The sequence below is a fragment of the Hyperoodon ampullatus genome, assembly GCF_949752795.1.
Source record: "Hyperoodon ampullatus genome assembly, chromosome: 19".
Classification (NCBI taxonomy): domain Eukaryota; kingdom Metazoa; phylum Chordata; class Mammalia; order Artiodactyla; family Ziphiidae; genus Hyperoodon; species Hyperoodon ampullatus.
In genome coordinates this window covers 13,955,458-14,069,800 of record NC_136932.1, presented here as the reverse complement: position 1 = coordinate 14,069,800, position 114,343 = coordinate 13,955,458, and the positions used below count along the sequence as shown (strand labels likewise).

General features: G+C 58.7%; 10 protein-coding genes and 1 pseudogene across 27 annotated transcripts in view; 5 read left to right on the top strand and 6 right to left on the bottom strand.

Annotated features, from left to right (window-relative positions):
• Positions 1-12,682: 12,682 nt before the first annotated feature.
• On the top strand, positions 12,683-43,219 carry ASPSCR1 (ASPSCR1 tether for SLC2A4, UBX domain containing; the record flags this gene model as incomplete). 3 transcript variants are annotated; one of them, XM_079724809.1, is made up of 16 exons in its annotated part: positions 12,683-12,784; positions 13,695-13,750; positions 16,691-16,805; positions 18,087-18,187; positions 26,112-26,169; positions 27,120-27,193; positions 27,546-27,978; positions 37,054-37,193; positions 37,431-37,512; positions 37,878-37,944; positions 38,389-38,451; positions 39,010-39,062; positions 42,432-42,483; positions 42,719-42,788; positions 42,864-43,039; positions 43,124-43,219. In XM_079724809.1, 16 exons carry the CDS (start codon positions 12,683-12,685, stop codon positions 43,135-43,137), a joined length of 1,656 nt encoding a protein of 551 aa, XP_079580935.1. In that variant the 3' UTR covers positions 43,138-43,219. The 3 variants fall into 3 exon arrangements, with proteins under 3 accessions (XP_079580935.1, XP_079580937.1, XP_079580936.1); XM_079724810.1 differs by lacking the exon at positions 12,683-12,784 and adding an exon at positions 13,186-13,272; XM_079724811.1 differs by lacking the exon at positions 43,124-43,219 and having other exon boundaries at positions 42,703-42,788; positions 42,864-43,000.
• A 1,522-nt stretch (positions 43,220-44,741) lies between these two features.
• CENPX (centromere protein X) lies at positions 44,742-48,371 on the bottom strand. Of its 2 annotated transcripts, none has more exons than XM_079724853.1 (5): positions 48,297-48,371; positions 45,647-45,698; positions 45,377-45,430; positions 44,988-45,076; positions 44,742-44,889 (listed from the first exon to the last, which is right to left on the bottom strand). In XM_079724853.1, the coding sequence occupies exons 1-5, from the start codon at positions 48,324-48,326 to the stop codon at positions 44,875-44,877; spliced, it is 240 nt and encodes a 79-aa protein (XP_079580979.1). In that variant the 5' UTR covers positions 48,327-48,371; the 3' UTR covers positions 44,742-44,874. The 2 variants fall into 2 exon arrangements, with proteins under 2 accessions (XP_079580979.1, XP_079580980.1); XM_079724854.1 differs by having other exon boundaries at positions 44,988-45,073.
• A 623-nt stretch (positions 48,372-48,994) lies between these two features.
• On the top strand, positions 48,995-56,605 carry LRRC45 (leucine rich repeat containing 45). Its single transcript, XM_079724820.1, has 17 exons — positions 48,995-49,233; positions 49,714-49,775; positions 50,151-50,221; positions 50,497-50,675; positions 50,955-51,083; positions 52,148-52,260; positions 52,637-52,695; positions 52,987-53,064; positions 53,338-53,473; positions 53,576-53,653; positions 53,751-53,862; positions 53,949-54,019; positions 54,444-54,536; positions 54,646-54,738; positions 55,290-55,463; positions 55,546-55,693; positions 55,947-56,605. The coding sequence occupies exons 1-17, from the start codon at positions 49,014-49,016 to the stop codon at positions 56,141-56,143; spliced, it is 2,013 nt and encodes a 670-aa protein (XP_079580946.1). The 5' UTR covers positions 48,995-49,013; the 3' UTR covers positions 56,144-56,605.
• Positions 56,606-57,141: 536 nt separating this feature from the next.
• Positions 57,142-59,763, top strand: RAC3 (Rac family small GTPase 3). 2 transcript variants are annotated; one of them, XM_079724845.1, is made up of 6 exons: positions 57,142-57,303; positions 57,866-57,937; positions 58,141-58,258; positions 58,460-58,522; positions 58,959-59,122; positions 59,247-59,763. In XM_079724845.1, the coding sequence occupies exons 1-6, from the start codon at positions 57,269-57,271 to the stop codon at positions 59,305-59,307; spliced, it is 513 nt and encodes a 170-aa protein (XP_079580971.1). In that variant the 5' UTR covers positions 57,142-57,268; the 3' UTR covers positions 59,308-59,763. The 2 variants fall into 2 exon arrangements, with proteins under 2 accessions (XP_079580971.1, XP_079580970.1); XM_079724844.1 differs by having other exon boundaries at positions 57,159-57,303; positions 58,959-59,118.
• A 1,396-nt stretch (positions 59,764-61,159) lies between these two features.
• On the bottom strand, positions 61,160-63,102 carry LOC307067357 (L-xylulose reductase). The gene is made up of 8 exons (XM_079724841.1): positions 63,007-63,102; positions 62,827-62,924; positions 62,153-62,307; positions 62,013-62,055; positions 61,837-61,936; positions 61,681-61,745; positions 61,471-61,588; positions 61,160-61,351 (listed from the first exon to the last, which is right to left on the bottom strand). Exons 1-8 carry the CDS (start codon positions 63,056-63,058, stop codon positions 61,248-61,250), a joined length of 735 nt encoding a protein of 244 aa, XP_079580967.1. The 5' UTR covers positions 63,059-63,102; the 3' UTR covers positions 61,160-61,247.
• Positions 63,103-65,549: 2,447 nt separating this feature from the next.
• On the bottom strand, positions 65,550-67,478 carry LOC307067359 (carbonyl reductase [NADPH] 2-like; the record flags this gene model as incomplete). Its single annotated transcript, XM_079724843.1, is given in 9 exon segments — positions 65,550-65,653; positions 65,750-65,867; positions 66,093-66,157; positions 66,280-66,379; positions 66,468-66,486; positions 66,488-66,508; positions 66,605-66,759; positions 66,864-66,961; positions 67,424-67,478. Coding segments are annotated over 9 exon segments (735 nt in total).
• An 8,499-nt stretch (positions 67,479-75,977) lies between these two features.
• RFNG (RFNG O-fucosylpeptide 3-beta-N-acetylglucosaminyltransferase) lies at positions 75,978-80,402 on the bottom strand. The gene is made up of 8 exons (XM_079724828.1): positions 79,994-80,402; positions 79,275-79,327; positions 78,613-78,711; positions 78,327-78,480; positions 77,937-78,025; positions 77,681-77,846; positions 77,024-77,109; positions 75,978-76,950 (listed from the first exon to the last, which is right to left on the bottom strand). The coding sequence occupies exons 1-8, from the start codon at positions 80,273-80,275 to the stop codon at positions 76,869-76,871; spliced, it is 1,011 nt and encodes a 336-aa protein (XP_079580954.1). The 5' UTR covers positions 80,276-80,402; the 3' UTR covers positions 75,978-76,868.
• Positions 80,098-85,320, top strand: GPS1 (G protein pathway suppressor 1; the record flags this gene model as incomplete). Of its 12 annotated transcripts, none has more annotated exons than XM_079724804.1 (15): positions 80,415-80,447; positions 80,624-80,827; positions 81,325-81,417; positions 81,922-82,103; positions 82,544-82,708; positions 82,877-83,012; positions 83,115-83,192; positions 83,375-83,432; positions 83,862-83,947; positions 84,142-84,236; positions 84,345-84,450; positions 84,531-84,611; positions 84,695-84,832; positions 84,903-85,037; positions 85,120-85,320. In XM_079724804.1, 15 exons carry the CDS (start codon positions 80,415-80,417, stop codon positions 85,192-85,194), a joined length of 1,665 nt encoding a protein of 554 aa, XP_079580930.1. In that variant the 3' UTR covers positions 85,195-85,320. The 12 variants fall into 12 exon arrangements, with proteins under 12 accessions (XP_079580923.1, XP_079580930.1, XP_079580928.1 ...); XM_079724802.1 differs by having other exon boundaries at positions 83,372-83,432; XM_079724803.1 differs by having other exon boundaries at positions 82,532-82,708.
• Positions 85,321-85,839: 519 nt separating this feature from the next.
• Positions 85,840-91,867, bottom strand: DUS1L (dihydrouridine synthase 1 like; the record flags this gene model as incomplete). 2 transcript variants are annotated; one of them, XM_079724816.1, is made up of 13 exons in its annotated part: positions 85,840-86,217; positions 86,319-86,394; positions 86,648-86,685; positions 87,164-87,309; positions 87,753-87,841; positions 87,928-88,024; positions 88,640-88,784; positions 89,012-89,115; positions 89,321-89,403; positions 89,957-90,069; positions 90,489-90,539; positions 91,055-91,163; positions 91,631-91,867. In XM_079724816.1, 13 exons carry the CDS (start codon positions 91,865-91,867, stop codon positions 86,078-86,080), a joined length of 1,428 nt encoding a protein of 475 aa, XP_079580942.1. In that variant the 3' UTR covers positions 85,840-86,077. The 2 variants fall into 2 exon arrangements, with proteins under 2 accessions (XP_079580942.1, XP_079580943.1); XM_079724817.1 differs by lacking the exon at positions 90,489-90,539.
• A 5,546-nt stretch (positions 91,868-97,413) lies between these two features.
• On the top strand, positions 97,414-97,911 carry LOC307067868 (large ribosomal subunit protein uL11-like; annotated as a pseudogene). Its single transcript has one exon. The product of its transcript is annotated as a large ribosomal subunit protein uL11-like (transcript).
• A 5,614-nt stretch (positions 97,912-103,525) lies between these two features.
• The window catches only part of FASN (fatty acid synthase), a gene marked incomplete at its 5' end in the record, with an annotated part of 16,706 nt that continues 5,888 nt past the window's right edge, over positions 103,526-114,343 (bottom strand). Inside the window, 31 exons of the mRNA XM_079724792.1 lie at positions 103,526-104,474; positions 104,566-104,664; positions 104,752-104,972; positions 105,085-105,315; positions 105,595-105,783; positions 106,026-106,271; positions 106,365-106,516; positions 106,725-106,816; positions 106,929-107,080; positions 107,216-107,417; positions 107,496-107,719; positions 107,829-107,951; positions 108,148-108,267; positions 108,353-108,531; positions 108,618-108,768; positions 108,941-109,144; positions 109,299-109,453; positions 109,542-109,660; positions 109,757-109,921; positions 110,004-110,396; positions 110,708-111,012; positions 111,630-111,833; positions 111,910-112,089; positions 112,275-112,460; positions 112,577-112,657; positions 112,739-112,930; positions 113,004-113,176; positions 113,413-113,528; positions 113,649-113,852; positions 113,957-114,091; positions 114,224-114,318. Coding sequence (XP_079580918.1) covers positions 104,085-104,474; positions 104,566-104,664; positions 104,752-104,972; positions 105,085-105,315; positions 105,595-105,783; positions 106,026-106,271; positions 106,365-106,516; positions 106,725-106,816; positions 106,929-107,080; positions 107,216-107,417; positions 107,496-107,719; positions 107,829-107,951; positions 108,148-108,267; positions 108,353-108,531; positions 108,618-108,768; positions 108,941-109,144; positions 109,299-109,453; positions 109,542-109,660; positions 109,757-109,921; positions 110,004-110,396; positions 110,708-111,012; positions 111,630-111,833; positions 111,910-112,089; positions 112,275-112,460; positions 112,577-112,657; positions 112,739-112,930; positions 113,004-113,176; positions 113,413-113,528; positions 113,649-113,852; positions 113,957-114,091; positions 114,224-114,318 — 5,678 coding nt within the window. The 3' untranslated portion in view covers positions 103,526-104,084. The remainder of the gene's footprint in view (positions 104,475-104,565; positions 104,665-104,751; positions 104,973-105,084; positions 105,316-105,594; positions 105,784-106,025; positions 106,272-106,364; positions 106,517-106,724; positions 106,817-106,928; positions 107,081-107,215; positions 107,418-107,495; positions 107,720-107,828; positions 107,952-108,147; positions 108,268-108,352; positions 108,532-108,617; positions 108,769-108,940; positions 109,145-109,298; positions 109,454-109,541; positions 109,661-109,756; positions 109,922-110,003; positions 110,397-110,707; positions 111,013-111,629; positions 111,834-111,909; positions 112,090-112,274; positions 112,461-112,576; positions 112,658-112,738; positions 112,931-113,003; positions 113,177-113,412; positions 113,529-113,648; positions 113,853-113,956; positions 114,092-114,223; positions 114,319-114,343) is intronic.

Genomic DNA, 114,343 nt, shown 5'->3' with positions numbered 1-114,343 from the left:
CGCAACCCCCACCCCGAACCGGCCCGGAGCCCCGCGCTCACCGCGGCCGGCGAGGGCGGCCCCGCGGCCCCGGCTCCTCGGCGTCGCTCGCCCAGCGCCAGCCTGCTGGTACGCCCGGCTCGGCTGCCTCCCCTCTGGCGCTGGCGCGGAGCCTCCCGGGACTTTTATCCAGCGGGGCCCCCGGGATCAAAGCGACGGCGGACACAGGGCTCCGCGCCGAGGGGCCGGCACCAGAGGCGCCGGGGCCTCCCGGAGGAGCGGACAGGTGTGGTGCGAGGCCCCGGCGCCCTCGGCGACCTGCGGGAGGGACTGGGCGCCGCAGCACGGCGCCACGGGGGAGTTGCCCTGTCCCGCGCCTGGGTGGACAGATTCTGGGCGGCCCTCGGAGGGCAGAGGGGGTGCTGCCACTTATGCAGGTCGGTGGGCCTCAGGGCGGGGTCCTGGATCCTCCCCGCGTGCGCCCTCGCTTTGCGCCCCATGCCAAGGACCCCCAAGAACCTCTCCCGCAGTCCCAGCCGCCCCTGGGGTGGTCGAGGATGGAAGAACTGCCGGCTTGGTTTCTGTTCAGTGACCTCCAAGCAACGTAATGCATCTGCCCCATCACTTCACCTTCCCAGCGCACCTCACTGGGGACAGAAGGAGATTCCTCCTCAGAAATCAAAAGGGGGTGAGGGGGCAGCTGTTTACTTAGGAGGCTTCCTCCCGGCTAGGTGGGCAGACAAAAGAAAAAAAAGGGCATTTATTTGCCCTCCACACACACACACAAAGTGCCATAGACAGCTTTGGTAGACCTCTCATTCCCCTCGCAGCCACAGCTCCGTGGATGTCATTATGCTATTGTAAAGACAGGAAACAGACCTTGGCTTTTGGGTCTAGAGCTGGGGCAGAGCTTCCTGAGCTCCCTCCTAATTCGGGGCAGCGGGAAGGCCGTGTCCCCTGGCAGGCACCTGCAGCCCCTCTGGGGCAGGATAATAGAGGTTGCCAGAGCCTCTGGCAGCACCGGGGACCCTGCCCCTGCCTTTGCCTCCTGAGCTGTCCTCCTCACCGGTTCCTGGGCTGAGTAATGGGCTGAGGGTTAAAAAGTTACAACACCCACCCCGTGCACAGACACAGCAGGTTGCTCTGGCCAGGCTCTCAGAAGACAACGTGGGAGACCAGACAGGGTCCTTGAGAGCTGCTGTGTGAGGTTTAAGCGGTAACTTAAACCTCGAAGCCTAACATCAGGCTGAGGTGCCCCAGAGGTCGGCCTTGGCTGGGGTCACTCAGTGAAGGAGAGAACAGGCTGTGACAAAAAGAGGTCCTCCCCACAAGCTCCTGTGGTGCAGCTGGGCACCCATTTTCCTGATGAGGGGAACTGAGACTCAGACATGCCAGCAGAAGGGCTGAGAGAGAGCTCTGTTCATTTGGAAATCCACACTTGCCACCCTCCTGTCTTCAGGTCAGTATATAGGCCCTGCGTGGGACTGGCCAGAGGCAGGCATTTCAAACACAGGTCCCCCACGCGAAGGTGTTCCTAGGCATGGGGGAGAACACGCCCCAGGAACCCTCTACATCTAGGAGCCTGTTCCAAGTCCCAGGCAGGGAAATGCTGCTTCCAGCCGGATGGCAAGACTGCGTAGGGTTGTACTTCACATGGACCTGGCTCTGAGCCATTTCCTGGCAGGAGATCCTGGGCAAGGCCCGTGACCTCTCTGTGTGCCTCTGTTTCCTCTTCTTTAAAGCGGGGCAATGACCGTACCTCCATCAGAGGGCTGTTGTGGGATTACGGGAGCCCATGCATGAAAGTGCTCGGTGCTGTGGGATGGCAGTTACAGTTGCCAATGAAATTCCGGTGCGAGGCGGGAGCATGCATGTTGGACTCGCTAGTATTGCTGTAATGAGATTTAGCCTGCACTTTGACCGAAATGAATTCGTTTGATTTATTCAACACTACTAGCAGAAGTGAAGAGACTTCCCCAGAACTTCCCTGTCCTTCTGTGTCTCTGCCTTCCCCACACCCTCTCCTTTAAGTTTTAGACCCCCAACTCAGACTCTTGGTGGTGACAGCCCCTGAGAGAGCCTTCCTTGGCTGTTCGTACTGCATCCTTCTCTCGACTCAGACAGACTGGCTCTGTCCTTGGGCTCCCTCCCCTCAAGGGCCAGCTTTACCTTCTGCACCTCCGACTCCCCCAACTCAGAGTTTTCAGCTCCCAAAATCTAGGAGGGGGTTCCTAGGACAGCAGGTTCTGTCAGCTGTTCAGCTCTGGGCCTCTGCTTCCAGGCTGCCTGCACTCAGCCCAGAGGCCACTGTGGCCTTGACACATGGGAGGAAGGGGAACCTGGTTGAACAGCAGCAGTTCAGATAACACCGCACATCCACTAGGATGGCTGTGATCAAAAACATGGAAAACAGGGAATTCCCTGGTGGTCCAGTGGTTAGGACTCGGCGCTTTCACTGCCGAGGGCCCGGGTTCAGTCCCTGGTCAGGGAACTAAGATCCTGCAAGCCATGTGGTGTGGCCAGAAACAAAAACAGAAACAAATGGAAAACAGCAAGCATTGGTGAGGATGTGGAGAAACTGGAGCCCGTGCATTGCTGGCGGGAACATAAAATGGTACAGCCACTATGGAAACAGTTTGGTGGCTGTTCAATAAATTACATGTATAATTATCACATGACTCAGCAATTCCACTCCTAGGTATAATCCCAAAAGAGATGGAAGCAGGTGTTCAAACAAAAACTTGACCATCAATGTTCACAGCAGCAGTACTCACTATAGCCAAAAGGGGGAAACAACCCAAACGTCCATAATGGATAAAATGGATAAATAAGATGTGGTCCATTCATACAATGGACTATTATTCAGTCATAAAAAGGAACAAAGTACTGACACATGCTATGACACAGACGAACCTTAAAAACATTAAGGTAAGTGAAATAAGCCAGAAACAAAAGGCCACATATCTTATGATTCCATTTACATGAAATATGCAGAATAGGCAAATCTACAGAGATAGGAAAGCAGACTTTTGGTTGCCAGGGGACAGGGAGGAACAGGTAGTGACTGCTAATGGGTACAGGGTTTCTTTTTGGGGTGACGAAAATGTTCTAAAATTGACCATGTTGATGGTTGCATAACATTGTGAATGTACTAAATGCCATGGAATTGTACACCTTGAAGTGGTTTTATATTATGAATTTTACCTAAAAAAACCCAAACACCAATGGGTCTAACCAATGATGGTCAGCAGGCTGGGCCTGAGGCACCAGGTGGCTGGCAGGGATGCGGGGCAGGTGAATGAACATGGTGGGCTGGTCCCACCCTGGAGATCCTGCTGGGACATGGGATGTGCATGCCCCCATTCACTCATTAGACAGATGTCTGTGGGGCCCACACACTGAGGGATGTAGCTGCGGGGCTGAGAGCCTATCTCTGCATTCAGGGCCTGGCTCTGCTGCTGCTGGGCCTGCAGCTGGCTCTCTGAACCTCAGGCTTGTTGTGTGTAAGGTGGAGACGAGAATAGTACCTGCCTTCCAGGGTCATGAGAGCATGAAATGAGGCAGGACTCGTTTGATAGTTATTGCTCCCTGGTGGTTGCTGGCCATCCTTCAGGGACCAAGGTAGACTGTGGTCCTGGGTACAGGGGGCTCTTGGAATGTCTGGAGGGCCAACACTCAAGCTTGAGGAGGAGAAGCAGGAACAATGTCCCAAACTGCCTTGTTGCAGTGATCCCATGGGCCATGGACACCACACATGCTGGACACGGGACCCACCCTTCTGCTTACCAGCCCCCCCCCATTGTCATGTCCAGGGTGGGTTCTGTATCATTCCTGCCTCTTGGCTTCCTGGCTCCCATTCAGGTGGGCTGCAGGTGCTTCTGGTCAAGCTTAGATCTCATGCGTGACCAGGTGCAAGGAGGCCTGGGAAAATGAGAGCCCAGAGGGGGGCCTCTGCCTATTTTGGAGCGGCATCCCCAGGTATAGGATGGGGGTTCAGGGGCTGGTCCCTTGGGGAGGAAGATATAGGGGAGGGAGCACAGAGGGGGCCAATGAGACTTGTGGTCCATACATGGACATGTGCCCAATTCCTGGGAAGGCGGCGTCAGAGATGGCACATTTCAGGAAGCAAGAGTTAGGGCCTGAGTTGAGGCAGGCTTGGGACCCAGGCTGGCAGGCAGGCCCTGGGGAGGAAGGTATGGTGGGGACAGTCAGTGGTGCAGGGGATCCCACCTGGGACTGGGCCTTCAGGTCCTCAGGATGTCCAGGAGCTCCAGACCCAGTGCCCTTGCCTGGACTTGGGACGGCCCCATATCACACAGCCAGCTCCTTCCTGGGGATCCCCGAGGGCCCTGAGCCCAGGGCTCCAAGAGCACAAGGCTGTTCTGTGCTGCAGCTGCTGCCTGCCGTCTGGGGCCCAGCTGTTGCCTGCGGGCCTCAGCCGCCCCGCCTCACACAACCACCTGGGCGGCTCTGCATCCCAGCTGCTGGCCTCTGAGGCCCAAGAGGGCAGGGAAGTGGGGCAGACCACTGCACTCTCCCCAGTGGCTTGCCCTGAATGGAGACCCCACTCCATAGCCAGGCAAGAGCCCACCGCTGGCTCTGAGCTGGGGGAGGGGCCTCAAGCTCAGGCCATGCAATTACAGAGCTTGAACCCTTTTGGTTTCCCCGAGCCCCCCCCCATCCATCAGCAGGAACCCCCCTTGCCTCACATCCTGGGGCCTTGATGAGAAAAGTCCATTGGAGCCATCTGGTGCAGGGGCAGGGGAAGGTGGGGCTGGGACCACCTGGTCAGTTACAGGCTCTAATAGACAGCTCCTAGGCATGATGCCAGAAGAAGTCCTCTCCTGGGACTCGGTGGCCATTTGCAGGCCTGGCCTGAGCAGCCTTGGGGTCACCTGCAGAAGAGACCCACACACCTCACCCTAGGACTGTGGGAAGCAGAGCCCCCTTTACTTATGGGTGAGAGCGGGAGGAAGCTGAGTGTCAGATGCTCCTGCCACTCTGCTGCAAACCCCACCCTCCGGTGCCTGGTGAACAGAGGACAAGTAACGTTTTCTGGCCCCAGGCTCGACCCCTGGGAGCCAGCTTCTGAGAGCCCCTGCCCCAGCCCACCCCTCTCACACAGCCACACCTGGCTTGTGGACAGTCCTGGCTGAAGAACCCTCCTGGATGCCAACCCACAGCTGACCTCAGCTAACTGTGGAGTGTCAGGGTCCACCTGGGTCCACCTGGAACCAGCCATATTCCAAAGCTGGGGGGAGGAAGGTCATGGGGATGGGAGGGGCTTCCTACACATCTGTGTAGACGGGGCTTCTTGGGGTGTCACCAGAGTGTCTCCAAAGTGCCAGCGCATACTCCTCACTGTATAGGTGAGAGGGCGTTGGGGAAGTCAGGCTGCCCCAGGCCCGCGGGGAGGGCGGGAGACAGCTCCTCCTTAGCTCTCCCAGCTGCTGGCTCTGCTGAGCCCTAATGAGCTCCAGCCGCCTGGTCCCCATCCATGCAGCCTGCTGGTCCTCAGTGCCTGCTGCAATAGCGGCTGCAGGCCAGGGAGGCCTGGCCGGCCTTGTGACCTTCGGCCCTCCCTCCCTCCCACCCTGTGATCCGCACGTGGCCTCTGGGGAGGCAGAAACAAACCCTCAGATCTGCCACTGGGAACCTTTCAGCGCCAGGGACTTCAAAGGGGGCAGCAGGGCAGCGGGGGTGGCGGATGCTTCTCTTAAAGGGCCACACCACTTTTAAATTCAAAGCAGAGCCTGGGAACAGCTGTCAAGCCGCTGCCTGGGAGGGAGGAAGACAAGGTGAGGAGGAGCAGGAAGGTGGCCTTCCCTGTCCTCTCCAGACCCCAGTGTGTTTGCTTACAGAACTGGTTAGAGGGCTGTGGGGACTATGCTGAGCACTTTCCTTATACCATATGGCAGAAGCACCACCACCCTCCACCTAGGAGTCAGGATCCATTTCTCAGAGGAGAATGCTGAGGGCCCAGAAAGCTCCTGAGTCAAGGGCATTGATTATTCTGCCAGCGGGTAGGGTGGCAACGTAGAAATGCAGCTCATTTCGTGAAATCGATAGTGTGATCTCTCTTGCATGTGTGAGAACGAGCTCTTCTTACCTGTCCAGGTGTCTGCCCTGCCTGGAGGCCACCGACTGAGACCAGATGTAGGGCAGCTCCATGCACGGGGGAAGGGTCCCTGACGATCTCACACTCACCCACCGGAGCCCTGGCCCAGGCTTGTCTGCTGGGGGTGAGGGGGCAGATGATGGAAAACAGCTGCCCAAGGGGCTCCACCAAATGAGAAAACCAGGCAGAGGGTGGCAGGTGGGATGCGGTCAGGGAAGCCCCCCAGCAGGTGACATGTGGGCATAGCCCTCATGACGTGAGGGAGCTGAGGACAGGCTTGGGGAATGGGCTGAGAGAGGCTGTGCGGTGGAGAGCGGTGAGAGTGAGCAGCACGCAGCCACCGGGAAGTTACATTTTTTTCTTTGGCAGTGGAAAGCCACTGCCTTATTGATAATACAGATAAACTCCCAAAGGATCTGTGCTGGAAAGTAGATTTTTAAGGGACTTCCCTGCTGGCACAGTGGTTAAGAATCCTCCTGCCAATGCAGGGGACACAGGTTCGAGCCCTGGTCCGGGAAGATCCCACATGCTGCGGAGCAACTAAGCCCGTGCGCCACAACTACTGAGCCTGTGCTCTAGAGCCCGTGTGCCAGCCAGCGTGCCTAGAGCCTGTGCTCCACAGCAAGAGAAGCCACCGCAGTGAGAAGCCTGCGCACCACAACAAAGAGTAGCCCCCGCTCTCCGCAACTAGAGGAAGCCCGCACACAGCAACGAAGACCCAACACAGCCAAAAATAAATAAATAAAATAAATAAATTTATTTTAAAAATATATTTTAAGCTGATTAAATTTAAACTGCAATTTTACCACAATTATATATATCTTTACATACATATTTTTAAATGCATTAGGCTGGACTTAGTAAGCATAGCGTGGGGCAGGGCTGTGCCTCCGTGGGCCCAGCTCAGAAGAGCCTCAGAAGCCACTTGCTCTGAGAATGAGCCACAACTTTCCCAAAGAGACAGGTGCGAGGTGCTTCGGTTCCCAGGTCAGCCCAGCCATGGGCTTTTTAACTTTAACCTATGACCTGAAGTCCTAATAGAACCACAGTTTGGGACATTGTTTTTTTGGAAAATACAGCCTTGGTCCCACCAGGGGCACCCCACCCCAGCATTCAGGTGGGACCCAGGCCAATCTTGAAAGAATTCTGTGCAGCCTGGGGTGAGGACCCCAGCCTCATCTTCTGACTGGGCTCAGGGCTTCCCACAGCTACTGGGGGGAACTGCTGCCTGTGATGTTCTGTCTGGCTCACCTGCGTTGACCTCCACCTCCCTGAGTCGAGTTTTACAGATGAAGAATGGAGGCCCAGACAGCCAGGAGGTGTCAAAGCTCTGCCTGGTGCAGGTAGGGGAGCCTGGACCCCATGCCCTGACCACTCCCTAGGCTGCCTGGATGCTGTGACGGCCTATAGGACGTCCAGGACTTTGTACTCTGGATGTACTGCACTGTGGAGGGGAGCGGAGTTAGATGTGGTCCCAGAGTGGGTCATGCAGGCTGCAGAGAAAAGAACAAATGACGGTATGTTCTGTGTCGCCTGCTGTGTAAGAAGGAAGGAGAGGAAGAATCCGCATCTGTGTCCACGTAGCCTCTGATACATGCATGTGCTCATCTTTGTAAAAAGGCAGGAAAGCTACCCCAGAACCAGAAGATTAGTTCTTATGGGGGGTGAGTGGGAGTGGATGAAGAAGGAGGACCCTTTTCTGGCTTTGTGTCATTTTATACTTATAACTTTTGAATCAAATAATAAATAAATACTTTTCATAATCAAAATATAACATTGAATCTAAAAAGAGTGAAAAAGACCCTAAAATTCAGTAATAAATGAACATGTGTATCCAATTAACATAACCACACAGAAAAAAAGAATTAATTCAAGTAATTTTGAACCCAATACTCTGTATTTCTTTTGTGCGATATATTCTGAGGACAAAAATAACTACAAAGAAATCTTGAGATTTCCTTAGTAAGTCTGGTTACTAGCAGGATTGTTGTAGTAATTCCAAAGCTATTTGGAGGGTTGTTGTTTTTTTAATATTTATTTATTTATTTGGCTGCGCTGGGTCTTAGTTGCAGCATGCGGGAATCTTCGCTGTGGCATGTGGGACCTTTTAGTTGTGGCATGTGGGATCTTTTAGTTGCAGCATGCATGCGGGAGCTAGTTCCCTGACCAGGGATCAAACCCGGGCCCCCTCTATTGGGAGTGCGGAGTCTTAACCACTGGACCACCAGGGAAGTCCCTGAAGGGTATTTTGGAACAGAGCAAATTAATAAATGTATTGATGCTGCTGAAAACAAGGGTTCTTGCTGTGGATAAGAGGATATTTGGTTGTGCCTTTTTTTGTAGATTGAAAATGGTTGAATATTGGCAATTTCATACAATTCAACCAAATATAAATATGGAAGGCGGGAAGAAGACTGAGGGGTGGCGAATTCAGGATACTAGCTCTGTCCCCTGAGAGGGCCTACAAAGCAGAGGCACACCAGTAGCAATGAACATGCTCAGCTCCAGACTTCGGTTTCTAAATCTCATTCCCCTCAAAAAGGGACTAGGGCTTCCTTGAGAAATGGCATTCAGGGCTGGGGCAGGGACATCCTGGGTGAGCCTAAAATACTTCCTTGTGGCTGAAGTGATGAAGTGCTCAGAGAACATCACAAACATCGAAAAGACGCAGGAAAGATGTGAGTGCTACAGGTGACTGTAGAGTAGCTCGGAGTGTGGTATCAATGACAGATCTCCCAATGTTGTATCACAGTTCAGTGGTGAAGTAACAGAGTGGCCTTGCTCTTGAGAAATACACGCTGAAGTATTTAGTGGCAGAGGTGTACAAAGTCTCCACTTACTCTCAGGTGGTTCAGAACATATATACATATATATGGAGAGAGAGAGAGAGATAATGATGATGAAGCAAATGGGCGACATGTAAACAACTGGAGAGTCTGTCTAAGAGGTATGCAGGAGTTCCTTTTACTGTTCTTGCAACTCTTACGTTTGAAATTATATGAAAATAAAAAGTCACTGACCCCCACCCAAGGGAGCACAGGAGCCAGCTTAAAGGGGGTGTGTGTCTCACTGGCCAAATTTGGATCAAATTTGAGCATCAAAAAGAATAACTGAATGAAGAAAAAGAATCCATGAGTTCATATTAATATTTAGGAATTTAAAAAAATTCTTGACCAAAAAATGCCTATTAAATGTAGAGGAATGATAAAGTTGGAAGGTTGTGATTTTGCACCATAAATGTAATGATGGATTCGGGCAATGACCATCAACTGATGCTAAAACCACTGGGTAAATGGTTCTTGGAAAAACATCATATTTGTGCTCTCAAAGAATTACCCCACGCATAGCTTATTCAGTCTACACAGGACCTGGAACATGGAGGTTCAGCCTGCATGTCCCCACTAATGGGACAAACTGATATCCTGGACCTCCTGGGGGGCTGTCATCTATGCTGCCTCACTGCGCTGAGTGTTTAACTCCAGGAAAAGATCAGGCAGATCCAGCCTTGGGCTCTAAAAAATGCAAATGTCACGAAAAATTAAAACGAAACAAAAAATAGAGGGACTGTGGTAGGGTGTTGTTGTTGTTTTTTTTCTGGCCTCACCACACAGCTTGCAGGATCTTAGTTTCCCAGCCAGGAATCGAACCCATGCCCTCAGCAGCGGAAGTGCAGAGTCCTAACTACTGGACCGCCAGGGAATTCCCAGGACTGTGGTAGATTAAAGGAGTGTAAACAGACCCAACAACAAAATGCAATGCGACAACCAGCTATAAAGGACCATTTGGGGACAACAAGGGAAAGTCTAAAGTGGGCTGTGTATTAGATAATATCATTATATCCATGGTTGTTGGGTGTGGTGATGGGTTATGATTAAAAAGGAGAAGGTCCTTGTTCTTAGGAGGAGCTGCCGCATTATTTCGGGGGAAAGTGCCTGGATGTCATCAACTTACTTTCAAATATAAATACACATGCATATATTAATGCAGAGAGCAAAGGCAAATGCTGTCGTTTCCATAATGCTATATAAATGGAATGGTACAGTATGCAGTCTTTGGGGACCAGCTCTTTTCACTCAGCATGTTTCCCTGGAGACTCACCCAGGCTGCGGTGTCAGTAGTTCATTCTCTTGATTGCTGAGCAGTGTTCCATGTGTGGATGGGCCACATTGTTTAACTGCTCAACCTGCTGAAGACCATCCAGGTTCATTCCAGCTTTTGACTATTAGATAAAGCTGCTGTGAAAGTTAATGTACAGATCTGTCATTTTTTAAAACGGCAAATTTGGAAAGAAAAATATGAGCTGCAGAGAGAGGCTGAACTATGAGCACGAAGAAGAGGCTCCCCTTTGGGGTCTTGAATGCCTCTCAGAGATGATTTTTTTTTTCCTAAAGGTTTATTATTTATTTATTTATTTATTTATTTTTTGGCTGCGTCGGGTCTTAGTTGCAGCACGTGGGATCTTTCACTGCAGCACGCAAGCTTCTCTCTAGTTGTGGTGTCCGGGTTTTCTCTTCTCTAGTTGTGGTGTGAGGGCTCCAGGGTGCGTGGGCTCTAGTTGAGGCTCGTGAGCTCAGTCGTTGTGGCACGCAGACTTAGTTGCCCCGCAGCATGTGGGATCTTAGTTCCCTGACCAGGGATCGAACCTGCATCCCCTGCACTGTAAGGCGGATTCTTTACCACTGGGTCACCAGGGAAGTCCCCCAAAGATGATCTTTGGCCCTACAGTCATCTCTGTGACCTCTGCTGTGATCACCCCCTTAAGGCTGTGCCTGGACCACTCACAGGAGGTGATGGGGTCTTGAGGGAAGGTGCCAAGTTGCAGTGAGGAACTGAGGAAGGTGAGCACAAGGACTCAGCCTCCCCACAGAGCAAATGGAGCGCCAGGCGTGTGGGTCCTAACCTACGGCAAATTTGCCATGGGGCAGGTGAGCGCCCTTCCTGCTGTGGTGTGGAGCTGGTGTGTTCACCTGGAATTTTTGCCTCCAGCCTGAAATAATCCCCTGTACCAGGGGAGCCTCTGCTGGGCATTTCCAGCCTCTGGAGGCTTCTCAAGCTGAGGTCCAGCATCCAGGGGTCGGCTCTGGGGCTTGCTTCTTGGGAGCTTCATGGGGTCTGGTCTGTCCTGCTTGGTCTTCACCAGGTCTGGCCCAGCCAGGCCACTGCTCTGCCTCTCCCACCTCCTAGTGCCAGTGCCGGGACACAGACCCCACTGAGCCTGGGACACCCTGCCCCTGCCAGGTGAGTGGCAGCAGAAGGAGAAGGCACATGTGGGGGGACTCTGCATTCGTTTGTCCCCCCATCGATAGTCATTCCTCTCACAGATGTCTGCAGAGCACCCGCCCCGTGCCAGGCTCTGCTCTGCGTGCCTGCTGGCGGAGGGCCAGACAGACGGGGCTGCCCTGGGACAGCCAGTAAACAAGTGAGCAGGCACGAAAGGCCTGTCCCAGTGCAGATGAGGCTCTGAGGAAACCCCACAGTGCTGAAGAGGCCAGGTTGGGGGCAACTTGGGGCCTGGCTGCCGCAGAACTGCATGTGGGGCCCTGCTGGGCTCAAGGGTGGGTTTGAGAGCTTGCAGGCAGTGGTCACAAATGCCCCACAGGTGTCTGCTCCAAGGCCTCGTTTACTCGGCTACACATAGATGATGAGACCCATGTGAGCAGGTAGGAGGGGGTGGGGCAGGTCAGCAGAAGCTGTCTCTGAGCCAGAAAACTTCTCTGTCCTGTGTCCTGTGGTGTTCCCCGGCCTCAGGAGAGGGGACTGGCCGATGGTGACCAGGAAGTGTGTGTGGCTCGGTGAGGCACTGAGGTTGCATAGAGTGCTAGACAGGCCCTCTGGACTGTGACGCAAACTGTGAGGGGTGGCCGTGGAGCTGTGGCTACCCTGAGGCTTTCCCGTTTTCTCGCATAAGCATGCAGTCGTCTGTTTGTCAGTATGAAGCTGCTTGTGAGACAGATGTGTCAGCTACACCAAGGCGTGACAGCACCCACACCAGAGAGGTGGCAGGATCCCACATGCCCCTCCTCCCGGCCTTTCCACTGACTTGGGCGGGTGGAATTGGGGGACAAGTTCTGTCACAGAGTTTAGCTGCTGGCAGAGTGAGAGCACGGACAGGCAGAATGCTCGTCACAGACTTTCATTGAATCTGCTCTCTGGTTTGGAGTTTCTGGCGGGCCTTTCCTGGCAGCTGCTCCCTGACCTTGATACCACCCCACGGCCGGCAGGCATTCACGCCGCAGGGGTACCGGGCCTGACCCTACCCCTCGGGACCAGAGGGGGCAGGAAGGGGGTCAGTGGGACCCAGGACGGGCCGGCGGGGACAGGGAGCCGAGGCCTAGGCGCACTCGCTGCCCGCACTGCCGGCCCAGAACGGGTCCACGTGGCCGCGCTGGAGTGACCGCGCCTATCTAACGTTGGGCGCGCGCTCGCGGGCCCAGCTAAAGCACCGGGGGCGTGGCCAGGCAGGGGCGTGCCCGGAGGCGCGCTGGCCCCGCCCCGCCCCAGGGCCCGCCCCCGAGGCCGTAAGGCTGTGCGTCCGGCTGTTGAGCATAAAGTTTGACGCTGGGCGGGCGGTCACGTGAGCAGAAGATGGCGGCCCCGGCGGGCAGCGGGGGCTCCGCGGTGTCGGTGCTGGCCCCGAACGGGCGGCGCCACACGGTGAAGGTGACGCCGAGCACAGTGCTACTGCAGGTGCGGCCGCGGACGGGCGGCGGACCGCAAGCGGGGACGCGGCGGCGGCGACGGCGACTCGGCGCCGGCCGCTCCTGCGGTTGCTGCGAGGGCCACGGGGGCGGGGCCGGGCGGGACCCTCGGGGCGGGGTCTGCGACGGCCAATGAGCGGCTTCCTGGCGCGGCGGGCCCGCCCATTTCTGCGCCGGGCTCCGGGTCCATGGGGCGGGGGTGCTGCACTTAGGGGCTGGCGGGGGTCGCGGCCTCTGCCACCCCCCACCCGAGCTCGCGGTGCTCCGAGCCCGCCTCCGAGGGCCCCCGAACCTTGTCCCCACCCCGGGGTCGCCCTTCGTCTCGGTGTGCTGTGGCTGGGTGTGCTGAGTCATTCTCAGCACTTCACCGGGCAGCTGGCGGACGTCGATTGCATTACGTTGGAAATGCTTGTTGGGCCCTGATGTGTAGGGGACGGTGCACATACACGGTGGTGCAGGGGGCTGAGACGATGAATGGTAACTCAGTGTGTGTAGGGTAGGGACTGGGGCTCCCGCCCAGGGGGGCACCTAGGACCCACTCGAGCTGACTCTCTGTGGAGTTTAAACTTTATTCTCTGTGGGGGGGGGGGTTCCCGAGTGTAGGAAGATGTCTGTGGTGACAGGTTTGTTGGGGACCCGGTTTGTTGGGTCCCACAGAGCTGGGTTGACAAAGCAGGCCCAGTGAGGAGGAGGAGAGTGAGTAGGATTTGCAGGTGAGGCGTGTGGAGCTGTTGAGTGGACGGTCCATCACCTGGCTTGTATTAGGCTTAGTCCTACAGAGCCGACCGGCTCTCCAAGAGGTGGACTCTGTGCCCTTGGCTGTCTCAGTGGCACTTGCCTACCCCCGCCGGGGCCCACCAGGCCAGATACAGTGGCTTATGCCCTCATCTCACCCCTAGGTCCTGGAGGACACGTGCCATCGGCAGGACTTCAACCCCAACGAGTACGACCTGAAGTGAGTTTGCTTTGGCCGGGCCTCGGGCTCCAAATCCATCCACCCTTCCCGCAGGGCCCTGCTGAGGCTTAAACCCACAAGGTTTTTTATTCTCTCACGCTCTGGAGGCTAGAAGCCCCTAATGATGGTGTTGGTGGGGCCGCACTCCCTCCAGAGGTCTAGGGGAGGAACCTGTCTTGCCTCTTCCAGCTTTTGGGGGCTCCAGGCGTCCCTGGGCTTGTGGCCGCCTCCCTCCAGTCTCTGCCTCCCTGCTTCCTGTGTGTTTGTGTTTCTCCTCTTTTGTCTCTTATAAGGCTACTTGTCTTTGAATTTAGGGGCTACCATGTAATCCAGGATGACCTCATCTCAAGATCCTTAATTACATCTGCAAAGGCCTTGTTTCCAAATAAGGCACATTCATGAGTTCTGGGTGTTAGGATGTGGATATATCTCTTTAGGGGCCACCATTCTACCCACTGCAGAGGGCTTTTGTGCATTTGGTTGTGTAAGTTCCTGGTGGAGCTCTGAGGGCAAGAGGAGGTGGTCATGGAGAAATGGGAAGAAACCTACAAACTGTAGGTGGGTTCTGGTGGGCTCACAGCCCCTGGAGTTGTGTGCACGGGTCTTTGTGTGCAGGCATTTTTCCAAAGAGAGGGCTTTTACCAGATTCTTGTGGGGTCTAAGACAATGAAAGGGTCAAAACCCCGCACCGGTGGGTATGGATTTCTGTCCCATATGGGGAGCTTCCCATCTTAGCAGCAGCGTGTCCTTCACTGTTGGGCTGTCCTCACGTTCAGGGGTAGAGAGGAGCCCAAGGGGTGGGAGCTTGCTCTGCTAGACCTGGCCCGTGCTGCCTCTCATGTAGGGCTCTGCAGAGGAGGTGTGAGTGGAGATGCCCTCACGTCATCCCAGAGAATCCCAGGGCCAGTGCTGGGCTGTCCCCTGGCATCCTGTCACAGAGCTGTGTGCCCTTTCTTTGCTCTCCCTGAACCTGCCTGAGACCTCCACGTGGTGCCTGGTTGGACTGTTACAACATGTATTGATTTTTCTCGTCTCCTTTGTATCCACCGACTGTGTCATTTGTTTAAAAACTGCTGCCACTGCCACGGAAGGCAGCGTTTTGCACACGCATGTGTGTGCACGTGTGTGAGACCCCTTCCTCTCATCTCCAGGGCTCTGAGCCCCCCCTTCTCGGGTTTTCCTTAGGTCTTCTGTCCTGTCTTGCACTTGACGTTGAGGTTGTTATAAGGCAGTTTCCAGTCAGTGTTGAAGATGGGTATCAAAGTTGTTTCTTTCCCAAGTCTTCTAAACGCCCTATTCATGTTCAGAAAGCCATTGTTTCCAAAGGCATCTTGGCATTCATGCCATCGGGTGACCACTTTATGTGTATTCAAAGCTCACATTCTCTCACTAGTGCTGTAGTTTTCCCCCTAAACTTTCATTGAAAATAGAGCTCACAGTCTGATTTCTGAGAGGCATAAATAAGTTCTCTTTTTCACTCTCCTGCTGATTTATTCTGGCTGCTGTCTGTCTCTTGTAAAATCAAGGCTACGCGGCAGAACTATTTTCTGCTGTGGGCAGGAGCTTTTCTGAGACCCAAGTGATCTATAGGGTTAACAGTGGTGGTTCTCCTTCCTGTAGGGTTCCTGGGAGCTAAGGGGGTCAGGAGGAGAGGGCCCAGGGTCACTCAGGCTCCAGGGCCACCTGCCCGCCACCCTCCCTGCCCACGGGTGAGGCAGTGTCCAGGCCTCCAAGGCCCACGCCCCTTCCTCTCTCTCCTCTTCTCAGGAGTGGGTATCTGACTCCCTGTCAGTCCACCAAAGAGGTATGATCTGAGCTGGATATCAGGAGCTGCAGACTGTGGTCCCAGCACTGCCTTTGGGTGGCCTGGGTTACCTACTGGCAGTTCTCATCTGAGTTTCCTGTTTGTGAAGTAGGGTGACCACGACCCTGACTGTGCTTCTCGGGAGGGCAGGCTGTCAGTAGAGAGCATCAGGCGTCTCAGAGGTCCCTGGATTCTCCACCTGCCCTCCTCTCCTGGCTGTGGATATTTCCGCCCTGACTCACCAGTTCACTTTGCTCCCCTGAGTTCCTTCCAAGAACCATCCCTCCTTGGATCCAGGAGCTCTATGCATGAGGGTCAGAGGAGGCTGCAGGCCCATGTGGGCCTCTTCCTCATCTGTTGGAAGCTCTAAGCTGCCAGGTCCCTGTGCAGTGGCTAAAACATGCAAGACGCAGGCAGAGAGACTGAAGGGCTGCTCCAGGGTTGGAGGACCTGGCTTTGTGAGCTAGGAATGGCGGTCTCAGCCCTTCGTCTGTGAATCTCAGCCACCGTGAGGGCCTGGCTCTCCATGGAGACTTCAGGCCCGGTCATTCCATTTGTGGTTCTCTAGAACTTTTGCCTCTCTCACTGGTCTCTGGGGTTGTGGCCCTGCTTCCAAGGGTAGCAGGAAGCAGGGGTGACAGGAGCGGGTCATTTTGGCTGATAGCCAGCAGCACAGGGAGAGTGGCCGCAGTGGCCAGACTGCTGCAGCTCCGAGCAGTGGCGACAGGGCATCGTTCTGTTAGAACTTTTCTGCGCAGAGCATGGTGCACACCCCTTAGTCATGCCCACGTGCGCTTTTATCTTCTGAGTTTGTACTTGGGCTGGTTGCTGCTTCACAGTCTGAAAGAGCAGGCCCTCGGTTTGCCCCAGGGGTGACCTGTCTGTGTTCTGTCTGTTCTTGCCCGAACTGGATCAATGCTCGCTCTCTCTTTCCTTTGGAAGACCCACTGCTGGAGTCAGGGACCCACCCTGTCTCCGCAGGCTTGCCGGCCGTCACTCTGTTCTTGCAGCCTTGGCGCCATGGGCTGTGGAATTGCTAGCCAGACGTGGGCGTCACTCTGCTTGTACGGTGCTCCCGGCAGGGCTGGGCTGTGTTCGGGTCGGCGGGCAGCCTGTGGCTTTGGTCTGTTTTGCAGGTTTCAGAGGAATGTGCTTGACCTCTCTCTCCAGTGGAGATTCGCCAATCTGCCCAATAACGCCAAGCTGGAGATGGTGCCCATCTCCCGGAGCCGCGAGGGGCCCGAGAACATGGTAGGTGGCTCTCAAGGAGGCACTGGTGGCACTGTTCCTCCCGGCTCTTCCATTCAGACCATTTGGGCCACAGGATGTATCAGCAGGCCAAGCAGATGGGGTGGGGAGCGTGGGCTGTTTCAGAGGGCTGTGCAGGCGAGGCACTTGTCCTCGTCCTTGGGTGAGATTGCCTTCTCTAGGTTAGGCCAGAGCCACTTTTCTACTCCAAAAGCTGATGATTGGAAATGAGACTTCTCATTCTTTGTGCTGAATGTTTTTTGGGGGTGGTGGGTGGAGAAGCGGTTAACTGTGCTGTGTCCGTATCAGCGTGCTGGCAGCATCCGCCATACGACCTGATGTTTCTGGTCAGAAAATCACCAAGTGTCTTAGAGCCCACAGGACTCTGTGCGGTGTCCAGTGCAGCCTCACTTCTGGGACGAGGACACCCAGCTCAGGGGCGCAGGCTTCCTCTGACCAGTCTCGGCTAGACCACAGCCTGAGTCTTCTGACTGCAGCCCACTGCTTTCTACCAAATCAGTAACTTTTATGTCCTAGGGATTTAGCGAATGACACCAGGGTTACTGTGGATAGAGACAAGAATCATGGTGATAGCTGCTCTCTTGTGCACAGGCGGCTCCTTTCCATACGAAACTGCAAATTCTCGCAACACTGCAGGGAAGTGGTTTTCATCCACGTCGAGAGGCAAGGAGGCTCAGGCCCTGAGGTGTTAGTTCTCTGTCGAGAGCCCAGCAGGAGTCAGGCGCCTGGGACTGAGCTTATTAATACAGCTCTTTTTCCATTACAGTTGTGGTTCTCAGCCTTTCACATGGAAGCACCCTGACTTCCCTTGTGGGTTCCTTGGGTGTGCGGGAGACCCCCGCGCAGTTTCCTACAGAACAGTTCCTCCTTTGTTTGTTATTGGGATTTAATGTAAATAAACGTGCCCTTGAGGAGTCCCTTGGCCAGAAGGGCAGGAGTAGCAATGACCTAGAGAGTCACGCACTGGGCTGGGACAGGTGGGGCTGTGCAAGGTCCTTACCTAGGGTCTCTGCACTCGTGCTTTAGTGTGTCTGTTGTTCAACAGAGGGACCAGAGGAGAATTTCCCCCCTTGTGGGTTATAGATTTGTGTCACTATTTAGGGAGATAATTGTTAAAATTATCCTGTAAGGCAGTGTGCTCACTTACTAAAATTCAGCAAACACAATGCCCTCCGCCTGTGCCCTAAGGATCAGACCTGGTCTGGGGTCCAGCTGGGATAGCTGCTCCTCTTCCTGACTTGGTTCCTGTATCTCGCCCCTCAGGTGCGCATTGCTCTGCAGTTGGATGATGGCTCCAGGTTGCAAGACACTTTCTGCTCAGGCCAGACACTCTGGGAGCTTCTGTGCCATTTTGCCCAGATCAGGTAAGTGTCAGTGAGCAGGTTTGGGGCTCTGCCTTCCTCTGCCCTGGCGATGCTGCCACGGTCACTGGGGCTAGTCCAGAGCCACAAGCCTGAGCTTTGCTTTGGCCTCATACCAGCAGGTGCTGGTCACCAGTAGCTCATCTTTTTTACTCAGTGTCCTGGTATGACAGCCAGGCCGTGCCCTTCTGGAAGAGCTTGTGGGGAACCCAAGAGGTCCCCACCTGTGTGGTGAGCAGTCAGGGGAGAAGTGGGGTGCTGGGCTTCTCAGCTGACAAATGCTGCAGTTGTAAAACTTCCTTGTCATGAGAATGGGCTGTATTTAAAGAAAACATCTTGATGACAGTTGACATGTGTCAGTTTCTATCTGGTGATTAATTGTTTAAACTTTTATTTCTGAGTGTGTCAAAATGGTAGTCATCTAAGTTTTGGTTTTTCATTGTGGGATGGAAGACTTTGTCCACTTTTAAAGGTCTCAACCAACAGAATGGAAGGGACCGTGGGAGGGTGTAGTGGTTGCTGTGTGGCCGTGGGAAAGTTGCTTGCCCTCTCTGGGCCTCCCAGGGGTGATGATGTGAGGATGAGATGAGTTAATGTGTCTCAAGTGCCGAGAACAGGACCTGGCCCACTGTTTGTCTGTGCAGAAGAGGGGACTCTGGGTAGGGCCACAACGGTGACAGGGCCTCTAGGAAAGCCTGCTCTGATCTGATGTGGCACCCAGTGCCCCTGCTGTCCCAGCATCCAGATTCCTGCTCTCCCACCTCAGCCGCTCCCATGGAACTCCTCTCCCCGTATCTGATGTGCTGGTGTCCCGCTGTTGCCAGTTCTTTCTACGACGAGGCCACGGTGGGCTGCTGAGCCGAGACCGGCTGGCCCCTTCCCCTCCTACGAGCCTGGTCCTGGGTAGCCGGGGATGCTGCCCCTGCAGCCAGCTTCTGCTTCCTGCCCAGATGCTCTCCTGAGAGAACTCTGTGTGTCCCCACTCAGGTGACCTCTGACAGTATTAGTGCTTCTAAGATGAGTACACAGGCTGCCACCTCACTCTACTGCTCTTGACACCTGTTGTCTGACTGGTTCCTCTGTCAGCTGGGGGGATCAGGCTGCTGTTACCCTTGTTTTCAGAAGAAGAAACAGAGACCCAGGGGAGGAGGGGGCTCCTCAAAGCCCAGGGCCTGCGATGCCAGCACCTACCTTCTCAGCTGCTGAAAAGATGGGGCCTCTGCCTCTGTTTCTACTTCGTTCTTTCATTTATTCAGCACAGGCTGGGCTGGGGCTCTAGTAGGAAGTTGGTCCTGGTCTCCCATAGCTAATAGGCAGGTATACAGAGGTACCAGAAGAAACTATCAGAAGCTATCACAAAGAAGAAGGGAAGGTGCCTTGGGAGGTGGTGGGGAAGGTCGTGGAGGAGCCAGCTGCACTAGAATCTGAGAAGGAGCCATCTGGGCCAAAGGGGCAGCAAGTGCAAAGGCCCTGGGGCAGAAATAAGGAGAGGAGAAACACATGGAACACAGCGTGTGATTCTTCTCCCTCCCAAAAGGCAACTAAAACGCCATTAAAGGACTTTATAGAGATACAGCCTGGAGGATGGAGAGAGCAGGAGCTGAGGCAGTGACAGCACCTGGATGTGGGTGGGGAGGGTGACAAGGGGCCGGGGGTGGCAGGGGGGGTGGCCAGGGCAGGTGCTGGATGATGTGGGGTCCTAGATCCCCTCGCACTCCATGCTGCTGGTGCTGGAGGTGGTTCCCTGGATAGGGTGGGGCTCTCTGGACTGGGATGCCCTTGCTGTCCTGAGAACCGGGGTAGGTGAGCGTGAGCCCCCCATGTGGCTCCCAAAATGGTGGAAGCTCCCAATGTTGGGGGCATGGGTGGCTCCCCAGATCACCACCTGGATACTGATAGCCAGCTGCACTGCGGCCAGAGCCCTGGGCATAAACAGGAGCTCACAGCCAAGGGTGCCCAGACATTTGAGCAACGCTGACGTGAGAGACCAATGCAGACAGACAGGAAGAGATGGCAGCTGTCAGGACGGGTGACAGCATTTGTTCTTGTTCTCCGAGGATGGAGAGGCTGTTGGAACTGGAGCTGGATGCTATTAAAAAGGAACATTCAGGGCTTCCCTGGTGGCGCAGTGGTTGAGAGTACGCCTGCCGATGCAGGGGACGCGGGTTTGTGCCCCGGTCCGGGAGGATCCCACATGCCGCCGAGCGGCTGGGCCCACGAGCCATGGCCGCCGAGCCTGCGCGTCCTGAGCCTGTGCTCCGCAATGGGAGAGGCCACAACAGTGAGAGGCCCGCGTACCACAAAAAAAAAAAAAAAAAAAAAAAAAGGAACATTCAAAGATAAGGAAGAGCCCTTGGAAGCGGATCAGAAAGCTGCAGTAGAAGGTGCAGGAGTCAGCCACAGCTGTGGATCAAACAGCACAATCCCTGTCACACATGACAAGGTGCCGCGTGTCTGGGAGTGGCCGGTGGCCTGAGGATATGCCGTTCTACTCACGCGCCTGAGGGTTAGCCGGTGTGACTAGCTGGTCTGCGGCCTTTCCGAGGTGGCAAATGCCTGAGGGCACGTGGGATCGGCCACTCGAGGCTTGGGAGCCGATGCTTGGACCTGGGGTGCAGGGTCCCTGCCATCCCTCTTCCTGGGAGGAGCCACAGAGCCAGGCAGCCAAGCACAAGGACGGAGGCCAGAGGAAGGGGACTTGGGACAGGCCAGGCCGCTGGTTCCTGATACTGCATCTCTAGAAGGAAAACAGAAGCACAGGAGGAAGCTGGTGAAGATGGTGGGAAACTGTCCTGGAACCGAAGGGCATGCGTTTCCAGAGCGACAGGCTGGCTATGCCTGTACCAGTGGGGCCTCATCTGGTGGCATCACTGTAACTCCTCAGGAGCTGGAGATGATGGGGTGGCTCCCCATGCTCAGAGAGGGACAGCAGGCCTGCACGAAGGCCTCAGGCTCCCCGTGGCACCACCAGGAAGGTGGCCAAGCAGTGCCTTCAGAATACTGTAGGAAATTCATTTGTTCTAGAATTCTGTATTTTGCTAGCTTGTTGAGGGGTGAGGATGAAACAAAGCCATTTTTAGACACAAAGGTCACCCATTTACCGCACACACCCTCTGAGCAAGCTGCTAACTGCTCCACCAAAGGGCAGGCAGGCAGGTCCACCCAGGAGCAGGCAGACGAGGGGCGTGGGGGGCTGACGAGGGCCTCCTGAGTGTCAGTGGGCCCCAGACACAGGCGCGGTGGGAGCCCATGTTGCCAGGCCCCCCGCTTAGGCTGTGACCACCAAAAGGAGGAGTAACCCAGAGGGAGGAGATGGGGCTCCGTGGTACGGGGTCCATCCCCCGGGAAGACTGGGTGGTTCCTCAGCTGTTGGCCTGGGGAGCCAGGGTCGCCCTGTCATGATGAAGCCTGATGCTCCCTTCTGGCCCTCGAGTTGTTGGCTGGGCGGTCTGGGGGCTGCCTCTGTGGAGGGACCGAGGTGCTGGGATCACTGGTTCACACGAGCCTCTCAGGACTGACTGAATCGGTAACCTGGGTTTAAAATACAAGAAACAGAACGTGGGGACAGCGGCATAAGAAACGAGGTGACATCAGGAGGAGGTGGGCCCTGGGAGGGGTCATCACGCAGGGACGAGTTCTTGACTCTCATGCAGCGTTGAGCACGGCGTGGCACGCACCCTCTCTTTCTTGCTGTGACTGTTTCGTGTTTTCTTGGAAACGCCCTCAGCATCGTTTCCATGGCTGTGCAGTCCTGTCCTGTGTGTGTGTGCGCACGTGCGCCCGCATGCGTGCCCAGCACATCCTGTGGACAGCTGGAGGTCTGTGCCCCACTCCGCCCTGAGAATTTACTCTGGAGGCAGAATTGCTGGCCCAGCAAATGGGGACTTGTCTAGGCTTCATTTCCAGAAGTGCAGGTCCGGGCCTTTCCTTGGAAGCTGGCACTCCCTAACCGTGAAGCAAGGGTCAGATGAGGGAGGGAGGGCAGCGTCTTCAGCCCCAAAGTCGTGACCAGATGCCCAGTGAGCTGGTGAAACCATGCTGGGTCTGTGCAGGGGCTGCAGTCAGCTGCCCACCACTGCAAGGGCCTGCCAACATGGGGGGCAGCCGCCTGACAGGTCCGATGAGGCAAGGGAGCCCCGGCTGGCTCACAGCAGCTCCCTTGCTGGCTGGGGGCGGGAAGCTCTGGGAATTCCAAGTGTCAAAGTCCCCACAGAGTGGGACAAGTAGGAAGCTGTTTTTTCTCACTTGATGCTTTTGGGAGTGGTAAGCGTCCCAGAGCAACTGGTGCCGTGCATGGCCAGGAGCTGTGGGAGATGAGCACAGCACCCTGGGTCCACTGTTGGTCAGGTGGCAGGTCCTTTGCATGGGGATCAGGGTGGATGGTGGCCCGGCCCTGACCCTAGCATCTGGAGCAATGAACTGTCCACTGGACATGCCATGTGGGCCACATGTGCGGGACATGGAGGTAATTCAGAATTTTCTGGTAGCCACATCAAAGGAAAGTAAAAACAGGTGTAATTAATTTTAGGAATATAATTAACTTGACTCAATATATCCAAAATATTCTCTGAACATGTAATCAACAGGAAAAAGGAGATATTTTACATTGTTTGTTGGTAGGAGATCTTTGAAATCCGGTGTGTCTCACACTTGGAGCTGGCCTCCTTCTGGGCCAGCTGCCATGCGCGTGCTCAGCACCCATGTGGACGGGTAGCTGCCACGGATGGCACTGGCTCCATGTGGGCTGGCCCGTTCTCCTCTCTGCTTCTTGGGCATCTGCTGCAGGGAGGGCTCCAGGCATGCCATGCCAGGCTGGATTCTTCCCTGAAGCCCGATGCCCCTCTACACCTGGCCTGATTTCACAGCCAAGCCCACTGGTGTTCATCCCATGGATAGTAAAAGCAGGGAGTCGAGCATCCCTGGGAAAGGCAGGTGTCTGCCTGTTCTCTCAGGGTTGTAGGGCCCCCGGGGCACAGCGGGCTGCAGGGAGGGGCTGCCCCTGAGGTTGGGGGCCGGCCTGTGGTTACGCTGTGCCCAGACCCAGAGCCTTGTGGGCGGGCAGCCAGAGGCCTAGATTCAGGGCTCTCGGGCAGCACCTTCCCACCCCCCGTCTTGTTTGGGAAGGCCAGAGACTGTCTTCCCCCTGCAACTCCCCACTCTGTCTGCTCTGGAGGAGGAGTCTCTGTGATTCGGCCCGAGCCTCGGCCTCCTTGCTCCCTCTGGCCACAGCCTCATCTCTTTGTGGGCTGGGCTGCTGGGTGGTGGTGGATGTGAGTCACCTGGCCCCTTGGGAGGTGGCCTCACCCACTCTGGGCTTCCTTGTGGCAGCAGGGACCCCTCTGAGCCTGAAGTCACAGCTCTGTTAGTTTCAGTTGGTTTTTGTCAGTTTTGGTTGTTCTTTTTTTTTTTGCGGTACATGGGCCTCTCACTGTTGTGGCCTCTCCTGTTGCGGAGCACAGGCTCTGGACACGCAGGCTCAGTGGCCATGGCTCACGGGCCCAGCCGTGGGATCCTCCCGGACCGGGGCACGAACCCACGTCCCCTGCATCGGCAGGCGGACTCTCAACCACTGTGCCACCAGGGAAGCCCTTGGTTGTTCTTGTGTGGGAGCACTGTGGTGTCAGGCTTGTGTCAGTGGCACCTGAGTTTGTACCAGCGCAACTTGGTCAGGCCCAAACAGGTGACAAAAACAGGAGGGGCTCCAGATGCCTGCCTTGCCCCCAGTTCACAGCATCACCTCCCCGCGAGCCCTGCCAGGAGCCATCTGGGTGGGCGGATGGCCCATGTCTATGGGGTGACACTCTCCATGGTGGTTGAAGAACACAGCAGCAGCAGCGCCTTTGCCCTGCCTGGCTGACCCTGCTGGCCCCAGGCCTGGCCCCGAGAGCAGGTGTGCCGGCCTTAGATAGAGTGGGATCCTGCCACTCCTCCCCAGCATCATCCCTTTGGGCCAAGTGGCGTCCAGTGGCTCTGCCTGGGCTGGGGGGTGGGAGCAGGTCCAGGGGCCCAAGGGTCCCCAGGAGGTCCCCTCTAGGCTCCCTCTGAGACACGTGGAGCTTTAGCAATGTCTGTTGCAGGGAGTGGTGGCTTTGGCTCTGCGTTGAGCTGGAACCTCCTGGTCCACTGTCCTCAGCCGGATGGGAGAGCGCTGTTAATTGGCCAGGAAGGTCTGGAAGTGATCTCGGCTGCCCCTCCCCTCGGCGTGTTTACAGGCCTCTCCTCAGATCCCACACGCGGGAATCCGATCCCTCTGGAGGAGCCGACATCAAAGCTGAGCTGCTGTTTGATGTCCAGGGGCCTCCGAGGGCAGCAGCCAGGCAGGCCTTCCCGGGTGCTGCTGTGCTTTCGTCCCTGTTTGTGATTTGTGGTCCCCACGCTGGCATCAGGTGCCCTGGACAAGGATTTCGAGGGAGGACGCCTGGCCAGAGCCCCTGAGAGCAGAGGGGACTCTGCCTGTCTCGTGGTGGGCAGTCAGCTTGCTTTCTGAGCCCAGGCAGCTGCTGTCTCTGTTGCCGTTGAAAGGAGCAGGACCCCTGTGTCTCCGCACCGCCTTCCTCCTCTCTTGCCCTGGGATCTTGTTTGCTGGAGTATCTTCCCTCACTCTTTCTCTGTTTTGGCTTCAGGATGAAGAGCGTGTAGGCCTGGTCAGGGTTGTCTCTCTGGCACTTTGGGGTCTTGTGTTTTCCTGAGGCCTGGCCACGCTGTGTGCGGGGTCACACCCGCCATGGCCGGTCCCCATGTGGCTCTGGTCGAGGGCTGGAAGCCTTCCCTGGGGAGCAGCTTCTTTGTGAGCACAGCCTTGGGGAGAGCCTGGGGTGAGCTCCATGGGGACTGGCAGCCTGTGGGAGGTGGTCAGGGATCTCTTCCAGGGACCCCCACGGCAAGCTCTGGATTAGCTTGAGTGTCTCAGCCCTGAGGAATATGCAAAAGCATAAACTGAAAGCAAACAAGAGAGATGGGAGAAAACATGCTGAACCTGAGCAGAGGACAGTGTCACGGGTCTCGGGGATGGGCCCAGGCAGCCGAGTGCCCGAGTGCCCGAGTGTCTGTGTACAGTCACCAGCTCAGCCTCTGTGTCTCCCATCCCAGCCACCTCCTTGTCTGAGCCCTGGGCTCTGCAGGGCAGCACTGCACGGCCTGAGGGCGCTCCAGGTCTCCTACTCTGGCAGGCACAACGCCTTGTGTCACCCTTCCCGGAGGAGAGGGTCAGGCCTGGGGCACTGCTGATAGGTCTGGGACACGTGTTTATTTGGGGGCTAGTTCTACGGGTATGTGTCAGGAAATGCAGAAATGAACTTCCCTTGGTTGTCACAGGCCTGTGTGGTACAGCTGTCGAGGTACAGGCCTGTGTGAGTGGTGTCGGCCATCCTGAGGGTGTGTGCGCGATTGTGCGCCCGCATGCCTGCCATCCTCCAGCCTGCCCAGCTGTGCTTCCTGGGGGCCCTTCCCTCCCATCTCAGGGTCTGGTTTATAGGGGAGGGGCGTTGGTGGCTGGGCCCGCTGCCCACCTCCCTGTTTGTCCTGGTATTGCCCCACTCTCTCCTCGGAGTCAGTGTGATAGATCCGTGCCAAGTGCTCCTGGTGCTTCTGGGGGCAGCAGCCTTCTCAGGGGACAGCTTCAGCTAAAAGCCCAGATCATGCCCTCCCAGGTCTTTCTCATCGCTGACCCTGGGCACAGTTGACAGCAACCCAAGGCACGTCCAGGAGGTGGCTGGTGCTGCCCGGCCCCGTGTTCTGTGTCCTCCCTTTGCTCTGAGCCGGGAGGCCGTGGGCAGGTGGGAGACACCCCCAGGCCATGGGCTGATGGCCAGCCGTGGGGTGGCCAGGGTGGGCGGGTCCCCCACAGTGGCTGGCCAGGTTGCTGTCCCCAGGGCAGCAGTGTCCCCAGGCAGTGGCTACCTTTGATGCTTTTTCCCTCCCCTCTCAGGGAGTGTCTGGACCGGCCGTGTGAGGCCAGCCCCGTCTGCGTGTACATGAGAGATGAGGTAGGTGAGCTGTGGGCCCACCCGCCTGGCCCGCGCCCTGCCGCCCACTCCCAGCCGCCACACGGGCCCAGCCCCACTTTCCAATCTGGAAAATTCACTCATTTAGACCTTTCAAAGCAGCGATGGGCAGACTTGGGCCCTGAAAGCATGATGTGTTTCATGGAAAAAAGACAGGACGCCGGCTCCGCTGGAACCAACTGCGGGCCGTCCGGGCTGCTCCCAAACCTCCCTCAGAGCCCTGTTTGTTTTCTCAGCTTCTCTCAAAGCCCAAGAGTCACAAAAGTGGTTTCATTTTAATAAATATTTGCTTTGCTCAAAGTTTTGATCTTTTTCAAAACCGAGTGTGGCGTGGTGCAGGCTTGGCCTGGCACTGAGGCCCTGCCTGTCCCCGCCCGCCCGCCCGCCCGTGACGGGGGACCCTCTTGGCGCTTGTCCCCTGGCTCACAGGGGCTTTTTGTTTCAACCCTGGCCAAGCGCCCTTTCCTGGCCTGGGGTGGCCACTGTCCCCGAGGGGCCCCTGGTGTAGACAGGACACACCCACCTATTTATCCCAGTTTGAGGTTCCTGACCCAGGGCTCAGCGGGGCAGAGGTTCCAGGGCTGTGAGTGGGAGGGACCTGGGGGGATGGGTCCTCCCCTGGAGGAGACAGACCACTGGGCCTCAGGCACTTGGGCCTGGATCAGCTCTAGCCCTCAGAGGGCTGGTCAGCTGGCCAGATGTGCCTAACCCAGGCCTGAGCCCTGCCCACCCAGACCTCGGATGGGGTGGGGTTGGGGAGACAGACATGGACCAGCGAACAAATGCTCGGGTGTAGATTGGGGTGCAGGGGGCTGGACCTAGGCCTTTTGGGAGCTGTGGCTGGCTGGGGGACCCCACGGTGCTGGTGACACAGTGCCCAGGCTGGGGGAGGCAGCGAGGGGTCAGCAGGATGTCCTGTTCCCTCCTCACAGGTGACCGGCAGAGCCGCCTTGCAGAGCACGACGCTGCAGTCACTGGGCCTCACTGGGGGCAGTGCCATCATCAGGTGGGGGGTCTCTGAATCTGGTTTAGTGAAGAAAACTGCGGTCTCAAGGGAAAGGAAACAGGAAACGTGGGGAAGCCCAGATCCTTGCCGGTCGCTTCTCCCACCTGCAGTCTGTGGGGGCTGGGCACCGTGGGGCGCAGCGTCAGGTGGGGGATCTGCCCTCAGCCGGGCTGGCGTGGCGGCCCCATGCACGCTCCTTCCCCCGTGAGCTGAGGCGGGTCGGGAAGGGCTGTGGGGTGCTTTCAGGGGATTGGATTTGGTTTGGTAGTCACCAGAAGATACGATGCTGGCACTGTGAGACCCGGGGTTCTGTGTATGGAGTTTCATTTGCTTTCTGGGCCTACCCACTCAGGTTTTCCATGAAGAGACATGATTCCACTGGCAAGCAGGAGCCTGGGGTCTCCTGGAGCAAAAGCCCAGGAAGCCCAACCCCTTCCTTGTCAGCCGACCAGGCAGCCAGCAGCCCTCTGTTTCCACTGAATTCAGCGGAGCTCAGCCAGGGCAATGTGAGCCATCAGGATGAGGCAGCGAGCCCCGGGGCCGGCCGCGTGGATGGCCTGGGCCCGAAGCCGGTGGATGCTCAGGCGAAGCAGATCTCGAAGGAGCCCACACCAGCCCCCTTTGTTCCTTTCTCGGGTGGGGGACAGCGACTGGGGGGCCTCTCCGGATCCGTGAGGCCTCTGATGTCATCTTCAGCCAAACTGCCAAAGTCCTCCAGCCCTGCAGGCCCCTCCCAGCCAAAGAAATCGAGGCCTGGCCAGAAGCCCCAGCCGGAGCCGGAGCTGGTAAGGGGCGAGCTGGGCGCTGGGGTCCTTTCTCTTTACTGCACCTGACCTCGTGCTGGTCAGTGCAGGGTACAGCAGGGTCGCTGGGTGCGGTTCATCTTCCCAGGGAAGCGATTTTTTGGTTTTGCTTTGCCTAAAATCAGCTTTCTTGAGGCACCATTTTAGATGTACAGTGATGGGTTTTGACAAACCTGTGTGTCTTGGCTGGCCATGTCACAGCCAAGAGAGCCATCCTTCCCAGGGCCTTGGACCCGGCGCCTCCACCTTCTCCTGGGCTGGTGGGTTTGACTGGCATTTGACATGAAGATGGTTTGGCCTTGACTGTCCCATGCCACATTGACTCCTGAGCCAGGCGTGCCGCAGCTCACGTGCTACGTCCCACCGCTGGCCAGTAGGCATGTGGGGCACGCGCCAAACACGCAGAAGAGGGTGAGTTTGCTCACTCTTCACAAGCTTGTGGGTGGGGCCTTGGGCGTCTCTGGTGGGGACTTCTTGGAAGTTCCTGGCAGCTGTCTGAGCCACGGCTGGGAGGAGGGCGTGCAGCCTTCACGGAGCTGTGATGAAACGGCCCAGGCCCTGGGTTGCCTCTGTGACTCTGTCTTCTAGTCTGATCAGCTCTATCGAGGTACGACTTACTATATAGACACCTACCATCAGGGCAATGTTAGGCTTTTTTTTTTTTTTTACTGTACGTGGGCCTCTCACTGTTGTGGCCTCTCCCATTGCAGAGCACAGGCTCCGGATGTGCAGGCTCAGCGGCCATGGCTCACGGGCCCAGCCTCTCCGCAGCATGTGGGATCTTCCCGGACCGGGGCACGAACCCGTGTCCCCTGCATCGGCAGGCGGACTCTCAACCACTGCACCACCAGGGAAGCCCCCATAGGCTTCTTTGTGTCCCTCTGTGTGACTGCTCCCTCAGCAGCACTCACAGACTGTTTTCAGGAAAGGCGTGTTGTAGATTTCCCAACATCTTGGGTTCCTGGGCTGTGCTGGGCCCCCTGCCTCTTGGGGTTGGCCCCTGGGGAGGCTCAGGCATTCATCCAGAGTCCAGCTTAGGTCTCTGGCTTGTGGCCGGAGAGGGTCTTTCCAAATACAGAGACCTTACGGTGGGGCCAGCCTGGGTTTCCAGCCTGGGCTGCATGTTGTCACCTGTGGAGCCCTTGAGGCTGTGCAGGTGCATGTGGGCGTTACTCGAGACGCAGCTGCGCCTCCTGAGTGAGGCTCCAGGTTCTCCGCTCTCTTCTACCCTTCCAGCCAGAGCGGCTCCACGTGCCAGCACTCAGGGTCCACTTGAGGTTTTATGTGACGAGAAGGATGCCACCGCTGAAACGAATTCCTTTTTACAAATCACCTTTCCAGACGATGGAGAGCCATTGCAGGATTACCTGCCTGGAGCAGGAGCTTGTGGAGTGAGGATGGTGAGGCTCCACCCGGGCAGTGGATGCTGCTGGTTTTTATACCCAGCAGCCTTGCTCACTTGCTTTACTGGTTCCAACAGTTTCTCATTTTCAATTGGAGTCTGCAAATAATGTCAGTTTATCTTTTTCCTTGATGTCCTTACTTCTCTCATTTTTTTTTTCTTGTCGTATTGCAGTGATTGGGTCTCTGGTATCTGTTGAATAGCAGCAAATTTAGTGGGCATCCTTGTCTTGACCTTGATCTCACACGGAGTAATCTTAGTTTATCTGTGAAAGATGCTGCGGGCTGTGAAAAGTCTTTATCAAATCAAGAGTTTCTATTCGTAATTCTCTGAGAATTTTTCTTTATCAAAAGTAAGAGTGGTGGGGCCTCCCTGGTGGCGCAGTGGTTGAGAGTCCGCCTGCCGATGCAGGGGATACGGGTTCGTGCCCTGGTCTGGGAGGATCCCATATGCCGCGGAGCGGCTGGGCCCGTGAGCCATGGCTGCTGAGCCTGCGCGTCCGGAGCCTGTGCTCCGCAACGGGAGAGGCCACGACAGTGAGAGGCCCGCGTACCACAAAAAAAAAAAAAAAAAAAAAAAAAAAAAAGTAAGAGTGGTGCTTTATGAACTGCTTTTCCCGCATTAAGGTGATTCCATGCCTTCGCTCTCATTTAGTTTGTTTGCATGCTGAGGTTTTGGATAGATTTCCCCCATGAAGCTATCCTTGCATTCCAGGGGTCAGTCCAGTTTCAGTGGTGTGTTTAGCTATACTCTGAGTTGCTGTTAACTAATATTTTAGTGCTGGAGCCTGCATCCTGTCTCTTCTAGAGCACCCTCCTCACTCTTGCTTTCAGGTCACATACCTGAAGGGGAGGGTGGAGGGGCAGGGGTACCTGCACCTGCGCGGGGTGGGCCATGCCGGAGGCTCAGTGGTGGGACAGAGCCCAAGTTCCTGCAGAGGGGCAGGCGGCGGGGGCTTCCTCCTGCTTCCTGAACCACGCTTTGTGTGTCCTTGCTGAATGGATGGGGGAGGGGAGGGGAGGGGAACTGAGCCAGTCCCAAGCCCTGTGAATGTCCATCCTGGGGAGGTGGTGGTGGTGCCCTGGCTCTTCAGGGACCCCACTGGCTTCTACGCTGATGTCTGGGCTGCATTAGACACTAGTATGAAGCCCCCAGTCTCACAGGCTCGTTACCTGGGCCCAGAATCAGCTTTCGAAAGCAGAGCCTTGTGGTTGGGGTGAGCCAGGGCTAGGGGCCTGACTCCCTTCGGGCCTGCTCTTTCTGGGGACCCCTAGGTTTGGGGGCCAGAAAACTCGTACCGGGGCTGGCTGTCTCCTTCTCCACCCTAAAGGCTGTGGCTCTCTGCATCTCTTGGGAACCTGCTGACTCCCCAGGGCTGTGTGGGGAGTGGCCTGGTCTGGTGCCAGCCTGATAGGTGGTTGCTGTCAAGCGCAGGATCCCAGTGCGTCCCCGAGCGCTGACCCCAGGGGCCCCAGGAAGGAGGAGTCCTGGGGAGGGTCCGCCTGGCCGCCAGCAGTGTGTGTCTTTGATCTGGGAGCCCCAGCAGCTGGTTGATTGTGGAGCGTCCCCCGCCCGCCTGCCTCGCGCCTCCTGTCACACTGACAGCCGTGCACCCGGAGGCCCGGCTGGCCACATGCTGTCTGCTTTGTGTCCCCTCGAGTCCTGGGGGAGGGGAGAAGGGAACAAATCAGAACTTTTGGGGGAACTTCAAAGGTACACTTTAGTAATCAAAAAGAGTTTCCAAGTTTCCCATTAATGTTTTGCCTGTGTGTGGTTTTGGATTTGAATGAAGAGTCAGAAGAGACAGGATGAAATACAGGCAGGTCCTCGGCTGAGGCCCAGGATGGTTTACAGACCCGGGCGGCTCCTGCCTTTGATGTCAGAACATTAATTATTAGAAGGTAGTTTTACTGGCCGTCAGAACCAAATGCGGAGAGAGGCTGGGGCTGCCCGGCGGCCCCTGGCCTGTCCTTTGAAGTCCTTCCGCTGGCCCAGGAGGCTGCCCCGCAGCTCTTTGTGCTGCTGGGCCGTGCTCCCAGCCGGCGTCCCCCCACGCAGCTGGCACAGGGGTTCGTGATCAAAGGCCCCAACCCCCTGGGAAGGGCGGGCTGACTGCAGTCTCCCCTGCCTGCCCCTCACCCTCCAGGGGATGGTCTCATCTCCTGAAGACATGGCCCCAGGGGCTTACTCCGCACCTTGCACCCATGTCTCAGGGCAGGCGTCAGCTTCGCCTCTGGCTGTCCCCGGTTTACGGGAAGGTTTAGAACACGCAGGGCTGGGGGGAGCCTGGCCAGGACCTGGGGCCTGGGGTGGACCGAGAGCAGTGCCCCTTGCTGCCCTGCCACCCGCCTCCTCTCGGCCCGGGGTGCTTGTCCATGACATGCCCCCAAGAGCACAGCCCGCTGTCCCCCCGTGTGTGGGCCCAGGGCGTGGTGTGAGCCTGTCCCTGCCCTGCCAGTGTTTGTGGACAGTCCTGGGGCTCTGGCCTTGGCCTTAACTTGGGATGCCCTTTGAGGTTTGCTGGCAGGTGGGTCAGCAACTTTGAAGGCCCCAACTGAGTCTTGAGGCGTTGTTTTTTTTTTTTTTGTGGTACGCGGGCCTCTCACTGTTGTGGCCTCTCCCGTTGTGGAGCACAGGCTCCGGACGCGCAGGCCCAGCGGCCACGGCTCACGGGCCCAGGCGCTCTGCGGCATGCCGGATCCTCCCGGACCGGGGCACGAACCCGTGTCCCCTGCATCGGCAGGCGGACTCTCAACCACTGCGCCACCAGGGAAGCCCTTGAGGCGGTTTTTAAAGCCTGGTGACAGGCAGGTGCCCTCCAGCTGTCCTTGTCATGCTGTGTCTCAGCCATTACTGGACTTGCGGGAGAGACAGATGCCCAGCCTGCGAAGCCATGGAGAACCAGTGGGCAGGGCGCCCCAGCTGCCAGAGTACCCCTTGGAACTCCAGAGCTGCCCTCAGGGCCAGGCAGCCTTGTTTGCAGGCCCCCATCCTGATCGGGCTCAAGGGGCTCCCTCTGCGGGGTTTCTCCTGGCCCTTTGGTCTGCTGTGTGCGTCCACCCCTGGGTTTGCTGGCCTGGAGCAGGCGTCTTCCCCTGTGCATGAGGAGAGCCACCCCATGCCTTACATTTGCTTATTTCAGTCCTTTGGGGGTTCATGCACTGCGTGCACAGACAGGTGGGGCCACGCCAGGGCACTGGAGCCACCGGGTTTCAAAGTGTGCCTGCGTCACTGTCGCAGTCCAACGTTTCTCTTCTTCTTAAAGATGCTCTCATTTTTCCTGTTGGAAGGCGGGCAGGCCCAGGTGTGGACATTGGCCCAGGGCTGGGGCAGGCGTGGCCTCCGCCTGTGCCGCTGGCAGGCCCAGCGAATGAGGGGCTGGAGTTCAGTGCAGCCTTGCCCGTCAGGCCCGGCCTCGTGCTGGCACGTTGCTCCCTCCAGAGGGCGGCCGGCTTGGAGAGTGACGGAGGCTTGGCCTGCGTTCCTCCCGCGTAGTGTTTCATTTCAGCTCCAAGCCTCAAGGGGAAACGCTTCACATTCCCTGTTACCAAAAACCATTGTCAGAGGACAGTCTGGGTAAGAGGGAGGCGGGAGGGTGGGAGGAAAACAAGAGCCCTCACAGGGAAGCTGGAAAATCTGGGGTTGAGGTCACCTCCAAATAGTTTTTACATTTTTTCTCCCTGTGTCATCACGTCCTGGAAAATTACTGTCAAGAAAATGAAACCTCAGCAGGCAGTGGGGCTGCTTTTGACATGAGGAGACCCCTGTGTGCCCAAGTGGGTTCTCAGCCACTCGTGTGGCGGCCACTGGAGCATATCCACTGGCTGTTGGGGGAAGCCGTGGGCCTACGTCTCAGCCCAGAGCCCCGTCCCCTGGTCCCCTCCAGGCCTGGCCTCTGACTGCCTGTGGCATGGGGCTGAGGTTAGGCAGTGCCCTCACACCTTCCTCCCCTCGGGTCTCCCTCGCAGGGTCCATCCTGGTGTGACAGAGGCTCTTTCCGAAGGCACTGGTGGCCGTCCACAGCTGGTGGCTGGTCCCCAGGTCCCCGTGGCTGAGTGGCGCAGGTGTCAGTCCAGTGTCTTTGCAGCCTCAGGCCGTCACCCAGGGCCTCCTCTGAACATCACCCGCAGAGGGTGCTCCTGCTCCCCCACCTCTGGAGGGTCCTTTCCCTCCCAGGTGCCCTCTGGGCCCCTCGCCCGTATCCTGCAGTTCGCAGACAGCCTGACTCGTCTGCTCTCTCCGTCCACCTCCCTGCCTTCTGGTCTTCTGGGTGTTCTCTTGTCTTAATACCCTCGGTGGAGGCTGGGACAGGGGAGTCTTTGCTAGGGTCGTGTGCTTGCAGGAAATGAGAGACCCCTGCTGGGCGTTCCACCAGAAGGATCGGGTCTCTTGTGGCCCCGCCCTTGGAGCCTGCAGACCCCTGCCGTTCCTCCCCTTGGGATCATGCCCGCGCCGTTTTCTCATCTGTCATGCGCTGTCATGTAGGCCCCCCCACCCAGTGGGCTCAGACCCCAGGCTCTGGCTGCCTCCTCATCATTCTGCCCTTCTAGCCGACAGTGAGATGCCCGCAGCGTCGGGGCCACCGGGGGAGGGACCGGCTCCTCTGGCTTTCCTGGGGTTAAGGGGTGGGGGCGGTGGGAGACGGGGCCGGTGCTGTGCTCTGGACACTGACAGCGTTCATGAGCTGGACCTTGAGCTGATGATGGAAAACCTGCGACTTTGGCAGGATGACCCAAGCCTGGTGACATTGGGTTCTTAGTGGAGGCGCATCCTATGAGTGGCTCCCTGGTAGGATCTGGAGGAGCAGACCTGGAGATTTGGGCCGTCAGGTGGGCCAGCTGTCAGGCGCGCTGGGAAGGTTCTAGGCCTGCCACCCCACCAGCATCCTCGGGCACCAACTGGGAGGTTCATCTTGGAGGTCCATCCTGGACCCTGGGGCTGTGTCCTTCCCTCGGCCAGCACACAGGAACCCAGTCCCCATGGTGAGGGCGCTGAGGCCCTCTGACAGTGGCCACTGTATGCGTTTTTTTTTTTTTTTTCTTAATGGTGTCTCATCCTAAATTTCTATTCTCCATCCAAAAACATCTCCAAAAATCCACCTAGGATGGGAGCTGTGCATGATAACTGCCCATGGGCGGGTAAAGGAACAGCAAATGAGGGCTAGATTGCCAGCAGAGCATTGGAAGTGAGCAGGGCCAGGGCTTGGCCTCCGCTGGCGCCGTGTGTGCCCTGCCTCCTCCCACGTGGAGTGGTCAGACCCACTCCTCCTTTCCTGGTCTCTCTCCTCTTTGCAGTGGAAAATCTGCTGGGCAGGCTACGTGGAGGTGTTTGAAGCCCCGTGGCTTCTCCCTCGGTCATTTGGTAGGACAGGGTGGTCCGTCCTACCAGCCCAGCCATGGACATCCACTGTTCTCATGGGACAGGGACCGCCTGGGGTCCAGTCATGGCGGCAGCTCTGGGACTTGGGTGGTCTGGCCCCTGGGCTCTGATGGGCAGCAGAGGCTGCTTGGAACCCTGGCTCCTCTGCCCAGGAGCAGGGAGGTCCCCAAGACGCAGGGCGGTGCAGGAGAAAGAGAGTGGGATCTCGAGGTGGCTCTCTCCCGGTGCTCTGGTTCCCGTGTGGGACCCCGGCTCCTGGCTGCTCTTGGACAGACAAACGGGCTCTGGAGCAGAGCTGAGGCATGGGAGGAGGGGTGTGAATTGAGGGTAGATTCAACGCGGAGAGAGATTTTTGTCTGCTCACTTTCTGACCGAAAGTCAGTGGTCCCTGAGCAGCATGAAGCCAGCAGCTGGTGTCACCTGCGTCCCTGTTCTGGAAGTTGTGGGAGGGTTGTGGGAAGTGCTAGCAGTCTGCAGTCCTCCAGGTTACCCCTTTGCTGTGCACTGGAAGTACCCAGGAGGACAAGGAGGCTGGAGTGGCCCCGTGCACTCAGGGTCGGGCTTCCCCAGCTGTGCCTCCCGGGGATCAGGGGGCCTGTCTGATGGTCAGGCTCAGCTCCAGGCCATGGATCACAAGTCACCCAATTGCTGGATTCTTGGGGTGACTCGTGTTCCCTGAACTGGGTCCTCGGAGGGCGGGACTGGGACGGGGAGGTCCCAGAGCTTGCTCGTTGGCTTGTGGGCTTTGTGCTTGAGCGCCGGGGGGGGGCCTGGCACTCATGGACACGGCGGTGCCCAGCTCAGCCACATCCACATCTGCCCTCACCCTCCCCCAGGAGCCCAGGCGAGTGCTTGGCCCTTCTGGAATGCAGGCGCTGTGGCTATGGGGGGCAGCCTGGCATCTTGTTATAAAAAGCTCTGGCGCGGACTGCCTGTGGGCTGCAGGAGGGTTGTGGCTTTGAGGGGGCGGCCCCCAGGGGCCTTGATCAGCCACCTACGGACCCCACTGCCCGGGCCTCAGCCAGCCCTTCCTGGCCACCCTGCCACAGTGCCTTGAGACCAGTGGGGCTTCCTGGCGAGAACCCACCTCCCTTCATTACGAGGAGTGATGCAGCTGTGTACTCAGGAATGGCAGAGACCTGCTGGCCTCGGTAGTCAAGGCCTCGGGTGTGGCTGGGGGAGCAGCCCTGGGACACCTGGCAGGTGCACTGGGCAGCTTCAGCCCTCGACCAGCCCCAGGTTGGTGAGTCTGACCTCTAGAGTGGGTGGGGCTGTAGTCAGGCCGGAGCGCAGGAAGGGATGATGGGAGAAGCCTGCTGAGCCCGGCTCCGAGTGTTGAAGGCAGGAGGTGGGATTTCGGTGCCAGGCTGGGGCGGGGAGGCGGGGGCAGGCGGGAGCAGAAGGCAGAGAAGTGACCTCACCCCAGATGGCTTGTGGATGTTCTGTGCGAGGGAGGGCAGGACCTGGCATGGGCCCTGCCGGCCCAGCTGGACACCTCTGTCAGGCTCGGCTCCATGGGCGGCCTCAGCGCCGTGAAGGTGTCTCCCCACATAGTCACTTGGGCTACACTCGCTACAATTACCCACCCGGAGGCACTGCGAGCAGAGCAGGCCCTGCCTTATAATTTCCCTCTCCGTTGCTGCCAATTAGGAGAGACGCTGTCCCTTCCTGTGTCCCCGCAGTGGGCAGAGGGTGGGGCCGGCTGCTCCCCCAGAGAAGGGAGGAGGGGTCAGCCTGGCCACGGGGCCAGCAGCTGGCAGGTTTTTGCCAAATCTCTAATTTGGGGGCTGTCGCTTCTCCTGCGCTTCCCGTGGAACCACTGACATGGCCGTGACCAGGGCACTGCTCCCCAAGTTTGTTCCCCACTTGGGAGACCCTGATAACAGGTAGCTCCCTGGGGCTCGTGGGGAGCCCCCACAGAGACAGGAAGTGAACAGAGATGCTGCTGTTCACCCACTGCCCAAGTACCCCCCTCAGCAGTCAGGGTGCCAGCTGACCCGGCTAAGCCAAGACCCCAGGGCCATGTGCCCTGTTGGTGAGTGAGGGTCTCAGTGTTAGTGTTGCTAAGCAGGCAGGCGTGGTGGGAGGGGCTCCAGTCCTGGACAGGCTCGGCTGTCCCATGCATCATCCTGGAGACCTGGCCCTGGCCATGGGCTGACAGGCGGGGCCGGCAGCACATGGCTCAGCCGGGGTCTGCACGGCCACCCCAGCCCCCTGGGGTCGGGAGCCTGGGCCCTTCCTGGGACCTGTATCAGCCGAGCCCTCTGCCTGCGCAGCCAGTGGCCCGAGACCCTGTGGTGTGCCACCCTGACCTGGAGGTGCTGCTCCAGGCCTGGCCTGCGGAGCTGCCTGACGAGTTCTTCGAAGTGACCGTGGATGACGTCAGAAGACGTTTGGCCCAGCTCAAGAGTGAACGGTGGGTGTGCACCTGGCCCCTTCAGAGACACCCGTGCCCTCGGCAGCACCTTGGAGGGTGAGGGGTCCCAGGCAGGGGGCTCCTAGTCCTGTCTGGCCCTATGTTGGGGAGCAGCTCACGAAGTCCAGGGGGACGAGGGAGAAACCCAGAGTCCAGCTGGTGTGGGGCCTCTGCTCTGGTTGGGGAGACCTGGGACCTTCACCACTGCCACCCCCAACCCCACCCCCCCTGCCCCAGGAAGCGCCTGGAAGAAGCCCCCTTGGTGACCAAGGCCTTCAGAGAGGCTCAGATGAAGGAGAAGCTGCAGCGCTACCCTAAGGTACCCTGGGGCGGGAGGTGGTCTGCACATGGCTCTGCACTGGGGCCTCCCGCGGCTCCTGCAGCCCACAAGCCACTGGCCATGGTCTCCTGTACTTCAGCCCAGGCCTACACGGCTGCGGTTCATTAATGAGCCAGGCAGCCGCATTCTAAGATGAAAAACATCAGTGTGTTTTCACAAGTGCACGTGGGTACTTGACTGGTCCTTGTGTCCAGCCCATGGGACCAGGAGCATCAGGGGGCAGCCAAGGTGAGGGGGTGCTGGCCCGTTGTGGCCGGGGGACCTAGCCATCGTGGGCCCAGGGGTGTGGACGCCTGGATTGGACTCCAGCTGTCCTGTTGACAAGCTGGCTTGTCCTGGCCTAGGTGGTCTTGAGGGTCCTGTTTCCTGACCGCTACATCCTGCAGGGCTTCTTCCGCCCCAGCGAGACCGGTGAGCAGCCCCATCTGGGTGTCCAGGAGGGCGGGGCGCCCTATGAGCTCCTCCAGGCTCCTTCCCTCCGGGCCATGGGGCAGGCAGCGGGTGCAGGGCTGGGGGCCGGCTCACGTTGGAGGCTTGGCAGACCAGCTGGGCAGTACCCGTGGGACTGGGTGGCCCCATGCACCCATCTGTTCTGAGCGTGGGTGGGACAGAGGGGCACCCAGAGAAGGGTGGACCCAGGGCTCCCCCACACCCGGTAGCGGGGTCTTTGGCCTGGGGCTGCAGCTCACCTGGAAGGAAGGCAGCAATGCCACCAGTTCTGAGTGGGGTTCTTGGTGACCTTGGGGAGCGGGTCTGCACACAGGTTGGACCTGGCTCGTCCCATTGCAGAGGGGGCCCGGCCCTGGAGTGGGTCTGAGTATGGGATCCCTGCTCACCCCACCCTTCCTCCTTCAGTGGGGGATTTGCGGGACTTCGTGAGGAGCCACCTGGGCAACCCCAAGCTGCCGTTCTACCTGTGTAAGTGCTTTTCTGGGACCTCCTGCTCAGCAGCCCTGGCACCTCGCAGTTGGGGCTTGAAGCAGCTTTTCCCACAGAGACAGCATCATGGGGCAGGCGGGTCCTGTGCTGGTGTCTGAGCATGAGTCCGGGACTGGGGAAGTTGGGGAGGGAGGTTGACCCTGCTCAGCGTCCCTGTGCCCTTTGCTTCCCACCTGGCCAGGAGCTGTAGGGGCTAGGGGCACAGGGGCGAGCTGCTGGCCGCCTTTGGAGGGCGTCTGGGTAGTGAAGGGTCAGGCCGCAGGGCTGCACAGGAACTGTGCAGGGCAGGTGTCCCCTCGCAGGTGAGTCTGCCCGAGGCCCTCTTCCCTACTTCTTGCTGGGTTTTTGCAGCAGTAGAGTGATGGACAGGGGGACGTGAGCTGAGGGGTACTTCAGAAATCCCTCAGCTGAGGCCTATGGCCCAGGCCTCCTGCTCACTCTCAGGCCTGTCCTGGGGCGGGGGGTGTGTGGGCAAGGGATGGGGGGGTGATGGGGGCGGCGAGGCATTTCCTGGTGCAGACAACCATCTTTCCGCAGTCATCACTCCTCCAAAAACCATCCTGGACGACCACACGCTGACCCTCTTTCAGGTACTGCCTGGCTGGCTGGTGGGTGCTGCCAGGGCTGGCCCGGGAGGGGCACCTGCCCAGAAGGGAGCGTGAGGCCACAGTCGGGAGTATGACAAGGCCTTTTAGAGGGGTGGACTAGGATGGAGCAGAGTGCCTCTGAAGTCAGTTTTGGGGCTTTCCAGCCTCCTCTGCCTCCTGCCCCGGTGGGGATGGGCCTGCCCGGCTGGCTGCCACCGTCCTGAGCCAGGACTGCCCGTGGGTCTGGATGAGAAGGGGCTGGCAGGTGGGGCTGCTTAGGGGAACCCCTTAAGGGCCAAGGGTCAGAGGCCTCGGCTGCAGGTGGCCAGCTGCACAGACTGGAGGGGCTGCTGCCATGCCTGCTGCCCTGCCCCTGCCTTTCCCCTGGGCCCTGTGGCCTCCTCTGGGAATGCCGTGGTGGGCCCTCCCTGCTAGCTGGAGGCCCCTAGAGCTCCCAGGGTGAGGAGCGTTGATCCGGTGCCCTGCTGGGCCACAGTCCAGAGCAAGAAGGAATGTCCTGTCCCTTCACCCCAGGAGAGCAGCCTGAGGCCTCCCCAGCCCTCTAGCCTAATGGTTTCCTCTTAAAGTGTCCTCAGATATTTTAATTAGTAACAGAGGCTGGCCTTTGTTAAGTGGCCAGCAGGCCCTGCAGAGGTCTGAGTCGGGGCAAGGAGGTCTGCTTGCTGCGCGGGGTTGCCACCGTCATGGGGGGATGGGGCCAGACCAGCAGAGAGGCTGGAAGCCCACCAAGGAAAGGAGTCAAGGTTGGTGGGAGCAGGGTGCTTCCCCCGCCCCCACTCCCCCTTCTCAGCCCCCTTCTGCAGCCCCCCGGGAGCCCCAGAGGCACTGGGCCTCCTTCCTCTATCCCCACCCACCCTCCCTCCCTCCCCACTCTCCCTCGCTGGCCAGCCTGTTGATAAACATTGAATTTGGAAGATGCTTTGGGATGGAGAGGGGCCAGCGTCCAGGCACCCCCCTCCAATTAGGAACCCTGGGGTGCTGCCTGTCCCGCCCACGTGGCCTGATTCCTGGTGACACTCTGCCCCCGCTACCAGCAGCCGTCTCCTTTCATCCGTCAGCTCGCCCTGGAGCCGTGGGGCCTCTGCTCGGAGTGGCGTCCCTGCCCGCCCGCGATCAGAGAGCTGGCAGGGCTCAGGGAAGGAAGGCTTCCTCCCTCCTGCGGGTTAGCAGGCGCGGAAGCTGCTGGCTTTCATGTCCCTGGCAGGGCCGCGTTCTGGCTGCCGGCTGCCCTGGAGGCTGCCCGGGGGCTGGTCCTGCGCCCCAGAAAGTGACAGCTCAGGGTGGGTGTGGGGGATGGCAGCCCAGTGCCCTTTCTGGCCACTGGATCAGGAGAGTGACTGTTCGTTGGGTGAGGCCAAGGATGGGAGGATGCAGAGGACCCAGTCCGGGGACACAAAGGTCCCCAACACCCCACGTCATACCTGCTTCCTGGGACTGAGCCCCCTTAGTGCTGGTGCTGCCCCAAGCCTCGGGGACCTCACTCGGCTCCCGTCTCAGCCACCCCCACCACTGCCTCACCCAGAGCCCCTCCGTCACCCTTAGTGATGCCCTTAGTGGGCCCTGAAGACCACCACGATCCATGTAGACCTCGTCAGCCTGAGCAGAGGGGTACACCCTCCCTCCTGGCGGTCATGGTGGTCTTCTGTGCTCTCCACTCACCCCTTTTCCAGTGGGATTCCCTGAGACACAAGCTGGCAGGTTGGGGGCTTCCAGCAGGTGCTGAGGAAAGGCAGGGAGGCCAGGTTCAAGAGGAGCTGCCTCGAGGGGCCCAAATGGATCCTTCAAGACTTCAAGCTCTGCAGCCCCCAGACGGCCCAGCTGGGTGGGTGGCCCCAGTGCCTGGCGGGTTGGCCGGGTCAGGGTCTGGCTTCACTGCGCTACCCTAGAAAGGTTGAGGCATTGTCCTACCTGTGTTTCTCCCCCCACCCCCCCAGCTTCCGGTGCCTCCAGGGCCCTGGGGCTGCCCTCCACCCTGCAGCCCATCTCTCCGCACCAGGCTGTGATCCCAGGCATCAGAGTGGGATTTCAGAGCGTTCACGGCCCTTCTCTGTCCCTTGGCTTCAACTGCAATCTCAGCGTTCCTAGGCCTGGCCTTTGAAGCTGCTTCTTATTAATACTCCCCACCCAGACACCAAGAGCTCAGAGCTGGACAGAGAGGATGTGCTCAGCTGGCAGCAGCAGCCCTTCCGCCAGGGCTAAGGACACAGAGCCTTGGGCAGTGGCCTCCCTGCTGCCTCAGGCCAGCTTTGGGGCTTACAGCCATGGTCTTCCTCGGGTGCAGAGGCGGGAATAGAGGCAGGTTATGACACTGGAGGGCTTCGGGATCCTCTACAACAGCCCTAACTCTGCACCACAGTCCAGCCCCCTACCTGGGAGGCCTCCGGGGGCGTTTCGGGGGCCACGTGATGTATCCTTGTCCCACACCTGTGCAGGTGGAGCCAGTCCTGAGCAGAAATCTTGCACCACCTCCCCCATGGACAGGCCTCCAGGAGGGGTGTGGGGGCCCCAGTGCAACACCCACCCTGCAGGACAGGCTTGACGCTGGCTGGCACTGGCCTTTGCTTATCAAGCGAGACCCAGTGCCGAGTCAGGGAACCCACCTGTGGGCTTTTGGGTCAAGGCAGTAGGCCTGGAGGCACCTCTCAGCCTGGGGCTCCCAAAGCAGCTTGGCTCCCAGAGGCCCCCCCCACCTTCCCCTTGTGCCGGGGCCCACTGAGGGTCCCTCCCCTGGTGCTCATTTCCTGTCCAGCTGCTCCCAGTGGATCTGGGCTCATACATCAGCCCCTACAAAGTGCCCCCGACTCCCGCACTCTCTGTTCTTTGGGCAGCACAGGTGAGGGAGGGGAGTGGGGGGCATGGCGGGCTGTGCCCCGTGCCCCTACCCATGCAGTTCTGTGTGGTGCGGTTCTGTGTGAGTCTGCATCTCCTCTGACCTCTTGACCTCCTGCAGTCTCTGCTGAGGGCAGGGGCTTCCAAGCTTAGTTCCCACCTTCAGAATGTCAGCTGTTAACCCCGGGAGCTGGGCAAGAAGGGGAGGTGGTTAAAAATGCCAGAGCGCACACACCACGAGAACTTCCTGTTCAGCTGGTGCTTGGGGCTGGCCCTAGGATTCTATGGTCTGATGCCCTGGCCTGGCTTGCAGTGGGGTTGGTGCCAGAGGAGGAATAGGTGAAGCTGGGCAGCGGACTGTGCGGTGGGAGGGGCCTGGTAGGGCCGTAGCCCTCCTCAGCAGAGCCCTGGGCCTTATGGGTGCAGCACCCACGAGGCCAGGATGGAAGTGCAGTGCAGCCCTCTCTGCCACCCTCCACGGTGCCCACTTGGCCCCTGAGCTCTCCTCTGCTGTCCCTGCAGGCAAACCTCTTCCCTGCTGCCCTTGTGCACTTTGGACCTGAGGAGCCAACAGGTGGGTGGGGCCCCCCTCTGCCCACCACTGCTGACCAGCCCCGGGCCGCGCGTCCCAGCTCATCGGACGCCCCAGAGCAGGGGACTTCGGGTCTGGGAGGGAGACCGGTGGCCCCGATACCCCCATACCCTTCTCCTGGGGGCTTCAGGCTGGGCCACGCCCCCCCAGAGCGGAGCAGCAGTAGGCAGGGGTACCCCCTTCTCTGTGGCCTGAGGGTAGGCTGGGCCTCCTGCAGGCATCTACCTGGAGCCCACGCTGCTGGAACACACCATTTCCCCGTCTGCAGCTGACGTGCTGGTGGCCAGGTGAGTGTCCACAGAGGGTGTGGAGAGCCCGCTGCCGCAGTGCCCACCACCTGGCACCTCGACCTTCGTTCTCAGGTCCATGTCCAGGGCCACTGGAACCCCACCCCCGCCGCCAGCCCCTGACCCTGCGCCCGTTGAGTTAGAGCCAACTGCTGAAGAAGGGGCAGTGGGCCCCCCTGAGCCCAGCCCTGGGACGGCCCAGCCAGTGAGGAGGGGTCTGGGCAAGGTGCCCAAGTGGCTGAAGCTGCCAGGTACTATGGGGGTTGGTCGGGCAGGGAGGGGCTGCTGGGCGGGAGCCCCGGGCCCAGAGGTCATCCCATGTGTTTGTGCTGCAGCCAGCAAGAGGTGAGAGCCGCCAGCCCAGAGGTGCCACTCTGCCAGCCGCAGGACCCCTGCCCACCCTGAGCGGGAATAAACACGCAAGCCTCTCTTGAGACCCTCCTGTCGTCCTTTCCAGGGCAGGGGCCCTCGGTCTTCTGACCCACTGCCCTCCTCCTGCTGCTGCCCTTGCACCGAGTTCCCAGCAGTGGGCCTCCAGCCTGGCTGGACGGTGATGTGGGCCTGGGAGGCTGCTTGCTGGGGCTTGTTCTCGTTAACGAGGGCACAGGTGTCTTCCCTGAACCGCCTGCCCCTTGGTTTTTACTTCACTGACGTTCCTGACTCCTCCTCTAGGGAGGACACGAGTTCGGGGAGAAGGACCTCCAGGCATCGCCTGCCTGGCTGCATCTCAGGCTGGGCCCCCAGCCCTTGGCAGGAGAGGGGCGGACGCAGCCCCCACCCTGCGGTGGGACCGGGCAGGGCTGGCCTGGGGTTTCCCGGTGCCCCGCCCGCCCCACCATCTGAGCGCACTTCAAAGTGGCTGTGGGGCACGGGCTCTGGCACTTGTCGCCAGCCTCTCCCCTCAGGTCTAATGACTTCCACATGCGCCCAGAGCTTTGAAGCCCTGAGACTCTCTGCAGGAGGGGGGAGAGGGAAGTGAGGGGCAGAGGCGGGGAAGGGGTGCAAGGGGCCAGCGGGGCTAAACTGGGGAGGGAGGGCTGGGCATGGGGGCGGGGTTCCAGGGTGCCTGTGGCAGCAGGGGCAGACGTCCCTCCCCAGTGGACTAGGTCCTCCAGCTCTGTGAGAGTCCTGACCCCATGGTCACTGGGCCCAGGGCCCTCTGGGTGTTTCTGTCCTGGGCTGATGAGTCCCAGCAGCTTTCAGAACTGATGGGAGGTGGGTGCTGTGTTGCGGGGGAGGGTAGCTGGGCCCCAGAGGGCAGCCAGGCCCCCTGACTGGGCTTCTAGCGGTTCCCAAGCAGCTCTGAGCTGCCTGGCCCTGGCCCTGGGACCAGTGGTCCTTCCCGCTGGCGTGACTCCCCCTGCCCCACCAGCACCCCTGCCGGGCCGGTGGCACACCACACTCACGGCAGCCCTGTGGCAGAGGCACCGTCCCAGGCGAGCAGCCACACGTGCGAGGGCTCCGATTTCACAGCCTCTTGAGCCTGGCCCACAGCAGGGCACTCACACATGCTGTTTGTTATTTTGTCCTCTCCCAGCTTTGAAGCAACTTGACTTTGGGTGATGAATGGCAACAGGAGGCTGTGCCTCGGGAGGCGGCTCTGATTTACTGACACGGCTTTGTGAGGACAAATACGTAGCTCAGGCGGGCATCTTTCGAGGGGAATATCAGATGGCTAGAAGGTGACACACGAGCTTTGATGTCGGTGGCAGAACCACACCGTTCTGCTTGTTTGTGGAGGACACACAGGCTACCTGCTCAGGTGGGCGGGTCTCCCGCACCTGCTTCCCAGTGACCAAGTGCTTCTCCCACACCGGTGGGTGCTCGGCTGTCCTGAGGGCGGGGGGCATGAGGGGAGGGCACCAACGTGGGTGCCAGGACCCTCATCCTGTCAGCGACCCCTCTATCTGCTGCATCCCGGCCATCAGCAGCAGGCAGAGGGGACGATGGGGAAGAGAGTGGTGGTTTGCTGGCACCTGGCCAATCCTGGGAGCTGGAGGAGAACGTTGGGGGATCAGCAGCTCCTGTCCCGTCTGAAGCCAGAGGCCGTGACTTGGACCAGTGGCCACAGTGAGGGTGGAAACCCCTAGAAGTCCAGAAGCTGTGGGGGAGAGGAGCGCTCAGAGCCTTGTGGGTATAGCCCCCACGCCCCCCACCCCCGTCTCCTGGGCCAGGCCCTGTTCTTGGAGGCCCACCTACCAGCTGAGGCAGCACCTTCTCCAGCTGCTCCACGTCCACTTGGGCCAGGTCCTCTGCCTGGGCCTGCCGGATGCTGCGGATGGCCGCTTCTGCCGTGATGCAGGAGGGAAGTGAGGCAGAGAAGGCTTGGGGGGCCTTGAACCCCAAACCCCGTGGGCCTCAGCCCTGGCTGCTGGCCCACCCCCGTGCCAGCCAACAGCTCCGAAGGCTGAGGTTGGGGCCTCTGAAACACGGAGCTTTTCAGGGACAGGGAGCTTAGGTGCTTGTGGAAAAACAGGAAAAATGTGTCTTGGTTACCCCACTGAAAAATAAAATGCAAAGGGATCGCGAATGGTCTGGACGGGCCTGGGGTGGGATACTAGAGAACACTGCTGGGTCCCTCTGCTCACCCACAACGAAGATCTTGAGCAGCTCGGCCATGAGCTGCAGCGCATCCCCGCTGACTGCAAGGTGAATGGAGAAGGTTACAGACACACACCCTCTCCCTGCCGCCCCACTCTGCCCTCACTGCTTCTGACCTCACTCACACTCGCGCCAGTGACCTCAGCTCTCCGTCTGGCCCAGTCCTCCCTGAGGCTCTGGCCCCTGCAGAGGTGCAGTGCAGGGTCCCGGGTGCCCAGCAGGCCCCGGCCCCCGCCCCCCGCCCCCCATTCACACACCTTTGGTCTTGTCGTCTTTAAAATGCAAGTGCAGCAGCTTGCTCACCAGCTCCTGAGGGACAGAGGGGGCGTCAGTGAGCCACCGCCCCCGCCCCTCTGCTGCAGACCCCTTAGGCATTTAGTTCTGGATGGGATGGGGTTGTAATTTCTGGCTGGAAATGCTGTCTGTGGGGCTCTCCCAGGGTGGGGGATTAGGCAGTGGGGAGAAACCTCCCTGTGAGTGCCTCCAGGAGGGCCAGAAATTAGATGCAAGTGGCAGGCCTGGCAGACCGGTGGGAGCAGCCCAGGTGCCTGCCTGCCGCTCTCTGGGGCTCCAGTCCTCATGGTATCCAGAGCAGTCCTGTGCTCCTGCCCCCAGGGACGAGGTGCTCTCCCCACACTGGGCCCCTTTACAGGCCTGTCCACACCACCAATGCCGCCCAGCTTTGCCAGACCCTGCTCTGGGCACTGGGTCAGCTCCATCCCAGGTCCCTCCCTGGAGCCTATAACACGACACGTGGAAAGGGATCTTCCTGTAATGGGGAAGGGCACTGTGGGAACCGCAGAGCTGGGAAGGGGCCAGGCTCCTCGGTCAATGGGCAGTCAAGGTAGGGGACAGAGCCCAGACTATCTGCAGGACTTCCTGACCGATGAGGATGGGACAAGGGCGGGTCCAGGCCAAGACTCCTCAAGGGAGAGGCTTGAGCCCCAAAGTATGGCACCACTAAGCGGAGATAGATTCTGGGGATCAGCATCTCGGGAGCTCAGCTTGGAACATGTTGCATGAGGGACACGCGTGAGGTGCCCAAGCAGAGCAGCCAGTGGGCGGCTGGAACTCAGAGATGGTCGAAGCTGGCGATGAGGATCTGGGAGGTGGCAGCACGTGGGTGGACCAAGGGAGGTTGCTGAGGGCAGGGACCAGCCAGAAGAGGCTGCGAATGAGGAGCCAGCAGAGCGCCAGGGGAGGCGGGAGGACAGCAGCAGTGGGTGCCCAGGAGCCCAGAAACTGGGTGTCGTGCAGGGAAGGTGAGCTGGGAACCCACCAGGCCTCTAGCCTTAGCCACGGAGATGGTACTGCCTCGCCCAGCGCAGCTCAGCAAAGCTGGAGAGCAGAGTGGAGGGAGCGGACCCTGACGGAGCCCCGGCTCAGGAGGGTAAGAGCTCGCCACCAGTCACTTGGGGCAGCACCAAAGAAGCAGCCTCCTCCTCCCAGCAGTGACCACGTGAGCTTGGCGCCACCTGCTGGCCCTTCTTGCTGTGTACCTGAAAGGTACCAGAAAAGGCACAGAAGGCTCTACGGCTTCGCCAGCTCCCAGACCCTGGGGAAGAGCTAAATCAGCCAGGCTGCTGCTGGGGGGCAGCTGCATGGGGTTGCCGTGATAACTAAAGTAGCCAGCACCAGCTGGGAGCGGAGGTTCCCTAAACTTGCAGAGGGTAGGAAGGGACCTGGGATGTGGTCAGCCTTTGCCCCACTGTGTGGAGGCACCACGACCCCTCCCTCTCCCCGGGGACAGCCCTGCTCATGGGTAATGACCATAACCCCAGCTCTGGCCAGAGCTCTCTGAGAGTGAGGACTCCAGAGCTGCCCAGGACCGCATGAAGGAGGCCCAGCCCAGTGCTCCCCTCTGCAGCTATTACAGTGGAGGGTTCCTACAACCCCCTGCCTCGGTGGTTTTCCCTTTGACACAATTTACCCTTTGTAGGCCAGGGCAGAGTGACGATCCTGGGTGATAGAACACCCACTGGGAACTGGCTGGACAAGTACTCATGAAGGGCTGAGACTCTCCCTCCTGCCCACAAAGGCCTGATATCAAGGGCTCAATGTCACCTAACCTTAAGGCAGAGCAACAATGCGAGACTCAGACCACTTACAGCCTGCGGGGTGTGGGAGGCAGCAGACCTCACTACCCACCCACCCAGAGCTCCATTTGCCAGGTGCAGAGCAAAGGGGCTGACTCTGGAGGCGGATGGCCTAGTTTGACCCTGTTTCCCACTGGCAAGTGGGGGTAGTACCAGTACCCATCTCCTATGGTGTTGGGCATTACACGGGCTAATCCATTTCAAGTGCATGTAACTGCCTGACTGTGCTGGGTGTACTGCTAAGAAAAGCACCGTAGAGCCACGTACACACCAGGCAACGGAGCCAGCCTGGCTCAAATGAGACGCAAAGCACAGAGCTGGCGTGATAGGGAACAGGCCAAAAGGAAGCTTTAGAACACGCAGGCGCCGAGACTACCCGCGAGCTGGGCCGCACTGTACTCTACGCTAAACTCTTTAGGGTGAGTCCTGCGGTTCCTGGAGCCACGGGGCGGGAGCCCAGGCTCCTCTCTGAGCCTCCCTTCATTTGTGCTGGCACTTACCCCTGCCCGACTTCTGCAGACCCTCTCTCTCTTGCCGCAGACCAGGCTGCCTACCCAACCTTCCGCTACCCGGCCGCGGGATCCCATCCACGGAGGACGAAAGGTGTGCGGGACGAGGGTCATTGCCAGATTCTGGGAATGGGCTCACCCTATAAGCCACCCGACGGCAGCGCGGGGGCTGGCTCAGGATCCGCACGTGGGTCACTCAGGGGACCGGGCCGCAGCGTCCCCGCCGGACCCGCGGGCGCCCCCCCGCCCCGGCGGCCTCGCCCCGCGCCCCCAGCCCGCCCCGCCATCAGGCCCTCTCTCACTTTCCGGAAGCCGGCGCCGATTTCCTCCATGACCGCCACCAAGGTGCGCGCCCTCCGGAGCCCCGCCCCCGCGTCCCCAGCCAATGAACTTTGAACGCGCCCCCCGGAGACCCTCCCTCGCGACTCCAGCCAATCGACAAAGAGCGCGCCTTCTGGAGCCCCGCCTCCAGCCAATGGACCCTCCGCGCGCGCCCGCTCCTTCGCCTTCACTGGCCCGCGGTGAGCGCACCTCCTCCGCAAAGCCTCCTGGGAGTCGTAGTTTCCGCCAGGTCTTCCCGGCGCTCCCCGCTCTTCCTGGATACTGAGGCGCGCGGCGGCCGCGACGAGCGAGCCGGGGTCAGCGGCGCGAGGGCTGGGGTATCGGGCCCGGAGGCCAGGGGTACGGGCAACGTCCGGACGGACCGGCCCCGCCGCTGGAGGCCACGCCCCCGAGGACGCCCCACCTCCTCGGTCCCAGGCTTCAGCGGTCCGCTGAGAATCACCCGCCCCTGCCCTCCTGGGGCCTCGCGCCTGTTGGACCAACTCAGTTTGCGCCTCGTTCCTTGGCTGCTGAAGACTTAGAGTCTTTGTGCCCCCACTGAGCTGCCGGGGGCTCTCTGAAGGCCCCCAGGGGAGAGGCCCTGCCGTACTGCCCTTCCCCGGCTTCCCGGTCCCAGCTGGCTCCTGGTGAGGCCTGTCTAGGCGCTTTCCGGGAAGCCCTTCCTGCACCCCAGGGACATGGAGGAGTTCCGGCGCACCTACAGCCGGCTGTGCAAGGAGAGTGGGGCCGAGCCCCAGGAGACTGTTCTGCAGCAAATGCACCAGCTGCTGCAGGGCCGGCTGGACCTGGCCACACAGAGCCTGACAGTGGACACCTGCAGGGCTCTGGGCAAGCTGCTACAGAAGGAGGCACTGCTGACGGAGCTCATCCTGAGTGACTGCATGCTGAGTGAGGAAGGTGGGCACCAAGGGCCGGCGGCCCAGGGCAGCCCTTCCAACTTCAGAGTTGGGGCCAGGCTCCCCTGGCTTCTTTTGCTCTGCTGCTCATTAGCTGCACATGCCGCAGTCCTTGGTGCTTAGCATCTCTAGCAGAGAATTCTGTCCCACCTGATCTCTTCTTTGTGAGATTACTTCCTTTTACTGTCATAAAGCAACCAGCAGCATCCTCTCTGGAAACCCAGGAGCAGAAGGCAATTTCTCTTTGTAATGGGAAAGGCTTAGTGTCCCCTGGCTTAGGAGAGCCCCGCTGTGCTGGTGAGCCACCTGACTCCACACCTGGCGGATTTTTCAAACCTGACACAGGAGGGGGGTGACTCTCTTTTGGCATGAACTTTGGCTGGTGGGGGCCACTGGGACAGCCATCTCTCCCCTATGTGTGGGGAGCTGACCCAAGATGGAGCCACCAGGGGTGGAGAGTGACTGCCCTGCTCTCTTACAGGGGCCGTGCTGCTGCTGCAGGGGCTGTGTGTCAACACCATCGTGCGGTTTCTGGATCTCAAGGTGGGTGGATCTGCACTCAGGGGCGTGCCATCTGAGAGCAGGAGTAGAGAAGATGCAGGTGTCCTGGCAACCAGGGGTCTGCATGGTGGCCGGAGACTTGTGTCTGTAAGCGCTCTTGGCACGCAGGCTCCGCACCATTTGCTCATGGTCTCACACACGCGTGTCGGTGTTCTGAGGGCAGGAACATGAGTTCCAGAATGTTCTCTCAAGCAAACTGAAATAGCCTGCATTAGGAGGCCACTGCGGACAGAGAAAGCAGAATTTGAAAGCAGCCACACCTTCCGTTCGCCATGGCCTCGCCCACCGCCTGACCAGGGTATTCAGAGCCCAGCTCAGGATGCCGGGGAGTGACTGGCTGGCCTCTTCCTGTCCTAGGGCAATAACCTTCGCGCCTCAGGGGCCGAGGCACTGGCAAAACTCCTCCGACAGAACAAGTCCATTCAGAGGTAGGGTGGCGGTCCCAGCCCCCGCTCTCCCCCGAGCCCCCGCTCTCTCTCTGCGTGGTTCTGGGTTGGCTCCAGAGGACACAGTTCTGCAACACGAGAGTTCACACCTTCATGCCGGTCTTCCGTGGTGGGGAGTAGGCGGGTATGGGTTACTCACGCGCCTCCAGCCTTTCTGCCAGAGACCCCCAAGCCTGTGCCCCTCCTCAAGCCCGCTGGACCCCATGGGAGCAGGATGCCCTTTGGGGTCACGCACCTCATGGCCACCCTTCCTGCAGCCTCACCCTGGAGTGGAACAGCCTGGGCACGTGGGAAGAAGCCTTCGCAGCCTTCTGCGGGGCCCTGGCAGCCAATGGCGCCCTGCGGCAGCTGGACCTCCGCAACAACCAGATCACCCACAAGGGTGCCGAGGAGCTGGCTCTGGCCCTGAAGATCAACACCAGCCTCCAGCAGCTTGGTGAGGCCGCCAGCACTGGCCCTCTTCGTCCTCAGACCAGGCCAGGAGGTCTTGGTCTGGGGGGAAGGGGGAGGGGTTGCATCTCAAAGCCTCCTCAGCCCTCCCACTGCTTCCTTTGTCCTCTCCCAGAAGGGTGGGGGTGGGAGAGGAGGGGCCTCCCATGCTGAGCTGGGCTCCTGATCTGTGGCCGGTCACAGGGAGTACCAGTGTTCCAGGCTGGGCCAGCCCTCCCACCCCTGCCCCGTGCTTTCCATCTGGCAACACCAGATTTCCTTCCAGACCTGCGCTGGAATCACATCGGCCTCCTGGGGGGCCGCGCCCTGGTAAACTGTCTCCCCAGCAACAGAACCCTGTGGAAGCTGGAGCTGGCTGGGAACAGCATCCCCGGCGACATCCTCAGAGCTGTGGGTACGGGCACACGGGGCCGCTGGTGGCTTGCACTCTTTGGAGCAGGGCATAAAGCTGATTCCTTGTGACAGAGACTCAGCCACTGAGGGAGGGGTGGCTTGGGCCAGAACAAGTAAACACGGCATCACGATGGAAGCATGTTAAAAACAGAGGAAGTGAGAGCAGGCGCCAGGGAAGAAAAGGCAGCGGCCGGAGCCTGCAGAGCGCTGACTGCCTGGTGCTGCGCCTCACCCTCCTCACACCACGGTCTCCGCCTGTCATGACCCTGACTCCTCAGCCCCAAGCCCACTGAGCACTCTGCCACTCCCCATGGCTCGTTGTCCCACCGGCAGCGCCAGCCACCCAAGGGCCCGAGCCTGGGTTGCAATCTAGTGTGGCGTCACCACCTGCTGGGTCTGCCCAACGCATGTCCTCTCCCACTTCTTGGTTCTTGGACCTGCCTCTGAGTCACTCCAGTTGGCACCACGGCCGCTTCGGGCTGGCCTCTCTCCAAATGCTGCCTGGATCTTTCCAGAGCGTGGGAGCTGAGCACACCATTCACCTCTTAAAAGTCACACACTGGGGCTTCCCTGGTGGCGCAGTGGTTGGGAGTCCGCCTGCCGATGCAGGGGACGCAGGTTTGTGCCCCGGTCCGGGAGGATCCCACATGCCGCGGAGCGGCTGGGCCCGTGGGCCATGGCCGCTGGGCCTGCGTGTCCGGAGCCTGTGCTCCGCGGTGGGAGAGGCCTCAGCAGTGAGAGGCCACGTACCGCCAAAAAAAAAAAAAAAAAAAGTCACACACTAGCTTTTGGCCTTTGGGGCGGAGCCCAAATGCCCACCTTTTTTGGCAGTTGAGCAGCCTCCCCACCTCTCCCCGTGTGCCTGTTCCCCCTCCCAGGCTCCTGGCTTCACTGTTGTCCCTACCCCCATCCCCTCTGAGCCCCTCACCTGCTAGTTCATTGAGGGGTCTGATTTGTGGGGTGAGATACCACCTCGCGCAGTGTCTTCTGGGCATGGGGCTGGGCTGGCCGTTGGCCACTCCTGGGGCTTGGCCTCCTGGTAGACAACTTGGCTCTTTCCAACAGAGCAAGCCATGGACCACAACCAGGACCGGCAGACCGCCTTCCGGGAAAGCCAGGCCCGCGCCCACGTGCTCAGCAAGGAGGTGCGGCACCTCCGGGAAGAGAAGTCCAAACAGGTGAGGACAGTGCTGCCTCTGACCGCAGGGCCTCGCCCCAGCCCCAGCCCCAGCCCCGCCCTGGCTGTATGGACAAAGGGCCCCCCTCAGCCCCCGTGCCATGGCCTTGTTCCTTCCTTCTGGGCCCTGGAGCCTCTCCAAGCAGCTAATACCCAGGCCTGGGAGGCAGCCTCTTGTTCTGATGCCCTCTGGCTGGGTGGGTGGGTAGGTGGGCTTCCCCTCTGGGCCTCCCTGCGTGGGAGCCACTCTCCCTTTGGATAAGGCCGAGCCCTTTCATGTCCTGCCACCTCAGTGGATGTCTGCCCTCCTGTCCGCTGACTGTGGGGAGTGGGCGGGCTCTGGGCCCTGACAGGGCTTTGGCTGGCTCTGTCCCCAGTTTCTGGACTTGATGGAGACGATCGACAGACAGAGAGAAGAGATGGTCAGGAGCAGCAAGTGAGTGTGGCCCCAGGGCCGGGGGACAGGGAGGTGGTGCGCTGGGGTTACCCAGCGTTCGGGTCCTCACTCTGACCTTGGAATGACCTAACGTGAGCCTCGTCGCCTGCCCGTAGACAAGGTTGTGGGGTGTGTTTACTGAGAGAGTTGGCTGGAGGGTTAGAAGCTGCACCGCGACTTCCTCAGCCCACACCTGGAGGTGGAGTGAGTGTGAGGAGCAGCAGCTGCTGCAGGGAGGGGCCCAGAGGGCGCCAGGGTTTGGGTTTCTTGAACCCTCCTCTCTGCCCACAGGGCATCGGCAGCACGCGTGGGGCAGCTTCAGGAAGCCCTGAACGAGAGGCATTCCATCATCAATGCTCTCAAGGCCAAGTAAGGAGGATCAGAGGGTAGGACGGGGATGTGCGGAGGCTTCAAAACACTTTATAGAGACCTGCCCACAGGGCAGAGGAGGACTGTCCAGACAAGGACTCGAGTCCCCAGTGTACAAAGGAGGTGGAGGGACCGCTGGGGTGGTAACCTGGGAATGCTTCTTGGAGGAGGTGGGCGCTAGCTGGGGTAATAGTCTGGCAAGAGTGAGAACAGCAAGGCCTTAGCAGAGGCTAGAGGTGGGATGGGGTGGGGCTGGCTCTTCCCTCCTTGCAGGCTGCAGATGGCTGAGGCCGCCCTGGCCCTGTCAGAGCAGAAGGCCCAGGACTTGGGGGAGCTCCTGGCCACCGCAGAGCAGGAACAGCGGAGCCTGGCGCAGAGGCAGGCAAAGGAGCACAGGCTGGAGCAGCAGGTGGGCAGGGAGGGCTGGATGGGCAGGTGGTTGGGCGTGGGGTAGGCAGGCGGTGCGTGGTGGCAGGTGTCCAGTGGTGTCCTTTCCCCCTCTGACCCCCAGGAAGCTGCAGAGCGGGAGTCTAAGCTCCTCAGAGACTTGTCTGCTGCCAGTGAAAAGAACTTGCTTTTGCAAAACCAGGTATGGGGGCAGGGTGTGGGGGCAGGTCCCTGGAAGGCCTGGGGCAGGGCTTCAGGGAAGGGGCCAAAGCTTCCCTCCCTCAGTGCCGGTTTTCCAGGTGGACGAGTTGGAGCGGAAGGTGAAATCTCAGCAGGATCAGCTATTCCTGACCAGGCAGGAACTGACCAACACGGCAGCTGAGCTGAAGATGCGGGCTGTCCAGGCTGAAGGTGGGCACACACAGGCCTGCCACTCGGTCCTGAGAACCAAGGGCCCCCAGAGGAGCCCTACCCACGCTCTTCCCCTGTGCTTCCAGAACGCCTGGAACTGGAGAAGAAGAGGTCCCGGCAGAGCTTGGAGGACGCGGAACACCTGCGCTTCAAGGAGGTGCCTCATTAGTTGTGTCGTCTGGCCTTTGCTCTCCCCGCTTCATCGGGGCCTGCAGACACCTCGGTGTGGCATGGTGTCCCCAAGGCGCACTCCTGGCCGGGCTTCCCTCGACAACCTTGGGGTGCTGGTGGCATTTCTCCGACAGCCCTGGCAGATGTCAGACCCAGAACCTCCCCACCACTTTCTAGAAGGGACCCTGACTGCTGGGGCCACAGCGCAGGCTGCCATGTGCTCTGTGCCACCTGGGGTGCAGCACTGGGACGTGCCCTCCGTCCTCACTTCCTGTGAGGCCACTTGGGGCAGCCCTCACTCGGAAGTAACAGAGTCCCCAAGATTCACCTGCCCCCCAGGGTGGGGATCCCATGAGGGGAAGACTGGGGAGCCAGCGTGCCAGCCCTGTCCCCACCCCACACCTGGGCAGGTGGAGCACATGACTCGCCACCTGGAGGAGAGCGAGAGGGCCATGCAGGAGAGGGTGCAGAGGCTGGAGGCTGCGCGGCTGTCCCTGGAGGAGGTGAGCTGGGCGCCAGGCTCTGCCCTCCCCTAGGGAGGCTGGGTGTGGCCAGAAGGGGTCCCTGGGCAGGAGCAGAGGACAGGCCCAGCGGTCACTGTCTGCGGTGTAGGAGCTGAGCCGGGCAAAGGCCGCGGCACTCAGTGAGCGCAGCCAAGCTGAGGAGGAGCTCATCAAGGCCAAGAACCAAGTCCGTCTGGAGGAGGTGAGCCCAGGGCCACGGTCCGCTGCTAGCAGCACCCACTGGGGAGAGAGGTCTGAGGGGTTGGCATGAGCTGCCTGGGTTGCACAGCCCTTTGGGCTTAAGTGGGCCAGACCAAGGCTGTCTTCTGGCTCTGTAGGGAGGGACAAGGTAACAGGAGGTCCAGGGGTGCAGAAAACTTAGACAAGGACACTCATCCCATCAGCACCATATCCAGCCCCCCACCCCCCCGCCCACACAAAGAGCCAATGTCCTCCAGCCCCAAGGTGGGGAAGGAGTTTGGCCCAAATGTGCAGCCTGTGACCACATGGTGGAAGTAGGGGACCAGAGGCCAGAGGGCAGGATGGTGTCAGCCTGGGACATGGGGGAGGCTCCTCATTCAAGTTGAGCCCATTCAGAGCAACATATGCAATAACTTTAGTGACAAGGCAGTTTCCACATTGCAGATACACACTCCTCTCTGTCTGAAGGTGGGGCTGGGGGGTTCACTCCTCCTGTGAGCTCAGGGCCACAGGCCAGAAAGCAGCTCACCAGCCCCTCTCCCGGGCCCGCAGCAGCAGCACCTGGCTCACCTGGAGGAGAAGCTGCGGCTGCTGGCGCAGGCTCGGGACGAGGCTCAAAGCGCCTGCCTGCAGCAGAAGCAGGTGGTAGCCGATGCCCAGGCGCGGGCCAGCCAGCTTGGCCGGCAGGTGGAGAGCCTGAGGCGGCGCCTGGAGGAGCTGCAGCAGGTAGCCGAGACGTCGAGGGCTCCCAGGCGTGCCCCTGGTGCACCCAGCTGCCACCTCACCCCCCCACCCCCTTGCCTGGCAGGAGCTGAGCAACAAGGACCAAGAAAAGGTGGCTGAGGTGACAAGGGTGCGGCTGGAGCTGCAGGAGCAGAACGGCCGCCTGCAAGCCGAGCTGACAGCCCAGGAAGCGCTGAAGGAGAAGGCAGCGGCCCTGGAACGCCAGCTGAAAGGCGAGCTGAGCCCCACCCCCGCCCCCCTGTGGCTTCTCTGCAGGGCCTTTCGTACTGGGTCATCCCACAGGAGAAGGAGGAGGCTGGCCTGGAGAGCTGAGCTGGGCCTAGGTCTCAGCTCCAGGAGGTGCTGGTAGGGGAGGCTGGGTATGTGTGCGCCCAGGGGACCCCGAGCAAACCCCACCCTGCCGGCCCCCTGCGGACCTCTGGATTGGCAGGAGCCCACTTCCTCACTGAGCTTCCTCCCTTGCAGTGATCGCAAGTGACCACCGGGAGGCACTGTTGGACAGGGAGAGCGAGAATGCCTCTCTCCGTGAAAAGCTTCGCCTTAAGCAGGCCGAGATTGCCCGGATCCGGGATGAGGAGGCCCAAAGGGCCAGCTTCCTGCAAAATGCTGTTCTGGCTTATGTGCAGGGGTCCCCCCTGAGGACCTTGAGCCCCCAAAAGTGAGGGGAGGCAGGGAAAGTCTGAAAGTGGCAGGAAAGTGGCATCTGTTGGACATCTTTGTCTCATGCCTGCTCCTCCCTTCCTTACAAGGGACAGGCCATCGGTAGGTCCGGGCTCTTTAGGCAGGGTCTACAGCCGGTGACTTGGAAAATCAGTGCTGGAATGGATGTGGGAGCAGGACAGCTGCAGCTTACGACCAGAGTGCCTGCCTGCGGGGGGTCCAGAACCTGGCTGGCCAAGAGGGCTGGAGAGGGCCCCAGCCCCATCCCCACTCCTTCATCCCAATCACAAGGAATGATGCGCCTGAGAACACAGACCCATGTTGGAAGGAGATCTGGGGGAGCAGGCCCGAGCCCTCCTGGCCCCACCCACCGCAGTTCAGTCACCTTTCACAACCATGAGCTCCGCAGGCCCCAGCGCTCACTCCAGGGTGTTCTGAAATACAGACTTTTGCAATTTGTGATACATTTTGGCCCCAGTGCCTTTATCCAGTATCAGCCTTTTCTCCAAGCTTGGGCCCGTCAGGAAAGGCCCTCCAGGTGTGGCTGGGTCATCCCTTCTAACTGCAACCAGGTAGGGATTGGTCCAGCTACTGCAGCAGACAGGTGGGGATGGGGGCAGCCCGGCAGGGGGCTGCCTGCCTCGTGGCTCTCTAGTGACTGCAAACACCTGAGTTTTCACCAACTGTCTCGTGGTTAGAGGGTGGGTGGGCCTTAGCCCCTCCCTCGGTGGGCCCTGGGAATCCTCTCCCTAGAAGAAACCCTGTGTGCACCGACCACAACCTGTTCAGGTGGGTGGGAGCAGCCTGTCTGCGCTGCCCTCGCCCCTTGGCGTGGGTCACAGGGGCTCCGGGGAGGGCCTGCCCAAGCTCGACACGGGTTGCGGGGCGCCCTGTGACCCCGCCCCCCACCAGATTTCTCTGGAAGGCGCGTCGGCCCGGGTTTGGGGCGGGTCCGCGCCCCCCGCCCTCCATGCCGGCCGTGTTCGGCTGTCTCCGCTCCCGGCGCTCGGCGGCGCTCGGCTGTCTCCGGCCGCTCGGCTCGGCGCTCGGCTCGGGTCCGCGGCCGCTGCGGCGCCGGGCATTTCTCCGCAGCTCGGCTCGCGGCCGCGCCCGCCCGGCCCGCGCCCATGCAGGCCATCAAGTGCGTGGTGGTCGGCGACGGGTGAGTGCGCGAGGCGGAGGCCGCTCGGCCTGGCGCGCCAGGCGCGCCGGGAGGGGTTGGCCCCGGGGACCCTCCTGGGCAGGGCGCGGGGCTCCGGGGCGCGGCCGGCGCGCGGTCCGGGGATCCCGGCTTGGGGTCCAGGCGGGGCGGCCCCGACCGGCCCGTGGGCGTCGGGGGACCGGGCAGGGGAGGGAGGACGCGGTGGGGCGGGGTCCCGGCTGGTCGCGGGGCGCAGGCCTCCAGCCCAGGCCCACCTGATGCTGCCGGCAGCCAGCGGCCCCGCCTGGCCTCCCGGTGGGTGGGGCTAGGCCTCTCACCTGGGCTGAACCCTCAGCCGGTGCCACCATCCCGGCACCTGCCTGGGGCTCTGAGGCAGCTCGCCCCAGCCCTCACCCACCACTCTGCCACCCCGGAGGCCCTCCTGCCCTGGTCCTCTATCGCTGCGGATCTGCTGGGCAGGCACCCCTGTTCCCACCCTGGGCACCGTGGGAGGGGGCTGCCCTTGCTGGGCAGAGGGCTGAGGTGGGTCTGGGAGCAGCGTGGGCTTGCCCTCTCTCCGCAGCGCCGTGGGGAAGACCTGCTTGCTGATCAGTTACACGACCAACGCCTTCCCTGGAGAGTACATCCCCACCGTGTGAGCAGGCGGGCGGGTCCAGAGCTGGCAAGGGGAGGGTATGGACGCCTGTGCGCGGGGCTCCCCTGGGCTTCGAGGTCGGGCCCAAGTGGCCCTGGGCTGGGCTCCGGGGTGAGGCGAGGTGCTGACAGAGCTCCAGGTCTATGCAGGCCTGAGAACCCAGACACGGGGTGGGGGGATCTCTCTCACTCTGTTTTCTGCAGTTTTGACAACTATTCTGCGAATGTGATGGTGGACGGGAAGCCTGTCAACCTGGGGCTGTGGGACACCGCTGGGCAGGAGGACTACGACCGGCTTCGGCCACTCTCCTACCCCCAAACTGTAGGGCACCACAGGGCTGCTTGCAGGGGCCGGGTGGCTCGGGTGGAGGCCCAGAGGGCCTGGTGTGTGTGCATGTGTGTGTGCGTGTGCGTGTGTGTGTGTGTGTGTCTTGGGGGAGTGAGCAGAGGCCATTCGGAGCCTCTTTAACCATTCCTACATGGTACCCTCCCTTCTTCCCTTCTTCCCTCCCTTTCTCCCAAGGACGTCTTTCTCATCTGCTTCTCCCTGGTGAGCCCAGCCTCCTTTGAGAATGTTCGAGCCAAGGTAGGACAGGGCCAGAAGCAGAGTTGTCTTCCTGGGAGGGGAGGAAGCTGCCCAGAGGACTTGCCCTTAGAGGGCAGGGATCTCTTGCTTGAGGGCCTCACAGAGACAAATTGTCCTTTGGAGATTGCCGGGTGTGAGGTCTTAAGGTGGCCCAGAGGGTGATGAGGGGCCAGGGGTGGGGTAGGGGTGGTGAGTGAGGCTCTCAGAGAAGGAAGGGCCCTGACTGAGAGGACCTGACGGGCCTGGAAGCGTCTTGGCTAGGTATTTTTGTCCTTGGTCATTTCCCTACCAGACCCAGTGGTCGCCCCGTGAAACAGGAAGGGCTAAGTGTGGGTCTGGGCACAAGGAAGGGGCCCTTGGGAGCCATGGCCTGCTCTGGGCCAGGCTGAGGGTAAAGCTCCCAAGGGGTAGGGGTCAGAGCCTCCCATCCCCACAGTGGTACCCAGAGGTTCGGCACCACTGCCCCCACACGCCCATCCTCCTGGTGGGCACCAAACTGGACCTTCGTGACGATAAGGACACCATCGAGCGGCTACGGGATAAGAAGCTAGCACCCATCACTTACCCCCAGGGCCTGGCCATGGCCCGGGAGATCGGTGAGTGGGCACGGACAGGCCTGCCGGTGCAGGGAGGAGAGGTTCGCTCTGGGGGGCACAGTGCTGCCCCCCGCTGCCCGCCTGTGCTGCCCCCCACCCTCACTGTTCCCTTTCTTTGCTGCCCCCAGGCTCTGTCAAGTACCTGGAGTGCTCGGCCCTGACCCAGCGGGGCCTGAAGACTGTGTTTGATGAGGCCATCCGGGCTGTGCTCTGCCCGCCTCCTGTGAAGAAGCCGGGGAAGAAGTGCACGGTCTTCTAGAGCCCTCACTTCTGGAGGAGCAGCCCCCAGCCGCCCACGCCTGTATCTGTTGTGTTGAGATGTCTGGTGTCCCTGAGTCTGCTGTGGGGAAGTTGTGTGGGTGGGGAGGGGGAAGAATCACGGGGACGAGGCTGCTGCGCTTGGGGTGGTGCTGGGGCCATGGGGTCCTGTCCACTCTGCCTGCGCTATCTGGAGGTACAGCTCCAGCCTCCCCTGGCCCCCAGGGAGCCCGGAAGGGAGCAGGGTCTCCCTCAGGCTGCAGGGGCAGGTCCAGGGCAGCCCCAGGATGGGCTTCCCTGATGGGGGAGTTTGTGGGGTGGGTTCTGTCCTTGTGCCCCAAGATGGGGCAGCCCCTTTTTATTTTATACAATAAACGTTCTTCATCATCTCCTGCTGTCTTGCTACCTGCCCTGTTCCCGTCTCCCCCTGCCTGCTCCTGCACCCTGAGGGTGCCAGGCCCCCAACCCCCACCATCCACGGGTACAGAGCGGGTGAGCTTCCCACACAAACACACACGCGCACGCACGCCAGAGGAGAGGAGGAAAAGCTTGCTGAGCCCTCTCAGTCTCCAAAGGAGGGACCCAGATCAAAGTGGGGGCAAGTGCATTTGGCCCCTTCTGAAGAAAGCCCTTCTTATTCTGACTTCAGGCCTCTGGGAGGGCACTGCCAGGGGAGCGAGGGGCAGGATCGTCTGCAAGTCAGGCCCCATGGGGCCCTGTGGAGCCCAGGGCAAGGCCAGGGGACACTCAGCTGAGTGTTTAGGAAGACAGGCTGTCAAGAGGAAGGATGTCCAGGCAGAGGGACCCTGCAGCCGTGGAGGTAGAACAAACATGGTGTGGAGAGGACAGGAAGGGTTGCAGGGGGGCCAACAGCCTGGCATCGCTGGGCAGACAACGGCGGGAGGTGAGGGGCGGGCCTGGCCTGGAGCTAGGACTTCACTCCTGAGGCCACAAGGCACTACTCTGGCGTGATGAGAAGCCACACTGCTCCCCCGCAATGGCGTGCAGAGGGTGGACTGCTGAAGTTCAGGAATTTTGCTAGCCAGTTTTTAAACAGCTATTGTTAATAATTATATAAACTTACATTAGTTGTATTAAAAAAAATGAAATTAACAAATACTCAAAATACATCACTTCCTAAATACTTTTGTACATATTACTATTTGTGCTATCGGGTGTAAGGCTTTTGTATCTGTGTGGTGGGGACACCACACAAAGGTGGGGGACACGCATCTCTCCCCAGCTCCACCTGAAGGACAGTAAACAGGCGGGAGTATTACCATGGAAGTTGGCAAATTCTACAGCTGGAGCTTGTGCTCAGTACGTGGTGAATAACTCACAAAGTTGAGGGAATGAAAATTGAAAACCGTCATCTGATTCAGCAAAGAAGTCGCTCAAGTCATCAACAAAGTAATGAAGTCCCAACACACAGCATCCTCAGTTCACTTTTGTCTTATGCATGGACTTCAGGAATGCCAACAACATTCATGTTAAAAACACCACTGCTTCCACACCAGAGACCTCTGGACAGGGCCAAAGGCCATCCTCGGTCAAATTCACCACCCTCATTAGGAGCTGGCCTTCTGGAAGGTTCTACCTCCCAGTCCTGCCAGGGACTTAGCCAGGCCTGAAAATCTCTCGCAGGAGGGACAGGCTGCCACTGGCCCAGGATGTGAGTTGAATGGTTGCCTCTACCTGGGACTCATCCCCACACCCAGCCCTGAGCGCTACATCTTCCAGCCACTTGACTGCAGCCTAGGAATGAGTGTGCAGGCTGGGCAGAAGAATCATGTTTATTGGAGGGATGGGGAAGGGGGGTGGGGGTAAAAGTGGGCTCAGCACGGAACACGGGTGTGTGTGGGTGGAGGGGCTCAGGTAGCCAGGAAGCCTCCATCCACCGGCACAGTGGAGCCCGTGGTCATGCTGCTGCGGTCACTCAGCAGGAAGAGGATGGTGTCTACCACATTCTCCACCTCTGTGGGTGGGGTGGGGTTCAGGACGTGGTTGAAAGGAGCTGCGCTTCATCCTTCCCTCCCACCCCTCACCTGAGCAAGCCACTGACGCAACTCCCAGCTGGGCTCCCACCCGACTCACCGGCAAACTTGCCAAGCGGGATGCGATCCAGCATGGCCTTGGCCTTCTGGGGGTCGCTCCAGTTGGCCTGGCCCATGGGTGTCATCACCACTGTGGGGTTGAGTGCATTCACTCGGATCTGCACTGGGACAGGAAGGGGGTCAGCTGGGTGGGCTGAGGCTCTCTGGGCATGTGGGCTGGGTGATGGGAAGGCATCCCAGTGGGGCTCACCTGGTGTGGCCCAAGCTCCAGAGCCATCACCTTGGTCAGCATGTCCAAGGCACCCTTGGTGGAGCCTGTGAGGAGAGACAGCCTGTGTGGAGCCTGAGCTGGCTGCTCAGGCTGGGGGGTGGGGGGCTGGGCAGGGCACAGACGGGGCTTGCTCACAGTAGACGCTGTGGTTAGTCAGTGCGCGCTGGGAGGCCTGGCTAGAGACATTCACGATGGACCCCGGGGCTCCCCGAGCTATTAAGCCTCGGGCCACGATCTGGAATTGCAGAGGAAGCATGAAGCGGAACTGGTGTCACCCCCCAGTTCCCACTCCTGCCCTGAAGGCAGCTCACCTGGGACACCTGAATGACAGCCCGAAGGTTCACGTCGAAAGACCTGGAAGCAGATGGATAGACCGTGGTCAGGGACTGGGACTGCTGCAGCAGGAGACAGCCCTTCCCCCCGGGAGTTCATCCACCCCACCCTGGCTCACGTGTCACACGCCTCCTTGGTGACCTCCAGGAAGGGCTGCAGCAGCGCCACGGCGGCATTGTTCACCAGCAGGTCCACAGGGCCCACGCCGCCCAGCGCTCGCTCCGTGGCCTCCCAGTCACCCAGGTCCACACACACAGGCTCTACCCCAGGGCACTGTGTGTATTAGGTGGTAAGGGGGGACATCTACCAGAGGATCCATGCCCAAGAAAGGGTACAGCTGGGCCTCTGGCATGCGAGGGAGAAGGGCTGGGCTTGCATGGCCTTTCAGTTCGACAGGGGGAGGGGTTAGGGGTTCCAGAGGAGCCAGTCACATTCTTGGGGCTCAGAATCCCAGGCTGCTGCAGGGGGAGGGTAGTTAACTCGGCCTCTGGGCCACTGGGCAACTCGGGGCTTCGGGAACGGGAGCCTGGCCCCGCCTCCGGCCAGTCTACTTCCTCCCAGCGCCCGAACGCCTCTGGCCCCGGGCCTGCAAGGCAGCCATTTCTGCCTCCTCCTAAGCCCAGGGGGAGTCGTTGTTCTCCCGACCCGTCGGCCCCCAACAGAGGCCGTGCGGCCGGCGTGGGGGAGGGTGTGCAAGAATCCTTGGCGAACCCTAGCGCCCGGCGGCCACGTGTCCCGGCCCGCCCTCAGCCTCGCCCGCCGCCCGCTGGGCTGGGACAAGGCGACGCCTACCTCGCGGACCAGGCTGTCCAGGTCGGCCTGGGTCCGGCTCACAGCCACCACTTGTGCACCCGCCGCGTGCAGCGCCTGGACAGTGCTGCGCCCGATGCCTGCGAGGAGCGCGGCTCAGTGCGGGCGGCCCTCCCCGGCCGCCCCCTCCCAGGCCCACCTTTGGCCGCCGCCCCGGCCCACCTTTGCCCGCCCCAGTGACGAGCGCCCGGCGCCCCGCGAAGCTCAACTCCATGAGGCTCGGTGAGGCCCTGTACACTGCTGAGGCCCAACTGCGTGCCTGGGTCCAGCTGCGCGCGACGGTCCGGGAGGGCGCGGGGCGGGGCGGGACGCGGCGGGCCAATCGCAGGGCGGTGTCCTGGTGAGGGAGGGAATATTCAAATAGCGGCTTCCCCGCGGGGGCGATTGGCCGAAAGGAGTGGGCGAGGCCGGGGCTGGGCAGGCTGGGTCCCCGCTGGACTCTTGGGCGGGGTTTTTCAAACTGCCCTGTGGTGATCCTTCGACCCGGAGTGAAATAGGTTTAGCGGGCCCCGCTAGCATATTTCCCCTGCCAAGATGATTATTACAAAAAAACAGATGTGGTAATTAATACGTGAAATTAATACGTGGTAATTAATACGTAATTATACGTAGCTGTACGTGAAAGAGATCTCAGGGCTAACATTTTTTTCTTTTGTTTCTGAGAAGAAAAGTTTGGCAAAAAGGATCACATGCTCCTCCCCCCCAGACCTGGGAGTAGCTCACGCAGGCTCACTTGTGCTTAGAGGGAAAGGTTTTGGACAACCTAATGAGCCTGAAGAAGAGGCCAAGGCCAACAAAGGTGCGCTTTAGCCTCAAAGGGAGTTGAAACGCTGACTCACCCGACCAACCCACAGAAGGCCACCAGGACTTTAAAAACTTGGATAGGATGGGAAGGGATAGGCTTAGGGTCATGGGGTACCCAGTGGCCAGCAAGGGCAAGCATTGCTTCCTGCAGCTTTAGGGTCAGAGATATATGTGTGCTCACGTGTCCATGTGTGCATTGGCTCCTCCTGTAAAAGCTACTTTGTTCTGTGGGTCATGGTGGGAAAGTCTAGAAACACTGCCCTTGAGGACCTTCTGTGGACAGGAGTAAGGAAGTGGTGATTGCAGGGCCTCTGGGTCACTGTGGCTTTGGGCCCAGAGAGGTGGACAGTCTGGAGGAGAGGGTGGCTGGGGACAGCAGGAGGCACAGGTTTGAGAAGCCCCTGGAGGATAGCCAAGTGAGTCCTCCCTACCAGATCTGGCACTGTGGTGCAGCCGACACCCTCTAGGCACTGGGCAAACCCTGCCTTCTGCTCCTAAGCTTGGACCCTGCCGTCTGCCTGCCAGAAGCCAAGGGGAGAGGGGGAACAGCCCCCAGCCTGTCCTTACTGAAAGGGACATCTGCTTAGGTCCCTTCACTGGCTTTACCTGGCCCCCAGAATGGTGTCCAAATCCTTTCACTTGCCCCATGATCCTCAGTGGACCAGCTGGACTGAGCCAAGCCTGCTTTGGCACAAAACTTGCTCTGGGAGGCCCTGAGGCTGCTAGAAGTGCCCTCAGCACTCCCCATCCCTGCAACGTGCCCTTTGCTCTCTCAGCCCAGTGGTACCATTGCCTGGAGGGCCCCACCCCAGCCCCTCATCCCTTGCCCCCTTGCCCAGAGTTGGACACTGCACCAGTCCAGCTGACTGACCACCTCAGGCCTCGTCACACCCACACTCAGAAGGCATGGGTCATGTGGAACCTGACCCAGGTAGCACAGCTGAATCCCAGCAGGGCCTGCAAAACCCTCTAGCTGCCCCAGCTGCAGGGCTGTTTTGTCTGGAGTCAGGCTAGGGACAGTAGGTAGAGCAGCAGCTGTGGACCCTTCCCCAGCTGAGGCTGCCCTCTCATGGGTGGTCTTGTGGGGGAAGGTGTGCCCCAAGGCAGAGCTGGTTGCTCAGGGCTGGATAAGCTATAATGGTCTAGCACGTGGCCCCTCACGCCGGGGGCTGAGCGCTCAGTCCCATCTTCCCTAGGGATAGCCCCGCAGCTCCTCAGACCCTCTACCCTCTCCGGCCGGCGGTAGTGGGGGCTGGGGGGGGGCATGCTGGGCTGAAGGGCCGAGCCAGAGCCTTAGGGAAGGAAAGGTGGCTGCACGCTGCCCTCTGCCCTCGGCCCAGAGAAGGTTGGGTGTTGCGGTAAGGGCGTGGACACGAGGAATCTTCTTGCAAGGAATCTCGGCCCTTCAGCTCAAGGGCAGGGTCAGCGGTGGAATCCGGCGGGCTTCGGATCTGCCCTCTCTTTACTTCTTCGAAGGTTAACCGGTGCCCCCCAGTCCCTGATCCTCCCCTCCCCAGCCTCGCGGCGTGCCCAGCCAGAGCCCTGGCACCGCTAGCTGCAGGAGAAAGGCCTCCATTTAATTAGGCAAATCCACTCCAGCACAGCTGAGGACACAGTGGGTGGGGACGACAGGGGCGGGGTCTTCTGGCACGTGGGTGTGGATGAGGGATGGGCTGGTGGGGCGGAGCCGCGGCGTGGCGTGGAGGTGGGGCCAAGCCGCGGGGCGGGGGCAGCAGGCGGGGCCCTGGGAGATGCGGGGAGGGTCGGGGCGTGGGCGTGGATGGGGCCAGGGGCGTGGTGGGCTGGTGGCCTTGGCGGTCTGGGGGCGGGGCGGTGGGGCGTGGAAGCGGGGCCGGGCGGAGCCGAGCACCATCCCTCTGGCCGCCCAGAGTACTGCGTTCTTAGGAGGCCAGGTACCCGGCATCCACAAAGATTCCCGAGCCGCTGGTGGAGGCGCTGTGGTCGCTGAGCAGGAAGAGGATGCTGTTGACCACGTCTTCCACCTCTGCGGCGGGTGGCGGGCGGGGTCAGCACGGCTCGGCCCGGCTGTCTGGGCCCGGCTGCCCCAGCCGCGCCCGCCACTCCACGAAGCCCAGCTGACCTGCAAACTGCCTCAGCGGGTGGCGCTCCTTCAGCTTCCGGACGAACTCGGGGTAAGACGAGGCTTGCTGGCCCATGGCGGTCAGCACCACCGTGGGGTTTACCGAGTTAACCCGGATCTGGGGCCGAGGGGCCGGCGGGTTGGTCTCAGCCGGCGCACAAACCCCGGCCTCACAGACCCCACTGAGCTTGCTTACTCACCCCCTGGCGCCCCCTACCCCCGTTTTCATCCCCAGCCGCCGCCTTGCCCACCACCCGCCAGCCCCCACCTCACCCCCACCCTGCGCCTACCTCGTGCCTTCCCAGGCCGGGGCCCCTGGCGCCCCCAGCTCCCCCATGCCTACCTTGTGCGGCCCCAGCTCCATGGCCATGGCTTTGGTCAGGATGGTCATTGCACCCTTGGTGGAGCCTGTGGGAAGAGGGCAGCACTTAGGACCCTTAAGGATTCAGCCCACTTTGCATGAGGCCCAGCCCGGGAGCCCAGCTGCTCCTGCATGGAATGGGGGCTCAAGGCTGGGCAGAGGGACTCACTGTAGGCAGCTAGGTTGGGAAGGGTGACATGGGCCGCCATGCTGGAGCCATTCACGCTGGAGCCAGGCACTCCGTGGCTGATCATGCCCCGGGCCACAATCTGGAAGCCAAGAGAGGGGGCAGCCTGACCCCACTGCACCCCCGCTTGGGCCATGTCTGCACTGGGCCACATCCTCCCACTGGCTCACCTGAGACACCTGGAACACAGCGCAGTTTCACACTGAAGGACCTGGGGGTAGAGGGGACAGTCAGAGAGACCATGGCCACGCCCAGTCCACTTCCTCAGCAGCCCTCTCCCCAGTCCACCTCCTCTCCTACTCCTCAGCTGTCGAAGGCCTCCTTGGTGACCTCCAGGAAAGGCTGCAGCAGCGCCATGGTGGCATTGTCCACCAGCACGTCCACAGGGCCCACGCCGCCCAGCGCCCGCTCCGTGGCCTCCCAGTCACCCAGGTCCACGCACACGGGCTCTACCCCAGGGCCCTGTGGGAAGGCATTGGCCAGTGACCAAAGGGGGCGTCCTGGCAGGCTGGTGAGGCATCCCGGAGGGTCACAGGCCTGGCCCATGGTGGGGCTGCACACCTCACCTCCTTGGAGAGGCTGACCAGGTCGGCATTGGCACAGCTCACAGCCACCACTCTGGCTCCTGAGGCGTGCAGGGCCTTGATGGTGGCCCACCCAATCCCTGCAGGGGTGCACAGGGCAGCCAGATGGCGCAATATGTCTGGGCCAAGGCCACGGGTGGGGGCAGCAGATTTGCTGCTCAGGAAAGAGCGGTGAGACAGTGCTGGCCAGGGGGTGGTGGCCCAGGGGTCAGGGGTCCGGCCAGCCAGGATCCGGCCAAGGGAGGCCCAGAGGGCAGCCCCTTCCTGCTGGGCTGAGGGAAGAGGCCTTGGCTGTGTCCCCCCATCTGCCCAGACTGATTCTGAGAGCCTCCCTCGCAGTAGGGCTCTTGCATTGACCAGGGAGAGGCTAGCATCCTGTCCTAATGGGGCCTGCTGGGTGGTAGGGAGCAGTCCAGGCCCAGATCAGCCGGCTCAGGCACAAAGGGACTTGCAGGCCCCAGCATGGGCCTGTGAGCCTCTGGCTCTGGCCACCTTGCTCTCTAACCTCGGCCCCTCACACACCCCACCTGCCTCGCTCACACCCATCTTTCCCTGCCCCGTCACCAGGGCCCGAAGGCCACTGAAATTCAGCAGCATGGTGCCAACTCCCAGCCTCTGTACAACAGGAGGCAAGGGCGTGGGGGGTTTATAGGCCTAGGATGGGGCAGGCTGGGTGGCTAGGCAAGTTTGTGTGTGATGGGGGGGCGGGGGCTGGCTGGAGGAGGGAAGACTGGGGGCACTAGGCGGGGCCAGGCATCAGTGCAGCTTCTGCTTCCTTGTTCGCAGAAACCTGTCTCCTTAGAAGGGGCCACCGTCCTCACCCACAACCCAAAGGTGCCAGCCAGAAGCGCCATCCTGGGTTTTGGAAAGGAAACTAAAAATAAACTCTGGGGTGGGGAACATGCCCCTTTCTGGCTGGCTGGGGGCAGATGGCCTGGAACTGGTCCCTGCGAGCACTGGGCCTGATGCCCCTGGGTGATGGCCAAGGTCACACAGAGGTCCCTCTGGGGAGTGTTCTCCCAAACACCCACAGCTTAAAAAATCTCCCTACCTCCATCAACCCTCACCCAAATCAAAACCCAGCAGCACTTGCTTCACTCAGCCAAGGCCATCACTACACTCCAGACACATTTTCAAATGCCAAAGATAACTTTTATTTTGAAATAAAAGTTTCACAGTTGCAAGGATAGTAAGAATTCTTTTCCCCTGAACCATTTGAGAGTAATTTGCAAAACGAACCCTCCATCACCCCTAAATAGCTTAGTGTCTGTTTCCTTGGAATAAAGACATTGTCCTACGCAACCACAGAAACACACAATACATACAACACAACCACAACATAACACACACCATCACAACACAGCACAACTGTCAGAGTCAGAAGAGTAACACCATGCGTCCCTACCACGTGATCCTTAGCTCCCATTCACCTTTCATAAGTTGTCCCAATGATGTTCTTTAAAAGAAAAAAAGAGGGCTTCCCTGGTGGTGCAGTGGTTGAGAGTCCGCCTGCCAATGCAGGGGGCATGGGTTCGTGCCCCGGTCCGGGAGGATCCCGCATGCCGCGGAGCGGCTGGGCCCGTGCCCCATGGCCACTGAGCCTGTGCATCCGGAGCCTGTGCTCTGCAATGGGAGAGGCCACAACAGTGAGAGGCCCGCGTACCGCAAAAAAAAAAAAAAGAAAAAAAGGAAAAAGCTATATCAAGGTTTAATTGATATATATGACTATGCATATTTAATGTATACAGTTTGATGAGTTTGGACATATGCAAACACCTGTGTGAAACCATCACCATAGTCAAGGTCATGAGCATATCCATCACCCCCAAGTCTCCTCATACCCATTGGTTTTGTGTTTGTGGTGAGGGCACCTCACACAGAGTCCCAGTGCTCAGTACCAACTGTGAACTACAGGTCTCTACAACCCGCTTGTCTGGCATAGCTGAGACTTCCACTCTAGTTCTTTATGGCCAAAGGGTCCAGTCCAGGGTCACATGTTGCCGTCTCTCTGTCTCCCTCACTCTGGAACACTCCTTAGTCTTTCCTTGATCTTTATGGCCTTGATACTTTTGAAGAATGTACATCAGTTATTTTATAGAAAGTCCCTCAATTTGGCCTTCCCAGTGTTTCCTTGTAATTAGATGCAGGCTGTGCATCTCTGTCTCGAGCACCATGGAAGTGACACTGCATCCTCACAGCATCCCCATCAGCTGGCACCATTTTGATCAGTCCCATCACTGGTGATGTTAACTCTCATCATGGGATGGAAGCAGACAGCACTAGGACACCACTTCAATCGCTGCATCGCCCTTCCAGGTGCAAAAAGAACATGGCTGCAAATCCTGGGCAAAATGTCCCCTGTGTTCCACACCAACTCAGAACTGTGCGGGGAAAGGAGTCTGGGACCCGAGGTTCAGCCTTGCACAATTTACATTGACCAATACAAATCTAAGTCCACTCTAACATTTGATCTCTCTGCACCTTAGGACCCCCTGCTCTACCATTGGCCATGGACGTTCTGGCATTTTCAGTTTAGAGTTGCCATCATGGGGTCCAGGTTTGCCAACCAACCAAGTACACCAGCAGAGCCCCCCAACTGCTTGCAGTCACCCACGGACCCAAGAGCCCTGCTAAGTGAGCCCACATCTACCTTCACCTTCATGCAACTTCCTATTCCTACCCACACCCTGAGGGTACATTCTCCTCATTTCTGTGGATATAAATCAGCTCAGCTGTCCAGTTCTTCCCGTGTGCCTCACAGACCTTCACGGGTCACACTTTCTACATTACCATTACCCTCTAGGCCCCCCTGAGGCTTGCATCTGGTTGAGGGTCTGGAGAGGGAGAGGCAGTGGGCTGTGTGCTCGAAAGGACCATCAGTTCCCTGCAAGACAGCAACCTCAGGGTGGGCGGTTTCCGGTTCCTCAGGCGAAGGGCCACTGAGCGCCAGGGAAGGCGGCTGGAAGGGCTGCTTCCACCAGGAAAGGGAAACCACAACTACTGAAGCCTGTGCGCCTAGAGCCCGTGCTCAGCAACAAAGAGAAGCCCTAGAGAAAACCCGTGCAGCAATGAAGACCCAACACAGACAAAAAAAATAAATTTATAAAAAAAGAATGATGACTTTCCCTTATAACTGTGTGCAGCACCCAGGAGCTGTAATAGGGAAGAGCCTTGAATTCTATGACAAGGTAATTACTAAAGGGCTGTTGCCTATTAGCTTAAATTACACATAATGGCCCATCACTGGGAACCCTGCCTCCCAGGTAAAGAGCGCGAAGCTAAAATACCTTTGTTTAGCTGACATGAAATATCCCAACCAGGCCCACCTGTGAATGACTGTAGGCAGGAAGAAATTAACACATCGCTTCCAGAGTCTGGCCAGAACCAGAACTTTCCGCTCTCCCCTTTTAGTATAAGAAGCCCGAATTCTAACTCGGGGAAGATGGTTTTTTGGGACACTAGCCCACCATCTTCTTGATCTGCTGGCTTTCTGAATAGTCGCTGTTCCTTTGCCCCAACACCTCGTCTCTCGAGTTATTGGCCTGTCGTGCAGTGAGCAGTTCGAGCTTGGACTCGGTAACTGAGCCGCCCTCTCAAGCTGAGGGGCCTTCCTTCCATATCTCCTCTATTTTTTATAGTCCTCCTGTGTGGTCAGGACACTCAAGATGGCTGTCCTCTTGCTCTCTGTACATCCCCTGCAGGACCAGTGCCTGCTTCACTTACACCCTACTCACATGACTGACCTTCCTACATACTTGTGCTAGGCCCCAGCTAGAGAGAGATGTTCTTACCAAAGAGGTGGTGAGGGGCGTGCCCCTCTAATGGTTTCCCTGGTAACTAATGAGCCCACCTGATGTCAATTCCCCCTATAACTGGTAATCTCCCAACCCTGTCCCGTCACCACCCCACACACACACCGGCCTGGGAGTGAAGGCTGCTGCCGTGTCCTGCTTGCTGCCCCGCTGCACACGGTGGGTTGTCGTTCTAGGACGTTGTCTCGGACACGTAAGCTCCCCCACCCATTAAACCACTGATGTCTCTGTTGCTGATGCCAGGCTCTTTCTTTTTCTTTCTTTCTTTTTTTTTTTTTTTTTTTTTTGCGGTACACGGGCCTCTCACTGTTGTGGCCTCTCCTGTTGCGGAGCACAGGCTCTGGACGCGCAGGCTCAGCGGCCATGGCTCACGGGCCCAGCCGCTCCGCGGCATGTGAGATCTTCCCGGACCGGGGCACGAACCCGTGTCCCCTGCATCGGCAGGCGGACTCTCAACCACTGCGCCACCAGGGAAGCCCCGGGCTCTTTCTTTGATCTTGAAGCTGGTCAAGCACAGGCCTTGTAGGCCTGTGGGGTGCAGCCCAGCACCTCTTTTATTTCAATTTCTTCCCCTTACTACTACTTCCAAAAACGATTTGTACTTATGGACTTTGCTTCACATTCCATATGAGTTAGGAGTGCTTCTAGCTGCAAACAAGGTGATTAACACTGGCTGAAATGTTTCTCTCATAATAACAAATGCATGATGAGAACGTGGCACCAGCAACGTCGGAGACCCAGGATCTTTCCCTCTGTCCACTCAGTGAGACGGAGCAGGACCCTGAGGGCCCTCCCGAGTACAAATCCTTTCCCTGTCCCCGTTTCTTGTTTGTAGGAAATAGGTTTCATTCAGCCTCCTTGGCCTTCCCTGAGTTCCAAAGGGCAGATTCAAAGAGTTGCTAATCAGGGAAGGGAGGGAATGCAGAAACAAAGGAGGAGCAGTCAAGAAACAATAGTGCAGCCTTGGGGCAGGGTCCTGGTTCCTCCTCAAGAAATATACGTAACAATATCTTTGAGCTCTTCTTCAGGAACTAAGGCCCCCACCGAGGTAGAGGATTGTAACCTCAGGCTGAGCCAAGATGCCTGGAACACCGCCCTGCTACCTCACCACCAACCAATCAGAAGAAAGTCACACCCTGCAGCCTTCACCCCAAATTTCACCTATTAAAATCTTCTCCTGGAAATCCATCGGGGAGTTCAGGTATTTTTGAGCATGAGCCACCCTTTCTCGTTCTCCTTGCTTGGCCCTGCAATCAACCTTTCTCTGCTCCAAACTCTGTTTCGGTATGTTTGGCCTCACTCATTGGGCACATGAATTCGCATTCAGTAACATCGATGCCACAGCACTCTTTACCTGTTCCAGCTTCCCTGGCTGTTATGGTGGCCGTGTGACTTCTTCAAGCCAGTGACATATGGGAAATTAACATCACTACTGGGCTCAGATGGTGTGTATCTAGTATGCCTTCATCCCGCTTTCTCCTCCATTTCACCTGGATGATCCAAGGATGCTGGGCCCCAAGGATATAAGCAGCCTGAGTTCCTGACTCACCATCCATGCATGTCACAGTGTGATGTGAACAAATATGCTTCCAGGGTTTGGTGGTTTCTGCAGCACAGCCTAGCGCATCCTGACATACATTCTCCAGGTTGGCTTCTTTTTTTTTTTAAGTATAAAAAATTAATTAGTAAACTAATTCTGGCATCATTTGTTGAAAAGACTTTCCCCCTTGAATTGCTCTGGTGACACTGTTGGGAACTCTATGATAGTAGAAGCGTGTATCTGTGGCTGGGCTCTGCTGTGTGTCCCATGGATCCATCTGTTGGTCCCAGTGCCAGCGTCACAGTCTCCATACTGTAGTTTTGTGAAATGAAAGTCATATTTTTATGGCAAGACGAGATATTCAAACATAAAATCTCTGCTCTTTGACCTCCCTTCTCCCCTTACTGTGCATCGTGTATCTGCATTAGGCATCAGGCAAACCTCCCCCATCAGCAGGAATACCTGCTCAACTGTAAAGACCAACATTCTCCCAGCATCAACAAGACAACTCTTTAAGGGATAGCATTTTTTTAAATGTTTTTTAAATTTTATTTTATTTTATTTATTTTTGGCTGTGTCGGGTCTTTGTTGCCACACACGGGCTTTCTCTAGTTGTGACGAGTGGGAGCTACTATTCGTTGCGGTGCGCGGGCTTCTCATTGCAGTGGCTTCTCTTGTTGCGGAGCATGGACTCTAGGCGCGTGGGCTTCAGTAGTTGTAGTTTACGAGCTCTAGAGTGCAGGCTCAGTAGTTGTGGCTCACGGGCTTAGTTGCTCCGTGGCATTTGGGATCTTCCCGGACCAGGGCTCGAACCCATGTCCCTGCATTGGCAGGCGGATTCTTAACCACTGTGCCACCAGGGAAGCCCAGGGATAACATTTCTTCCTGATCTTGTATGGGGTCACGTGACCCACCAGGATGACACTTAGATCTGGATCATGTAAATTGTCTATAATACATCATTTGATGTACAGCCTTCTGTCTCTTAAAACTGTGCCTTGACTTCTAATGGGTGGAACAGTTCTCAGAGCTTTCTGAGATGCTCTTCCTGGGTTATAATCCTCAAATTTGGCTCAAATAAAATTTTCCATTTCTTTCTTAGATCGACAGATTTTTAATTTTTTTTTTATATTTAAAAAAAATTTTGGCTGCCTTGGCTGCCTTGCTGCACACGGGCTTTCTCTAGCTGTGGCGAGCGGGGACTACTCTTCGCTGTGATGTGAGGGCTTCTCCTTGCACTGGCTTCTCTTGCTGCGGAGCAGGGGCTCTAGGAGCGTGGGCTTCAGTAGTTGTGGCACGAAGGCTCAGTAGTTGTGGCTCTTGGGCTCTAGAGTGCAGGCTCAGTAGTTACGGCACACAGGCTTGGTTGCTCCATGGCATGTGGGATCTCCCTGGACCAGGGCTCGAACCCATGTCCCCTGCACTGGCAGGCGGGTTCTTAACCACTGCACCACTAGGGAAGTCCCTACAGATTAATTTTTCGGCACTTCATAGTAGGTCTTGAAGTCAGGCTGTGTAAGTCCTTCAACTTTGTTCTTTTTCAAGGTTGCTTTTTATATTCTATGTGTTTAGCATTTCCATGTAAAGTTTAGATTCACCTGGTCAGTTTTTTTGGTAATGTGTTTGCTGATTTTGGTACCAGAGTAATGCTGGCCTCATAAAACGAATTGGAAAATGTCCTCATCTATTTTCTGGAAGATTGTGTGTAAGATTGATGTTATTCCTTCCCTACATGTTTGATAGAATTCACCAATGAAACCGTCTGATCCTGGAGATTTCTTTATGGGAATGTTTTTGTTCAATTCAAATTATGTAATAAATAGAGGGCTACTTCAATTTTTAATTTCATCTTGGCTACTTTTTAAATAACATCTTTATTGAGACATCACTCACACATCAAAAAGTGTACAGTTTTGGGGCTTCCCTGGTGGCGCAGTGGTTGAGAGTCCGCCTGCCAATGCAGGGGACACGGGTTCGTGCCCCGGTCCAGGAAGATCCCACGTGCTGCGGAGCGGCTGGGCCCGTGAGCCATGGCTGCTGAGCCTGCGCGTCCGGAGCCTGTGCTCCGCAACGGGAGAGGCCACAGCAGTGAGAGGCCCGCGTACCACAAAAAAAAAAAAAAAAAAAAAAAAAAAAGTGTACAGTTTTGAAGTGTATAATTCACTAGTTTTTTTTTTATTACATTCACAGAATTGTGTAACCATCACCATAATCTAATTCCAGAATGAAGTTAATTCCCACTGGGTTTCTTGCTTTACTCTGCACTGCCCCCTACTGTTTCCATGTTCTCGGAGTCTCTGGGGCCAAGCCTCACCTAAACTGCCTCAGCTGGGGATGGGCACGTCGGGCAACTCAATTTTTTTCACTGTTGTTTGCGTGTCTGAGAATGACCAGGAAAGTAGGTGTTGATTTTGGGGTTACAAATAAGTTTTATCATGTGGGTGAATTTGGAAACACAGAATCTGCAAATAACGAGGATTGACTTTTGATCCCCTCAAAGTAAGCCCATACCCATCAGTGGTTATGCCCCATACACCCCAACTCTCCCCAGCCCTGGGGAGCTGGTCCATTTTGCAGGTCACCATTCCTCTGTGCTTGCTCAGTGCCTGGCATGCAATGACATGGGATGGACTGATGCTGAGTAAATAGTTGTCCAAAAAAATGTTAGATGGAGGGCCAAGTACACACAATTTAATTTTGAACCTTAATTAACAAAAATTTTAACTTTGATTATACATCTATTATATGTCTACTATACGACATATTTTGTTATTTGTAAAATAACAAAAAGTGGAAAGAGAAAAAAATTTTTTATCAATTTTTGCACTTTTCAGGGACAATCACATAAACATTTTGGTGTGTTTCCTTCCAGGCTTTTTTCTCTCAGAACAATAAATGGACCGCCCACTTGGGCAGATCATGCAGCCTCAGGGTGCTAGCCAGTCCCACCTCCCCTTAGATGGTGCTGGGGGGATGGGGGTGACTATTCCTCTGGACCTGGTGAGGGAGGAGTCTGTGCCTCCGAGGTGGTCGAGCCTGGAGATCCAGACCTGAGGCGGCTCCAGCTGGGGGAGGGGCAGTTTGGTCCAACTGATGCTGTCCTGGGTCTGTGCTGTGTGGATGCCCCAGTGGGCTGCGGTCTGGGAGGCTCAGTGTGTGTCTAGGTCTCAGGGGCTGTTACGCATTCACTTCTGGGAATGTGAGGGGAGGTGACTGCTGAGCACAGACAGTTCCTGGTGACCTGCCATAAACCTCTCTCCAAGGGACCTTGGTTCGACCACTCAGCCCATGCTAACTCCAACCTGCTTACTGGGAATTGCTGGCCTGCCCTACACACACACACCACACACACCCCCCTGCCCACACATACACAGCCACACACGTTCATACCCACATGCATACGTTTACACAGAAATTCCCACATACACGCATGCACACGTGCTCACCCATGCACACATACATGTACACGTCTGTGCATGCAAGCACACACGCTAGTTCCGCAGTATGCTGAAAAAGCAAGCATGACACTCAGGCGGTCTGCCTCATACTCTTCAACTCACACTGAAGAGCCCAGTGGGCAGCTTAAGGCTTGGCTGCACTGGCAGTCCCCTAAGGAACGCAGATCTGCCTGGCGTGGAGCTGGTCTGGGGCAGAGCCTTCAGGGGGAGGAACTGGATGCTGTGTGGCCCTATCCGGAGCTGAGCTGCCAGGTGCCACTGGTTAATTAAGACAATGACCAACAGAGACTAACAATCGAGGCTTTATTCACTCGTTGCAATAGCAGAGCAAAAGACCAGAAGGCAGGCGCTGGCTCCCCTTGTTCTGTTTCCTCCTCCCATGGAAAGGCACCGTCAAGGTCAAGGTGGGTCAGCTGGTGGGATGGGGATGCCTCACTGCAGAGAGGGCCCCACACAAAAGGCTCCTGCTGTTTCATGGACTTGGGGCCCAGGGTGGAGGAAGGGAGGACAAGTACTGAGCAATGAGTCAGAGTGGAGAAAAGTTCAAGTTCCCTCAGTAAGAACCCCTTGGCCGGCGGCCCCCAAGAAGGTGGCCTCTGAATGGAGATGCCCTGGCTAGCAGTAAGCTGTGCCCAAGAGCACAGCTAGCCAGAGGGCCTGCGTCCTTGAGTGCGGCTCCCCTCGGAAACAGAGGCCCTGTCTGGCCTCCAAAGCCTGGTGTGGGGAGGGCGGCTTCCCAAGAGAACGGAGGGTGAAGCCTCTGCAGTCACCTTGGCTAAGCTGCAGCATCTCACACACGACCCTGGCCTGGAGTCGCCTCTCCAACAGGTGAGGGGAGCAGGACGGAGCCCTGGGAGTCAGATGTCAGCCCCCTCCCAGGCCTCCAGACCCTAGGGTGAGACCCTTCCTGTGAGAGCTGGGGCTGGGCCCCTGGGCAGGCACACAGCGCTGTCCTCCTCTCCCACAGTGCCAGGTCACCCGGGCCTGCCCGGGGCTGTGAGGGGGCCTCCAGGCCAGCTGGAGTATTTGCTGGGCGCCCGTATCTCCCTGGACGAGGCCGTGGCCGTGGCCGCCTGGAGCCCAGGAGGGGAAAGCACTGTTCCTGCTCCCTCAGGCAGGCGTCGCCCACTTGCACCTGGGGCAGAGCCAGAGGCATATTTGGGTCGGACGTCAAGGTTCACCGAGAGGCGAGGTCACCCTGCTTCTGCACAGGACACCAGTCCGTGTCCGGGTAAAGAAGGCAGTGGACGGACTTAAACCTGGAAGGGAAGTGGGAGTCAGGCTGCAAGATGGGTGGGCTGGCCCCAGCCCTCCTCCCCACTGCTGGCTCACCGCGTGGGGTCCTGCTGCAGGCTGAAGCCTCCGGCCACGTTCACCACATTATGTGGGTTCTCAGGACCCCCGTAGCTCAAGGTGACCTGGGAGAGAGGAGGAGGGAGAGTCACTCCAGGCCAGTGCCTCCCACCCCGTCCTTCACAGGAGATACCACTCGGCCTCCTGGTTCCCTAGCGCGCCCCACTCAGCGCTCTCAGGGCAGGCTCAGGAACAGCACTGAAGAGTGATGGGGGCTGAGAGGCGTGGCCAGCACAGAAGACACCTCAGGGAGGTGGCTGGCACACGTGTAGGGGAGAGAGGTCCCCAACCCCCTGCCCAAAGCTGATCCCCCTCCCTGGGCCAGGTCTGTGACTCCTGTTGCCCCTGAACCACTGCCCATGGCCTGGGTGCCCTGGGCCCACCCGCCTGGGAAGGCGCAGCAGCTGTTCTTTACAAAAGAACCCCCACGTGAGCCTGGGAGCCCCCTACAGCCAGGACCCTGGGTCACAGCAGCCAGGGTCCAGGGTCCACAGCAACTTTGCCGCAGCGCTGGAACCCACCCCCGCCCTGAGCCCTTGTTCAGCCGGGAGCCCATCTGGGTGCTGGGGAGCCAGGTGGGGGCAGGGGCCCGAGGCAGGGACACCTGTGGAGGCAGCAGGGGCCCAGCGCGCTTACCTGCTGGAGCAGGGTGTCAGGCGGCAGCCTCTGCAGGCTCTCCAGGTGGGAGTGGAACAGCGAGCTGTGCAGCAGCCGGGCGCCCAGCAGCCCCTCCACAATGTAGCCCACCGTGCAGTCGTCCGGCAGCCGCACCCGTTCGGCTGTGCTCATGAAACCGCCCAGGCTGGGGAGCGGAGGTGGGGACAGGTCAGCGCCTCCCCAGCCCTGGGCAGCTCCACCTGCGGCAGCCAGCGCCTGCCTGGCCTGCACTCACCTGGCCCATGGGCTCATCTTGAGTGCAAGGCCTCTGCTCAAGCAGAACCCGGCTCCTCCGGTAGCAAACCAGAACTTGACCGTGGTCACCTGAAGGGAAGGGACCCACCAGTCAGGTCTCTTCACCCCAACTCTTCATCTGGGCACTCCAAGGGTCATCCTTAAGCTGTTCCTTAATGACTCCCTGGTTAATTGGCAGAAGCTTCCCAGGGCACAAGGGCACCGGGGCTTCCACAGCCCAGTTGCCTGTGGCCCCAGCCCCTCCCGCAGCCCCACCTCACTTATCCCAGTTCCTGAAACACTGCATCTGGGTGGATCGGGCACCTGTCCCAGCCCTTCCCTGCTGGGGTCTCCATGTTCTCAGCTGCCCCTCCCTGGCCCCAGCACTCACGGTTCCACCTCCTTGGACCCTCTCGGTAGCCTCAATGGGGTGGTCCAGGCTGGGCCGCCCCAGGTAGACGTCCTGGCTGGGTGAGAAGGTGGACAGCAGCTGTAGCAGGCCTTCGGGGTTTACGTAGTTGTCATCGTCCACATGGCAGAACCACCTGGGAACGTGCAGTCTCTGGAGCGAGCCGGGCCCAGGGGGTGGGGGTTGGGGAGCCCCTGGCCCAGGTGGGGGCCCGGACTCTCACTCAGCCCTGGGGTCTCCAGGGGGCACGGGCGTGGCCACCACATACTTGCGTCCAGACTCAATGAACTTGTCGTATTCCACTGACATCTTGCAGCACAGAGCCTGGCGTGTGTGCACGGCTGAGCAGTTGGTGTTGACGACATGGCTGCCTGCCCATTGGAGAGAAGGAAGCATGAGGGCTGGGGTGAGGCCCGCTGCCAGCCCACCCCACTGAAGTCGGGCAAAATGTGGCTAGCTGGTCGGCACAGGGCCTGTCCTGCTCAAGGCCCAGAAGTCGGACCCAATCACAGCTCTGTCTTGACCTCCTTCAGCTGATCCTGTTGCTGCCCTCCGAGATCTGGGCAGATGACAACCACTTGGAATCTCATGGGAGAAAACCCACCAGGAAATAGGACTGGGGCGGGACCACACTGCTCTGGGCAGGACTGGAAAGGATGGTTCCCTGCTGGCCCATCTTCACGGGGCATGACTCCAGCCAGAGGCCCTGGGAAGTCGGCCAGTGGCTGAGGGGGGCAGAGCGTGGCTGGTGGGGGGGGGCCCTGGACTCCAGGCTCTGTCCTCTACCAGCTGTGTAACCTTGGGCAGGTGCCTTAACACCCCCCGACTCCGGGCCTTTGTACACAGCAGGGGTCCATGTGGCACTGAACCAAGGGATAGCTGAGAAGGAGGCCCTCGGACACGCCAGCAGGGCTGGGCTGGGGAGGGCACTCACCTTCCTGGAGCTGTAGCTCAGGGTCATCCCCGTCGGTAAAGATGAACGTCTATAGAGAAATAGCCTGTGAGGTTTCAGGAGGCACCTCCCAGGGACTCTGGGCCTGGCAGGGCCTTGGCCCTGTGAGCAAGGGTGAAGCTGGAGAGGCAAGGGTGGGCTTGGACGGGATGGGGTCCAGGAGAAGGGAGGGCGGTGTCCCAGTGACAGCCTGCTAGTACCCTCAGCATCCCCAGTGCTGCTGGGGCCAGGCTTGCTCTTGCTGGAGGAGTTTCTGTGGTCTCAGCCCAGTGTCAGCTGGGGAAACCCACCCAAGACTGGAGCCCGAGAAAGGACAGGAAAGGGTGGGCACTGAGGGTCCTGGGTCCCTGCATACTCAGGCCTGGGGCCTGGCTGCCATGCTAGGGACACAGCGGTGGGTAGGGGGTCCTGGGGTGGTTATCCTGGGTGGGGTCCAGGGCGGGGTTGCAGTTTGGGGATGAGGGAGCGGGGTCCCAAGGCAAGGATACCGGGGTAGGAGTCCCGGGTGGAGGATCCTGGCAGTGGAGGTCCTGAGAGCGGAGTCCGGGGGGCGGCTGTGCCGGGACTAGGGATGGGGGAGGTCCCGGGCCCGGGGTCCCAAGGTCAGGAATTCGGGGAGCTGGGATCTCGGGGCATGGGAGGGTGCCGGGGACGGGGGGGGTCCCGGGGTCCGCGGGGGTCTCGGGACGGGGCCCACCTGCCGTCGGGCCCGGGAGATCCAGGTGCGCAGTAGCAGCCCCAGGCGCGGCCCGTGGTTCTTCCGGGTGGTCTTGACCGCGATGAAGACGTCGTCGGGCCGCAGGCGGGGGGCGGTGGCGGGCCGGGCAGGGGGAGCGCGCGGGCCGGGGCCGGGGGCCGGGACCCGGGTCGGGGCCGGCGCGGGAGCGCGGGGTAGCGGCAGTGGCAGCAGCAGCAGCGCGGCCAGGGCCGCGGCCAGCGCGAGGCAGGCCCGGCACAGCGCCCCCCGCACGCGGCTCATGCGGCCGCGGGACCCGCGGTCACCGCCCGGCCAGGCGCGCCGCGGCCCCTTTAAGAGCCGCCCCGCCCACGCCACGACCCGGAAGCGGCGGCTGCGCTGCCCCGGAAGTGAACGGCGCGCCGCGGCGGGGTGGGCGAAGATGCCGTTGCCGGTTCAGGTGTTTAACTTGCAGGTAACGAGCCGCGGCCGGCGGCCCCCCCGCGATCCCGCCGCTGGGCCGGAGCGGGGCCGGCCGTGCGCACCCCCCCGCGCGGCGTCCTCCCTGCACCCGGGCTCCGGCCGCAGCGTCCCGCCCGTCGGCCCCGGCAGCCCGGCAGGCCCGGCGCGCTAACGCTCTCTCTCCTTCAGCAGCCAGCCAGCTCTGTGTCAGGGTCGGGGGGTGCAGAGAGTCAGGACAGAATGCGGGGTGGCCCGGCCCCCCGCGCGGCCGCGTCGTCAGTGGCAGATGTGCACTGCGCCCCTCCCAGCGGTAGGTCAGAGCTCTTCCTGCCGGGCACGGCCGGGGACTTCAGCCTGAGCGCCAGCCTGTCGGCCTGTACGCTGCTTTATGAGGTACCTTCCAGGACAGGGGCCGGGACCAGCCCGCACGCCCGCCGGGCCGCGCAGGGCGCCCGGGCGCCCCCCTCCCGCCTCCCGGTCCATCAGCGGTACTCGCCCGGCGCTGCGGCTCCGGCTGCTCAGCCGCGCCTGGGTCGAGGTCGCCCGTGTTTTCCCTATGGCTCGGAGGAGGCTGCGTCAGGACGGTGGCTGGGAGCACGTAGGGACCCTCTGGGGTCCCTGGGTAGTGGTCTTTCGGCTCTGGTTCCCGCCCCACAGATGGGCCATCACGGTCGGGCTGAGCGTTCTGCTCTTGAGCCAACAGTCTCGTTAGGAGCCCCCTCTCTGATGTGGCGGCGCTGGACTTGGCGGGCAGTGGGGAGGGGCTCGGGGGACAGGATCCCACCCGCCCGGGAGATGGAGGGCAGAGCTGAGCTGGGGCACAGTGAGGGTCACTCGCCCTCCCTGGGCGTCCCCTGCTCGAGGTGCCAAGGTGCTGGCCCGTGTTGCAGGGGGCCGTGGAGCCTATGCAGATTGATGTGGACCCCCAGGAGGACCCGCAGAACGCGCCCGATGTCAACTACGTTGTGGAGAACCCCACCCTGGTACGGAGCCTGGCGGGCACTCCTGGGGCATCGGGGACTGTTTGGGGGTGTCAGTCCTGCTGGGAGGTCCAGGCTAGGCTCCTCACTCCCACCGCATCTTTTTCTGACTCAGAAACTTTTAGGGTTTCTAGTTGCGCGCTTATAATGGGTTGCTCGTCGGTTCCCGACCCTGCACCTGCTTCTCCCCCACACGGAGGAGCCCTGTGTGCCAGGCCACCCTGCAGGTCGAGTCTCACTGCGAGGACAGGTCTTCCTTGGGACCCAGCCTGAGAAGCACTGTCTCCTCACTGCTCAGTTTGGTGACTGGCTGCCCATGTGGCTCTGGCTGTTCACCCCCCAGGGCAGAGATTTACTCCAGAGGCCCTTGCACTGGCCCATCCCGAGTGGCCTTTCGTCAGCCCCTGGACAGTGGTTTATTTGGTGCCCACATGCCACTACTCCTGACTCACTGGCTGGGGCTTGAGGTCTAGGGTCCCAGCTTGCACAATCCACCCCCGCCCCCAGGATCTGGAGCAGTACGCGGCCAGCTACAGTGGCCTGATGCGCATCGAACGACTGCAGTTCATTGCTGACCACTGCCCCCCGCTGCGGGTGGAGGCCCTGAAGATGGCCCTGTCCTTCGTGCAGAGGACCTTCAACGTGGACATGTACGAGGAGATCCACCGCAAGCTCCTGGAGGCTGCCAGGTGAGGCCAGGGCTCAGTGAGGTGCGGCAGGGATTGCGTGTGCTATATGGCCAGCCTGGGCAAGGGCCTTCCCTGTGCTCCTGCAGTGCCTGGCCCCGTGACACAGTGATCTGGTTTTCTTGTTGAAAAGCCAGGAGGAGCAGAAACGGCCCAACGGGCTAGACTCTCAGTCTCCTCGCTGAGAATTCAGGCTCCCTCCACATTTGCATGCGTGTGCAGTTCCAACACTGAGCAGAGCCTGTGGAGACAGCAACGTGCTTTTTGCTTCTCAGCACGGCTGTGTGACTTATTTCTCGCTGGGCTCTCCCGCCAGGCTGCGGGCTCCTGCTGTCACCACTGCCCCTGTGCCAACTGGGCGCCCTCCCGATGGGGGTGAGGGCCGCTGGGAGGCAGCTGCCCCCCCCTGCACACGGGCCCCTAATGGCCAGGTCCTCCCTCAGGGAGCTGCAGAATGCACCTGACGCCATCCCTGAGAGTGGTGTGGAGCCCCCACCCTTGGACACGGCCTGGGTGGAGGCCACGCGGAAGAAGGCCTTGCTGAAGCTGGAGAAGCTGGACACAGATCTGAAGAACTACAAGGGCAATTCTATCAAGGAGAGCATCAGGTGTGCCCAGGAGCTGGGGGGTGGGCTCCATCAAGGAGAGCGTCAGGTGTGCCCAGGGGACTGGGGGGCGGGCTCCATCAGAGGGAGCATCAGGTGCACCCTTGGGGTGGGGACTTGGGCAGCCAGGCCCATGGACCAACCGGTGTCCACTTGCGGCCGGACCCACAGGCGTGGCCATGACGACCTGGGTGACCACTATCTGGACTGTGGGGACCTTAGCAACGCCCTCAAGTGTTACTCCCGGGCCCGGGACTACTGCACCAGCGCCAAGCACGTCATTAACATGTGCCTCAACGTCATCAAGGTGGGCCCTGGGGTGGGTGGCATGGTAGGGGGGCATAGGGCAGCAATGCCCGTGGGCCAGGAGGGGGCGCTCCAGGCTGAATGCATTCCACCTGCCCACCAGGTCAGCGTCTACTTGCAGAATTGGTCTCACGTGCTGAGCTATGTCAGCAAGGCCGAGTCCACCCCGGAAATTGCCGAGGTAATGATGGCTCTGTGCCCCTTGGAACTTGCCCCAGGATCCCTGACCACTCCTAGCCCTGGTGGGCCTTGTCCTCCTGGAGTCTGCCTTTGTTGCTCTTAGGGTGGGGCTGGGTGCCTGGGGGTTGATGAAGGTATGGAGGGCGGGGGGTTGCTCACATGTGCGACCTTCTCCTGCAGCAGCGTGGGGAGCGTGACACCCAGACTCAGGCCATCCTCACCAAGCTCAAGTGTGCAGCAGGTGAGGGCACAGGGGCAGGAGGGCACCCGAGGTGACCTCATCCCAGCCAGGGAAACCCACAAGTCCCACACCTATGCTGTACCTGACACCTACCCGGCTCAGGTCCCCCTTGGGGAGGCTAGGGAGTGGTGACCAGTGGTTGGGAGTAGAGGCAGTGCCTTCTGACAGCTGCTGCCATGGCTGGTTGCCCCTGCTCCCACCCCTACCCCGTCAGCTGAACAGCTCGGGTGCCCTTTGCAATAGGAATAGCAGCTGCTCAGCCTCCCTGGGCGCCTGGTTCACGGAGAGCGCTGCCGGTGCTCACTGGCGAGGGTACTTCTCACTTGCCAGTGTTTCTGTCCCAGGTGCGTGCCCACTGATGGCCCCACAGGGCCCTGGCAGCTTCCTCTGGATGCCGGGCTTCATCCTTTTTCTCCCTGCCCCCCCCAGGCCTGGCTGAGTTGGCTGCACGCAAGTACAAGCAGGCTGCCAAGTGCTTCCTGCTGGCTTCCTTCGATCACTGCGACTTCCCCGAGGTGAGGGGCGTGAGGGTCTCTGGGGAGAACTTCACTGGGGCTTGGGAAGCAGGGTGAGGGCTCGAGAGTTGGGCTTTCTGTTGGGCGGTCACCCCGAGTGGGTGGTGGGTGAGGTAGGGTGGATCCAGCCCAGACTCCTGTACTGACTGCCAGTGACCCCAGGACTCTGACCCATCTCCCTTCTTGCTCCTCAGCTGCTCTCCCCCAGCAACGTGGCCGTGTACGGTGGCCTGTGCGCCTTGGCCACCTTTGACCGGCAGGAGCTGCAGCGCAATGTCATCTCCAGCAGGTGGGTGGAAGGTGGGGTACTGGGCACTGCAGCCCTGCTCCTGTGCCCCCAGCCACCTTCAGGCGGGTGGGCAGGCAGGGCCGGCTCTGAGGAGTCTGGCATCTGCAGCTCCTTCAAGTTGTTCTTGGAGCTGGAACCACAGGTTCGGGACATTATCTTCAAATTCTATGAGTCCAAGTATGCCTCGTGCCTGAAGATGCTGGACGAGATGAAGGTGAGGGGCCTGGCCTGGCTTGGAGGTGGGCGAGTGCGGAAGGCCCGGGGCAGCTGTCCCTGACTGGCTCTCCTCGCCAGGACAACCTGCTCCTAGACATGTACCTGGCCCCCCACGTCAGGACCCTGTACACGCAGATCCGCAACCGGGCCCTCATCCAGGTAAACGCAGGGGCAGAGGCTGAGGCCGAGGCAGGGTGCTATGGATGTGTCTGCGGGTAGCTCACGTCCCCTTTGCTCTGCAGTATTTCAGCCCCTACGTGTCAGCTGACATGCGCAAGATGGCCATGGCCTTCAACACCACAGTGGCGGCGCTGGAGGATGAGCTGACGCAGCTCATCCTGGAGGGACTCATCAACGCCCGCATCGACTCCCACAGCAAGGTGGCCAGCCTCAGGACTGTGGGGTGTGGGAGGGAGACCCTGGGCCCCACTGAGCCCTGCACCTCCACAGATCCTATATGCCCGGGACGTGGATCAGCGCAGCACCACCTTCGAGAAGTCTCTGCTGATGGGCAAGGAGTTCCAGCGCCGTGCCAAAGCCATGATCCTGAGGGCGGCTGTGCTACGCAACCAGATCCATGTCAAGGTGCGGGCAGGGGGGCCCTGGGGTTGGGGGGATGGGATGGGCACACGCACCCCTCCGGGCTAAATGGCTGTCTCCACTGCAGTCCCCTCCCCGGGAAGGGAGCCAAGGGGAGCTGACGCCGGCCAACAGCCAGTCCCGGATGAGCACCAACATGTGAGGGCACCATCGGCCTCCAGGATGGTCTGCACACCTCCCACCCTGCCCCGCCCCCCACCCTCGGACTCCTGGGCCTCCCATCTGCTCCAGCAGCACTTCCAGAGGTGTTGCCTATGGCCCACTTGTAGGGGCCTGGCTGCTGGCTGACGCTAGCCCCCAGCCCCCTGCCTGGGCTTCCATGTGCCCAGATTCTTGTGCCCCCCCTCCCCCTTGCTGCACCCTGTGCTGGGGGCACTGGGGAGGAGGTGGGCTTTCCTGGAAGGAGAGGCCTGCTGGGCTCACCCAAGTGGCACCCGGGGCCCCCACCTGGCAGCACTGTCTCCCAGCCTCCATGTTGTGTCATTTGGGGTTGTAGCATTGTTGAATCTTAGTCCATTAAAGGGCAGCCTGAGAACAGCCCCTTGCACCACTCCTTCCTGTCTCCATGGGGCCCCCTGGCCCAGTCCCCACCTCCTTGGGCTCCCCTTACTCACATTCCACTTGGCTTTGCAGGGCTGAGGCCAGTGCATGGCCCTCCTTTAAGGTCTCCATGGTTAAGAAGATGAAGGCAGGAGGTGCCTTGCTCATTTCCCCTGTTGTGAGGTCCCTATTGACCCCAACGACACTCAGGTCTCAAAGAACCTGAGTGGGAACGTTGTGTCTTTGAAAGGATTTATTGTTCATCTTGAACACACGTGGGCTGTGAGGACGGGGCAGGTCCAGCCTGGGAGCCTGCTCCCTGGTGCAGCATCTCTGGGCCCCCAGCATGGGCTGAAGGGAAGACCAGCTTGTCCTTCCGTGTGAAGTAGCAGGAGGTTCCCTGAGTAAAGGCGTTTCCTTAAGCGGGACGTTTCAAGGCTTCAGCAGTGGGCCTGGGGGGCGGCACCTGGGGCTGCAGCTGCCCTTCAGGCCAGGGCACTGCCCACCACCTCCGGGAAGCCACCTGGTTCTTCAGGCCTGGCCTGCTGTGGTTCCTGCAGCCGTGGCTGGGCCCCCTTCCAGGCCAGAGACTTCTCCAGTTTGGTTTTAAAAAGCAGTCCATGACCTGGCAGAGGGGCAAGAGGAGGGAAATGGGGCTCAGGAAGCTGAGGGTCCACTGCCCACTACAGTGGGGGCGGGCGCCCGGTGGCAGCGGGCGCACCTCACCTGGACAGTCAGCCGTCTCTTTGAAAGCTCGCTTCTTGCAGCAGCCCCGGCACAGGTTAAACACACACCTGTTGCCCTAGACACAGGAAAGCTTGTGAGCCTGGGGCTAATGCTCCTCCCCTGGCTGGGCTGCAGTCTGAATGAGTGGGCCCCGAGCACACCTGGAGCTCTCCTGAAGATAGGCAGAGCCCCTTACACGACAGAAGCCAACCCACCTTGGGCTGTGCCCAGGCTGCCCCCAAAACAGGAAGAGGACCTCTTGCGCAGGTCCCCACCCCTCCGGGGGCTGAGCTCTGCCCTGGGCGGTGTGGCTAGAAGGATGGACTCACCTTTGGGTTTCCACACTGATCACACTTTGCATATTTTGCTGGGAAAAGAGCAAAAAGAGGTGCTGGTTGAACTAGGTGAGCCCACCCACCACAGCCATCTCCTACATGTGGCCGCTGGCAGGTATCCCTGCTCCCTGCAGCTGGCCAGGCCAGGTGGCTTGCAGAGGGCAGAGGACGTAGTACTCACGATTGCGCTGGGAAACCTCATCCCATCTGCCCGAGATGCACGGGCTCCATGCCCACCACCTCCCACCTGAAGGTCGTTTTTGGGAAAGCCGCCCCAGGCCCCACTCCCTTCCTCTCCAGCAGGGCAGCAGCTCAGGGGCTGCAGCAGGCAGGGAGGCTGGCTGGCTGTGGCCTCGTGGGACCCGCCAGTCTCCTTGGGGGCACGTGGAAGGGTCACAGGGCCCTTGGTGGACTCCCCATGGCTCAGGAAGCAGCAGAGCCACCTGACCCTGGGGGACCCGGGGCAGGGGCTGGCCACCTCCCAGGGCTCCAGTGGTGGGAGCATCTTACGCTTCAGCGAGGGGTCAAAGGTCTTGTGGGGGTTCCTCAGTTTCTTCTTCTGCTTGTTCTTGGACAAGACATCTGTACTGCCCTCCTCCTCCTCCAGGGCCCGCTTGCTACGGGCACCCCCGCTCTCCCTGCTCCCCTCCCTGGGCCTGAAAGGGAGAAGCAGCGGGCAGAGCTGAGGGACACTCATGAGAGGCAGCCCGCCAGCTGCAGTCCCCGGGTGAGGATGTGTGTGCAACTCCGCTGAGGCCCCAGCAGCCGGCACGGAGGCTGGGACACCAGTGTCTGAACCACTGAGTCCTGGGCGGGGCTGTGGCTACAGATGACAGCCTAGCCTCACCTCAGAAAAGCCAGAGGAAGCTAGGGAGGGTCAACCTCTTGACCCCAGGACAAATCCACTCGGGATCAGAGGAGCTTAGAGAAGCATCTTATGAAAAAAGCCATTTAAAACCTAAGCATAGGCTGACAGGGAAGAGGCCCCTGAGGGATGAAGCACCCCAGCCAAGAGGGGCAGCAGGCAGAACAGCCCCCTCCTCCATGTAACCCCCTCGCACCCCCCCAACCCCTGCCAGCCCACATGCGGGAGGCTCACCCTGGCCGGAAGTAGGGCTGGCAGATCCAGTGGAAGAAAGGCAAGCCGCCTGAAGGCTTCTCTCCCTCCTTCTGCCTGGATATATCCTCCTGCAAAAGCCCAGAGGGCCCTGGGTCAGAGGTCAGAGGCCCAAGGCCCAAGCCTCTTTCCCACTACACAGCAGCCCAGCACCTACCTGACACCGCAGCTTCAGCTCCTGGCTCACCGCGGCAATGCCCTCCAGGGTCTTCACTTTGGCGAGCTCCTCTCGAAGCTGCTGATGCACCTGCAGCCTGATGCAGACGCCCCATCAGAGAGCCAGCCCAGCACCCAGCTCCCAATCACCAACCCTGAGCCCTGGGCACAGAGGAGCATGGTCTCTCCTCCCACCCAACCTCACCATGTCACCGCGGCCCTCCCAGACTCGGTGGCAGGTGGTTTTGTAAATGTTTGTGGAGAGCTCATCTTAAAAACCCCAATGCAGGGCTTCCCTGGTGGCACAGTGGTTAAGAGTCCTCCTGCCAATGCAGGGGACAAGGGTTCGAGCCCTGGCCCGGGAAGATCCCACATGCCTAGGAGCAACTAAGCCCGTGCGCCGCAACTACTGAGCCTGCGCTCTAGAGCCCGCGAGCCACAACTACTGAACCCGCGTGCCACAGCTACTGAAGCCCACGCGCCTAGAGCCTGTGCTCCGCAACAAGAGAAGCCACCGCAATGAGAAGCCTGCGCGCCTCAACAAAGCATAGCACCCGCTCGCCGCAACTAGTGAAAGCCCACACGCAGCAACGAAGACCCAACGCAGCCAAAAATAAGTTTAAAAAAAATTTAGGAAAAAAACACAAACAAACCCCAATGCCCCAGGCAGGCCTCAGACCAGACAGCATTTGCCCTGGGCGGGGGCAACTCACGTGTGGTGCCACAGCTTAAAGAGATGGGCCCGGACGTAGGACAGAGGGCAGGGGTGCTGCTGCACGAGGTCCAGGTACTCCTCGGCCAGCTCCCACACAGCAGGGCTGCGGCCCTCGAACAGGGCAGGGTTGTGCAGGTTTCCCTCTGCAGGAGGAAGGCAATGCGAGGCTCAGGGGCCCCCGTGCCTCGCCACTCCAAGGGCAAGGCTGGCCACTGGCCTGACAGCTCTGGCCCATCAGGCAGATGGAGACTTCAGTGATGACAGCGCGAAGCCTGAGGCTCTTCAGCTGGGCCAATGGTGCCATGACGCAATCAGGCCCCTCTGGCATCTGCCAGTGGTGGCCCAGCTGTGGGCAAGGGCACAGCCTCACCTGCACTCATGACCCCTTGCACCCCCGTGTCCTGGATGCAGCGTTCCACGTCCCGCAGGCACTGGATGTTCCCATTGGCAAACACGGGGATGGCCACTGCCTTCCTGTCGGGGAACAGGATGGGCAGACGCTCAGAAGGATGCTGTTTCCCCTCACAACCCTGGGGGGCGGGCCAGGCCCCCAAACTCCATCTTCCCACTGTGCTGTTCACCCCCATGCCCAGCACCCCTCCTGGTGCCCAAAGGGCTGAGGGCCTTGCCTTGGGGCTGGGCTGTCTCCCTGCCCTGGGTTCACCCCGTGTCTACTCACCGCACAGCCTTGATGTGCTCCCAGGACGCGGTGCCCGACAAGGGCCCCTTCTGCTCCTTGGTGCGCCCGTGGACAGTCAGCAACTAGGACACAGCAGCGCCTGCCTCAGCCCCACTCTCAACTGCGGCCCCCAAACCAACTCCAGGGGACCCTCTGCCTTCGGCTTTTGGGGTATCAGCTTCCTACGCAGAGCAGAGGAAAGGCCGCCCTGTGCCTCGCTCACTCAGTGCTGCACTTGAGGCCAGCTGACACCCTGGGGGTGCTGCCTGGGGCTTGCACGTCAGAGCCAGCCTACTACGCCACCCAGGATGTGGAGGTGAGAGGGCCAGACCCTTTCAAGGGCCAGTCCTCTCTGTAGTGGCAGCACCCCCGCTGCCCAAGGCCAAAGGTGTGAGGGAGGAACAGGCACCAGCCTGACCCCAGAGCTGGTGGGGGTGGGTGGGAGGAAGGTGGTTGAGGCCCAGCACCTCCCCCTGCACAATACTGGCCTCCTGGGCCCAAGCATGGGGCTCCCCTCCCCTCGTCAGGCCTCACCTAAAGGTCACTGATTCCTGCCCACCCCAGAGGGTAAACCCTCAAGGGGCACTCCTGGAGGCGGGGGAACAGTGCAGGGCCCTGGGAGCCCATAGCCCTCACCTGGCAGCCAGCCTTTTCCAGCATCTGGGCGTACCTTACGGTCTTGTCAATCTCTGGGAAGACACGGATCTTGCATGTGACAGGGACAGAAAGTTTCTCGTGGGCTAGCAGAACTAGGGAAAGGCAGAGTCAGCTCCTGAGAGAACTGTGGTGCCACCTTCAGGCAGGCTGTGGGGACCCATAGCTAAGCCCCCAAAGGAGCACAGGCCCTGCAGACGCCCTGCGCTGGCTCCCTCTCGATGGCAGCTGAGAGTTGCACCTCTGACCCTAGGGCATTGGAGAGGCCAGGACTGGGAGGGCGAGGATGCCGCCCTCCAGCACCTACTATCTGGTTCGATGGGGCGGGGGGGCAGCAGGAGCGGGACAGGCGACTTCGCAGCCACCTTCTACAGTGGAAAGGCGCGGGGGTCGCCAAAGCCAAGAGGACTCTGCCAGCCACTGTCCTCTCCTGAACCCTGCCAGGCTGTCTCAGGCTTGCCACCCAACCACAACGTGGCCCCAAGTCCCCGCAGGTAGTGTGTGGCCAACTCACTCATTCTTTGGAGGAGGTCCCACTCCTCCTGCAGGAAGGCACCATAGTGACCTGCAAAGAACAAGCACGCCCTCTGCAACCCCCTCTCGAGTCCACATGGGCCTCGAGCTGCCTGGCCAGGTTCTATTAGCCCGGCAGCCTGAGCTCAAGGGTGCTGAATGGAATGCCCACCCCACACAGTCTCTGACCAACCAGCAACTCCTCAGGCCCAGTGAGGGAGAAAGGCTGAAATGCCAGGGCAGCAACCACTGGTCCCTGAGGCAGCACGAGGGCGTGGTGGGGACTTTTCAGCAAAACACATTTATCCAGAGGGAGCCCAACAACTTCCCAGGACGTGATGAGCCCCTGACAGCCAGCTGAACCCTGCCCCCCGCCCTCAGTGCCTGAGAAGGGCCGCCCTCCAGAAGGAGGAGCAAAGAAAGGGCCGGTGGCCCCCTGAGCTGCTGCCATCAGAGGCAGGGCCAGGCCCCTGGCCAGCTCACCCACATACTGGGCACCTCTGGGCTTGAAGCCCACCCCAGCCAAAAGCTTGTGCAATGACACAGAACCCCAGAACGGGAACTCACCTCGCTTGGCTATCATCTGCGGGCAGCCCAGATTCAGGTCGATGGCGTCACAGTAGTCCTGAGCCAGGAGAGCTGCCTGGACAAACACCTCCGGGTCATTGGCACAGAACTGAAAGAGACATGAAAGTCACCATGAGCCCAAGCCAGTCCCACATGGATTCATAGGTGACCAGTGGCATGTTGCCCGAGGGGATGACCACAGGATGGCATCCAATCTTAGATGTTTACAATTTAACCAAGCTAGGATGTGTTCCCATGCCACCGGAGAGCGAGTTACGAATTCACACAGTTCTCCCAGTTGTAGCAGAAAGCCAGCATCACTGACTTTGCGAAGAGCAGAGCCATTCTCTCTAACTGTTCTGATAAAGAGGGAGCACTTGGGGTGATGCTGGGCAGGGGGCTGCGAATCTTCCATCGCACCCAGGTCGTCCGTTCACCAAAAGCCTGAGGCAGCTCCCAGGAAGAGGTCAATCTCTGGGAGAACTGGCCCACCCCCGCCCCTCCGATCTCAGGAAGCCTTTTCCGGAAAGGCCCAGGGAGAGGTGCTCGGCCAGCATTCTGGGCCGGGCCGCCCACCTGCACAATGAGAGGCCGGTCCTCGGGGCACACGTCGCAGTACAGGTTCTCCTTGCGGTAGTTGGCATCTCGAATGAAGACCTGGGCGTGCAGCATGGGTGTGTAGCACAGCTGGGCCCCGTGGCGGCGGCTCAGCAGCCTCCAGGCCAGCTCGCTTTGGTCCACCATGGGGGCCACCACGTGGCGGGCCCCCCCCAGGGTACAGCTCCAGAACTCGAAGCCCTGCAGCTTTGGCATCGTCGCCACACTGAGGGGTAAGACCAGGGGCTCAGCCGCGGCCAACGGAGCGCAGGTGTAGGAGCCGACCCTCCTCGAGGCCACTCCAGTGCTGCCCGATGGTCACAAATGTGGACACTAAGGGTGTCAGCTGGTGCAGGCCAGAAACTGAAGCCCCAGTGCCGGTCGCCTTCCAGTGGAAACCTTGGTCAGGTCACTCAACCTCTCTGAGCTTTAACCCCTTACTTCTTAGCAGGATTAAGATGTCTGCCTGGCAGGACTGGCGTGAAGAGTAAATGGAACGGTACGTCCTGTCAGTGCCTAGCCCAGAGGAGGCTACCTTAAAAGGTAGCTACAATCCAGAAGACTCGGGGACCCCCACCAAAGCAGGACCATCCAGTGGCGACACTGCTGGAAGCCTGCAAAATGCCTGCCCTCCCTGCCCACCAAGGGGCCCAGGGCAGTCACCTGGACACTCTGTGCTCTCCTCTGGGTGCCAGGTGTATAAAAGCACTAAGGGTACTTTCCCCTCTGTCTTATCTTACCTATGCCCGGCCAACCTTATAGGAGCCACCATTCCCCACAGAGGCTTAACAGGTGGTAGCCGAGAAACGATTACAATCCAAAACACCGGAGAACGGACTATGAGGGAGGCTTACTTTCAGAGAACACTCACCTCCTGTACCTAGTTTGGGAATTATTAAGCATGGTCATCAGCTTAACAACTGCCTAAGTACCTAGCTGTGGGTTTGAGAATTTCGGAAATTGTGAAGTTACATGTAAAAATCACCTAGGTCGCCAATGTGTTGCCCACCGGGGCACCCTCCACCCCCACCCGAAGGAAGAGCCCCGGGAACCCGAGAATCGCGGGTCAAATCCGCAGGGAACCTACTTCGGCGGACCCGGGGCACCCTCCATCCCCACCCGAAGGAAGAGCCCCGGGAACCCGAGAACCGCGGGTCAAATCCGCAGGGAACCTACTTGGGCGGACCCGGGCCACCGGAGCGCCCGAGCCAGGCTGAGGCTCCTCCCGACGCAGCTACGCCCTTCGGAGCCGGGGGCGGGGCGGGGCGGCCTGGAGCTCCGGGGGTGCGGCCGGGGTCCCGCGGGGTGCGGCTCCTGTGCTCGCGCCGCGTCCTGAGGCCGCCACAACTGGGTTGCCGCCGGACCGCAGCCGAGCCCAGAGCTCCGCGATGGGTCCGCCGGAAGGTGCTCCGCCAGGGAGGTCCGGGCAGCCCGCGGTGCGCTGAGAAATGCGTCCCCGGGAAACCGCGCCCGGAGGCGGAGGAGCGGTGCGCGGGGTCGGGGTCGCAGGGCGGAGGTTGGCTCCGCCCGGCGCGGTGGGGCGGGTTCGCGGGGGTCGGGCCAGGCTGGGCCGGGCAGGGAGCGCCGAGAGTCACCCCTCGCTCGCGGCGGGTATCGCCCGGCTTGAGCTCCCGCCTTTCCCCCGCAGAGGAGCTCGGAGCTAAAGTCCTCCCCTCGGCCCCGCGCGCGAAACCTCTTGAAAACCTTCGAAGGACCGAAATCGCTGTTTTATCGCGGAAAGCAAACACTGCGCGAACTTCCTGGCCCCCATAGCGCGGCGCTCGGCTGCCCAGACCCACAGAATTCTTCGTTTTAAACCCAAGACGTGCGAGTCACCTGCTTAGCAAATATGATCACAAACTTACCTCCTGCTTGTTCCCCTAAACACCCGCTTCTCTTTCCTAAAGAAACCGATTGGTCTTCTCTTTCCCCTCCCTCCCTTTCTCCTATTACTTTAGGTACAGAAACCCCTACCTCTTGATTACTGCGTGCACGTCTTCTGTACCCGCCAGAGGGTGTGAATACACTTTGCTTTCTTCCTGTTCACCTGTCTTCTGTCAATTTAATTTTCAGGACCTCCAAGCACAGTCCCAAAAGGGAAGAGGGAAAATTTTTCCTCTGGCAGAACCAAGTTTTATTGTATCATTTCATCCTTAAGTATTTCAACATACCCAAAGGACAGGAGTTTTTAGAGAAACAACCACAATATCATTAACACACCTGAAAAATAACAATTTCCTAATATCAAATATCCATCCTTGTGTGTCCAATATGGCAGCCAGCTGTCATATCTTGAGTGCTCGAATGTGACTGGTCTGAATTAAGACGTGCTGTAACAGTAAAAAGCCACACCAGATTTCAAAAATTTAGTAGGAAACAGAAAAAGTAACAATTCATAATTTAAAGAATATTGATGACATGTTGAAATAATATTTTTATATTAGGTTAAATACATTATTGAAAATAATTTTATCTTTTTATCTTTCTCAATGTGGCTACTAGAAAATTTATATTTATGTATGTGGGTGGGATTTCTGGAATAGCAGATTGAGGAGCTCACCAAATCTCCTCCCCAAAAAGCAGTGATAAAACTGGGCAGAACTGTTAAAAGCAACCATTCCAGGACTCTGGAAGTTGACCAAAGGCATACAATATTTGAAAAGCACTTATTAAAAAAAAAGTACTGAACATCTGTAAGAAGAGCAATGGGAGTCTGCGGAGTTTTAGTATTGAACTACTTTTATTTCCTCCCTCCCCATGGTAATTCCACCAGAGCCAGGTAGGCCTTGAGGACCTCAAGTTCCTACAGACACTGGAGAGAGCTGGCTTGATTGGGGGAGGGGGAAAGCCCCAAAGAACAATTGCAATCACAGTAGCAAACAACTGGGTAGAGAGGCCTGTATCTCAGCTGCCTGAGGCCATGATAATGGTTGGAGCAAGCAAGAGTCCAGCCAAAAATTTAACAAGGAAATTCAGTAAATGAGATAGCCATGGTGGGCCTTGATAAGATAGTAGTCTGCAAGGCTGTGCATGTAGTAAGGAAAGACCAGAGATGCCCCAGCTATATACTCCTCTCTGGCTGAATATGAGGCTTTGTGCAAGGAAAAAGCCAGGCCCAAATTGTAAACTGCTTAAACCAACCCATACACATAGCTGTCAGCAAAGGGTGGAGGCCTTACTGGTTCAGTAGACTTAAGCATAATCTCTAACCAATAACTGGCTGGCCATTAAACTATAATGACCCAGGGGCAAGTCTTGGGAAGCCAAGCTTACATATAAAAAAAGATTTTTTTTTTTTGGCTGCACCGCATGGTTTGTGGGATCTTAGTTCCCCAACCAGGGATTGAACCTGGGCCCTCTGCAGTGAGAGTACAGAGTCCTAACCACTGGACTGCCAGGGAATTCTCTAAAAAAAAGATTTAAAAAAATCTAGTAGAGGACTTCCCCGGCGGTCCAGTGGTTAAGACTCTGCACTTACAATGCAGGGGGTGAGGGTTCGATCCCTGGTCGAGGAACTAAGACCCCACATGCCATGCAGTGTGTACAAAAAGAAAAAAATCTAGTAGAGTTATCAGTGACCACACACTGCAGAGGGGACAGACTCTACAGAATTCATCCAGGCCAGGTACTGAGCAAACAAGTACTAGCATCAATAAAAACATCCAGTAAGGTAGGAAGGGGGTCAGAATCCAGAGTTTCTACAACATATTATAAACGCCCAGTATTTAGTAAGAAAGTATGAGACAGTCAAAGAAACAGAAATTTAGGCCGTACACAGGAAAAAAGTGGTTCCTAGAAACTGTCCCTGAGGGGGCTCAGATGATGGGTTTAGCAGACAAAGAATTAAAGCAGCTATTGTAAATATGTTCAAAGGACAAAAAGAAACCATGTTTAAAGACTAAAAATATATATATGACAATGACTCATCAAGTTAAGATTATCAATAAAAAGATAGAAATGATTTTAAAAAGCCAATGGAAATTAAGAGTGGAAAAACACAATAACTACAATGAAAATTTCACTAGAGAGCCTCAACAGCAGATATGAACTGGCAAAGGAAGAATTAGTGAACTTGAATATAGATCAGTAAATATTATCCAATCTGAAGAACAGAAAGGAAAAAGCATAAAGAAAAATGAACAGTACCTCAGAGACCCACGGGATACCATCAAGCATACACATACAATACATTCACATCCAGAAGAAAGGAAAGAGAAAGAAGAGCAGGAAAAAGGTTTTTGAAAAAGTAATGGTCCCAAACTTTCCAAATTTGATGAAAAACGTTAATTTACCAATCCAAGAATCTTAACAGGATAAATACAAATATATTCACACCTAGATACATTACAGTCAAACTGCTAAAAGACAAACAAAATCTTGAAAGTAGTAGGAGAAAGCGACTCACCAGATACAAGAGAACTGCAGCAAGATAAAAGATGACTTCTCGTAAAATAATGGATATCTAAGAGCAGAGGAGTAATTAAAATTCTGAAAGAAAAAACCAGTCAACCAATAATTCTACATCCAGCAAAATTATCTTTCAAAAATGAAGGCAAAATAAAGATATTGCCAGATAAACAGAGATGGAGAGAATGTGTTGCTAGCAGACCTGCTTTACATAAAATACTAAAGGAAGTCTTTTAGGGTAAAGGAAATGACATCAGATGGTGCCATGAATCCACATGAAGATAAAAGGAACACCAGTAAAGATAATTACATAGATAATTATCTTAAAATGGTATAGGGACTTCCCTGGTGGCGCAGTGGTTAAGAATCCGCCTGCCAATGCAGGGGACATGGTTTTGAACCCTGGTTGGGGAAGAACCCACATACCGCGGAGCAACTAGGCCTGTGCACCACAATTACTGAGCCTGTGCTCTAGAACCCGCGAGCCACAACTACTGAGCCCACGCACCACAGCTACTGAAGCTCGTGCACCTAGAGCCCATGCTCTGCAACAAGAGAAGCCACTGCAATGGGAAGCCTGCGCGCCACAACAAAGAGTAGCCCCCGCTCGCAACAACTAGAGAAAGCCCGCACGCAGCAGCGAAGACCCAACACAGCCAAAAATAAATAAATACATTTATTTAAAAAAAACCCCACCACAATGTGGGGACTTCCCTGATGGCCCAGTGGTTGAGAATCTGCCTTCCAATGCAGGGGACGTGGGTTCAATCCCTGGTCAGGGAACTAAGATCCCACGTGCTGCAGGGCAACTAAGCCCAAGTGCTGCAACTACTGAGCCCACGCTCTCTGGAGCCCACACCACAACTAGAGAGAAGCCTGTGTGCCACAATGAAAGATCCCGCGTGCCACAATTAAGACCCAATGCAGCCAAATAAATAAATATTAAAAATAATAAAATGGTACAAATATACAAAAATGGTACCAAAAATGGTATAAAACTACATACTCATATCTTTCATGAGCACAGTCACAAAAGTCCTCAAGACATTAGCAAACTTAATCCAGCAACATATAGAAAGACATGTACCATGACCAAGTGGCATGTATCCCAGGAATGCAAAGTTGGCTTGTTATCTGAAAATCAATTAATATAATACACCATATTAATATAATGAAGTGCAAAAACCACATGATCATGTCAATAGATGCAGATGACAAAATCCAAAACCTACTCATGATTAAAAAAACACAAACAACTTTCAGCTTTCAGCTTGGAGGAGGCCAAGGTGCAACTTTCTTTGGTCACCCCGAATCCGGGTTCATCTGACACCAGCCACCTCCACCATGCCATCTAAATTGACCCCAACAAGATCAAAGTCGTGTAATTGAGGTGCACCAGTGGGGAGGTCAGTTCCACGTCTGCCCTGGACCCCAAGATTGGTCCCCTGTGTCTGTCTCCAAGAAAGGTTGGTGATGACATTGCCAAGGCAACTGGTGATTGGAAGGGCCTGAGGGTTACAGTGAAACTGACCATTCAGAACAGACAGGCCCAGACTGAGGTGGTACCTTCTGCCTCTGCCCTGATCATCAAAGCTCTCAAGGAACCTCCAAGAGACAGAAAGAAGCAGAAAAACAATAAGCACAGTGGAAACATCACTTTTGATGAGATTGTCAACATTGCCCCACAGATGCGGCATCGATCTTTAGCTAGAGAACTCTCTGGAACCATTAAAGAGATCCTGGGAACTGCCCAGTCTGTGGGTTGCAAACTTGATGGCCGCCACCCTCGCGACATCATAGATGATATCAACAGTGGTGTGGTGGAGGGACTTCTCTGGTGGCACAGGGGTTAAAAATCTGCCTACAAATGCAGGGGACACAGGTTTGAGCCCTGGTCCGGGAAGATCCCACATGCCGCGGAGCAACTAAGCCTGTGTGCCACAACTACTGAGCCTGCTCTCTAGAGCCCGTGAGCCACAACTACTGAGCCCACATGCTGCAACTACCTAGAGCCCGTGCTCCGCAACAAGAGAAGCCACCACAACAAGAGGCCTGTGCACCACAACAAAGAGTAGGCCCCGCTTGCTGCAACTAGAGAAAGCCCACATGCAGCAATGAAGACCCAACACAGCCAAAAATAAATAAAAACAAAACAAACAAAAAAACCAAACCAAAACAACAACAACAAAAACAGTGGTGTGGTGGAATGTCCAGCTAGTTAAGAACTGCAAAGAAAAATAATAAATGGTTATTTGACAATCAATGGAAAAAACAAAACAAAAACAAACCTCAATAAACTAGGAATAGAGGGAGAATTTCCTCAACTTGATACAAGTATCTACAAAAAAACTTACAAATAACATCATACTCAGTGATGACAGACTAAATGTTTTCCCCTTAAGATCAGGAACAAGGCAAGTATGCTCACACTCACCACACTTATTCAAGATAGTACTGGGTGTTCTAACCAGAACAATAAGGCAAGAAAAAGAAATAAAAGGTATTGTGGTTTCAAGTTGCCTTTCCCTAATGACTAATGATATTGAGTCTATTTTCATATGTTTATTGGGACATTCATGTACCTTGTTTTGTGATGTGTCAGTTCAACTCTTTTGCCATTAAAAAACATTGAATTATTTGTCTTGTTACTACATCCTAATTGTTCTTTATATAATTTTGGATAGAAATCCTTTGTTAGATATAGGAATTCTAAATAGTTCCTCCTAGTCTGCAGCTTGTAGTTTTGTTTTCCTAACAGTGTCTTTTGAGGAGCAGATGAGTTTGATGACCAGTGAAGCATTTTTTTTAAGGGCTTTTTGTGTCCTGAGAAATCTTTGCATCCCCAAAGATCATGAAGATTTCCTACCATGTTTTCTTTCTTTAAAAAAAAATTAAATTAATTAATTTATTTTGGCTGCACCGGGTCTTAGTTGCAGCACGTGGGATCTTTGTTGCAGCATGTAGGATCTTTAGTTGCTGCATGCAGACTTCTTAGTTGCGGCATGTGGATTCTTAGCTGCAGCATGCGTGCAGGATCTAGTTCCCCAACCAGGGATCAAACCTGAGTCCCCTGAATTGGGAGTGTGGAGTTTTACCCACTGGACCACCAGGGAAGTCCTCCTACCATGTTTTCTTATAGAAATTTTATAGTTTTAGATTTCATTTCTGGGTTTATAATCCATTTAATTAATTAATTAATTTATTTATCATCTTTTTTTTTTTTTTTTTTGCCGCACCGTGTGGTATGCGGGATCTTAGTTCCCTGACCAGGGATTGAATCCGTGCCCCCGGCACTGGAAGCGCTGAGTCCTAACCACTGGACCACCAGGGAAATCCCCCTTATAATCCATTTTAAATTAGTTTTTTTTTTAATTAGTTCTTGTATATGATGTGCTTGTGGTTGCGTTTCCTCCCCTCCCCCATGTGTATGTCTACTTGTTCCAGTGCTCCTTAAAGGACTCTTTGCCCCATAAAGTGTCAGAATTGTGGGTACCTTTTTAAAGTAACCGTATACATGAGGGTGTATTTCTGGAGTCTCTATTCTGTTCACTAATCCATATGTCTATCTTTACACCAATACCACGCTGTTTAATTAATATAACGTTATAGTAAGCCTTAAAATCAAGGGTGTAATTCCTCCAACTTTGTATTTTTAAAACTCATTTCATCCATGTTAGGTTCTTTGCATTTCCACTTAAATTTTAGTGTTAGCTTTTCAATTTCTACGTTAAAAAAAAAAAAAAAAGCCTGTTGGGACTTTGATTAGGATTACACTGAAGTTATAGATGAAGTTGGGGAGAGCAGAAATGGGAACAATACTGACTCTTTGAATACATGAGTCGGGCACATCTTTCCCTTTTACTTAGATTTTCTTTAATTCCCTTCAGTAGTGGTTTGTGACTTTCCTGTGAGGCTTTGCAGATTTCCCTAAATAAATGTTCCTCCATGTGCTGTGTGCCCTCAGAGACTTTCAGTGATTATTTCGTAAGTAGTTTCCAGCAGTTATGATATTTTCACCAGGGAGAGAGTCCACAGAGGTCCTCGCTCCACCATTCCAAAAGCGTGGACTCTTTTCCATGCAGTGTAATATTTATAACACATGATCATCGTTACTCATTTTGATGCTAAGTTGTCCCCAGATTGGTCAGTGCAGCCCCTCAGTCTGGCGCTGTGCCCTTTGCTATCACCATTGCTGAGCCCAGGGTTTCACCCTGCCCTGGCTCTAAAGCCAGCCCTGTTCTTCCAGGAACCCTGGGGTTTTCAGTGCAGAATGGTATTTAGAAAACAAGATCTCAGGGCTTCCCTGGTGGTGCAGTGGTTGAGAGTCCGCCTGCTGATGCAGGGGACACGGGTTCGTGCCCCGGTCCGGGAAGATCCCACATGCCGCGGAGCGGCTGGGCCCGTGAGCCATGGCCGCTGAGCCTGCGTGTCCGGAGCCTGTGCTCTGCAACGGGAGAGGCCACAACAGTGAGAGGCCCGTGTACCGCAAAAAAAAAAAAACCAAAACAAAAAAACAAGATCTCGGTACCAGTCATCCTCCTTGCTTTGGGGATATCATTGCTTTCAGGCCCTTTCTGCAGACCAAATTGAAGATTATATACATATGTGCTTGTGCATGTGTGTGCACGTGTGTGTGTTTTAAAGCATGGGTCTGTATGATGTCTCCCACCCACTATATACATAAGCCACTGTACCTGTATTTCTTTTCTCCCTCAGTAACAAGCTCTCTTACAGAGAAGGTCAAGATTTGTTGTGGTCCCTTTGTCTTTAGAATATGCCCCACTAAAGGTGGTTCATTTTTTTCTCTTCTGTGTGGTAATTTTATCCATTTGCTATGCATATGGATCTATTTGTTTCTGTTTGTATCCAACTTTAGTTTTATTTTTGTAGATTCAAATGTACTCTTTGAATATATATAAAGTATTAATGTAATTCCCCAAATAAAAACTATACAGAAAATCTTGCTCAGAGAAATGTCCTTTTTACCACGATACCACCCTTTCCCACCTGCCCCTGGGCTTACTTTATCCTTCCTGCTTCTTTCTGCAAAAATAAGCACAGATACACATATGTATTCTTATTTTTCCTTCTCTAATATACAGATATATCATCCTTTTACACTTCCTTTTTTTCACTTAATACTTTTTTTTTTTTTTTTTTTGCGGTACGCAGGCCTCTCACTGTTGTGGTCTCTCCCATTGTGGAGCACAGGCTCCGGATGCGTAGGCTCAGCGGCCATGGCTCACAGCCCAGCCACTCCGCAGCATGTGGGATCTTCCCAGACCGGGGCACGAACCTGTGTCCGCTGCATCTGCAGGCGGACTCTCAACCACTGCACCACCACGGAAACCCTATTTCTTCTTGACTTTGTGTTTTGTGTGGGATTTGTTCATTTCTAAGTTGTCCAATTGTTTGGCATAAAGTTGTTCAATATTCCCTTACTAGCCTTTTAATATATGTAGAATCTTAGTGATGTCACCTCTGTCGTTCCTGATACTATTGGTAATTTGTGTTTTTTCTATTTTTTTTCTCCCAGCTCAATCTGTTTTAAGGTTTATGAATTATTGGTCTTCTCAAAGATTTTAATTTCATTTTCTGCTTTTCTGTTTCCTATTTGACTTTCTCTCTGATAGGTTATTTCCTCTATTCTGCTTAGTTTGGGTTTCATTTGCTCTTTTTTTAGTTTCTTAAGGCAAAATTTGAAGTCATTAATTTGAGAAATTTCTTCTTTTTTGACATAGGCCTTTATTGTTATGTATTTTCCCTACACTGCTTTAGCTATATACTACAAATTTTGGCATGCTGTCTTCATTTTCAGTCAGTTCAAAATACTTCCTGATTTCTCTTCTGATTTCTTCAACCCATGGGTTATTGGAAGTATGTTATTTGGTTTCTAAATATTTGAGGATATTCTACAGATCTTTTTGCTATTGATTCTAATTTTATTCAATTGTGGTCAAAGAAAATACTTTATAGAAACTGAGTTCTTTTCAACTTATTGAGACTGGTTTTATGACACAGAATGTGAACCATCTTAGTAGATGTTCTATGTGAATCTGAAAAGAATGTACATTCTGCTACTGTTGACTGGTCTATAAATGTCAGTTGGTTGATTGTATTGCTCAAGTCTTACATATCCTTACTGATCTTCTACTTGTTCAGTTATTGAGAAGGGTTTTGAAACTCTCCAACTGTAGTTGTAGATTGCCTGTTTTTTTTTTTTTTTTTTTTTTTTGGCTTCACCATGCAGCATGCAGGATCTTAGTTCCCTGACCAGGGATTGAACCCACACCCCCTGCAGCAGAAGCACGGAGTCCTAATCACTGGACTGCCAGGGAATTCCGATTCTTCTTCCAGATCTTTCGCTTTCTGTAATTTGGAGCTCTGTTATAGGGGCACGAGTTTTCATGTCCTTTGGATTAGTTGACACTTTTATCATTATGAAATGACCCTTTATATCTAACCTATTCTTTGCTCTGAAACCTACTTTTTCTGCTATTAACATACGTGCTCCAGAAACCTTTTCACACTATGTTCTGATACATGGCATGTATCAGAACTTCATTCCTTTTTAAGGCTGAATAATATCCATTATGTGGGTAGACCACATTTGTATACTCATTCATCTGTTCACAGACTCTTGGATTATTTCCACCTTTCGGCTGTTGCAGATGAGTAACACTGTTATGAGCATTGGTGTACAAGTATCCGAGTCCATTTCCCATTCTTTTGAGTTATACCTAGGAGTGGAATTACTGGCTCACATGGTAATTCTATGTTGAACTTTCTGAGGAACACATAAGGGCCCCTGGATGTTCTGGGTTCAACACATCCTTCTAGAAGTCTAGCAGTGAGCCTGCTCCCCCGGTCCCAGATTCAGTCCTGGCCCATTGCAGGGCCCACCTCTCTCCCTGCTCCAGCTCACCTCTGCTGTTGGCCCAGAAGCTTCCAGCCCAGTGCGTCCATTCCATGCAGCCTTCATTCCTTCTGCCTAAACCTGTGTGACGATCAGTCTTCCACTGGACTAGGCCAGTTAAGCAAACACTCACTCACCTAGGCGTTGCTGTGAAGGTTTTTGGTCCGTGTGCTTCACGTCTATGATCAGGTGACTTCAAATAAAGTTTACTCTCAATAATGTGGGTGGGCATCCTCCACTCAGTTGAGGCCCAGGAGAGAAAACCTGAGGTTTCCCTGAGGGATAAGGAAATCTGGCAAGGGTACCCTAGGGGGTACCCCACAATCATGCCAATGGATTATCAGACTGCATACCTGTCTCCTCCTGGTCAAGCTTCCCTGATAGAGGGGGCCCTGCCTCAAGGTGTCCAGCCTGCTTTCAGGAGCCAGGCGTTGCCCCCTCCCTCCTGCAGGGAGCAGAGGGTGGTCCCCTCCAGGCCACCAGGACTTGGCCAGGACAGCGCAGGCTCACAGGGCTGGGCAGGGAGGAGGGAAGAACGGATGCCCAGAGGCCAGAGGGCACGTGTGGTTTAATCGTGGGGAGGCTCCAGAGGAGACAACATTTCTACCAGGTTGGTGTAAAAATGAAACAGGGTCCAGACATGGTTCTTTACACAGACAATTACAGTAAATTTCAAAATCCAAGCAGCAGTTTGAATGTTGTTTCTTGAAAAATGAACACAGACGAATAGGGTGGGTGCCCAGTGCCCGGGGCTGCTCCGCTCCACTGCCGGCATCATGGGGCCCCGGCCCGGCTCCCGCACGCCGGCCTCACAGGTGGACCAACCGGCGTCTCCCTGGCGACCCAATAAATAGGAGAATCCAAACGGAGAAACGACAAATGGACCCGCGTGGCAGAGCCCGCGCGATCCAGGAAGCTCGGCCTGGCTGGCGGCTCGACCGACTCTTCACAGACCGGGCAGGTCTCCGAGTCGGCGGCGCGGGTCCCAGCCCCGCGCCCAGGGCAGCCGGGGTGGGGGGGGTGGGAGAGGGGAGGGCGCTGGTCCTACTGGCGGCTGCACGTGGGGTGCGGGGGCCGGCGGGGTGGGTCCCGTATGTGGAACCCTCTGGCCTAGCCCTCCCGCACGCTGACACGTGGTTCGGCCAGGGAGCTGTGGATGATGCTGAGGATGGATTCCAGGCCACTGCCCTCCAGCAGCGTGCGGTGGTCACCCTCAATGACATGCACGGACACCTTGCCGTCGCACACCTGGGAGAGGTTGTAGTCAGCGCCCAGGTCCTCGCCATAGGTGCCGCCTGTCTTGGCGCGTAGCAGTGTCACGTTGCCGTGGTAGGTGGCCTGAGGCGTGTACTTCTCGGCCGCCCGCAGCTTTTGGTAGAAGGAGCGCGCCGCGAAGCGGACTGCATGGCGGTCCAGGCCCGCATGGCTCTGTGCGATCAGCTCCACGGCGGCCGCCACGCGCTCCTCCAGGCCCTCGAGGGGCAGTAGCGCCTCCAGCACCTGGAGGACAGGACAATGAGTGGCGCCAGGAACGGGAATGGGGGGGGCAGGGGTGTCAGGAGGCCCAGCCACGCGGCATCTGCAGACTCACCCTGCCGTGCTCGGCGTCAGTGAACTGCTGTACGAAGAAGCACATGGCCTCGGCCTCGGCCTCGGCCTCACAGCCAGGGGTCATCTTGGCGCGGTAGCTCTGCAAAGGGAGGAGGGGCTGCTGCAGTGGCGGCACAAGGGGCTGGGACTCCAGACCTGGCCCCAGGGGCGCCGTCGCAGCCCTCACCTGCGTGTAGGCCAGCACGTAGGTGTGCGAGCCATCGAACAGGAAGAGGCTATTGTTCGTGGGGCCGGCGCTCTGCTGTGCCTGCAGCTGTGAGCACATCTCGAAGGCCACACAGGCCCCATAGGAGTAGCCAGCGATGCGGTAGGGCCCCTCTGGCTGCACCTGCCTGATGCACTCGATGTAGTAGGCGGCCAGGCTCTGGATGCTGTCCAGGGGTGCAGCTGCAGGGACAGCACGAGGCTTAGCCCTTTTCTGGACATGCAGGTCACCCCCAACCCACTGGAGGACGGAGGAGGACCGCTGTGGGGACAGCCCCGCAGGACCCTGACACACCTCCCGTGCACTGCAGGCCGTAGGTGGGAATGCTGAGCTTGGCAGCCAGGCTGTGGAACACCGTGATGGAGCCCTCGATGGGGTGCACCAGGAATAGGGGCCGCTCGGAGCTCTGCACAGAGTTGAGTGGAGTCAAGGTCGGGCCCTCAGGGTTCACCAGCAGGGTGCTCAGGTTCAGCTGGGCCTGCTGCCGGGCAGGGCTGTCCTCTTTGGGTGTGGGGGCCACCAGCTCTGTGAAGAGGGGCAGATGCCAGGGAGGGCCGGGGCCACATGGGGTCCCCTGCTACAATCCCCCAGCATGCACACATATACACACACACACCTGACTGGGGCTGCTGGTGGCTAGGGCAGGAGGTGGGTGGGGGCACTGGGCTCCCACTGAGGGCTCTCAGGATGGGGCCAGATGGACGAGCCCTGACCTGGGTGGCGGGGGTGGGTCCAGGCTGCTCACAGGCCAGCAGCACTGAGAGGACCTGTGCTGCTTCGGGGATACCACCCCTCCACACCTACCATCAGCTGTGCCAGCCTGCGAGGAAAGTTCCTGAAGCTTCCGGAGTGTGAGCTGCTGGATTTCCCGCATGGACAGCACCCGGTCATGCTCTCGCTCCAGCATCTGGCGCACCTCCACGCCCATGAGTGAGTCTAGGCCCAGGTCTGCCAGTGAGCTGTCCAAGTTGACAGTGGCCAAGTCACGGATGCCTGGGGAGAGGCGCTCAGTTGGCAATGGGGGATGGGCCTTGGTGGGTCCTGTACCCTGATGGCTGGGTCTTCCCAAACCATCATCACTATGGTCATGGCACACAGCACCCACCCAGCTCTGCACAGACCACCTGTGTCTCTCCCTCCATGAGCAAGCCGGCATGCCCCCTTCTGCAGCCAGGGAGACCAGACTCAGGGGAGCTGAGTGTCTGCCAGTCGGGGGGTGCAGGGTGCTCCCTCACCCAGGATGTGAGCCACAGCCTTCACCAGGTCCTGCTGGCTACTGCCGTCACCATGGGCTGCGGCCTTCTTCTCCGCCAGCACAAAGCTGCTCAGGACGGGGTGGGGCTGGTTCAGGAAGAGGTCCAGCACCTCCAAGCAGGAGACGATGCGTTGGGGCAGCGTCCCGCCAATGACTGTGTCGTTGGTACCCATGGTCTCCAGCACGACGCCCACATCGCCAATTGCACCCCACTGCACGGCGAGGCCTGCAGGTGAGGGAGGGTGGGGGGCTGGGGTGAGAAGGGGCACGAGTGAGGGTGGCACCGCAGGAGTGGAGGAGGAGGGGCGGGCGGGCCCACCTGGGAGGCCGTCATGCCGGCGCTGCTCACATATGCGCTCCATGGCGGAGTTGGCGAACCCGTAGTTGGTCTGGCTGGCGTTGCCACGCCCGCAGCTCACCGAGGAGAAGACCACGAAGTAGTCCAGCTCGGGGCATGCCTCCCGGGTCACCCTGTGGGTTCTTGAGTCACCCCCAGCCGGCCTCCCCAGCCCACCGGCCGACACGCCCAGGATCCCTGGCTCGCCTGCCAAACCGCCTCCACTGCCCTGGACCCTTGGTCCAGACCCCGGCAGAGGCCTGTGGCCTGGTCTCTGGACAGCAGTGTGAAGGCCGTGCAGGGGAGGGCTGGGAGAAGGAGAGAGAGAAGGGAGGAGCCCACCTGTCCAAGTTCAGGGTGCCACTGTACTTGGGTTTGTTGACGTCCTGGAAGAACTCAGGGGTCTGGTTCTCCAGCACGGCGTCTCTCAGGACCTGGGGTGAGGGGATCTTAGCACCTGCCTTTGCCCCAGGGCTCTGGAGGGCTCGCTTGGGGTGGGGGGCTCCCCTGGGCAGCTGGCTCCAGCCCCTTTAGAGCCGTCCTCACCATGGCCAGGTTGAAGACGCCGCCTACAGGCCCAAGCTGGGTGGCCTCAGTGATAAGGCTCCGGGCACCATCCAGCGAGCTGGCGTCGCTGGTGGACACCAGGACCTGCACACCCTGGCGTCTCCACTCACGGACCTGTCTGGCCTGGTAGCCTGCGGGACACAGACGGTGGGGATGGGCAAATCAGGGCTCTGGCCCTAAGCCCAGGTGCCCGGAGAGCAGCAGGAGGGGGAGCTGACAGAGGCCTCTCCCACCGCCCCACCCTCGCGCTCCCCGGGGCCAGTCACCTGTGCGGATCCCGGAGCGGGAGGTCAGCACCAGCTTCTGGGCCCCTCGCAGCATGAGCCACTGGGACAGCTCTAGGCCGAAGCCACCCAGGCCCCCTGTGATGATGTAGGTCTTGTGGGCTGGGCAGTAGGTCTTGGACAAGGCCGCCGTCAGGGTGGGCTTGGTCCCTTGCAGCACCGCCTCCCGCTCCTCCTCGCGTACCTGCAGCCCAAGTAGCACCGCTGTTCATACACTGCCGGCAGGGGCCGGAGCTGGGGGTGCCTGGGGTCCCCTACTCACCTGGAGGACCACTTTGCCGATGTGTTTGCCCTGGGCCATGTAGCGGAAGGCGTCCTCCACCTGGGTCTTGGGGAACACGGTGCACTTGAGGGGCTGCACCACGCCGTCCCGGATGCCCGCCTGCAGCAGCGCCGACACCTCCCGCCAGGTGGCGCTGTCTCCATCAAAGATTGCGTCCAGCAGGATCCCGTGGAAAGTCACGTTCTTCAGGAAGATGGCCATGCCTGGACAGGTGGGCAGGAGGCGGCCTCACCACTCAGCTGACAGCCCACCCTGTGGACCCCCGCTCTGCCCAAGAGCCCCCTGCCCACCCAGCCTGATGCCCAGCCTCACCCAGGGGGTGGTTGTTGGAAAGGTCAAATTTGCCAATTTCCAGGAATCGACCATGCTGGGCCAGACACCGCACGCTGGCCTGCAGCTTCTCTTCCGCCAGGGAATTCAGGACGAGGTCAACACCTTGGGGTCGGGGGGCAAGAGGGGTCCTCACAGTCAAGACAACTGCCCAGCCAACGCAGCAAAAGTCCGGAAGGCCAGACCCTAACCCCGCCTGGGCCGGTGTCTACTCCAGCTTGGCCGGAGAGGTGGGGATGGGAGGAAGAGGGGGCTGAGAATATGGGTGGATGGCGGTTGGCTAGTGACGGGAGCCACTCACCCTTCCCGGCCGTGTGCCAAAGCACGTGCTGCTCGAAGGACGTGTCCCGGGAGTTGGCAAAGCTGGCTTCGTTGAGCTGTGGGAACCTGGCCTGGAGGTATGCCCGCTTTTCAGCTGACCCTGGTGGGGAGAGACGCTGCTGGTAAGTCTGGGCTTCAGGCGTTGGAGGGGCAGTCCTGGGCTCTGGGAAGGGCTGTAGGCTTACCCACAGTGGTGAAGACGCGGCAGCCCAGGCTGAGAGCGATGGCGACGGCGGCCTGACCCACACCGCCCGAGCCCGAGTGGATGAGCACTGTCTCCCCAGGCTGCATGCGTCCGCGTACTACCAACGCGTAATAGGCTGTGGTATAGACGACGGGCACTGAAGCTGCCTCCTCCAGGGTCCTATGGGCACAGCACAGGGATCAGCTCGGGCCTGACCCCTGGCCACATCCATGTTGGGCCCCAGGTCACAGCTCTGACCGACTCACCAGTTGGAAGGCACGTCCCACAGGAAGTCCTGAGACACCAGAATGGAGGTGGCCAGGCCTTCGGCGGGCACCAGCCCCATCACACGCTCGCCTCTGGCATCTCGGCCGGAGAACTCCATGCCCAGCATGCAGTCTCGAGTGACCCATTTTCCTGGGGGCAGATGGTGGGTGAGCCCCTTACCTCCCCAGGAGGACCCCAGTGTGTGAGGTTGGGTTCGAGGAGCCTCCCAGGTTCCTGAGCATTGCGGGGTGAGGACCCCCCCTTCCCAGGTCCTGGCCCCGCAGGTCTTTGTTCTGGTCCCCCCACCGTGTGCTGCCTGTACCTGGGATGGCGTCGGGGGACAGCTTGCCCGTGGCCAGCATGACGTCTCGGAAATTGAGGGAGGCATAATAGATGGTGCAGAGCTGGACTCCGGGGCCAGTGGGCTGGGCGTGGCGCAGAGGAGAGCAGACCCAGCGGACGGAGGAGAGGTCCCCGCGGGTGAGGATGTTTACGAAGGCGTGCTCCGTCTGCTCCTCTGGCCGGTCTGTGGGTGACAGAAAGTGGAGCTGCCACAGGGTCACACGCAGCCCTGGACTGGGCGGGGCTTCCAGCCAGGGTCCCCCTGCCCTCTCCTTCTCAGCCCTCCCAGCTGCGAGGTGAGGAGCCTGGGGGGGCAGGGTGGCACATTGGGGGCTCACCCTTTTCCAGTGGGAAGTGGCGGAATGCCCCCCAGGCCCCGTCCCGGTAGACGTTCATCACCAGGTCCCCCTGTAGCACCTTCTGCAGCTCCAAGGAGTTTGGGTCCATCTCAGGGATGGGGGACTTGCTACTGAGGTTGGACACCAGGACACACCTATGGACAACCAGACAGGTGAGGGGAAGCTGGGGGGGGGGGGTTGGAGGGGAGGAGCAAGGGGCATGCAGCTCAGCGGGCATCTCACCGAATCTGGTGCCCACCGGGCTCTTTTCGTAGACAGTTCACCATGCCCACGACACCTGAGGTGGTGCAGCCAACGGCCATGAGCCACACGGGCCGGGACGAGGAGTCAGCCAGGATGTTCTGTAGAACGAGGGAGGGGTTGGCTTCTGGGGGCTCCCCAGACCCCCACACTGGAGCTGCGTCAGCCAGGCCTGGCCAGGGCTGGGAGCGACTGACCTTCAGTGAGTTGACCCATCCAAAGCTGGCGTCCTCCACCGACAGGAAGACTGGGCTGTTCTGCGGGGCCGGCCGGCGGCACAGGAAGAGCACAGAGCCGTAGAAGGACCTCTTCAGGGCCACCAGGTGCAGGGATGCCCCGGTAAATAGGCTCTCCCACTCGTCCTGTGCGTTGGGGGGTCAGTGCTCGGCAGCCTCCCGGCCCCTCCCCATCCCGGCCCCTCCCCATCCCGGCCCCGCCCCGCACCTGGCTCAGGAGGTGCTGCCCCCCTTGATGTGGCTCAGAGCAGGTGAGAAAGGCGACAGTCTCCCCCAAGGAGTAACCTCCGAGCAGCGTGTGCAGCAGCAGGAAGCCTCCCTCCTTCAGGGTAGCCGCCATGTTGCCGATGGCCGTGGCCGGGTCACCAAGGGTGGCCAGGGCACAGTTGCACACTAGGAGGTCAGCCCTGCCCAGGCTGCTGGGGGCCGGGTCCACAGGGTCCCACTGGCCCTGGGTGAGGTCGAGCTGCTGCAGCTTGGCTTGGGCAGCCTCCAGTGCCTGGGGGTGGCGGTCAGTGGCTATGTAGTCCATCTGCATCAGGGGCTGGGTGTTGAGGAGCGCAGGGATGCGGGAGTACAGTCGGCCGTCACCAGCCAGCACCTGGGGTGGAACAGCTTCTTGGATCAGCTGCCACGGGGCAGGCGCACCCACCCCCTCAGCTGGGTGTCTCCCAGAAAGACCCACCCACCAACTCCGCTGAGGCCACTGGCCAGCGCTGCCCTGTCCACAGCACCCGCAGAGCCCACCTCCAGTCCCTTCTCTGTGCCCCTTCCCCTTCAGTGTGTGGGCGGCCTCAGCACCATCGCAAGTTGGGCGACCTCGCGTCAGAAGGGCCCCAGCCCTCCTGATGTTTGGGGCTGCCCGCGTCTGGGTCCATATGCACAGTGCCTGCCTCTGCGCTCGGCACCCACCTCCACCACCTTCATCCTGAGGCTGGCCATGTTCTCCAGGGCGGTGTCCACGCACGCCTTGAGTGCTGGGGAGTCGAGGAGGCCGCTGAGCAGGGGGTCGTCACACAGCAGGGGCCTCTCCTGGGCCAGGACCTGGCCCAGTTCCTGCTGTAGGTTCCCATTGAGTTGCAGTTGGCAGGCGGCGGCCAGCAGCCGAGGCAGGCCCTGCTGCGGGGCCTCCCGGGGAGCCTGGGCACTGTCCAGCCCGGGCACCACCATCTTCATCCCCTGCTGGGCCACCTTTGTCTGCAGTGCCTGTGCCAGCCCTGGGGAGGAGAGAGACGGGTGCTAGGGAAGAGGCTCAGCTGGGCTGGGGTTCCTGAAGGTCCCCCAGCAACTGGTGTCTGCCTGGAGCAGGGACTCGGAGGTAAGCAGGACCCACCGCCCGGCTCTGCCCACTGACAGCAAACAGAGGGACGGAGTGGGTAGTCCAGTCCTCCAGGGCTAGAAACTGGCATCAACCGTCGGGACCACTGGGTGGGTGAAGGGCTGCTCTGCCTCCCACCCAGGTGTGGGCCCCACAGAGGGTGGATCCTCCAGAGGGCGGGTTCAGTGCCTTGACGGCCCTGCCGCCCCTCCCCAGCTCCCCCCACCCGTCAGCTTGGGTGTGAGCCCTGTGTGCGGAGCCGTCTCATGGCGCTACGCCTATACAGCTGGCTGGGGGCACAGACAGGAGGGGACAAATCTGTCGCCTATGTGTGCTAGGCCTCCTCTGAAGACATCAGCTCTGGGCGGGGGGAGCCAGGCCTGGGGGGACTGGACTCCACATGAAGGAGGGGCTGTGACGGGGCGATGAGGGGAGGTGATGAGCTCCCCTTTGCCAGACTGGGCACAGGAACTGGGAGCTGGAGCCCGGGATGAAGGGGGTGGGCGCAGGCCTCACCCCTGCACAGCTGCAGCTCCTCCTGCAGGGCCAGGCTCCCAGCCAGGCACCCGCTCTCCACGTGCGGCGTGAAGCAGAACTTCTCCAGGATGGGTGCCAGCTGCTCCTGCTGTCGCCGAGGGGCCACCGAGGCATGGAGCCTCGAGATGTGGACGCTGCCGGCCACTGTGCTGTTCAGACACCTGTTCACTACCACGTCGGCCACTGCGGGGACATGCTGGGTAAGTGCGGGCAGCGCCTGGCACAGGGACACAAGTGTGCGGGGCCAGGGCAGGGCTACCTTGTGTCTCGCCTTGCAGTGCGTACAGCTTCTGCCGGTGGGTGGTGGGGTCGATGTGGATGGCGGTGATGCGCGTGGGCAGGCGCAGGTTGCGGTGGCCCGGGACCAGGATGGACATCTGCAGCATGGTGTCCAGGAAGGTCACCCAGTTGTCCTTCCACAGCAGCCGGCCTGTGTTACCTGGGGTGGAGGGACCATCAGCTCGGCCAGGTTGGGTCTCTCCCCCAGTGGGCCCTCTCCTCCATGCGGCCCCCTCACACCCACAACTGCCCTCCCTTCACCCGGCTTGGGCATCTAACGCCGGGCAGCAGGAGTTAGCCCCAGAGCACGTTCCTGAGCATAAAGTGGGGCCTCCTTGCACCCACCTTCGAGGTTGGCCTCGAGGATGCCCTGGAAGTGGGGGCCGTAGTTGTAGCCCCGCAGCCGCAGCTCCTTGTACACGTCGCTCTGGCTCAGGTGGAACGCAGCAGTGGGGTCTACAGGTGTGGCGTCCGTGCCATACTGGTTGTCAAAGAGCCTGGGGTCGGGGTCCTTCCACTGGTGTATCTGCCCTGTGGGCGGGGGTGGCAGAAGGGCCTGAGGGCAGGGCCGGGCTGAGCTGGCAGCCAGGGTCCACCCAGAGACCCCCACCAGGGACTCTGCAGCCTGGGCGGGTGCCCCTGCTCACCGCTCACGATCAGGTTGCCGTTCTCAGACACCTCGAAGGTGCACGAAGCCTCCAGAAGCCGCACTTCCAGGGGCACGGTCCCTGCAGGCAGCAGGGTCAGAGGTCAGCAGCAGGGGTCAGCAGGCAGCACTCCCGCCCCGCATCCCGAGCCGCCTGCCTCACCTGTCTTGGGCAGGATGGTGGCCTGGTGTAGCGTCACGTCCTCAAACACCACAGGCACCTGCTCCATGTTTTGGTCCAGGGCTCGTGCCAGCGTCTTCCAGACCAGGAATAGGTAGCCAGTGGCGGGGAAAATTACGCGGCCGTCGATGCAGTGATCCAGCAGGTAGTGGTCGGGGGTCTCAGGGCTGGCATCTGTGGGGCATGGGCCTTAGTGCCAGTGACCGGGAGGAAGGAGCCGTCCCCCTCCTGCCCGCACCTCACTCACCGATCTTATAGACAGTGACAGAGGAGCAGCTGGAGCCGCTGGGGAAGTCCTCCACGGCGGGCACATCCCAAGTCTGGCTGTGGTCCCACTTGATGTGGGGGGAAATGAGGGGGGTCCCCCGGGGAGCCGGGAACTCCACGGGTGGGAACAGACCGTTGGGGTTGATGTCAATGCTGGAGGGTGGAGAGGGGAGATGTGAGCAGCACACTTGTCCCCAGGACCACCCTGCTATACCCACTGCCAACCGTTCTCCCCTAAGACCCCAGGGATGACCGAGACGGGGTGGGGTGGGGGCCGCAGTGAGGGTGTGACGGTGGCCCAGCACCCACAAGCCCGCTTCCTGGGGACGATCTCAAGGCCAGCCTGTGGCTGAGGGGCTCCCAGGGTCAAGCAGGGCGAGGGGACGCACCCCATCAGGTGGAGCCTGCCCACGTTGCTGAGGAAGAACTCCAGGTTGTCCCTGTGGTCCTTCTTCATCAGCGGGACGATGGTGCAGCTGGACTTGAGGCCTCTCTTCAGGATGGCCTGAGAGGCAGAGACGGGCTGGGCCTCCCTCTGACCAGCTCCCACCCACCCCCACAAGGCCACACGGAGCCCGGCCAGCCTGCCTCCCGGACCTGACCATCCTGCCCGCCCAGCGCGCACCTGCAGCAGGGCATGCGGGGCGATCTCCAGCACCACGGCGTGCTCAGGCACGTGCCTCAGTGCCTCCTGGAACAGCACGGGGCTCACCAAGTTGTTAACGTTATACTCAGCTGAGAACGTGCGGGCCAGACGGCCCTGCCACTGGGCCTCGGGGATGGAGGTGCTGAGCCAGCACGCGGAGCGGGGCCGTGGCTCCCGGATCACCTGCGCACACGGCCAGGCTGGGTTGGCGTGAGGGAGCTTGGGGCCGCCTGCCCGCCCGTCCTCCAGGAGGCCCCCGCCAGGCAGCCCGTGGGGCAGCAACCCACCTTCTTGAGTGCCTGCAGCAGCGCAGGGGCGATGGAGTCCATGAAGTAGGAGTGGAACGCTATGCCACCTGTCCGCACCTCCTTGGCAAACACACCCTCCTGCTTCAGCTGCTGCACGAACTCGGACATTGCGGCCTGGGGTGGGGGCGGGGAGGGGGCAGGGGCGCTGGGCGAGCAGTCCTAGGCCTATGCCCGGCTCCCCATGCAGAGCTCACCCTGAGGGATAGGAGGGGACTTGGGGATGAGGCCTCGCCTCCCAGGGCCCACCTGAGGTCCGGAGATGGTCACAGAGTCTTGGGAGTTGTGGCAGGCAGGCACGATACCAGGGGGGCAGCGCCGCTTACACTCTTCCCAGGACAAGCCTGGGGGCAGAGACAGCCTCAGACG

Excerpts from the sequence above, each read along its gene's own strand:
- RAC3 (XM_079724844.1), top strand. The coding sequence starts at position 57,269 with ATGCAGGCCATCAAGTGCGTGGTGGTCGGCGACGG. Across the intron at positions 58,523-58,958 it reads TTGAGAATGTTCGAGCCAAG|TGGTACCCAGAGGTTCGGCA; the intron begins GTAGGACAGGGC and ends CCATCCCCACAG. Across the intron at positions 59,119-59,246 it reads GGCCATGGCCCGGGAGATCG|GCTCTGTCAAGTACCTGGAG; the intron begins GTGAGTGGGCAC and ends TGCTGCCCCCAG.
- LRRC45 (XM_079724820.1), top strand. The coding sequence starts at position 49,014 with ATGGAGGAGTTCCGGCGCACCTACAGCCGGCTGTGCAAGGAGAGTGGG. Across the intron at positions 49,234-49,713 it reads CTGCATGCTGAGTGAGGAAG|GGGCCGTGCTGCTGCTGCAG; the intron begins GTGGGCACCAAG and ends GCTCTCTTACAG. Across the intron at positions 55,464-55,545 it reads GCCTGGAGGAGCTGCAGCAG|GAGCTGAGCAACAAGGACCA; the intron begins GTAGCCGAGACG and ends CTTGCCTGGCAG.
- CENPX (XM_079724853.1), bottom strand. The coding sequence starts at position 48,326 with ATGGAGGAAATCGGCGCCGGCTTCCGGAAA. Across the intron at positions 45,699-48,296 it reads TCGGCGCCGGCTTCCGGAAA|GAGCTGGTGAGCAAGCTGCT; the intron begins GTGAGAGAGGGC and ends TCTGTCCCTCAG. Across the intron at positions 45,431-45,646 it reads TAAAGACGACAAGACCAAAG|TCAGCGGGGATGCGCTGCAG; the intron begins GTGTGTGAATGG and ends TTCACCTTGCAG.
- RFNG (XM_079724828.1), bottom strand. The coding sequence starts at position 80,275 with ATGAGCCGCGTGCGGGGGGCGCTGTGCCGGGCCTGCCTCGCGCTGGCC. Across the intron at positions 78,712-79,274 it reads CTACAGCTCCAGGAAGGTGA|CCATGTCGTCAACACCAACT; the intron begins GTGCCCTCCCCA and ends ATGGGCAGGCAG. Across the intron at positions 76,951-77,023 it reads CTGCAGCAGGACCCCACGCG|GTTTAAGTCCGTCCACTGCC; the intron begins GTGAGCCAGCAG and ends CTTCCCTTCCAG.
- LOC307067357 (XM_079724841.1), bottom strand. The coding sequence starts at position 63,058 with ATGGAGTTGAGCTTCGCGGGGCGCCGGGCGCTCGTCACTGGGGCGGGC. Across the intron at positions 62,056-62,152 it reads ACCAAGGAGGCGTGTGACAC|GTCTTTCGACGTGAACCTTC; the intron begins GTGAGCCAGGGT and ends ATCTGCTTCCAG. Across the intron at positions 61,746-61,836 it reads GACTAACCACAGCGTCTACT|GCTCCACCAAGGGTGCCTTG; the intron begins GTGAGCAAGCCC and ends CTCTCCTCACAG.